At 39.1% G+C, this 121896-nt stretch overlaps 2 protein-coding genes, 4 long non-coding RNA genes and 1 pseudogene across 7 annotated transcripts; 5 read left to right on the plus strand and 2 right to left on the minus strand.

The window, feature by feature from the left end:
• Nucleotides 1-4612: 4612 nt before the first annotated feature.
• On the minus strand, nucleotides 4613-6753 carry LOC135779189 (uncharacterized). Its single transcript, XR_010544701.2, has 4 exons — nucleotides 6625-6753; nucleotides 6077-6315; nucleotides 5766-5809; nucleotides 4613-4834 (listed from the first exon to the last, which is right to left on the minus strand). It is a non-coding gene; the product is annotated as an uncharacterized lncRNA (long non-coding RNA).
• Nucleotides 6754-41618: 34865 nt separating this feature from the next.
• Nucleotides 41619-45608, plus strand: LOC135778992 (scavenger receptor cysteine-rich type 1 protein M130-like; annotated as a pseudogene).
• Nucleotides 45609-50642: 5034 nt separating this feature from the next.
• On the plus strand, nucleotides 50643-72754 carry LOC135774809 (scavenger receptor cysteine-rich type 1 protein M130-like). Its single transcript, XM_073812641.1, has 20 exons — nucleotides 50643-50910; nucleotides 51000-51311; nucleotides 51440-51751; nucleotides 52611-52934; nucleotides 53056-53370; nucleotides 53455-53778; nucleotides 53860-54239; nucleotides 55282-55297; nucleotides 55392-55700; nucleotides 67348-67662; nucleotides 67958-68272; nucleotides 68408-68722; nucleotides 69614-69959; nucleotides 70028-70338; nucleotides 70431-70733; nucleotides 71101-71415; nucleotides 71490-71720; nucleotides 71822-71917; nucleotides 72526-72588; nucleotides 72690-72754. Exons 1-20 carry the CDS (start codon nucleotides 50709-50711, stop codon nucleotides 72752-72754), a joined length of 5169 nt encoding a protein of 1722 aa, XP_073668742.1. The 5' UTR covers nucleotides 50643-50708.
• On the plus strand, nucleotides 57072-59623 carry LOC141282043 (uncharacterized). Its single transcript, XR_012336567.1, has 5 exons — nucleotides 57072-57128; nucleotides 57412-57483; nucleotides 57911-57967; nucleotides 58518-58580; nucleotides 59123-59623. It is a non-coding gene; the product is annotated as an uncharacterized lncRNA (long non-coding RNA).
• A 3089-nt stretch (nucleotides 72755-75843) lies between the features above and the next one.
• LOC135774810 (scavenger receptor cysteine-rich type 1 protein M130-like) lies at nucleotides 75844-104707 on the plus strand. Its single transcript, XM_073812715.1, has 26 exons — nucleotides 75844-76118; nucleotides 76301-76609; nucleotides 76889-77188; nucleotides 79459-79767; nucleotides 79980-80279; nucleotides 80372-80686; nucleotides 80771-81112; nucleotides 81175-81492; nucleotides 81621-81920; nucleotides 82067-82141; nucleotides 82309-82617; nucleotides 95912-96223; nucleotides 96640-96963; nucleotides 97079-97393; nucleotides 97478-97819; nucleotides 97884-98201; nucleotides 98371-98670; nucleotides 99082-99396; nucleotides 99484-99672; nucleotides 102871-102966; nucleotides 103659-103715; nucleotides 103812-103889; nucleotides 104002-104064; nucleotides 104205-104255; nucleotides 104451-104513; nucleotides 104658-104707. Exons 1-26 carry the CDS (start codon nucleotides 76061-76063, stop codon nucleotides 104705-104707), a joined length of 5808 nt encoding a protein of 1935 aa, XP_073668816.1. The 5' UTR covers nucleotides 75844-76060.
• LOC135779187 (uncharacterized) lies at nucleotides 90936-93524 on the plus strand. 2 transcript variants are annotated; one of them, XR_010544698.2, is made up of 6 exons: nucleotides 90936-91198; nucleotides 91912-92057; nucleotides 92401-92498; nucleotides 92639-92724; nucleotides 92805-92919; nucleotides 93045-93524. It is a non-coding gene; the product is annotated as an uncharacterized lncRNA (long non-coding RNA). The 2 variants fall into 2 exon arrangements; XR_010544697.1 differs by lacking the exon at nucleotides 90936-91198 and having other exon boundaries at nucleotides 91205-92057.
• A 143-nt stretch (nucleotides 104708-104850) lies between the features above and the next one.
• Nucleotides 104851-118298, minus strand: LOC135779191 (uncharacterized). Its single transcript, XR_010544703.2, has 4 exons — nucleotides 116100-118298; nucleotides 105712-105949; nucleotides 105386-105448; nucleotides 104851-105153 (listed from the first exon to the last, which is right to left on the minus strand). It is a non-coding gene; the product is annotated as an uncharacterized lncRNA (long non-coding RNA).
• Nucleotides 118299-121896: the final 3598 nt, after the last annotated feature.

Here is a 121896-nt window from a genome sequence, read left to right on the forward strand (position 1 = left end):
AAGTCTCTTTATAGCAAAAGACTACAAGATTGAATATTATGATGATGTCTCCAATGGCAGTGACCTGAAAGGTTTGTGACTTTATTGACTGATCAGACTTCATGGTGTCATAATGTACAGAAAGACATTTTGTATTTTGTTTTCAAACATGTTTTGTGTTGATGTAGAAGAGATGGTGAATAAAGTCCCAGCAGAATACTATGATGATGTCATCACTGATGGACTAAAAGCAGACAGTGAGACAGGTGCACTTCTGTTATTCTGTATTAAGATGAAATATAAGATCTGTACATGAAGAGAAAATATACTTTATATCTCTATGGGTGTGATGACGTGTGTCTCATGTTATATTTGTAGAAGACACACTTGAGCAGTATGATGATGTCATCACCACAGGACAAAACTCTGATCTTCAAAAAGGTGATTTTACTTCATTTCTAGGCTGTTTTTGTAACGTAACGTCTATTTAAAGTGACGTGCAGTACAGATATAATGTAGGTTTACTCTTTGTCATTCTGATGGGATTTGTTCTTTATCTCTTATGTATGTGAACACAACAGAGAGTTATGATGATGTCATCATCAATGGACAGAACTTTCAAGGTGTAATAGGTGAGTTACACAGAAGTGCACATTTATCAAGCAGTACATCTAAGTTTCTTATGTATGTCTATTATAGCATTAATCCAGTCATTGTGACTTTATCAGCTGTTATCAGTTAGTGTCAGAAAGAGAAATGTGTCTATGACATGAGACGTGACGTATTACAAATCACAATATGAGTTGTTTGTCATGTGACTTCATCAGAGGGAGTTCAGGAGGAGTATGATGATGTGAAGAATGACAGTGAAGATGTGACAAACCTGTTATGTAGGTTATCAACCTCTAGATCTCATTTAAAGATGTATATTATAAAATATTTCATCTTTATATATTATCTATTTAAATAGTTCAGTTTATCTTCATACAATTAATAAAACAATATATATGTGCTTTTGTTTTACCCAACAGATTATGATGATGTGGGGGAGGAGCCAAACAAAGTGGGAGGGACTGTGTGACTCAATAACCACACCCACTGTCTCATGTCATGAAATTATATTACAGCTTAAAATCATATAAGTGATCAAATTTTGCTACTAAAGCTACAGTGCCTGATGATTTATTGATATTTCACATAGTTTTTTATTAAATATCAAATGCTTTGCTTTTATAGAGAAGTTACAAATGTACTTTATTTTTATAGCAGGTTGGACAATATGGAAGGTTTTTTTGGTCTTTTATAATTTAATTAATTAAATTATAAAATAATTAATTAAATTATAAAAGAAAAAATAAAATCGCAAAATATGTCCCAAATTTGAAAATTAAATGCTAAAATAAAAATTAAAACATTATATTAAATTATTTCATTTTCATTTTTAACGTGAGGAAGCATCATTCCGGCCAAATTAAAAAAGAAAATTAAATTGATGATTTGACATTTCATTTTCAAAATAATCCTGAGTCAAGACTGACAATATTAAAATAAAAAGTCAAGCTTGAAAAGGAATCTGTAAATACATTTTTAAAAGGGTTTTTATTCATACCCAAGCAATAATAGGGACAAAATTAAAATGTAAAGTTCAGTTTTAATTTTATGTTCTCTTTAAATTATTTGTTTTCATTTTCGTTTTCATTTTCATTTTCAACTTGTATGCAAATTTAATGTTAATCAGTGGGTGGCGTTTATTTACTTGCTCAAAAAAGGGGATTGGCTAACGCTGCGTTGCCAACTCAGCGACTGTGTTGCTAAAAGTTTTAGCTATTAGCGACTTTATTGCTACATCTAGCGACTTTTAGTCCCATTTAGACAAACTTAGCGAATGTTTGGATGAATCTTAGCTTCACATCTGTACAGATAGGCTACTGTGTCGCTTGTTCTGGCCCACGAGTGCCGGGTGGCGCTGTGCGTCTGGTGTCTCTGTGCATGGAGCTGGGCAGTGTAGGAGCTGACGCGTGGATGAGATTCGCGTTCATTGTTTACATTTAAAAGGAGGAAAAAACATTAAAAAGTGGCTGGTCCGCTGTTATATATGTGCGTATTTTCACACATCTGATCCGGTGAGGCGTCAGCCATTCTCATCAAATGCATACACATAGCACAGTGTGATTATCGTGCAATACATAATTATACCAAAATCCGTGAAGGACTGGAGTATCATATGCTCGAAAAATTGGCGTATATATAGCACTATAATCACACTGCGTGTTATTTGTATGCATTTCATGAAAATGGACATACAGTGACCAGTCACTTACTTTTGCAGCGGGCACACTGGCAGAGCAGACCTTCAGCCTTTGTGGTATTTGTAAGTGGTCCTCATTTGTAACGCTGATTTGTGAGTAGGGCTGTGACCGTACAGGATTTTATTTTACCGTGGTGAAGAAGCAACAGAATCACGCGGTTAGACTGTTAGCACAACAACCCACCCCATATTATTAAAACAACAAATTATATTAGCAATAACAATGTGAAATAATATGTATTTCTACATGTTAACTTTTGTTTTTTATATCTTTTGAATATACTATGATTTATAGACCTTTTATGTCATCGTTTATAACCCATTTTATACAATACATTTCATAGAATAACAACCTGAAAACCTGCAGAAAGAACATGCAGAGTTTAAGACTATCGTAAAATACTTAGTATCAACACTTAGGTAAGGGTGACAGTTAAGACCTTTGTTGCAACGCTCTTAAATAAATCCCTTACCTCAGGGATTTTTTCTCCCTCAGGGAAACCCTCACTTAAGAAGTTTCATGCAACCGGGCACTGATTCCTATTTCTTTAGACATTCATTTTCGGTAAACTCTCCGTGAATAGAAACACACTTCTCCAAACATGTTGAAACTCTTAATAATTTATTGTACAAAAAATGGGTTACAAACAATGACAAAAACTGTTCCATAATTGATATTAAACTCAAAAGATATCGAAAATAAATATTATTTAATGTTATTATTGTTAGTATGTTTAATTAGATTTTCTCAAAGTGGATACAAAACGAAATCGACAATTGCATCATTACGTAAATAACTGCGCAAAACTTATGGATACTCCAATCATTGCTTTCAGAAATTCGCTTACAGTAGCTCCAGATATAAGCACAGCATTCAACCAAATGAGTTGTGCTGTCAGTATACGCGCTCCTGCCTTCATAACGATAGTTGTCATGTTTGCCCATTATAGTTTTAAATTATTATTATGGTATCATTATCATCACCACCAGCACAGTGCTTCTCCTTGAATGAGAAAGCTTAATATGCGCGTGGCTCGGACTCCTTGCACATGAACTTTCATGGGCATGGCTCTGACATTTCCTTGCAGAGATGTTGTTATTCGCGCAGGGGTTTAAAACCAGGGAGTGAGTTGGTACAGTTCAAGAAATCAGAGCACTTGGGCATGACGCGCTTTATAAGGTTGCGGCCGTGACATCACCGCAGCTGGCATCTTATTACAGCAGTGATGCAGTATTACTGTGATATCGTCACAGCCCTTATGTGCGTAGCTCGTCTTCCACGCTTCAGCTATGGTCAGAAGAACTGTATGTTGTGTCCAGTGCAGTGTACACAGAAGACTCCGAGAGACTCGCATTTCACAGAGGACGCAAGTTCTGATACTTGTACAGACAACACATAGGCAAAATAAACAGATAATGTTCATTTCAAAGTAAGTGACTGGTCGGTGTATCAGCTCGTTAAACTGACGCCTCACCGGACCAGATGTGTAAAAATACGCACATATATAACAGCGGACCAGCCACTTTTTATTGTTTGTTCCTCCTTTGAAATGTAAACAATGTACGCGAATCCCACACTGCCCAGCTCCATGCACAGAGACACCAGACGCACATTTCACCGGGACAGCGCCACCCGGCACTCGTGGGCCAGTACAAGCGACACAGTAGCCTATCTGTACAGATGGGAAGCTAAGATTCATCCAAACATTCGCTAAGTTTGTCTAAATGGGCCTAAAAGTCGCTAGATGTAGCAATAAAGTCGCTATTTTAGCAACACAGTCGCTGAGTTGGCAACGCTGCTTCAGCCAATCCCCTTTTTTTAAGCAAGTAAACGCCACCCATTGATTAATATTGAATTTGCATACAAGTTGAAAATGAAAACGAAAAAGAAAATGAAAACAAATAATTTAAACAGAACATAAAATTAAAACTGAACTTTACATTTTAATTTTGTCCCTTTTATTGCTTGGGCATGAATAAAAAGCCTTTAAAAAAAATTATTTACAGATTCCTTTTCAGGCTTGCCTTTTTATTTTAATATTGTCAGTCTTGACTCAAGATTATATTGAAAATGAAATGTCAAATCATCAATTTAATTTTCTTTTTTAATTTGGCCGGAATGATGCTTCATCACGTTAAAAATGAAAATGAAATAATGTTTAAATTTTTATTTTAGCATTTAATTTTCAAATTTGGGACATATTTTGCAATTTTATTTTTATTTTATAATTTAATTAATTATTTTATAATTTAATTAATTAATTTAAAAAAGACCAAAAAACATTCCATAGGACAAGAGTATAAATAAAATATCAGAGAGCATCATACTGTACACAAAAGTGGTTTTATTTAAACGGCCGTCTAAACAGCACAGTTTCTTGTGTGAAGGTGCATTTCAACATCACAATGTTTTAAACAATTTAAACCTGAGGGTTTTGAGTCTTACTGCTATTGAATGATTTGTGTTGAGTTTGGATCTTCTGCAGTAACAGATCCATCTGTAGATTGAGCTCGAGTTCACTCTTCTTGGAGTTTTGTCTTGAATTCCTGCAGGTAAAATAAATCAAACATCAATGATTTGTGTCTGACATAAAAGATTCATCATAAAATTAAAGGATTGAGGAAACTACAGAAAACAAATAACACAACTTCATCTTAATTACATGTGTATTTCTGTACAGTTAATGTGATGAATCTGTCTGTGTGTTGTTATAATGTAATATCTTTGTTTTATACCATGGTCTGTTTAAATACTCGATTCTGATTGGCTGGAAGGTGTGCATTAAAACCGTTTAACGCACAGGTAGTTCCAGTCAGTTTGATTAAAGTTAGAAATTAATCCACTACTATAAACATTGGTAACCATAGTAACACAGTTACACTTGCAGAGAGAGCGAGAGAGAGATTTCCAACTGTTTGATTTTTGTTTTCATTTAATTTAATCCATTTCAATAAATGTAATGTGTCCTTATATAGTAATCGTGGTTAGAGACGTCGGTTTTATTTCACACTTTACATAATTCATTTAAATAAATGATTTGTTCAAATAAAGATTGCCTTGTCACTGTCATTATTGGCTGTCATTCATAAATTATTTAATGAATTTAAATAAATATGATAATTCATTTAAATAAATGCAATACAATGGCACTACTTTATTTAAAGCGGACGGAGTGCGAGCCTTAACTTAAGAAGATGACCGTCATTTTTTACCTGTCGGTTAAAATTACACTGTAAACATTAATTACAGCTTTAACTTGGCAAATAACCAAGGTATAAGCGGGATAATCCACGGCTAGCCATGCATTAAAGGGTTTTAATGCACTTCGCAGAGGCAACCACCCTCCGCTACGCGTCGGGTGGTTCTTCGCCTCTACGTCGTGCATTAAAACCCTTTAATGCATGGCTGGCCGTGGATTATCCCTTACATATCACACATCTACTGGATGTTATCATGGTCAGTTTCTTCTCTTCTCACCTCTCTTTATCCTCTCAGCTCCTCCTTTATCTTCTCATTATCTTCTATGTGTTCATTCAATAAAGCACAATAAAAAATACAAATGAAAAACAGATGATAATAAACAGTCATAATTTTGTGAGGTTTATCTTTCAGATTGTGTTGTGATTTCTGCTTCATGACATGAATGAGTTTGGTCAGCAGAGATGTCAGTCTTGTGTTTGAGTTTCTTCTCTTCATTCACTGTTCTCTGTTTCCATCTCTTCTTCTTTCTCTCTACTTCATGTATTTTACTTCATCTATCTGTTGTCAAAATGATAATTGTTGCGTACCTGTCCTTTCTCCTGAGCATCAGTACTGTTTCTCTTGGACATTCACGTGTTTTGTACATCATCCTTGGATGTGTGGATCATAAGCAGGGGAGAATCAGGACAGATCGTTTTTTTTTCAGTCAGGTAAAGATGTCTCAGATGATCAGGATTTTCCTCCTCTAACTGAACTACAAATCCGTCTTTGCTTGTCAATTAGTTTGTCACATTCATGTTTTATTTCTTCTTGTAAAGCAAATCTCCTGAGGAAATATGAGACGGATATTAGAGAAGATTTAAGCAGAACTGATTCAAATACACTCGTTTCTGTTAACAACATTGTACAACACAGACGGTTCGTTTATTAGCGGTGTTTGTTTATATATAGGCTAAAGTTGGTTGTATTTGAAGCACAAAAACAAGCAATCGTCTACCCACCCTCTTTAACTATTATCAGAAACATCTTTGAACATTATATGATGAACCCTCATATGCAGAATCACTTTAAACATGTTTACTTTTATCAGGACGTTCAGTTTAATTTCATTTTTAAAGAATCATGTAAGATTTACCTCAGTTGAGCTCCCACAACAACAACAGAGCCGTTTGACGAGTAAAGGACCACCAATGATGACGTAAGAATGACTTCAGGCATTAATAATCAAAACTAAACATCGATTTAACTTCTCACGTCTTAAAATCACAATATATGTCAACAATTAAGTATTTCGCTTCACAAACACGAAATTTCCCTCTATTCCGTTTATATTAGTTATATTTAATATATTTATATATTATATTTATAATAGTTATATTTAAACACAGTAGTCCTTGCCGCGCGTGTGATGATGTTTGAAGCGCGTTCATGTTGTGTGCTGCTGTTGTTTCAGTCATGAGCGCATGGTGGCAGTAGAAGATAAATCAACCTTACACTGTGATTATATGTTACTTATAAATGTTATTAAATTAGTTATAAAAGTAATATCGGTCGCATATCAGTGTGATATGGCTTTCTGTCAGATTGGCTCTGATTAAGACAGAACCACGAGGCCACAAGCAATATCAAAGGTCGGTGACAGTTTAACCAAATAGTCAAACAGGTAAGATGTTAAAATAATGATGATCAGAGGTGATTGGGGTAAGATTTGTCACCTCTTGCGTTGTGCCAATATTAGAGTCAAGTGAGCCCCTGTGTTTTCATCTGGATTTATTGAGTTAAAACACAAAGTCTGATGAAGGTAATTGTGACTGTTGTAGGTCCGTACTGTTGGGTTTAGTGAGAATAATTTTACCTTAAAAATAACTTTATTTTTACAATGGGAACAAAGTCAAAACAAAGATCAGTGAAGCACTTCATAGTCACATGACAACATTTAGTGATGATTTGGTTGACAGTTTGCCATCTATTGGATGAATGAAGTATTACAATATTGAAAGTACTGTATAATGAAAATATTATATTCAGAAGACATTTTAAATTGATTATACATTAAATGTAAAAATGTTGTGTTTTAAGGACAATTTTTATATTAATATATTTATACATTTATATTGATAATATAAGTTATATATCATTCTTACACTATATGCACTCTCTTCTTATTTGTTTGTTTAAAAACAGAATTACCACATAATGTTTAGTTTAAATGTGCAATACATTTCATTTAATAAAACTGAATATGAAGTGCATTTATTTTTTATGTTTATATTAAAGGAGCGGTGAATCAAATACTCAATTTTAACTTGATAATTTGTTATATAAGAGGTCATCATACTTAAATGAACATCCTGCAAGTTTCAGAACTGAAAACGTCCGTGCTACTGAAATATAACCGTTTTTGGCACCAAGCCAGTAAAACAAGCCAGTGTGGAATTCGGAAATCTATGACGTCAAAGTAGAATTGAAGCACCGCCCCATAGCCAAATACAAGGACCACTTTTGAAGTCCCACCCACAGCTTCGCGTGACACACGTGTGTCTCAACAAGTAAATATGTCTTTAAAGATTGACAAATGTAACCAAAATGACTTTTAAATACATTTTTTTCTGAGAGACTTTTATTTTGACGCGGTGATCTGTTATGATAGACTGGAAACGCATTTTCGGTTGTGGAAGAACCGCGTGGGAACAACACAGAAGCTAAATACTTTAATTCGGAGGCTTGGAACATAACATTAAATGCCTGGAAAAAGTTGGCTTTTTAAGAAGTTCCAGCTCGTGTGGGGAGTGTTTGTTAACTTTGGTTACACGGATTTATTTGCAAAGAAGTCGATGCTGGATTTGCAGAGAGACTGTGATTAAAAGCACCACTTATATTGGATCTGACAACAATGACACAGCATTATACACAGTAAGACATTTTACTTTATTTAAGTTACTGCGTTTCACTATTGCTTTGTTAGAAGAGATCGCTTGATATGTCTGTTGTAACATCCGTGTCTAAACACGTATGTTTGACTGTTTTAATGTACTAAAAACATTAAACGATTAATAAAGATACACCACTTAACAACACGACTGTAATTTAACGGTAGAAATATTCAGTGTTATTTATAAAGAAGGATTTATCAGCCGCAGTTTAGATTCTGATGCCCGTTTACTGTGTTGTATACGGTAATTTAGGCGAGTTACGTTTGAAAGGTCAAACACTCAACAAAGCTTATTTTTTATCATATAACTGTGGTATTTAACATTACGTGAATGTAAAAGCAACCTCACAAGCACAATCGAATTATACAAAGTTATTGATAAGGATTTATTAGCCGCAGTTTAGATTCTGATGCGCGCTTACTGTGTTGTATACGGTAATTTAGTCACGTCGAGTTTTGTTTCTACTTTAATATACGTATTGTCATTTATGTGTATCATATTTAGCACCCAGAATCTTTTGTGGCTCAAACATATTTGTGTTCGGCTGCTATTTTTATCACATTAATGTTTTTAAAACATTTCCCCACATGTAATGACGGGGAATGAAGCCGTCCAATCATAGCAGTGGGTGTTTACGTCCAGGTCTTCAATGCGGCCCGCCCCTTCAAACGAACCATTTCTCCAGACAGCCACTAATCTATGTTACAAAATAGCCTATTACTTATTGTTTTTGATGTTTTTGAATGTAAAAACCACGCGGACATCAGAAGTAGACATCAGGCAACAGTATAAAACAATAAAATCGACAAATTCACCGCCCCTTTAAAGTGTATTAGTGTGTTTGAAGTGATCATATAGTTTCCTGTACATCTGCACACAAGATTTGTTGCTGAATAGATACTGAAGTGTTTCCTTACTCTCAAATCAGTCTCATTTATTTGAGCTAAATTTATCTTCACTCTTGCAGGTGTTTGTCTCCTCTGAACATGGAGGGAGGAGCGTCGTTCATCAGCGCTGACGTTCTGCTGATATATATGGAGAAAATCAAAAATATCTCTTCTGATTTGTCACTCAAGTTGTTTGATGATTTCCTTTCTTATTTCTAATAAGGTAACAGAGAGCGTGATTGGCCCCCCTCTCTGTCTGTATAGGGGGTTGTAATATTTCAGTATCTTCAGTCTTCAGTGTCTTCAGAAGGAACAGCGGAAATCTTTACACTAAATTCTCATTATTCTCTATCAGTCTGTGTGTACAGTAGAGGATTATGGAGATTTGTCTCACACTTTTTTTACTCTCCTCTGTAAAAATGACCATTACTGCCGGTAAGTACACACTTGAGCTCAATAGAAAAAATATATACATTAAAATACTTAACAGTTATTAATAATACCAGTGTATTTTATATGTGTTTTAATTTATTTAATATGTATTCAGATTTGAATGTGAGGTTGGTGAATGGTAGCAGTCGTTGTTCTGGTAATGTTGAGGTTCTTTATGATGGTCAATGGGGAACAGTGTGTCAAGATGACTGGGATTTGACAGACGCTGAAGTGGTGTGTAGAGAAGTGGGCTGTGGAGAGGCTGATGAGGTGCTATATTGGTCTCACTTTGGAGGAGGATCAGGACCAATCTGGATGGATAATGTGAACTGTAGTGGAACTGAGCCCACACTTATGAACTGTAGTTCAGATGGATGGGGTGTCAGTGATTGTGATCATGATGAAGATGCTGGAGTCATCTGCTCAGGTGAACTTCTCTAAATTTAATAACTGTTATGTAGGGTTTTTGATACAATTTGTCACACATTAGATTTTAAAAATTATTTTCCTGGAGAAAAATATTCTTAAATGAAGAAGAAGCCAAAATATGAAATGCCATGCTTGACATTTAACTGAGTAATGCATTGTTTTATAGACGAAGATCAAAATAACAAATTTCACCTAAAAATTGTAGCCGAATTACACGGAGTAAAAACAACCATACAAAGATGTCAGCATCATTATTTGGTTGGTCTGTTTGTAAAATCTGTTGACTTCAGCAATTTATGTTGCATTACATTCCAGTGGTGACGATTCAGAATTGACAAAAAGCACTTTTTTGCTTTTTCCAAAGTTGAGTGCCTGTACCTGAAGAAGCATCTAATTTGGTCTAATTTGAAACTAGAAACCAGATTGTGTTTGAAAACTCATAAAAGTTTGCACACGTGTCAGAAGTGGAGAAAATTTACTTCTGATCCTATAAAAGTTTAACGAAGAAACCAACCTATTCGCTACGTTTTATGTATATGTAGGAAATTCGGTAGGCTCATGTCTATTAATATAGCCGTACTCTAAACCCAACAGAAGATCATCCATTTTTTGATTTTCACTGCGATTGTTTGCTATTTCGAGACTGTACAACTACAAATTTAATCACATCTCTGGGATGATTGTACCATCTGGAGCCTTATAAAGTACATGTAGATTATGCATAATGTAGATAGATGTAGACTTAGATATAAGTTTGTTAAGAAACAGAATCTAAAATGATATTAACTTATATTTATTACTGAGTTAAAAGCACTGAAACGTTGGTAACAAAAAGTTGTCTCATTTTTTTTTAACTGTAACCATTGGCACTTAAAGCAACAAGGGTTGCTGAAGTCCACCGATTCCGCTAAAGATTATTTTGAAGGCCATTTGAAATTTTAAGTTGACAGATGGCATTTAATATTCTTCATCACTTTAGTATTTGTTTCCAACATAAAAAATTATCAACATTTTTTCATTTCTTAAAATCACAAAGTTGCCAGACTTGTTAATGTAAAGTTGTGTTGATGGATGAGAAGAGTTTTACTGTGTTATCTTCTTAAAAATCTTTTGTGCTGTTCACTTTGTCCTTATAATTAGAAACCATAAACTATGGAAGGTTTGCACGACTTGTTAATGGACCTCATCAGTGCTCTGGTAGAGTCGAGCTGCTTCATGAGAACACCTGGATGTCAGTGTGTGATGCTGTGTTTGATGATCAGGATGCAGAGGTTGTGTGTAGAGAGCTGAACTGTGGGGTTCCTGTACAGCTGCTGGGTGCAGATACTTTTGGTAAAGGAGAGGAGCAGGTGTGGACACAAGAGATTCAATGTAGAGGAAATGAATCATTCATTCGATTCTGTCCATCATCTACTAAAACTAAAGAAACCTGTTCTCATGAAAATGATGTGGGACTCACATGTTCTGGTAAATACCAATACTGAACCAATAAAGATACGTACTATTTGTTTAAGCAGTACCATTTTCTGAAAATATGTGTTTTGAACTGCCCTTGGTCAGAATTACAATGTAACCATAAATCTATTGGTTCATGTGCAGTAACTGTATCTCTTTCTGTCTCTGATCTCAGGTCAGAACTCCATCAGGTTGGTGGGTTCTGGTGGAGATTGTGCAGGAAGGCTGGAGGTTTTTCACAAAGGCTCATGGGGTACAGTTTGTGATGATCTGTGGGACATCAGAGATGCTCAGGTGGTCTGCAGGCAGCTGGGTTGTGGAGCAGCATTGAGTGCTGATGGGAATGAAGCGTTTGGTGCTGGTGAAGGTGTTTTGTGGATGAACAGATTCGAGTGCAGAGGGACTGAGATTCACCTGTGGGACTGTCCTCATGTCCTGAAAAAACACACTGACTGCTCACACAAAGAACAAGTTAGACTCATCTGTGCAGGTGAGAGGAAAACACTGAGAGATTAATTCATTATCATTTCAGCAGTTTCTTTATTATCTGTGTTTGCTTATTTTACAGACTTGTCAGTGTCTACAACTCCTGCCACAACAACAACATCAGCTTCTCCTTCAGTTTCTCAGACAAACAGGAGATCAGTGACTCCTCCACAAACTCCTCCTCTCTTCAATCCTGCAGTGGTTGTGATTGTACTGGGAGTTTTGCTCTTACTGCTCTTAGTGCCACTGCTGATACTGATTAAACACAAGAGAGTGATAAGGAGAGGTACATCACATATAAATGCAGGTCTGTCATATATTAGCACTAAGGCATTTACATATATTAAAGGTGCCCTTCCTCTGTCATTTTTATTGCTTTATACTGTTGTCTGAGGTCTACTCATGACGTTTACATGGTTTTTACATCCAAAAACATCAAAAGCAATAAGTAATAGGCCATTTTGTACCCCGATTTTGAGGCTGGTTAGAGAAATGATCTGTTTTAATGGGCGGGCTGCATTGACGACTTGGAAGTAACCGCCCACTGCTATGATTGGATAACAGTTTTTCGTTCAAACTAACTTTCAATTTAATCTCATGTGTAATCAGTTTAATGTTAAGTGAGTGTCTTAAGACACAGTGTCTTTCTTACACACATAATTATAAACCCTTTTGACACACACACGCGTGTCTTTTATCGTCAGTTTAATGTTAAGTGAGTGTCTTAAGACACAGTGGCTGCGTCCAAACAGCATACTTCCATACTATTTAGTAGGCAAAAAGCACTACTTCTCGTATTCTTTGCCTTCTATATAGTATGGAAGTAGGCGGTTTGGGACGCAGCGAGTGTCTTTCTTACACACATTATCATAAACCCTTTTGACACACACATGCGTGTCTTTTATCGTAAACCCACGTACAAAAACACACACACACACGTGTCTTTTATCGTAAACCCACGCACACACACACACACACACACACACACACACACACACACACACACACAAGCGTCTTTTACATAAACCCTTCGACGCGCGTGTAAAGAACGCACAAACTTTTATTACATTCGATGCGTGTGCATCATGAATTCGCGTGAATCGCGTCCCTCTGAAGAGAAATCCTGGCCGCAACTGATAACACATAGTACTAAAGTGTTTTAGTTTTACTCACACAAACACGCGTGTCTTTTATCATAAACCCTTTCAAAGCGTGTGCAGCATGAATTCGCGTACCTCGGAAGAGAAAACACCAGCCGCCACAGTGACACATAAGACTTTACTCACATAAGCTGCGCTATTCTGTCCGGATCCAATATTGATGGAGGAGCATTGCTTTTTAATCGCAGTCTCTCTTCAAATCCAGCGTTCTTCTGAACATCCAAACATGTAGCAACTGTTATGATTCCCTCGTTTGATAGAAATGATGTCTCGACGAAAAACAATGGCCTTTATATGGTACGGTTGACGTTTAGCCATCTTTGCTGTAACTTGTTATGAAAACTAACTCAACTACACGTAATATGTGGGCGCGGTCTCAAGTTGAAGAGCTCATGAATAGTAATGACCTCGATCAGTTCCACGTCACACAGATAAGCTTTTCTAACTGACCTGATTTCTCTTCTTATTTCTTTTCAGTGGCTAGAGCTGACAGAGGAGGTGGAAGTTAATTTTCACATTCACGACACAACACAAACACATATGGACCTAACACATATCAAAAAATACAAGTAAAAACGGTTTTATGTGGAAGGGCCTCTTTAACATGTTTAAGACTGTGACATGCTGTTTTTGTCTACAGCTCTCTCTAAGAGGAGACACAGGACTCAGACTGAGGCAGTTTATGAAGAGATTGATCACAGACACACAAGCACACACAAACACTTCACTCAGAGAGGTAAGACTTCATTCAGAATCCTATTTAGAGCTTTAAACATGTACAATTGTAATTGTTTTAATTACACGGCTCATTGAAATGCTTGATTCTGATTTGCCAGTTGTGGTATTTGCAGGTTTGTTACAGTGTAACTGTGTAACGACTGACCGGTCGTCTCCGATAGTCTGGATCGTTATCAGTTTTCACGCTGTGACTTTAGATTGACTGAGTTTAGCACCTGGCCCCAACATAACAATTTCATCAGAAGATCTGCTTGTCTTCTGAGTCCTCTCTGTCTGCCTTCTATGGTGAAAATCTAATTAAAATGCAATCTTTAAAAACGCAAACTTCAAACAAAGGCCAGAGAAACGTGAGACCTAAAGACTTCAAGTGACCATTTGTTTGAGACAAACCGCTGGATAAACACAGTGGGGTAGCGCAGACTATGTGTCTATAGCATGACACAGAAGAGACCACTGAGACGAACCTCATTCTCTACTTTAAAGATCACAAGCTGCTTTAAAAGTATATATTACGTATTGCTGTTCGTATTTGTGTGTTTCAAACCATACCTTGTTTCCCCTCTTAATAATCCCCTTTTTCTAAAGGCCACAGAATTAACTTCTCAATGAACAATTATGAGTATATTCGCTGGACGAATGCATTAATTAATTGTTATTATTATTCTGCTAAATCAGTTAAAATCGTATTAATTAATTTGTATAATTAGTTACAGTTAATTGTACTTATTATTTCCCTTCAAGTTAAAATTTCCTTAAAGGCGTTCTAAGCGAATCTGCGAGACGTTAGTTATTGTTGACGTTTGAATTGTTTTCAAACAGACGGAGCGTAGCTAACTCCTCCCCCTCCCTTCCGTGCTTTCATGAACGCGCCCAACCCCCACCCCCAAATCCTTCTTGTCGGTTATGGTTTCCGTTTGTAGGTTTGGCCACTGTTTTGTTATTGCCATTTGGCCTTGGCTGTCTACAGAGATCACGTTTTTTTACAGTTTGATCAGCGGACAGGCAGCAAGCAGATAGTGAGGAGATGTTTGCTGTATGTAACAAAAAATGTTTCATGGTCTAAAATGCGTCAATTCGCTTAGAGCACCTTTAAATAAACATAGTGTTTCAGTCTGAGGTTCATAGTGTTTTAAATAACGTTATTCCCCTCCTGCTGCTGAATCGCTACAACTGCTCAAAACTAACAAACAGTAACCCGGACACTGCAAATCATTTTGACATGTATGTAGTTTAATATTACACCAAAATTAAATATATATGTCATATGACATTATATCCTCAAATGATTAAACAAAATTCGATTGTCTTGCATTGTCTGAAAACTGAAAGTAAACAGGTTTTCTTCATGGAAGGGTCCTGATGACACTGTCACTGATATGCTCACACAAAAATCGCTGCAAAAGATGCCTTCTAACAGCTGTTTTAGCATTCTTGTAAACTTGTGGACCTATTTTTCCAAACGCCTCACACCCGTACTTTCTTCTGTTGAGAGCTTGAATATTAGACACTCCAGCCCAGTTGGTGGCAATAATCCACCTTTGCCAATTGCAAGAATACAAACAACGTTCCCGGCGCAGAGTAATACTGTACCTCACAGCACATCTAATACAAGTAAATGGAGTTGTATAAAACTACGATAAAACCTGTTGGAAAGCATCTTTTGCAGCGATTTTTGTGTGAGCATATCAGTGAACATCTCTGACTACTCGGTGAGTTTCACATCTTTGTAAACGAAAGTTCCATGCATTTTAGGAAGGATTGTTCCAGTGCACCTATGCAGCCATTGTAGAGGTGGGGGCTGATACAACAAACACCCGAAATTTCAGTCCAAACCGTTCTATTTCATCATAAAAAAAATTGAAACAGGGCTTTAAGTATAAAATACCGAACTTGTCCTTAAAGCTGCTTATGAGACAGCTGATATTTATCTGTTAGTCCTGGAAACCTCTAGCCTGGCTCCGCCCTCCTATTTGCTTCCGCTTAATTTTCATTTCGCTTCAGTACTACGTCTGGAACTGCTGTGTAGAGTTTCATTTTCTCCTGTAAAAATCTGCAGGTCCAATCAGCAAAAAGAGGGGGGTGGCTAAGAACGATGGCGTTGAGGTCGTGCTTCAGTTTGAGTTGTAGTTCAGTAATGGCAGCAGAGAAAGACGTGAGAAAAGCTATTCGGTCCGTTGTTGCAAAACTGCCGAATATACAGAAGTTAAAGCCAGAGCAAGAACCAGGTTTGCTAAGTTTTGTTGGTCTGAGTATTCGGACTTGTTGTTTCCGGAAGGTTTCGGCGCATGATATACGTCACGACCACACGTTAGCGATCGCCTATGGCAGATCCTGAGTGACTCTGGGCAGATCCAATAGTTTTAAACTTCAACAGAGGACCCTCCTTAACAGAAGTAACGCTTTGCAATGGAGCGTGGCCAGACCCTCTGTACAAATTAAATGAATGTAGGGGAGTCTGGTTGGACCAGGCTAGGAAACCTCCTGCTTTAACCACAGAATTTCTCACAGAAAACCACAGAGCTGCAAGTGCATATAGGTTATAAGTATATATAATAGGGTGGCCATTCGTGCCAGTTCCGCCGGACACATCCCGAACATGTTTTCGGGTTCGTTCTCCAGAAGTCGCGTTGCTCGACCGCATTTGTCATCAAGGTTTAATATTTCGGGTTTAATTTCAGAAATGCAACCGTTACATTTCAAGGTAAGAATGAAACTACAATGATTGTATGTCTTAAAAGAAATAAATCTTAATTTTCTAATGTATTTTATCTGAAATGTGAGAACCTCGATGACATATGCGGTCGAGCAACGCTACTTCCGGAGAACGAACCCGAAAACATGTTCGGGACGTGTCCGGCGGAACTGGCACGAATGGCCACCCTAATATATAAGCTATGAGTGATTGATATTTCACAGAGTTTTCCGTTAATCTGATATCTTGTCTTTAACACATGTGCTCTGTGATGTAAATGTAGGTTTACGTTGTTTGTAATGATCAACATGTTTCTGACTCTTCTGCTTCATTTCAGGGAGTCTAATCTCTGAAGAACAGCATTCTGGATATGAAGATGCTGAGCTTCTCTCAGGTTAGAGACACTGGATTTTTAAGTGACATTTGATAAACTTGTGACCTTTTTGTATTTTTCTCTCAGTCATTTAAGAATTTGTAAAGGAAGCCTGTTTAACCACATGAGGTGTATGTCGCATATTTGTGGTTGGAAAGATTGCTGTTAGAGATTTGCTGCTGGGTGCCTTTCACCAACACATTCAGCTGCTAAAACACTCTTTATAAGCACATAATTTGTTTACAGTACATGCATACCCTACACAGATATAACAAGTTACTCTCAGTACATTGGGACCTTGCTAAATAAACAACATACAAAAAAAAACTTAACATAAATTCAGCACTTCTGGGAAGCAGAGAAAGTATTTAACAACCACTATATGCTAAATACATCACTTTTTTTGTCAATATAATTCAATTATACTTAAGTGTTGTTTTAAGCTCCTGTCATCATATTACATTTGTAGATGACACGCTTGTGAAGTATGAGGTCATCATCAGTGAACAGATCCTTCAAGATGTAATAGATAAGTCTGACAGAATTGCATATTTATCACCCAGAATCTAAGTTTCCAATGTATGACTTTTAAACATGCATTTATACTATTGATCCAGTTAGTTATCAGTATAAGTAGATGTGTAGGATGTACCACAAATCAAAATGTAAGTTGTCTTCCTAAACATGTGATTTCATCAGAAGGAGTTTAGGAGGAGTATGATGATGTGATGTGAAGATGTAACCTATAATCTTAAAAACCTCATTAAAGATGTTTATTGCACTATATTTTTATGTTGTCTATTTAGTTATTTTCTTATTTGAATGTGTCTCGTTTTAAATCTTACTGCAAAAAACAACCCGTAAATGTGCTTTTTACACAACCAATGTGGAGCCAAAAAAATGGGCAGAGTTCTAACACTAAATACCCACATCCTCTTTATCTTGTTATGAAATCTCCAAATTTTGTTACTTACAGTGCCTTATGTTTAAATATTTGTAAGACTTATATGTGTTTATATATGTATCTAAAGTTAGATACATAAACCTCAGTATTTTGGTCTGTTATTTTTATATTATTGTTTTCTCAGAAGATTGCATTCCAGATATAAAGAGAAGCATTGATTGATTACACAATTTTATCTTACACAAGTGTAGCCTATAACAGTGGATTTGTGTAATTAATCTGTTTGTGTATTATTATCATGGAATTTGTGTGATTTGTTTTGCTAGACAAAATAACCAGATGTCATTTTTAGTTTGTCATAGAGACGGAGACGTTTATATTGCTCAGAACAACGTGCTTTTATTAGCCCTCGTGCAGAGCGTGTATCAGCAGAGTACCGCGGTATACTTTTTTCCGCGTCCGGCTCGCGCGCGCACGCGTCCGCGCAGCTTTTCGAGTATACTACCCACGGCTACACGCGGATGGCCGCGTTCGACACTATACGCAATACAAATGATTTCTTATTCAAATTATTAGTCTAACAGGCTGTCAGGGCAGCACTGATTTGGCGACATTTACAGTACATTAAAACATTAGGATAGGAGAAGAAAAGTAACTCATCCACAATTGCAAACACAGTTTAGAACAAACAACAAGACAACAAAGAACAGGAATCAAACAAACATGCTCCAAAGCTTTCTGTTCTTGGAAGAAGTAAAAGTTAAAGAAGAAAAACGATAGTGTGTGTGCAAATGCTGTCTATGTCCTTTGTATAATTGTTTATAGTGGAGTGCACTGTCTAAATATTTTCACGCGCATGCGCTGTTGTACGCGGACTGTACGCGCACTGTCCGCGCGGTCTCAAATTTTGGGCTGCACGCGGACGGTCCGCGCGGCCGGCCGCGGACCCTCTTGATGACGAAAATGACGTCATGCGGACGGCGCGCATACGCGGACGTCCCTAGTATACTTTCGGCTTTACTTTTACATAAGACTAACTTATTCAACCACAAGGGGGCACTACAACACAGGATAAAGGTTATATCTATGAACATATCTGCATTAACTGGATTGCACGTTATCAGTGTTACGACCTTTTATAATGTGTAGGTTAAAGGAGCAACATTTATTGGTTTTTGTGGTTACTCAGTAGTAGGAGTAGGCAAAAGAGAATGCAATGACAAAAATTGACAATTAGGTGAAAATGTATTATTTACAAGTGAAATAATATAATAAATTGACAATTAATAAACAAAATATCACCAGAGAAAATGAGACGTTGGTGACGCCAAAGCAAAGAAATTAAATATAACAAAAACCAGAACTGACTAGTTTTAACCCTCTTACCTAACTAAAAATAAAGACATGAAAAGAAATCCTTCAGCGCCGCGCACCGTATGCTTCCCTACTCTTATCTAGAAAAAAAAACATACAGGTGGTGGCAGTCACCTCTTACCTAATGTGTTAGGCAAACGATTACCTGCGTGAGTGCGATGGAAGTCGCGCGACCTCTTCCCTATCTCATTCCCTCGTGATTAACAAGAGAAGCAAAAATAGAGCAACAGCTCTGTTAAAGACGAAGTACGCGAAATCCAAACAAAGGTAACAATAGCAAACACCTAACGTTAGGGATGGCTCCCGCGAAACTGACGTTTCGACACTGTGTCGAGATCCCGAAGCATAAATGTTTCGAAACACTGCTCCGAAATGTGATTCGAAACACCCATGTCACGTGATGAAGTGATTAGAAACACCAAGCGGTGCATTTCACAAGTGTTTCGAAAGGTGGCGTACCTGTCGAATCTGCGTCGAATCTTAAACTGACAGGGCAGGAAACAATTCTGACAATACCTCATAGATGCGTTTTTGGCAGGATCAAATACTATAAATTACTGAAAAGAAGTAATTTTTCCTCATAGGTATGTAACACTTAGGCTACTTACAAAAAATGCATGTCAGCAACAAGTGTCCCTTGTGTGAGAATGTTTTCAAAGGCTGGGGAAATTATATGTAAAAAAAGAAGCTGGTTGAGTTTATCAACACAGAACAATTTATATATTTGAATAAAGATCTTTATATGTAAACAATGTGGCATATTATGGCTTGATATATTTTATGAATCTCTTATTTTTTATTTGGTATATCTCTATTCCATTTTTTTTATTAAATATACCCGAATAGCCTATAGTTATCGACAATTGTGAGCATAAAAGCTCATGTAGTTGTCAAACAGATGTTAAAACAACAACAAAAAGCATTTTATTATGATGCATTTCCCGGGTTCGATCCTAAGATCTACGCACGCGAGTCGAGAGCACTATCCACTCTCCCAATCTATCACTTGTATGCCAATCAAACAACATGTGGGATACAATTTGTCAGCGCTCGTCTAAAATCTTGTCAAGGCTGCTTCATGTAAAGACATGCAAACGACCGCTAGGTGTCACTGTGGAGGCGGTTTCGGATTGATGTTTCGAAGCCTCGAAACATACGGCACAATTGATTCAACTGTTTCAGTGTTTCACGAAGCCTCGCTCTGCCCACCACTACCTAACGTCAACAATCGTAACAGCAAGATCAAGTGCAAAGATAAGAAGCTGTTTCTTGCGTCGAAATCCGGCCTTTTTAAATCTCCCAGCTGGAGACCATCAGGTGCTGATAAACAAGTCTTCCAGTTCAGTTTGTGTGCAGTGTGGGAGTGGTTCTTTCACAGGAAGTAGATGTCGGTGATTCCTCCTGTACTCTCTACCATCGGACTCCACGACATACGATCTTGGCTCAGTGAGAGTGTTCCTTACAACTCTGATCCTGTCATATCCTCTTGTTGTTTTCATCCTCACCACTTGGGACTCTTGAAGTTGAGAGCGAGGCTTGCTCCTCTTATCAAAGGATTCTTTCTGAATTTGTCTATTTTTGGAAAGTTGCACCTTGACTTTCACAGTGTCCTTAGCCTTTGGTTTCAGCATCTGTTTGCTGATGGGCATGTTGGTAGGTGTTACCCTGGAGAGCAATCTCTGTGCCGGTGAACCCAGTATTGTATCTCGGGGAATGTTTCGTATGTTTAACAAGTTCATAAACAGGTCCGTCCCATTCCTTCTGGTGGTTTCAAGCAGACGCTTTGCACTGCGAACAGCTCTTTCAGCGAGACCGTTCGCTTGGGGAAACTCAGGACTGCAAGTAACATGATAGAAATCTCATGATATAGCAAACTCTCTGAAGACCTGACTCGAGAACTGGGTGCCGTTATCAGTGATTAGCTTCTGGGGAATGCAGTGCACTGAGAAATGTCTCTTTAGTTTGTTGACAACATGTTGTGAAGACAAGTTTTTTAGCACATCCATCTCAAACCACTCAGTGTACGAACCGACTAGCACTAAGTACTGTTGAGTGTTCCAGTCAAAAATGTCAGCGGCAACTACAGACCAAGGCAATTCTGGGAGCTCATGTGGGTGCAGTGGCTCCTTTTGCTGATGAGGTTTCAAAGCATTACAAATTCTGCAAGACTGCACAAAGCTGTCAATGTCCTGCGTCATAGCCATCCAGTATACAGCATTGAGCGCTCTTTGTTTAGTTGCTTCGGCTCCTGCATGGCCTGTCACGGTATTTGAATGCATTGTTTACTTCCTGATTCACATGGCTGTGTTGTGTGTGTGTGTGTGTGTGGGTGTGGGTGTGGGTGTGGGTGTATGGGCTTGTTTGGCACTTACCTCCAACGCACCTGATTGTCATCACTCACTCCAGCTGCAGCTCATTTACTCGGCTATATATGCTCACTCAGTTTCTCGTGTCCTTTGTCAGATCGTTGTGGAGTTGGTGGTGTCTCGTGCTGTGTGTTTCCCGTCTGATGTGTTCCTGCTCTCGTGTTCGTGTATCTCTGGACTTCTTGTGGATATCGTCATCTTCGGATTCATCACTCCTTCACGCTGGCCACCTCAGTTCCCTGTGTCACCCGCCGAGCTGTCACCATTTCTAGATCTGCTGTGTTTTCAATAAACATCCTAACTTGCATTTGCTTCCTTTCATCATTTCTCGTGACATGGCCTCTGTGCAAAATCTGTAGATATTCATTCTGTAGGCTGTGAGGAATTACTACTCTTTTTCCTTTCATGATGACTCCATCTTCAGTAGTGAGCTCATCTCTAAAAGGAAAGTAGGTCTTCAGTGGCACAGGTACACTCTGAATTTTCTTTGGCCAGCCTTGTCTGATGGTGTTATACAGACTTTGCAAAACACTATCCTTCTCAGTGTGTTCTCTTAGCTCATGCAGTCGATTGACCGAAATCATTTGGACAGCCATCACCTCAAAATCATCCTCGTCATTGAGATCCTTTGATGTTGCTTTAATGGGAGCCCATGACAGTGTGTCAGCGAGATAGAGCAGCTTACCTTTTTTATAGGTAAGAGTCAAGTTGAACTTGTGCAGCTTCATCATCATTCGCTGAAGTCGTGCTGGAGCAGTGTGTAGAGGTTTGTTCAAAATTGTGACAAGGGGCTGATGGTCAGTTTCTACCAGGACAGATTTTCCATAGATATAGTCATAAAAACTTCTCACAGGCAAAGACCACTGCCAGCAGCTCCTTTTCGATTTGAGCATATCTCATCTCCATTTCAGTGAGAGTGTGTGAGGCGTAGCTGATCGGCTCACCATTCTGTAGGCATGCTGCACCCAATCCATACTGTGAAGCATCACACGTGATGGTCACAGGTTTGCTTACATCAAAGTACTTAAGCACTGGTGGGAATGTGATACACTTTTTTAGCATGCCAAATGCTTCCTGTTGTTGCTGTGACCAACACCAAGCTACATCCTTGTGCAGCAACTGTCGAAGCGGTGCTGCTAACTCACTAAAGTTTGGGATGAATTTTCCAAGGTAGTTAGCCATGCCCAGGAAACGTTGCAAAGCAGCTTTGTCATTTGGCGGTGGCATCTCAGTAATGGCCTGTATCTTGGCTGGGTCTGGTTTTAACCCATGTTCTGTGAATAGATGCCCCACATAGCTTACTTCCTTGAGCCTGAACTTGCATTTCTGCTGGTTTAGTTTCAGATTCACTTGCCGTGCTCTGTTAAGAACCTTTCTTAAGTTCTCATCATGTTCCTTCTCCCTCCAACCTCCAACAATGATATCATCCACAATTATGGCACATGGAAGGCCCGTGAATATCTGCTCCATTGCGTGTTGAAACACTTCTGATGCTGAATTAATGCCAAAAGGCATGCGCAAAAAACGATATCTGCCAAAAGGTGTTGCAAAAGTGGTGCATAGGGAGGATTTATAGTCTAGCTTGATTTGCCAGAATGAGCTTTTAGCATCGAGCACCGAGAAGACACTGGCATTAGACATTTGCGATGCTACTTCCTCTACTGTGCGCATAAGATGGTGAGGGCGCATGAGAGCTTCATTAAGGTCCCTTGGATCGATGCACAGGCGGATCTTCTCAGTGTTTTTCTTATGTGTGGCCACCATTGAGGACACCCACTCTGTGGGCTCTGAAATGGGTGTTATGACTCCTAGTTTTGTCATGTGTTTTAGTTCGTCTTCCACTTTGTCACGCATTGCCACAGGTATTCGGCGAGGGGGGCGGACCACTGGAGTGATGTCTGGATTTATCTTCATTGAATATGTCACAGGTAAGGTGCCTAGCTTGTCATCAAATAGGTCTGCATACTCTGTGTGTATTTTGTGTGACAGGTTTTCTTCTTTGTTGAGATCCATTCCATGTACTTCTTTAAGCAGTCTGGCAGGCCCAGCAATGATTTGACATTTAAGTTTTATCACTTCCCTGTTAATCCGCAGACAAAACAGGTTATACGGTAGCTTACAGGGTGGCGGGCTTACGCTGGCTGGCTATGCAATGCGTCGATTGAACAGTGGCTTGCAATGGGACGCCCGGGGACCAAGACCCTCTCGGCGAACTCGTTGGTTGACAGAGGGGCGAGAACGTCACGCCGGCACACCGGGTCGAGCGCTGCCCTTTCCTCGAGACCCGTTGGTCGATCGAAAACTGGACCGGGGCGCCCTTTCGTCGAGACCTCGGGCCGGCGGATCTCTTTCGCCTCTACTCTGTGATGATGATGAAAAAGACACAAGTAAGGTAACAATAGTAGATGTGATACTCACACACACCGCCAATCGCACAGTTCTTCACCGCCACTCTGTGATACTGTTAGACTGAAACACACTACAGCATAATCGTACAGGTGTTCTCTAGCACCGTTTTCCTCTTCGTCGTCCCAGGACGAGTGACTGAAGCGGGGTTACGTCAAACAAGACACAGCACTCTCACTGCAATACACAGCATTACACAGCACCACTTCAAGTGAAAATTTCTACATCCAAAGACTCACCCACCACGCTCAGTGCACACAATAGACACCCGTCTTCTTCCACTTCGCTCTGGGCGAGAATAGGGAGATGGTAGACGGCCTAGTATTTGTTTATTGTCGTCACTGTAGCTGCTTCCACACAAGAACCCTTCGGCTCACCCACCACGCTGGTACAGGGGCAGGGCCACTCACTCTCTCTTGAAAACACTCAAAACGATGTCTAGGTCAAGTACATACAAAACACCTACTTCAAGGGATTTGGTTACTCACAATTTCTGTCTTCCTTCGTCCTAGGTTGACTTCACGCTGTAATAACTCCAGATGCATAGACAGGGCGTTTTCCAGCCACCAACACCACTTTTCCACAGATGTATACTCACAACAGTAAGTTTTCCTCTTCCTCCGTTTCTCTCATCCGACGTCAGTATCCGTCTAGTATTCCACCTATAAGGTCGTCGATATCCTCATTAGTATCGATCTATGATCCAAACGAGAGAGAGAGAGAGCAATACAGCGATCCAAATAGCGTATCCGGCGAGCCCAACTCGGCGCTACGATACACATCAACACACAGCGGATAACATCAGCCAAGACTGTGGTTTAAGTTGTTCTTAAATACTCTCCTGGTGTTGCTCTCTTCCAATCACCCGGCACTCCTCTTAATAACTCCCAGCTGTGTGTAATTTGGCTGATTACAGCGTTCGCGACGCTACCGGATGTCCGATGTTTTCTCTTACCGGTCCGGGCGGAAACATCCGGGCGGAACCAAACTTTCCCAATTTTTTGGTTCCGCCTAAAAGATCGTCACTCCTGTGACATCCTCCCCCGCCAATGCATTCTAGTCCCTGGAATGCCACGGCGTTGTCCACTCACCGTACCGGCCAGGGGGGCGTCCTCGGCTCTCCCGTTGGGATCGTCTCACGGGTGAATCGGGCTCGGCTGGCTCGTGTACTACCTCTGGTTGCATCTGGGCCGCCGGGGGTTCAACCGGCTCAGGTGCCAGCTCAGGCTGTATCTGGGCCACTGGGGATTCAGCTGGCTCGGGTGCTATTTCTGGCTGCCTCTGGGCGGCCGGGGGTAGCGCCACCACGGGTCGACCTGGTACCACAGCCCATCCTTCCATCCAGGGGGCCTCCGGTACTGGCTCGGTGGGCCCCTCCATCACGGCCTCAGGGTAGTTCGGACAGGGGCGAAGCATGTTTCGATGTACCACACGTTCGGGGCCAGGTTTTCCCTCGGGCCGGATGGTGTACACCGGTTGTCCCGGCCTCTGCTGCTTGCAGACCACATACGGGATAGCCTCCCAGCGGTCGCTTAACTTGCCTTTTCCCTGCCGCTGGTTGTCTCTCGCCAGGACCCTCTCACCTGGTAACAGGGGGGCATCTCGGGCAGTCCGGTCATACAACCGCTTGTTCCTTTCTCCTGCCGTCTGTATTTTCCTAGAAACCTGTTCGTACGCAAAGTGTAAGCACTGGTGATGGCGCCCCACCCACTCCGTCACACTCACTTCTTCCCGGTCTGCTGCTACTCCCAAGACCAGGTCAGTGGGCATCCGTACGTGCCTGCCAAACATCAGGTAAGTAGGGGCATACCCCGTCGTGCTATGAACACTGTTGTTATATGCTTGCAAAAGGTTTGGTAAAGCACTCACCCAATCGCTCTGCTGTCGTTGGTCTAAAGTCCCCAGTAGCCCCAATAGGGTCTGATTAAACCTCTCACAGCTTCCGTTCCCCTGGGGATGATACGACGTCGTGTGGGTTTTAGTACAACCATACAACTGGCATAACTCACGGATTACCTTGGATTCAAAATTTGCCCCTTGGTCGGAGTGCAGAAACTCGGGACATCCAAATGTCTGGAACACATTTCGCCATAGAGCTGTGGCGGTGGTGTTGGCTGTCTGATCGAGCGTCGGGACTGCCCAGGCGTATTTGGTAAATAGGTCAGTGATTACCAGAATGTTTTGATAACGGTCCTGAGGGCGGCCCAGCGTCAGGAAGTCCATTGCCATTATGTGGAGGGGGGCTTTCGCATGGATGGGTACCATCGGTGCTCGGGCCTCTCGTCTAGATTTAAACAACATGCACCGGGGGCAAGCTTGATGTGTGTCCCTGGTGTCCCAACTGGTCATGATAGGCCGAGACCAATGCGTTTACCTGGTCGGCGGGCACCACGATCTGACACACTCGCCCACTTTCGGATCGCGAGTCTTCCTGCAAAGCACCCCCTCCTGTAGCTCCAGCTTCTCCCATTGTCCCAGTAACCTCTTCCCAGTCTCCGTCTGGGCTAGCCTTTCCGCCGGCGTGGGCCGTTGGCCCTGCTCTACCCACATCTTCACCTGGCACACGTCCCGGTCCTGGGCCTGCCTCTCTATCCATCAGCGGGGGTCCCACCCCCAGTTCCCTGGTGCGGCTTCCTGCTGGCCTCCTGGCGCCTCCACGGCCCCTATCATGTAGCCCTCCTCGTGGCTATCCTCCCTTCGATACTCCTGGTATCTGGGGCTCTTTCCTCTGGCAGTCTTGAGAGGACGTCCGCGTTCGTATGCTCTCGTCCGGGCCGATACTGCAACTTGTAATCGAAGTTGGCCAGTTGAGCCACCCATCGTTGTTCCACGGCCCCCAGCTTCGCCGTCTGTAAATGTACACGAGGGTTGTTATCTGTGATGACTGTTACCTTAGCTCCCCAAAGGTAGTCCTTGAACTTTTCGCTCAGGGCCCACTTCAAGGCCAGCAGTTCCAGCTTAAAGGAGCTGTAATTTGCGTCGTTCCTCTCTGCCGGATGGAGGCTTCGCTCGCATAAGCGATCACCCGCTCTGTTCCTTCTTGCCGTTGGGCCAATACTGCCCCCAGTCCCAGGTTGCTCGCGTCTGTATATAAGACAAAAGGTTTGGAAAAGTCAGCATACGCCAAGATGGGGGCCTGTAACAACTCCTGCTTTAGCCTCTGAAAAGCCATCTCACAATCATCATCCCAGTTAATAGAGGGCGATCCACGGCCCCGGCTTCGTCCCGTGCCAACCAGCAACTGGTTAAGGGGCTTGGCAATCTTTGAGAAATCCTTAATAAATCGTCTATAATATCCCACGAACCCCAGAAAGGATCGTACTTGCCTCACAGTCTTAGGCACATTCCAATCCTTCACTGCAGAGACTTTCTCGGGGTCCACGGCCACCCCTGCTGCGCTGACCACATGGCCCAGGAACTTCACTTCTCGCCGCAGCAGGTGGCATTTGTCCGGCTGCAGGTTCAGCCCGTATCTCTCCATGGCTCGAAAGACTTCCTCTAGGTGCCGGAGGTGGGAGTCGAAATCTGGGGAATACACAATCACATCATCCAAATATACCAATACTGACGCCATCAACTGACCTCCAAGGCAGCGTTGCATCAAGCGTTGGAAGGTGGCCGGAGAGTTGCAAAGCCCGAAAGGCATCCGGTCCCATTCAAATAGTCCGAACGGGGTCGTAAAGGCAGTCTTCTCCCGGTCTACCTCGGCTACTTGCACCTGCCAATATCCACTGGCCAGATCTAGGGTGGAATACCAGGCTGACTGCGTGAGGCTAGCGAGGGAGTCTTCAATTCATGGTAAAGGGAAAGCATCTTTCTTTGTTACCAGGTTCAGCTTGCGATAGTCCACACAGAACCTCCAGGCTCCCGTCTTCTTTTGTACGAGCACGATGGGGGCCGCCCAGGGGCTACTACTCTCTCTGACGATGCCCCGGCCCAACAGGCCCTGCAGAAGTGTACGCACTTCCGCATACAAGGTAGGTGGGATCGGTCGGTACCTCTCCCTACTGGGCCCTGCATCCCCCGTGGGGATGTGGTGTTCCACCACCCGGGTGCATCCATAGTCCTCATCGTGCCTCGCAAACACATGTTGCCACTTCCGAAGGAGTGCCTGTAGTTTCTGTGTCTGTACCTGCCCCAGGTCATCCCCTTGCAGTGACTCACCCGCTAGGTGTTTTGGCACACCTCTCCCCTGGTTACCCGCCGGGGCATCCATTTGAGTCAGGGCCACCTCGATCACAGTGGGGCACACCTGACGGAAACTGACGTCCCTCTCTTCTCTCACCTGGTGGGGCGTGACCATCGTCAGCCGGGCCAGTCGTTGATGTCGGTACAATTGTACTGCATAGGGGTGCTCATTTCGTACCCTCACAGGAATCCTCCCCCGGTGGACCGCAGCTAATCCTCGTGCTACCTCCACTTGTGGACAATCTGTGTGTGGCTCCACCAACACCCACTCCTCAGGGCTCGCTTCCCGAAGGGGCACTCTTGCCCATACGATAGCCTCACTCCTAGGGGGAATAGACAAAGCAAAACGACACATTACTCTTCCCACTTCCTCCCGATCTCTACGAACCTGGTTCATCTGGACCCGGCGGCAGTCGGCCACTACGCGCTCCCACTTGGGCCTCTCGGTAGGTGAGATCCTTGGACCAGGCCTAGCCCGGAATATCTCCTCCCAACACTCAGAGAGGACATTCATGCCCAACAGGGCCCTGTGGGCGCCCAAACACCTATCTTCAACAATGATCACACCTTTTTGGGGGACAACTACCCCATGCACTTCCAGATCCGTCAGGCGATAGCCAATGTAGGGGATTTCCAGGCCGTTAGCGCCCTTCAACGTCAGCCAGGGGGCCTCCGCTCCTTGTGTTCCTTCTCTTCCGAATATCTCCTTGGAGAGGCTTTCTGCAAACATCGTTACCTGTGAGCCCGTATCTACCAGGCACTGAATCCACTTGCCACACACTTTTACTTCTGCCACCGGGCTATGCCCGATCATCTGTTGCCTTGAACTGTCCCTTCTTCCCGGGTCTTCTCGAGGGGTCCCGGCCACACGACCCACTGTGGCCGGTCGTCCTAAAAACCCCCTTCCGATGCCCTGCGGGGCCCACACTGACGGCTATAATGTCCTGGCTCACCACAACGGTTGCAAATCGGCTGCCCCTGGTCATCCCATTCGAACCGGGGCCGATTATAGCGGCTTGGGCGTCCAGGTGGCTCTCGGCTCCTCTCCGAGTATACTCGCTCTCGGGGTGCCGGCCTTGGTTCCTCCCACGCCCTACCTTGGCGTAGCTCTCCCAGAAGAGTCTTAGATATTTCTGACATCTGTTCCCGGACGTCCTTCAAAAGTTCTGCCTTCAGAGCCTGCTTCCAATCCGTGCGCTCAGATGGTGGTGGCACGCTTTCGTTTACAGCCGCACATACTGGGGTCTCACTCACCTCAACCTCATCGCCCTCCAACGCTAGCGCCTCCTTCCTTAGATCTTCAAATGTGAGGTCGGGGTCTCTCCGAAACTGGACCCTCAGACTCTGTCTCACGGGGCCCTCTTTCATCCCCAAAAGGAATTGGTCGCGCAGCAAAGTCTCTCCATCTCCTAATCCATGATCGCGGCGGATCTGTAGCCGGGTGAACTGCTCTCGCAGTCTCAGGGCAAAAGCTCTAATGGGTTGTCGGGGGCCTTGTTTACTATTAAAAAATTGGGAACGGAGGACGGCTACGGGGGTGTGATCACCATATTGCTCGGTGAGAAACTGGAATATAGTTTGGGCGCTGGTTCGGACAGCTTCAGGGGCGGCCTGTACTTCTCGCCGCGCTTCTCCCTCTAGGGAGTTCAACACGAACTGGAGCCGCTGGGCTACACTAAGGCCTTGCAGGTCGGCTAGATACTCCAACTGGGCCTTCCATTCCGTTAGTCGTACTCCCGACTCTGTCCCTCCATACTTTTGGACCCAAGGGCTGCCCATAAAGACAGGCACCGCACGGGGTTGGGCTGCGGGCCCCGCGTTGTCGGTCATTGGGCTAGTCTGGTTACTCAACTCGAGGTGGAGCCCTGCCGACTACGCCAAAATCTGTCACAAGCCAGGGGCTGGCTGCTAGTGGTTAAGCCACGCCCCTTCTAAACTTCCACCTCGAGGAGGTCCCCAAAACCAACCCAATGACCAGACAACAACGAGGACAGGTAAGTATAAAATATTCTTTATTTATTTAAATAGCTAAAATGTACGGGGACTTGGGGGAAAGGGGAATTAAAACTAAAATCAGGCTCTGCCCTCCAGGGGGCCACGGCCGAATGAGTGACAGAGGGTGGGGGGTTGCGTCGGGGAACTGGCTCCCGCCTCTGGTTCCCTCTGCCCGTGGCGCGCTCCTCTTCCTCCCTGGAGGCAGAATAAATCACAATGAGTGTTGGTATGGACTTTTCCTGTCAGTGTACCTTATTCAGCGCACGGCGGTTCGCCGCCTATTTCCCACAGCTCCTTGCTCGTTGACGCACTCTCCTTCCCTATTCTCTCTCTCTCCAGCTGGGACACGAGGACACAGTGAGTCGATTTCAAGGTTTTCTCTCACCTCTGCGCTTTTTACAGCTTCTGAGTAGGTATGGCTCTCTTCACAGCTCAGTATCTCGGCACTCACGCTGACTCTCTTTCTCTCCACAGACGACTGCTGGGATACAGGGGCACAGTGAATCGATTTCAAGGTTTTCTCTCACCTCTACGCTGGTTACAGCTTCTGGGTAGGTATGGCTCTCTTCACAGCTCAGTATCTCGGCACTCACACTGACTCTCTTTCTCTCCACAGACGACTGCTGGGATACAGGGACACAGTGAGTCGATTTCAAGGTTTTCTCTCACCTCTGTGCTGTTTACAGCTTCTGAGTAGGTATGGCTCTCTTCACAGCTCAGTATCTCGGCACTCACGCTGACTCTCTTTCTCTCCACAGATGACTGCTGGGATACAGGAACACAGTGAACCGATTTCAAGGTTTTCTCTCACCTCTACGCTGGTTACAGCTTCTGGGTAGGTATGGCTCTCTTCACAGCTCAATATCTCAGCGTTCACGCTGGCTCTCTTTCTCTCCACAGACGACTGCTGGGACACGGAGACACAGTAAATCGATTTCAAGGTTTTCTCTCACCTCTACGCTGGTTACAGCTTCTGGGTAGGTATGGCTCTCTTCACAGCTCAATATCTCAGCGTTCACGCTGGCTCTCTTTCTCTCCACAGACGACTGCTGGGACACGGAGACACAGTAAATCGATTTCAAGGTTTTCTCTCACCTCTACGCTGGTTACAGCTTCTGGGTAGGTATGGCTCTCTTCACGGCTCTCACGACTCGCTCACTTCCCTGTTAATCCACAGACAAAACAGGTTATACGGTAGCTTACAGGGTGGCGGGCTTACGCTGGCTGGCTATGCAATGCGTCGATTGAACAGTGGCTTGCAATGGGACGCCCGGGGACCAAGACCCTCTCGGCGAACTCGTTGGTTGACAGAGGGGCGAGAACGTCACGCCGGCACACCGGGTCGAGCGCTGCCCTTTCCTCGAGACCCGTTGGTCGATCGAAAACTGGACCGGGGCGCCCTTTCGTCGAGACCTCGGGCCGGCGGATCTCTTTCGCCTCTACTCTGTGATGATGAAAAAGACACAAGTAAGGTAACAATAGTAGATGTGATACTCACGCACACCGCCAATCGCACAGTTCTTCACCGCCACTCTGTGATACTGTTAGACTGAAACACACTACAGCATAATCGTACAGGTGTTCTCTAGCACCGTTTTTCCTCTTCGTCGTCCCAGGACGAGTGACTGAAGCGGGGTTACGTCAAACAAGACACAGCACTCTCACTGCAATACACAGCATTACACAGCACCACTTCAAGTGAAAATTTCTACATCCAAAGACTCACCCACCACGCTCAGTGCACACAATAGACACCCGTCTTCTTCCACTTCGCTCTGGGCGAGAATAGGGAGATGGTAGACGGCCTAGTATTTGTTTATTGTTGTCACTGTAGCTGCTTCCACACAAGAACCCTTCGGCTCACCCACCACGCTGGTACAGGGGCAGGGCCACTCACTCTCTCTTGAAAACACTCAAAACGATGTCTAGGTCAAGTACATACAAAACACCTACTTCAAGGGATTTGGTTACTCACAATTTCTGTCTTCCTTCGTCCTAGGTTGACTTCACGCTGTAATAACTCCAGATGCATAGACAGGGCGTTTTCCAACCACCAACACCACTTTTCCACAGATGTATACTCACAACAGTAAGTTTTCCTCTTCCTCCGTTTCTCTCATCCGACGTCAGTATCCGTCTAGTATTCCACCTATAAGGTCGTCGATATCCTCATTAGTATCGATCTATGATCCAAACGAGAGAGAGAGAGAGCAATACAGCGATCCAAATAGCGTATCCGGCGAGCCCAACTCGGCGCTACGATACACATCAACACACAGCGGATAACATCAGCCAAGACTGTGGTTTAAGTTGTTCTTAAATACTCTCCTGGTGTTGCTCTCGTCCAATCACCCGGCGCTCCTCTTAATAACTCCCAGCTGTGTGTAATTTGGCTGATTACAGCGTTCGCGACGCTACCGGATGTCCGATGTTTTCTCTTACCGGTCCGGGCGGAAACATCCGGGCGGAACCAAACTTTCCCAATTTTTTGGTTCCGCCTAAAAGATCGTCACTCCTGTGACATTATCAACCACATGAAATTGCTACAGGTATAATTCTCATTTGCTGGTTAAACATTGCAGCATCACAGTTCCTTTTGTTTGAATTTCTGTGCCTCCGTAAGCCACTAACGTTGCTTTCGAGTTCTCTTGTATTCTCTCATCTGTTTTCACAGCTTTGTACGTTTCTGTCGAAAGGACATTACATTTTGCTCCTGTGTCAATTTTAAGCTCAAGGGGCTTGCCATTTACTGTCAGGCTGCAATGTTTTTCTTGTTTGTTAATTCCACTATGGTGATTTACTGCATCAATTTCACTAGCACCAAGACACAGTCCATCAATATGAAATGACTCTTCACTACTGTCTGTGTTTGCATCAGCGATCTGATTGATTTAAAATTATCTTTTGATGCAGATGTAACAGGGTGACTATGGTAGGGCGGAACCAAAAGTGGCGGAGATTTGTTCTGCCTGAAGATGGTTTCCGCCCGGACCCGATTTTCAACCCACTTTACTTCCTGGTCTCCCTGACAACGCAAATTATGAAGGTACGAGCAACAGGTGCGGCAATTGAGTGTGGCAGCTGGTGATTAGCAGAGGAAATGAAGATGGGCAATATAAATAGACCTGTAGAAACACAAAGAAGCAGTTGATTTTCGGGGCAGCTGATTTTCGGGGTAAGCTCCGCTCCGCCAAGGGCGGATTAAAGATCCACTCCTCTGAAGGCGCCGTTGATCCGGGGATCGCCAAGGCGAGCGGAAAGAAGACGGCTGAAGGAGCCGAAAAGAAGGAGTGGAGGCCGTTCATACAACGAGCCCCACCGAAATGTTGTGGTTTGTTTTGCCCATCGGGTTTGTTGTGCTGGCTGGGTTCATTGTATTCGGTGGTTGCTGTCATATGTGGTGGTGAAGTGGATACTGTGCTGCTGTGGTGTACCGACGGAGGATTAAATGTGACGCGAGCTGGAAACAGAAGAAGAGGAGAAATTGTTTGGCTGAGTATATTGAAAGTTATTGATGCTGTGAGAGTATTTGACATGCATATCCTTAGTGAAATCGTTGGCTAAATACGACTGGATTACATACAACAAGGAAGGAATTAGCCCGCGTGGATACCACGGAGACCAAGGGAGAGAGTGTGACAACTTACCGTGAGTATAAGGAATTTACTGCTGGATGTATTTATTGAGAGTACGTTGTCTCATGTGTGTGTAAGCCCCCAGCGAACGAAGATAGCGGCCCTGTCACGGAGCAGAGTGGTGGGCGAGCCGGCAGTGCAGCATTATAAGGAAGGAGGATCATTGCAATAGCTACTTTCAACTATCAGCCTTCGATTACAACGCCCCGCCGGTCCACAGCCGACTCCGGGAAGATCTTGGCCTGACCTTACTATTTGTCACTTGAAGTGTGTCGTGGGTGAGTCTTGACTTTGCTGAGTGTGTACACTTGATGTCGTGCAGTGTTGTGCTGTGTATTCGTTGTCAGGAGCCATTATAGTGAGTCGGCCGTGAGTGAAGACGCCGTGCGTTGGGCAAAGTGCTACTAAATCATATGCTGTGCAGTGATTCAGTGTGGAGATGGGTGTGGCATCGAGAGCCCCTGTGGTGGAGATAGTGAAGTCGGTGGTGGATTGTACAGAAGACCCAGACCTTTGCGTGAGTAGAGATTCGAGTGCTGATGTATATGTGAAGGAAAGCACAGTGTGTGTGGAAGTGTAGCATGTAGTAACCTGTCTGTCACGGAGCCTCTTCAAAGGTGCGCCCCTGTCCAGATCTCTGGAGCTACACGTACGGAGAGGAGAGGGCAGCGTTCGGCTCGACGGTGACAGTATCCTACCCCCTCGTTGTGACTGAGGCCTTGGAGGTAAAGACCACAAGTAACCATCTCACCACGGGAGGTCTGTGAGTAAATTCATCCACTGTATACACCGTAGGCTATCAAAAGTCCCATATAAGTACGAGTTAGATGCCTGAGAAGTACTTACCGTACCCGTTGCCACCAGCCCACTTGTAAGAGAGAGAAAGTCACAGTTAAAGGGCCGTGTGATCTTGTGTTACAGCCCCGAGCCCTCTAAAGGAGGGAAACTACGAACCAGTTACCTGTAAAAGCACTCACCGCACCCACTGCTACTAGCCCACCTGTAAGAGAGAAAAAGTCACAGTTAAAGGTGCCGTGTGATCTTGTGTTACAGCCCCAAGCCCTCTAAAGGAGGAAAACTGCGAACCAGTTACCTGTAAAAGTACTCACTGTATCCACTGCTACTAGCCCACCTGTAAGAGAGAGAAAGTCACAGTTAAAGGTGCCGTGTGATCTTGTTACAGCCCTGAGCCCTCTAAAGGAGGAAGACTATGAACCAGTTGCCCGAAGAGTACTTACCGTATCCATTGCTACTAGCCACCTGCAAGTAAGAGAGAAAGTCACAGTTAAAGGTGCCGTGTGATCTTGTGTTACAGCCCTGAGCCCTCTAAAGGAGGAAGACTACGAACCTGTTACCCGAAGAGCACTTACCGTATTCACTGTTATCAGTTACCTGCAATTCTGCCTCCAGGAGAACAGAGGGCGCCACGGATAGAAGAAACCCCAATAGGCCCGTCCCCTCCCCGTTCTTTTAAATTTGCCTGGAGCAGACCCGGCGCCAGACACAAATTCACGGACGGGCATTTCATTTTTCAGGGGGGGCACAAATGAGAGCAACCTCATTGCAATGCATAATATCATTACTTATGAATTAAATGGACAAAAAAGAGAGCAAGAACTAACATACCTCTCCATTAACGCAATACAACGGAGAAGTCGTAAAGATTGGACCTAGCTTACTGAAGCAATCTAAACGCAAATAAAACACGTCGCAGGGCTCAACATCAACGCTTGTCCGCTTAATATCAGAGACAAGTGGATTTTTTAAAAGGCCAAGTGAAAGAGAATTTTACTTGCTCGACCGAACAAGTTGCCTAATCTGATTAAAAACGCCAATAACAATCACCAAAACACGATAATGATTCTGCATCCTTTAGTCTCAACGGCGACCGAAAGTGTAATGTAATAACGCTAAGTTAAACAAATAAGCGCAGCAAACACAAAGTAGGTTAAACATAACGTTACTGCGGTAAAAATGTGGATTTTTTAATAACATGATACAGTTAAGCAGCTTCACATCACGGTTGAAAATGTGACAGATTTAATGACAGTTCACTAAACAAGTAATTAATATTAAGCCACTTACATTTTAGACGCAATTAATGTTGACTGTTTTTGTTGTTTCAGCAGCGAAAATAGTTGAAAGATAACAGCAGAACCATAACGTGTCAGTCTCACTGCAGGCAACACTCAATTGTGTCTTAACGTTAAGCGGTGGCGCGCTTAGCAAACAACCAAACATTTCCGCGCTCACTATTGACAAACCAATCAAATACGTTTGAAATATATATTTTTTAAATCAGACCAAACACGTTTTTTTTATTCAGGAGTTATATATGTACAAAACAATAACTTTTAATTAATAACAGTGGCCTATTGATAAAAACATGGAGCTGGTGAACAGGTGAAGGGAGACAGCAGGTTCGTCCAGGGCGGGCACTGGTGACTCACAGGGCGGGCCCGGCCCCCTAAAGCCCGCCCATGGCGCCGGGACTGGCCTGGAGGCCAGAAGAGGCCTTTATTTTAAGTCCCCTTCCCCCTTCCCTGACCATTCCATTTTTAATAATTTAATAAAGTTTCATTTTAATTTTACTTATACCTTGTGTGTCTGGTCATTGGGGTGGCTTTAGGAACCTCCTCGAGGTGGAAGTTAGGAAGGGGCGTGACCCTTTAGCTATCTCGGGTCCGCTCCGACCTGTGACACAGACTTGCACTGGAGCTTGAAATGATTGAACTTTTTACAACGGTGACATTGTTGTCCGAAAGCTTTGCATTGATCACGCTTTGCTGGATGGTTTCCACCACAGTTTTTACAGTTGACAATATTCTTTGTCCCACTCGCATATTTCTGCTGAGGTTGCTGCCGGTACATGGCTGCTTTTCTTCCCTTTGCGTTATAGTGTACTGCATCAACAGCCTCTCGCCATAGGTTCAGCCTGCCCGTTTGGATTACTGTCTCTGTTTCGGGATCCTAATCCTGTGTTCGGGTTTCTGCTTGGTTCCCGATTGTGTTTGTCTCCTATTTTTTTTGACTAACTGGATGCTTTGCCTTCAAGCGTACGCCAGTTCGTTTCCTGTGACTCTGTGTCTGCGAGGAGGATTATTTGTGTGGCTTTGTGTGGTTCACGGACGGCTTGAGACAACAGTGACTCTCATTATTAGTGTACTCTATTATCCTGTCTACATCCAGTGTATTCTATCATCCTGTCTACATCCAGTGTTTTCTACAACTCTTCATTAAATTACTTGCATTGAGACTCCGACTCCGGGTATTTCCTAACACGAACGCTTTATAGAAATCAATGAATAATATAAAGGAATCATCTGGAATAAGGTATCTATAATCAATTAAATCTAAAATTAATCTAATATTATTTCCAATAAAACGTCCTTTCAGAAAACCCGACTGCTCTTCGTCAATTATTGTATTCAGATATTTCTTAAGATGTTTTGCAAAGATTAAAGAAAAAATTTTGGTATCATTGTTTAACAAACTAATTGGTCTCCAATTGTCTAAGAATAGTTAATCTTTGTTATGCTTTGGTATAAATGTAATTACCCCTTGTTTTAATGATGCAGGCATTTCTCCCAAATCAATTGCTTCTTTAAAAACTGCAAGTAAAAAAGGTGCAAGGTCATCACAAAACTTTTTTAAAAATTCCCCTGTCAATCCATCATTCCCAGGAGCCTTGTTGTCTTTAAGATTATTTATACAATTAGTAATTTCCTCAATATTTAATTCTTTATCACATAACAGTTTGTAATCTGATGAAATTTTATTAATGCTGGTGGACACATTATCAAGAAAAAAATCTGCATCATTTTGTTGATTATTTGAACTATACAATTTACTATAAAATTGATGAACAAAACAAGAAATATCCCTGGGATTATCATTAGTAACTCCATTAATTATTAATTTATTAACAGATGTTATTTCTCCATTTCTTTTTTCTAAACCAAAAAAGTATTTTGTGTTTTTTCTCCAGCTTTCTCTTCATAAATCTTATCCAGATCACTCTGCAATGTAGCAAGTTTTAATAATTCAGTGCTCATCATATTTTGGTTCTTTTTACAAGTGATGGATATAATTTTATTTATTTTCATTTTCTTTTTTCTTTTTCTTAATGGATTTTCCATATGATATTGCGAATCTCCTTATTTCAAATGTAGTTTGTTCCCATAATTCCCCATAAATTTTAATCAAAGAAGCCTGTTGCCAATATTTAACTATTAACTTCTTAATTTGGTCACAAAAATCATTGTAATCCAGTAAACTATTATTTAACTTCAAATATCCTCACTTAATTCTGCTTGACTGACAACTAACACATTTATTTTAATTGATATGCCTTTGTGATCTGTTAAAACTGATGGTTCAATAGTAACAAATTCAACTCTCTCTTATATATATTCAGAAATTAGCCAAAAATCAATACGTTACTGTTGAGATCTGTCCCTATTACTCCATGTATATATGTCACTAATCACTGACTTCACTTCACAAACACAAAATGTTCCTATATTCTGTTTTAATAAACAGTTATATTTAAACCCACAGTGGTCTTTGACGCGCGGGTGTCGTTTGGAGCGCGTTCATGTGTGAGATCAGAGGATTGTTGTGTGCTGTTGTTTCAGTCATGACCGCATGGTGGCAGTAGAGGATAAATCAATCTCACACTGATTTATGTTACTTAAAAAAATTATTTTTAACCAGTCGTAGATGTTATAAAAGTAATATCGGACGCATATGAGTATGTTATGGCTCTCTGTCGGATTGGCTGTGATTAGGACAGAAGCACGAGTGCAGTATCAGAGATCGAAGAGAGTTTGGACATGTAGTCAAACAGGTAAGATTTTAAAATATTATTGAGGTAATTGTGGTGAGATTTGTCTCATCGTGCAATTATTATAGTAAAGTGAGCCCCTGTGTTTTCTTCTGGATTTAAGAAATTAAGTTAAAACACAAAGTCTGAGGAAGCTTGTGTATTGTAGGTCAGTGTTGGATTCAGTGAGAATAATTTGACCTCAAAATAAAAGTGCAGTGAAATAAGACTTAAATTTTTACATTGGGAACAAAGTCAAAACATGAAGCAAGATTCTTCATGTATGACAACATTTACTGATGATTTGATTGACAGCTCTGCCATCTAGTGGATGAATGAAGTATAACATTATTAAATGCTGCATGTACTGCATATTGAGAATTATATATTCAGTAGATGTATTAAATTGCTAAGTTATTAAATGTACAAATGTTTTTTATTAGGACAATTGTTTATATATTTAGCAATAGATATTTATTTATACTGATAGGATAATTTATAAGTTATGTGTGTGTGTGTGTGGGTGTGGGTGTGGGTGTGGGTGTGGGTGTGGGTGTGGGTGTGGGTGTGGGTGTGGGTGTGTGTGTGTGTGTACTCTATTTGTTTGTTTATTTGTGTGATGCTGTATTTGATGATCATGATGCAAAGGTTGTGTGTAGAGGGCTGAACTGTGGGGTTCCTGTACAGCTGTTGGGTGCAGATACCTTTGGTAAAGGAGAGGGCAGGTGTGGACACAAGAGATTCAATGTAGAGGTAATAAATCTCAAATATACTTCTGTCCATAACAATCTTCAAACAAGAACAACTGTTCACATAACAATGATGTGGGAGTGATTTGCTCTGGTTGAGTATAAATATCTGACAGATTTCTTATACAGTTTGAATAGTTTTACTGCTGTATTCTCATGCCTCTAGTTTCATACTCTTCCTATAATCTGATATTTCTCTGTTCAGGTTACTCAGACCTCAGACTGGTGAATGTCTCTGATATCTGCCCTGGTCGAGTTGAGCATCATTATTTGAGTAAATGGGGCTCAGTGTGTGATGAGTGCATGAATATGAGAGCTGCCAATGTTCAAAAAGAGCCAACCCTGCTACGTGCATTATCTATTTTTTGACAGGTGACCACTCTATTAAGTTTGGTCTAATATGATTATATTAGCAGCAACTTTTTGGTATTAATTGCAGTTTTTATTTGTTTGATATTCAATGAAAATGTTATGATGGTTAGTGAGGACATGCAAACATGCTTGTTGTCTACTACTTAGGCAACCCATTATATTTAAATTAAAATAAAAAAAAGAATCCTTGAAACGGTATGCACCGATGTGCAACAGGGTTTGAGATATGTTTTCTCTTGTTTGGTGGGTGTGTCAGGACTGCAGTCTTATCAGCAGCAACATGTAAATAAACCACGCGGTACTAAAGAGACAGCTCACACAATGGGTTCAAGTAGTTTTCTTTCGTTCTGGACGGCAAGTGCAATTTTACAGTATTTAACACGTATAACGATTTTATCAGGCTCTGGAAACATTTAAAAAATAACACAAAGCATGGCCTCTCAGCTACCGTAGTTGCAACTATTGCGTAATCACAACAGGGTGATCAGTGCATCACTGTTTCTGTATAATAAACATTGTGCAACGTTTTATCAGGGTTGGCACCCAATTCAGAGAATCACTCATACAACTCTCTGTCAGACTGGCTGTGATTAGGACAGAAGCACGAGGCCGCAGGCAGTCGGAGGTTGATGAAAGTTTGACCAAACAGTCAAACAGTTATTAAACCTCGTGCGTCATGCAAATTTTATAGGAAACTGAGGCCCTGTGTTTTTATATGGATTTAAGAAATTAAGTTGAACGGAAGGTTGTGTGTGTTGTAGGTCAGTACTGTTTGGTTCAAGTGAGAATAATTTGTCCTAAAAAAAAAACCGTGCAAAAAATCTGACTTTACAATGGGAACAAATTCAAAACATAAACTTTAAGCAAAGTGAAGATTCTTAATAAAGTCACATGACAACTACTGATGATTTGATTGACAGCACTGCCATCTAGTGGATAAATGAAGAATTACAATATTAACTGCAAGTACTGTATCTTGAGAATGATATATTCAGTAGATGTGTTTAATTGTTTATTTATTAAATGTAGAAAAATTGTGTTTTTTAGCACATTTGTTGTATTTATATATTTAGCAACAGATATTTACTTATACTGCCAAGTTTACTTTTACTTGTACTGTCATTTATAGATCATTTTTATACTATATGCACTCTCTTCTTATTTGTTGAAAAAAATGTAAAATGAACAAAAACAAAATGTAAAGCTGAATTAACCACATAATGTTTAGTTTAAATGTGCAATACATTTTATTTAATAAAACTACATATGAAGTGCATTTATCTTTTATGTTTATATTAAAGTGTGTGAAGTGATCATAAAGTTTCCTGTACATCTGCACACAACAGGATTTGATGCTGAATAGATACTGAAGTGTTTTATTTATTTGATGTAAATTTATCTTCACTCTTGCAGGTGTTTGTCTCCTCTGAACATGGAGGGAGGAGCGTCGTTCATCAGCGCTGACGTTCTGCTGATATATATGGAGAAAATCAAAAATATCTCCTCTGATTTGTCACTCAAGTTGTTTGATGATTTCCTTTCTTATTTCTAATAAGGTAACAGAGAGCGTGATTGGTCTCTCTTTCTCTCTCTCTCTCTCTCTCTCTCTCTCTCTCTCTCTCTCTCTCTCTTTTCTTTACATTGACTTCTCATTATTCTCTATCAGTCTGTGTGTACAGTAGAGGATTATGGAGATCTGTCTCACACTCATATTACTCTCCTCTGTAGTAATGACCATTACTTCCGGTAAGTACACACTTGCGGTACAAAAAATAGATTATACATATATATATTCCTTTAATATGAAGTGGTTGTTGTTTTCATGTTTGTTTTCCTTTACATCTGTTTCATACTGTATGTTTCAGATTTAAGCGTGAGGTTGGTGAATGGTAGCAGTCCGTGTGCTGGTAGAGTTGAGGTTCTTCATGATGGTCAGTGGGGAACAGTGTGTGATGATGAGTGGGATCTGACAGATGCTGCAGTAGTGTGTAGAGAGCTGGGCTGTGGAGAGGCTGTACAGGCTCCGCTTGTTGCTTACTTTGGAGAAGGATCAGGACCAATCTGGATGGATGAGGTGGACTGTACTGGATCAGAGTCTACACTGAAGAACTGTAGATCAGATAAAGAGTTAATTCAGTACTGTTCTCATTCTGATGATAAATATTTTCCCTGTTAATTCATGACTCATAACAACATCATTCTGCACAGGACATACAAATGAAAATAGTTTGAGTGGTTGTGATAATTATGTTCTAGTTTAGATTTGTGTAAAAAACTGTACTAGAATTTGATATCAGACTAGTAAACAATATCAAATAGTTTATGTATGAGTGACAACACTTTTATGTATTTAGAAATGTTTAATATTTTTTATTCATTCTTTTTTTATAAAGCCATAATTTTCCCAGACTTGTTATTGGTGATCAGTAATGTTATAGAAGAGTCAATGATCTTTGTAAGAATAAGTCTTTATCAGTCTATGATCTTGTCTTAACAAATCCAGTTATAATCTTATGTTCTGTACACTTTGTCCATATAAAAATGAAAAACTGCATTCTCAAAATATAATTTCAGTGATTTATTTATACTTGTCTGTGTGGACATGGTATAAATAAATATATCGCTGAAATTATATTTTGAGAGTGCGGTTTTTCATTTTTATCTTGATAACTTCTTTATTACTCGCACCCATAAACTACTTGGGAGTTGAGCGCATCTGTTCACAATATACTTTTATCCATATAATCAGAAACCATAAACTATGGAAGGTTTGCACGACTTGTTAATGGACCTCATCTGTGCTCTGGAAGGGTCGAGCTGTTTCGTGAGAACACCTGGATGTCGGTGTGTGATGCTGTGTTTGATGATCAGGATGCAGAGGTTGTGTGTAGAGAGCTGAACTGTGGGGTTCCTGTACAGCTGCTGGGTGCAGATACTTTTGGTAAAGGAGAGGAGCAGGTGTGGACACAAAAGATTCAATGTAGAGGAAATGAATCACACAGTCGATCATGTTCATATACTTCACATAAAGTAACCTGCTCTCATAACAATGATCTGGGACTGATTTGCTCTGGTTGAGTATGAATATTTGATATCCTATTTTGATCTTTTATATACAAATGATGAAACTGAAATATTTATTTTTACTCTATATATTGAATTATATGTCTCTGTCCTGTCCAGGTTACTCTGAGCTCAAACTGGTGAACGGCTCTGATATCTGCTCTGGTCGAGCGTCAGTATTTCAGTAAATGGGGCTCAGTGTGTGATGAGTGCATGAATATGAGAGCTGCCAATGTTCTCTGTAGAGAGCTGAATTGTGGGATTGCTGTGTCTGTTGTGGGAGTGGACTGGTTTGGAGAGGGATCTGGTGAAATCTGGGCTGATGTGTTTGATTGTCAGGGGAATGAAACAAAACTCTCAGAATGTTCAATCTCTTCATGGAGTCGAGCTGAATCCTCTCATAAACAAGATGTTGGAGTCATTTGTTCTAGTGAGTGAACTTCACTCTGTCATTAACATGAAGTTACTGTAGTGTGATCGTAATCAATCTGAAAATGTCAAATCCTTTCTCCAGATTCCTCTCTGTCTCTTCATGATGGTCGAGTGAGGTTGTCTGGAGAGAGAGAGTGTGAGGGTGAGGTGGAAGTTTACATTCATCAGGTTTGGAGGAGAGTTCTGCTGGACTCCTGGAGTCTCACTGAATCCTCTGTGGTCTGCAGACAGCTGGGCTGTGGCTCTGTGCTGAACTTCACTAACTCCTCTTCATCCAGTGATGAACACAGTTATGAGTGTGTGATGGGCTTCCAGTGCTCTGGGACTGAAGATCATCTGAGGAACTGCAGCTCTCCACAAACTCTCAACTGCAGCGCAACACAACAGCTGTCAATCACCTGCCAAAGTCAGAATTACAATATCAGTCCAGATGATTCATTAAAAATGTATTTATAAATTTTTTTGCTAACTCTGTATCTGATCTCAGGTCAGAGGTCAATCAGGTTGGTGGGTTCTGGTGGAGATTGTGCAGGAAGGCTGGAGGTTTTACAAAAAGGCTCATGGGGTACAGTGTGTGATGACTCCTGGGATATTAAAGATGCTCATGTGGTGTGCAGACAGCTGCAGTGTGGAGTGGCTCTCAGTAATCAGCCAGTACCAGCCTGGTTTGGTCCTGGTTCTGGACCCATATGGCTGGATGATGTGAACTGTGAGGGGAATGAGACGTCACTGTGGAGCTGCTCTTCACGGGTCTGGGGAGATCATGACTGTAAACACAAGGAGGATGTAGGAGTCGTGTGCTCAGGTAAACTGTGACCTGAATGTGGATGGCTGCTGTATGACAGTATTTACAATGATAAATCTGTTTTTTGGACATTTCTATAACACAGATGGTGAATTATCTACTTTGAAAGATTAAGAACAATTTACTTTTGTACTTTATACATATATATATATATATATATATATATATATATGTATGTATGTATATTTATATATATGTATGTATGTATGTATATTTATATGTATATTTATATGTATATTTTGAAAGCTGTAGTTAATTCAAGTTTGTGTTTTCAATCTAGAGTTTAAAGAGCTCAGGTTAACTGAAGGCTGTGAAGGGAATGTGGAGGTTTTCTATAATGGATCCTGGGGTAATGTTTGCTGGAACCAAATGGAAAGAGACACAGCGAGTCTGATCTGTCAAGAGCTGAACTGTGGAAGATCTGGCCGTCTGTCTTATTCAACATCAAGAGTGCCATCAGCTCATAACTGGTTGGATAATGTTGAATGTCGACCACATGACTCAAATCTGTGGCTGTGCCCGACTTCACCATGGGGAAAGAATAACTGTGGTCAAAATGAGGTGACTTATATCACCCTGCACTGGTGAGAAAATGAAAATAACTAAATAAATGAACTGTAATGTTTTATTACTTTAGAATAAGGTGTTTTATCTACATAAAACGTGGTTTCCCTTTCATTTATGTCGCTATGTTGCGACGCCATGTTTTTACAGTAGCCCTATATGGACAGACTGTTCTTTAGAGCGTGTTTTGTTACTACGTTGTCTCAGATGATGACGTGTTTGTCCAGTGTGTTCAGAGGTGAATGATATGTTATCATGTTATAATTTTAGAGAAGGTGATCCATGAAGTTCCTCGGACTAATCTAACATGTTCTACCTCACCATCTCCTTACCAGCGAAAGTGTTCAAGTATAAATACAATTCTTTAAAAATATGATAAATATCTATTCTGTGTGAATCCAAATTTGAGTTAGTGTTGTTGTAAATGTTGTTTGATGTGTGTGATGTAGATCATCTTCCTCTCAGACTGAGTGGAGGGAAGGGTTTGTGTTCGGGGAGACTGGAGGTTTATCATAACTCTGTGTGGGGTTCAGTCTGTGATGATCTGTGGGACATCAGAGATGCTCAGGTGGTCTGCAGGCAGCTGGGTTGTGGAGCAGCATTGAGTGCTGATGGGAATGAAGCGTTTGGTGCTGGTGAAGGTGTTGTGTGGATGAAGAAAGTCGAGTGCAGAGGGACTGAGATTCACCTGTGGGACTGTCCTCATGTCCTGAAAAAACACACTGACTGCTCACACAAAGAACAAGTTAGACTCATCTGTGCAGGTGAGAAGAAAACATTGAGAGATCAATTCATTGTATGTTCAACAGTTTTTTATTATATGTGTCTGTTTTTCCAGAAACAGATTTGTCTGTGACCACAACTTCTGCCACAACAACATCAGCTTCTCCTTCAGTTTCTCAGACAAACAGGAGATCAGTGACTCCTCCACATACTCCTCCTCTCTTCATTCCTCCAGTGGTTGTGATTGTATTGGGAGTTTTGCTCTTACTGCTCTTAGTTTTGCTCTTGCTGCTGTTACTGTCGCTGCTCATACTGATCAAGAACAACCGAGTAATGAAGAGAGATACAGAGATCCACACTTCATATACAGGTATAGATCTAGGATACTGAAGTCTGATATCAACATCAATCTTACTACAGTCTTGTTCAGTGTATGACATCAGCTTTGTGTGTCACAGATCTCTTTAAGAGAAGACACTGGGCTCAGACTGAAGCAGTTTATGAAGAGATTGATCACAGACACACAAATAGAGAAAATCCCTTCACTCAGCGAGGTGAGTCCTCATGTTTGAATGTATTCAAGATTTGATGGTTTCGAAATTCAGATCCACATTCTGTCTCATTAAATGAAATTAATGTTTAAATATTAAAGTCAGTCTGATGTTTGTAAGTTGTTTGTGTATTTTGATGAATCTGTAGATTAATCAGAGAGCTGATGTTCAACTATTATTAGTCCTGTTAAACCTCTTGCTTCAAACAAGAGCAGCAGGTGTGTGTGTGTGTGTGTGTGTGTGTGTGTGTGTGTGTGTGTGTGTGTGTGATTATTTTTGGAGGTTAATGGGGAGGGGGGTTCATATGCTTGTAAGTTTATATGCAGGTGTGTGCGCGCTTCTTCCTGTCTGTTTGTCTTGAATCCGGTGAGAGATGAGTTCATGTCAGGATACAGGTGTGTGTTTGCAGAATGAAGTTAACTTATATTTTTCATGTCTAAATAAAGTTTTAATATAAATCTAGATAAAATAGGTTGATGTGATATTCTTGTGCTCTGTGATGTAAATGTAGGTTGAGGTTGTTTGTAATGATCAACATGTTTCTGACTCTTCTGCTTCACTTTAACAGGGAGTCTCATCTCTGAAGGACAGCATTCTGGATATGAAGTTGCTGATGAGCTTCTTTCAGGTAAGAGGACTGAACACAACTTTATGCTTCAGAGGTTTTATAATTTTTAAGATACCCTCAGACAATAATAGATAATAAGTGTTTATGTTAACATATGACTGCTTGCCAAAGTTTCATATCATCAGTACGTGAGGTAGTGCTGGTCAGCTTTGTCTGTGCCAATTGACTGATCACATGATTTTATTAGCACTTGATTTTGGTCTCATACAAAAGCACATTTAGTATTTTGATTTCAAACATGTTTTGTGTTGATGTAGTAGAGATGGTGAAAAAAGTCCCAGCAGAATACTATGATGATGTCATCACTGATGGACTAAAAGCAGACAGTGAGACAGGTGCACTTCTGTTATTCTGTATTAAGATGAAATATAAGATCTGTACATGAAGAGAAAATATACTTTATATCTCTGGGTGTGATGACGTGTGTCTCATGTTATATTTGTAGAAGACACACTTGAGCAGTATGATGATGTCATCACCACAGGACAAAACTCTGATCTTCAAAAAGGTGATTTTACTTCATTTCTAGGCTGTTTTTGTAATGTAACATCTATTTAAAGTGACGCTCAGTGCAGATATATTGTAGGTTAACTGACTCTTTGTCATTCTGATGGGATTTGTTATGTGTTATGTTTTTGTGGACAAACCAGACAATTATGATGTCATCATGAATAGGCAGAACTTTCAAGGAGTTATAGGTGAGTTACACAGCAATTCACAATTATCAGCCCATACACTTACATTTCATATGTATGACTATTAAACATAATTCATAAAAACTTTAAAAGGTGTAACCACAATGATTCTCAGAAACTCAAGAAGGAAAATGCATCTATTTACATTTTGTTACACACTCAACCCCCCCCCCCCCCCCCATATACACGTGTATGTATATATGGGTATTGCATGTCATGTTATTTTATCAGAGGGAGTTCAGGAGGTGTATGACAATGTGAAGAATGACGGTGAAGATGTGACAAACGTCTTGGGTAGGCTGTGTTATTAACCTTTATTTCATTAATAGATGTGCATTAATTATTTAAATGGGATTTGATTTTAATATTAATGCAGTTAACAAAGACAAATTTAAAAGTGCTTTTGTTTTACACAACAGTCTACGCCGATGTGGTGGAGGAGTCTGTATGACTCAATGACCACAACCACTGCCTCATGAAATCATTTTACAGCTTCAGGAGCTTCAAGGAGTTTAAGTGATTAAAATTTTGCTACTAAAACTTCGGTGCCTTATGGTCTTTTTTGTTCTTGGAAAATATTTTTCTACTTAAAATTATTTTGCAAATAAGAATAAATCTTAACAGTCTGTATATTTGGCCTATTATTTTGATGTCATTATTATTAAAGATCATTTTCAGATTATCATTTTTTCAGAAAATGTATAGAATGCTGCTGTAGTTTACGACAAACTTATAAATATAGTCTTTGATGGTTGGACAAGAGTATTAAATATCAGAGAGAATTATATTTTACACAAACATCAATAAGGCATTCATTTCTTCAAGTGCACAATATTTGAATAAATTTTAACAATAGAGATAAAGAAAGAGATGCAGAATAAAACCTCACCGCAGTGCTCCCACAACACAGCCGCTTGAGAACCACGATGATGACGTAAGAATGACTTCAGACATTAATAATCAAAACTAAACATCGATTTGACGCCTCACGTCTTAAATTGCCAAAATATGTCAACAATCAATTACTTCGTTTTACAAACAGGAAATTTACCTATAATAAACAGTAATAGTGGTATTGACGCACGTGATGTTTGGAGCGCGTTCATGTGTGAGAGATCAGAGGAGTTGTGTGCGGTGGTTTCAGTCATGACCGCATGGTGGCAGCAGAGGATAAATAACTCAAACTGTGATTAATGCTGCTTATAAATGTTATTTAACCGGTCGTATGTTATTAAAGCAATATCGGTTAAATATGAGTGTGATATGGCTCTCTGTCAGAAAGCTTTGGGGCACTTAGATACAGTGATACTCAATCTGAGACTGGTGACTGGCGGAACTCCATGTAACACATGCAATGATATGTTGATTATTATTTTACTTGATTATAATTATTATTAAACATTCAATATAAACCTGATGAGTTCATGATTGTAATAAGACCCACGCGATGCAGCAAATATCAGAGGTTGGTGATAGTTGAACCAAATACTGCTAAGTCAAACAGGTAAGTTTTAAAATTATAATGAAGAGGGTAAGATTTGTCACCATGTGCCATAATAATAGGAAACTGAGCTCATGTGTTTTTAATCTGGATTTAAGTTTAAACAGTAGTACAACTCTGAGGAAGTTATCACATGACAACATTTACTGATGATTTGATTGTACTGCCATTTAGTGGACAAATGAAGTATTACAATATTGAATAGCCAGAAATTCTACTGCAGGTATATTTATTGTACTGTAAATGTATTGAATAGTTTCTTTTTTTATTAAGACAGTTGTGTTTATTTCTACATTTTACAACAATTTATTCTGCATTTATTCATTTATGTACTGACTTCTTTTTTCATATTAACACAACTTGAAATAAAAATCTCCATAGAATATTTACTTTCACAAAAGCATATATCTTTTTTTGTATATATGTGTGTACAGTATATTAAAGTGTATGAGTGTGTTTGAAGTGATCATATAGTTTCCTGTACCCCTGCACACAACAGGATTTGATGTAAATTTATCTTCAATCTTGCAGGTGTTCGTATCCCCTGAACATGGAGGGAGGAGCGTCGTTCATCAGCGCTGACGTTCTGCTGATATATATGGAGAAAATCAAAAATATCTCTTCTGATTTGTCACTCAAGTTGTTTGATGATTTCCTTTCTTATTTCTAATAAGGTAACATAGAGCGTGATTGGTCTCTCTCTCTCTCTTTACACTGACTTCTCATTATTTTCTATCAGTCTGTGTGTACAGAAGAGGATTATGGAGATCTGTCTCACACTTGTTTACCTCTCCTTTGTAGTAATGACCATTACTGCTGGTAAGATAAAAAAATATACCTCACAATTTAAATACTTTATGTTTATCATTAATATAAATGTATTTCACATTTTCAGATCTGAATGTGAGGTTGGTGAATGGTGGCAGTCGTTGTGCTGGTAGAGTTGAGGTTCTTCATGATGGTCAGTGGGGAACAGTGTGTGGGAATGACTGGGATCTGACAGATGCTGCAGTGGTGTGTAAAGAGCTGGACTGTGGAGAGCCTCTAGTTATTGTTCACTTTGGAGAAGGATCAGGACCAATCTGGATGGATAATGTGCACTGTAATGGATCAGAGTCCTCACTGAAGAACTGTACATCAAGTGGATGGGGTGTTAATAACTGTTATCATAGTCTTGATATTGGGGTCATCTGCTCAAGTGGGTTTCTCAAATTATTATTCTTTTATTAAATCACACTTGGGCTTAAAATACACTTATGATTTTTAATATATTATCAATATACTCTAATTCCTTGATGAAGTCACATTATTTCTATAGGATGCATTTATATCTCTATTTTATGTCTCAGATTTGAATGTGAGGTTGGTGAATGGTGATCGTCCTTGTGGTGGTAGAGTTGAGGTTCTTCATGATGGTCAATGGGGAACAGTGTGTGGTAATGGTTGGGATCTAACAGATGCTGCGGTGGTGTGTAGAGAGCTGGACTGTGGAGATGCTCTGGGTATTTCTCACTTTGGATCAGGATCAGGACCAATTTGGATGGATGATTTGGACTGTAATGGATCAGAATCCACACTGATAAAGTGTAGATCGAGAGAGTGGGGTGTTAGTGATTGTGCTCATGATAAAGATGTTGGAGTTATTTGCTCAAGTGAGCTTGTCTGCATATATCCTGTAAATACACAATTTTATGCTTATAAATGTTAATTTTATCATAAATTAATTTTTGCTTATGTCTTTTTGTCTCTTGTGTCAGATTTAAGTGTAAGGTTGGTGAATGCTGAGAGTCCTTGTGCTGGCAACGTGGAGGTTCTTCATGGTGGTCTGTGGGTTACATTATGTGGTCGTGTTTGGGATATGAAAGATGCTGCAGTGGTGTGTAGAGAGATGGGCTGTGGAGAGCCTCTGGGTACTGCTCACTTTGGTCAAGGATCAGGACCAATATGGACTGAACGAATGCAATGCAATGGATCAGAGTCCACACTGAAGAACTGTGGATCAAGTGGATCGGCTGTTCAGTATTGTGGTCATGATCATGATGCTGGAGTCATTTGCTCAAGTGAGATCTACTTGGGGTCAAATTATATTTATAAATTTAAGTTAAAATATCTCAGGTATGTTATCATGACTTTTATGTCTCTGTATTAGAATTGAATGTGAGGTTGGTGAATGGTGGCAGTCCTTGTTCTGGTAGAGTTGAGGTTCTTCATGATGGTCAATGGGGAACAGTGTGTGATGATGACTGGGATCTGAGAGATGCTGCAGTGGTGTGTAAAGAGGTGAACTGTGGTGAGGCCGTACAGGTGCTTTATGGGGCTCACTATGGACCAGGATCAGGACCAATCTGGATGGATGAAGTGGACTGTAATGGATCAGAGCCCACACTGGAGAACTGTAGATCAAGTGAATGGGGTGTCAGTGATTGTGCTCATGATAAAGATGTTGGAGTTATCTGCTCAGGTAAGCTTCATAAAGCTATCCTCTTATTACAAACTTGGGGCCAAAAAATGTATGCATTTAAATATTTATGCATATTATAAATATACATTTTATAGTCTTGTGTTTTTGTATCCGTTTATATGAATCAGATTTGATTGTGAGGTTGGTGAATGGTAGCAGTCCTTGTGCTGGTAGAGTTGAAGTTCTTCATGGCCGTCAATGGGGAACAGTGTGTGACTTTAGTTGGGATCTGACAGATGCTGCAGTGGTGTGTAGAGAGCTGGGCTGTGGAGAAGCTGTACAGATGTTTCATGGAGCTCACTTTGGAGAAGGATCAGGACAGATCTGGAAGGATTATATGCGATGTGGTGGATCAGAGTCCACATTAAAGAAGTGTAGATCAAATGAATGGGGTGTTCACTATTGTACTCATATTCGTGATGCTGGAGTCATCTGTTCGGGTGAGCGTTTCTAAATAATTTTGTAATCTGTTGTTGCCTAATATTTAATATTCCAGCAGCCATATCACCCTGTAGCCCAAGACAGCTTGCCCACTGAAGCTAAGCAGGGCTGAGCCTGGTCAGTACTTGGATGGGAGACCACCTGGGAAAAACCAGGTTGCTGCTGGTAGTGGTGTTAGTGAGACCAGCAGGGGGTGCTCACCCTGTGGTCTGTGTGGGTCCTAACACCCCAGTATAGTGACGGGGACACTATAATGTCAAAAAGCACCGTCCTTCGGATGAGACGTTAAACTGAGGTCCTGACTCTCTGTGGTCATTAAAAATCCCAGGATGTCCTTTGAAAAGAGTAGGGGTGTGCCCCTGGCATCCTTGCCCAACTTGCCCATTGGCCTACTAATCATCCCTCATACTAATTGGCTAAATCACTCCATCTCCTCTCCACTAATAAGCTGGTGTGTGGTGGGCGTTCTGGTGCAATATGGCTGCCGTCGCATCATCCAGGTGGATGCTGCACATTGGTGGTGGTTGAGGAGATTCCCCCGTTCATATGTAAAGCGCTTTGAGTGTTGAGAAAAGCGCTATATAAATGTAATGAATTATTATTTTATTATTATTATTAATATCTTTCGAATCACATTCTCATGCAATGTACAAATGGAAATACTTTAAATGGTTAGGATTATGTTTTTTAAAAGTATGCCATATATTTAAGTGACAACAGAGATTTTATATTTGATGTTAAATTTTGTTTTATATTTCCTATATGTCCTATCATTTATTTCAATAGTTACAAAGTTTCCAGACTTGTTAATCATGTTTCATTGTGTGATCTTGTTGTTCATTTTATTAATATAATCAGATGACATCAACAATGGATGGTCAAGACTTGTTGCTGGTTCTCATTTGTGCTCTGGGAGAGTTGAGATGGCTCGTGGGAACACCTGGATGTCAGTGTGTGATGCTGTGTTTGATGATCAGGATGCAGAGGTTGTGTGTAGAGAGCTGAACTGTGGGGTTCCTGTACAGCTGCTGGGTGCAGATACTTTTGGTAAAGGAGAGGGGCAGGTGTGGACACAAGAGATTCAATGTAGAGGAAATGAATCTCAAATAAACTTCTGTCCACAACAATCTTCAAACAAGAACAACTGTTCACATGACAATGATGTGGGAGTAATTTGCTCTGGTTGAGTATAAATATTTTATTCCTCTTTGATCTTTTATATACAAATGATGAAACTGAAAAATGTCTATTTTCATGCATCTAATTTCATTCTCTGTATATTAACTGATATTTCTCTTTTCAGGTTACACAGCACTCAGACTGGTGAACGGCTCTGATATCTGCTCTGGTCGAGTTGAGCGTCAGTATTTCAGTAAATGGGGCTCAGTGTGTGATGAGTGCATGAATATGAGAGCTGCCAATGTCCTCTGTAGAGAGCTGAATTGTGGGATTGCTGTGTCTGTTGTGGGAGTGGACTGGTTTGGAGAGGGATCTGGTGAAATCTGGGCTGATGTGTTTGATTGTCAGGGGAATGAAACAAAACTCTCAGAATGTTCAATCTCTTCATGGAGTCGAGCTGAATCCTCTCATAAACAAGATGTTGGAGTCATTTGTTCTAGTGAGTGAACTTCACTCTGTCATTAACATGAAGTTACTGTAGTGTGATCGTAATCAATCTTAAAATGTCAAATCCTTTCTCCAGATTCCTCTCTGTCTCTTCATGATGGTCGAGTGAGGTTGTCTGGAGAGAGAGAGTGTGAGGGTGAGGTGGAAGTTTACATTCATCAGGTTTGGAGGAGAGTTCTGCTGGACTCCTGGAGTCTCACTGAATCCTCTGTGGTCTGCAGACAGCTGGGCTGTGGCTCTGTGCTGAACTTCACTACCTCCTCTTCATCCAGTGATGAACACAGTTATGAGTGTGTGATGGGCTTCCAGTGCTCTGGGACTGAAGATCATCTGAGGAACTGCAGCTCTCCACAAACTCTCAACTGCAGCGCAACACAACAGCTGGCAATCACCTGCCACAGTAAGAATCACAACATCATTGTATTTTAACTGTAAATCTATTGGTTCATGTGCATTTACTGTTTTTCTTTTTGTATCTCAGGTCAGAGGTCCATCAGGTTGGTGGGTTCTGGTGGAGATTGTGCAGGAAGGCTGGAGGTTTTTCACAAAGGCTCATGGGGTACAGTGTGTGATGACTCCTGGGATATTAAAGATGCTCATGTGGTGTGCAGACAGCTGCAGTGTGGAGTGGCTCTCAGTAATCAGCCAGTACCAGCCTGGTTTGGTCCTGGTTCTGGACCCATATGGCTGGATGATGTGAACTGTGAGGGGAATGAGACGTCACTGTGGAGCTGCTCTTCACGGGTCTGGGGAGATCATGACTGTAACCATAAGGAGGATGTAGGAGTCGTGTGCTCAGGTAAACAGTGCACTGCACCATACTTAATATATAAAGACAATTTATATAAAATATATTTAAATATGTATTTCAGCATCTCTATAGCCTACATATTTCATAAGATATATCTATTATGAAATATTTATTGTTTAATTTAAAGTACTGTGATTGATATAAGTTGTGTTTTCAATCTAGAGTTTAAAGAGCTCAGGTTAACTGAAGGCTGTGAAGGGAATGTGGAGGTTTTCTATAATGGATCCTGGGGTAATGTTTGCAACAATCAGATGAACAGAGACACAGCGAGTCTGATCTGTCAAGAGCTGAACTGTGGAAGATCTGCCAGTGAACCCAGTTATTCAGATGCACTGAGATCTCAGAATTGGCTAAATAAACTAAAATGCAGATCAGATGACTCTACCCTATGGCAGTGTCCATCTTTACCCTGGGGAATAAATTACTGTGGTCACAATGATTCTGTCAAAATCACCTGTTCAGGTAAGAAAGTATTTACCAGATGTAAGATGGTCTTATTTTATTATGAAATGAAGTATACTGATGTTTCTAAAAATAAAACTAGCCAGCAGTGGCTGCCGGTGACTTCTCTTCCAAAGGGGCACGAATTCAAAATGTGTTTGTTACGTCATGTGAACCTATGTGCATCATTTCAAAATATGTGCTTGCAGCACATGCGTTGAAAGGGTTTATGATAAAAGTGACGGTCACCTTTCACAAAATACTTGCAAGACACTAACACTAAACTCTGATTACACATGAGATTAAGTGAGTATCTGGCAAACGTGAACGTCTGTTTTATCATACAGTAAACCACTCTGAAGCGTGTGCAGCAGGCATGTATTTTGACATGACGTGTAATGCATATAGATTAACATTTTTTGACATGACGAGCCACACACATAATGAGCTAAATACATGTTGTGACGAGCTTCGCGCTCTCAAAAAGAAGTCATCGGCCGGCGCTGGTAGCCAGATGAATGTCTAAAATTATTATTACATCAGAGATTGAACTGAATATCATTGTTCTTTTAACATGTTTTAAAATCAGAGAAGGAGACCCATCAGTCACCTCGGAGTCGCCTGTCATGTTCTACCTCACCATCTTCTTACCAGAAACAATGTTCAAGTATGTTTATATGGAAAAAAATATCTATTGAATTGAGTATTATACTTAATTCATAACAAGTTGTTGTAAATGTAGTTTGATGTGTGTGATGTAGATCATCTTCCTCTCAGACTGAGTGGAGGGAAGGGTTTGTGTTCGGGGAGACTGGAGGTTTATCATAACTCTGTGTGGGGTTCAGTCTGTGATGATCTGTGGGACATCAGAGATGCTCAGGTGGTCTGCAGGCAGCTGGGTTGTGGAGCAGCATTGAGTGCTGATGGGAATGAAGCGTTTGGTGCTGGTGAAGGTGTTGTGTGGATGAACAGAGTCGAGTGCAGAGGGACTGAGATTCACCTGTGGGACTGTCCTCATGTCCTGAAAAATCACACTGACTGCTCACACAAAGAACAAGTTAGACTCATCTGTGCAGGTGAGAGGAAAACACCGAGAGATTAATTCATTATCATTTCAGCAGTTTCTTTAATATCTGTGTTTTTTTACTTTACAGACTTGTCAGTTTCTACAACATCAGCTTCTCCTTCAGTTTCTCAGACAAACAGGAGATCAGTGACTCCTCCACAAACTCCTCCTCTCTTCAATCCTCCAGTGGTTGTGATTGTACTGGGAGTTTTGCTCTTACTGCTCTTAGTGCCGCTGCTGATACTGATTCAACACAACAGAGAGATGAGGAGAGGTATCCACATCACATGCAAGTTTAGTTTTGTAAATAAATAAATAAGGTTGCAATTGATATTGGGTTGTTTTTGTGAGAAACGGTTAATCCCACTGAATTTCCCCATTATGTCTAAATGCATCTGCAGTCCGGGGATTTTACCAGCTGGTGCTTTTAAAGTCTATGTCCTTAATTTAGCATTACAGGGGAAAATAAAATGATGTCACTGATCCCACACATTTACAATTTCTGACCTGCATGTTTGCACACAATGCACAGAATAACAAATATACTAATCCCTGCCAATAATCACACTTGTGATGTATCGTGTGGCATGTGCTAAAGTGACGCTCAAACACAGCCCTATTTATTATTCAATGTATCATCAGTCATGTGTTGTGTTTGTGTGTCTACACTCACAGCTCTCTCTAAGAGGAGACACAGGACTCAGACTGAGGCAGTTTATGAAGAGATTGATCACAGACACACAAACACACACAAACACTTCACTCGGAGAGGTGAGTCTTCATTCGTAATGTTATTTAAGTATGTAAGATTATAACTGTTCAGAAATTCATATGTTAGTTGAGGAATGGAGAGACACGAACACACACATCATTGTCATCTTGTTAAAAGTTTTAGACATCAGTAAAACAGAAAAAGGAAACATGAGCAAACTGTAGATTAGAGTCTATCAGACAGCTGATGTTCGTCTATTATTAGTCCTGTTAAACCTCCGGCTTCAAACCACACAATTCCTCCACAGAGCTGCAGGTGCATCTTTACAGTTATTTGTGCATGCGTGCGCGTGTGTACATCAGTGTATATGTGTGCGTGTTGGGGAGGGGGGTTCATGTAATTTTATGTGCATGTGTGTTTGTTTCTTCCTGTCTATACAGGTTGTGTGTGTTGGTGGTTATTTGAGTGAAAAAGGGTTCATACAGTTCATTTAGCGAAGATGCAATGTGTGTTTCCCATTATAATTCAGTAATGGGTTAATTAGTATCCACTGATCGAATCTTCTGTTTCTTATAACACTTGTGCTCTGTGATGTAAATGTAGGTTCAGGTTGTTTGTAATGATCAACATGTTTCTGACTCTTCTGCTTCACTTTAACAGGGAGTCTCATCTCTGAAGAACAGCATTCTGGATATGAAAATGAAGATGAACTTTTCTCAGGTTAAAGAGCTGAAGACCTAATTTACACAATTCATTAATAAATATACAAATTCAGCTGTTAAGTGAAATGTCAGGATTCTCAGAAATCCTACAATTTACACCACAGTTCTCCTAAAGTATCACAGTCCTCTTATTTTTTCCCAATAGAATCTGTAACTGAATATGATAATGATGTCCACACTGGCAGTGGCGTAAAAAGACCGTAACCTTGTGAACCGATCACATGATTTCATTGTTTTTATTGATTTCATTAGACCTCTGTTTTTGGCTTTACATTGTGCAGCAGAACAGAAATTCACACCAGGATACTATAATGATGTCATCACTGTTGGACTGTCGGCAGATCGTCAGACAGGTATAGGTTTTTTAGCAATATATGGTGAAATATGAAGTAATAAATAATATTTTGTGAAATACTGTATTTACGCCTATGTGTTAAGTTAAAATATTATGGTTTATAGTTTTTTTTTAGTGTGATGCCTTGTTTAAAGTTACATTTGTTGATGACACACGTGGTGGGCTGTGTGCAAAATTGCCCCATACCCTTCATTCATTATTCTCTACTAATAAAGTCCACTTGAATGAGTATGTAAGACTTTATAAAATTATTGAGTGAATAAAAACTGTAAACTTAATAATGTTCATGGAGGTGAATTCAGACATATAGCCTTTAATATTTAAAATGGCTTCCTTTTAATCTAATTTAGGCTTATGTGTGTTTAATAAAATGTGTGTTTACTGACTATTCTTTATGTTTATGGTCTTATATTTTATGTGTGTAGCAGACGTCCCAGAAGATTATGATGATGTCATCATTATCAGAAAGAACATTCAAAATGGTGAGTTGAACTTTAATCACTGCAGTTAGGTTTCTATTGCACATCTACGCTGTCTCAAAAACGAACCCCATAAACTCGTTTACCACTCTCTACATTATTAAACTACTGTTCATCCACTTGAACGAGTAAAACAAGTGAGCAATAACGGAGTCCGTTGATATTGCTGCTGGCGCCTTCTTGTGGCGAGACGCGGGAACTCATTCGCTGTGGATGGGTGGCTGACAGCCTTCTCAATTGAGTGGCTCTGAGACCGGTTTAAAGTACAAAATGCTTTTAATGAACGCATTTATGTTTTTTTTTTCATTTTGTTTCAAATTAATCACATAATGCAAACTGCCCATGTTATAAATCACTGGGATATCACAGACTGTTGCCCTATGATGCACATTTACTGCATTTTAATGGAAATCATTTTATAAAAAAATTTCGTTATCTGCTCTTTTCATTGCAGGAGAAAGGTGTTAAGTTTAAAAAAATTTTTTTTTTTATATTTATGCTTAGAAGATAAAATGTATGTTTACTGTTTGTTATGTTTATGGTTTATGTGTAGTGGACGTGTCAGAGAATTATGATGATGTCATCATTATTAGGCAGAACAGTCAAGGTATAAATGGTGAGTTGAACTTTAATCACTGCAGTTATGTTTTTATTGCTAGTGAACAGCAGTTAACCAAAAGAATGATCATGGTTTATCAAGTGTCATTTAGTTTGAGACTTCAGGAGGAATATATGATGATATAAGAATGCCAGTGAATGAAGATGTGATATTTAGTTTATGTTTCTTTATTTATGCTATTAAATTATTTGTTTGATAGCTCTTACTAGATTTAATCACACTTAATTCTGAGTGGTTGTGAATGTTCTGTGTGATTTTAATTAATTGCCTCAATTTTAAATCTTGATGCAATTACATCTGTAATACGGAGCCCCTGAGGGGACATGGAGCAAAAATTAAATAAAGTTTAGTTTCACGTGTGTGCGAGAAAGTTTCATGTGAGCACATGAAACTAAACGGAAAAAAAAAATCTGCACATGAAGGTTTCGCGTGAGCACATGAAAGTTTCATGTAAGCACATGAAACTAAACTTTTTTTACTCCAATGTCACCTTAGGGGCCCGGTAGTAATGATTATAAATTTGTGTTTGTTTTTAACAGACTACGAGGATGTGGAGGAGGAGTCAAATTGATCTAACAACAGCCCCACTGCCTATAAAATCATAAGTGTCTGAATTCTATAAGGAGCTTATGGGACCTTTATTTTTGCTATTAAATCTTCATTACCTTTGACTTCAGATGATCTATTACCAGAATTATATGCAAAGAAAATTATAATATATTTGAATCCTTACTATATTAGCTTATCATTTATTAATTACTTCAGGGGGGTATTCTAGAAAGCTGGTTATGTGACCTACCCGGGTAAGTTTAGGATTATGTAAGTGGATAACCTCTCATTTTGGTTTATGTAAGTAACCATAGCAACTGACTCTCTGAGTATAACCTGCTCCGAAGCTTGGACGCATATATTTTGCATAATATTATAATGTTAAAGCATTTATTTTATTACATTTACAGTCACAAATATTTATTGCTGTCTATTTCTGTCTTAGAAAATGTATGTTTTCTTTTTAAAAATAAAATACTTCTTTAATTAAATGGATTGATATTTGTGATTGGACTATAAATACTATACATTTAATGATGTACATTATTAACATATTTAAATATCAGTGAAATTATGAAACACAACTCAATCAGTTAATTAATATTAACAATAAAGTTAATTTCCATATTAAATCTTTCAATTCATAAATAAACTCACCACTCTTACTAGATAATATAAGATGAATCTAATTTTTTTAATAAATGTGCAAATACATTGTCATTACTGAGCGAGAGATCTTAAAGGGGTCATATTATGAGATTTTTTTTAAGATGTAAAATAAGTCTTTGATGTCCCAAGAGTGCATATGTGATGTTTTATCTGAAAATACCCCACAGATAATGAATTATAACATGTTAAAGTTGCCACTTTGTAGGCCTGAGCAAAAATGTGCCGTTTTTGGGTGTGTCCTTTAAAATGCAAATGAGCTGATGAAATGCAAACACTGGTCACAATGATGGTGGTTTGTTGAAATTGAAACTCCTTTGCTGTCAATTATTTTTTCTCTCCACGGCACTGCCATTTAGTTTCTCTCTGCACTAAATGACAGTGTCGTGGTTGGATAGTGCAGATTAAGGGGGCTGTATTATTGTAAATGGCCTTGGTATCTATGTCACAAAACAGGCAAATTCTGAACAACCTAATTTTTCACATACTTCCACAGAATGGCAGGTACCCCAGAGTGCAGCTGGGCCATGCCCCATCGTCCAGGCTGAACCCTGAGGTTACGTGAATACAGTAACCTTACCAAAACAAAGTTACTTGGTTGTTCTTTCACATTCTCCAGGTTGATAGAAGCACTAGGGGACCCAATTATAGACTTAAACATGAAAAAAGTATGATTTTCACACTATGACCCCTTTAACATATGTTACTTAAGTGACAATGTAGTAAATGAGTATAACAGATAGAAACACATGATGCCAGTCCTGTGCTGAATCATAATTGATTATTTACTGAGGGACAGAAGTTACTCTGTCTCTCGGTCCTTGATAGTCTAGTCATGTGCATTTAACCTGACCTACAAAACGACACAGATGAAGCACAGACTTCATTAGGTGACACCCACTGAAACAGAGACATGGCAGGGTGGTCAGAGATTTCATATTATCAATCAGGTACATAATGAAATTAAATTAATAAATAAATATACAGTACTGTGCAAAAGTCTTAGGGCACCATGCTACCATTAGATTTGTTGTTTTTGCAATTGTATAGTGTTCATATATTATTATTTCTCAGTCTCTTTATTAGAATACAATCAGAAAATAGAGGAAATGTGTATCAAGTATTAAAAACAGTATAAAAGTATAAGCTGATGTGTCAAGAATTTAGGGTAAACTCCCCTTTCATTTGAGCAATAGCAGGTAACTGCAGGATCTCTTAAACCTAAATGAAATTAAATCCTAATTCTAATCAAATGACTTCGGGACTTCAGTCTTCTCAAAAAAGCTCAAGATGTGTTTCATGCCAAGAGAGGTCACACTAAATACTGACTGATGCCTGAAGAAAACATTTAGTCCTGAAAATTGTTTTGTTTTTCATTTTGTGTATTTTCTTTTTGTATCATATTTAACAGTTGACGCATGTTATATAAATACTGGACTTGATTAAATAGGATCAAATGGGTTTTCTCTGTAAGGTTTATCTGCACCTTTCAGATTGTGTTGTGATTTTTGCTTCATGACAGGAATGAGTTTGGTCAGCAGAGATTATTAAAGTCCTACTGTGGAGAAAATCTAGTTTTTGTTGTTGCATGTCTATGTTGTGTTTTTAATATGCTTTAAAGCAACATTAAAGAGTTTTTTTTACCTTAAAATAACGTTTCCATAAAAGTTTCAGTGGTTCATCCTCTCGAAACAGGGTGAACGGCACTTTCACATTCGCTTTGCAGCCCTCTATCGACCAAAACCGCACTAAAGATGTTTTCAACCGTCGGGTCGCAGTCCTGTAGTTCGAGTGAAAACTACAAAAACTTGCTTTACGGCAGACCTACAATCCAATCAGAGCCAGCTTTGCTGCAGAGGCTAAATTATTTACGACAGTGGTAATGGACAATTCCACTTCCAACCTGTAGGGGGAGCAAAGAGCAAAAACTCTTTAGTGTTGCTTTAAGACAAAATCATATGCAAATTAACCATTCAACACCCAATGCTGAGTATTTTAGTCATAATATTTGAGTTTTCCAAACACATCTCATTCCCACTAGGTAACCAATCACATCATCACATTTGAACTAACACGTCCTGAACTCAAGTAGTGCGTGAGTCTTACCTGCTAACATCAGGGATAGAAACTGTTAGTGCTGCAAACACACAGTTGACATTTATGTGTCTGAAACTACCAAAATAAAGATCTATTTATGTGTACAAAATGTGGGGGTGGGGACTAATTTGCATATTCATAGATCTGTGTACTAAATGAGGGAATTACATTCAAAATTACTTTCAAAATTACATTTTAAAGCATGTAGAAATTACTGTCACAGGAAAAACTTTTACTATTATGATGCTCAAAGATCAAATTATCGGCTACTGGGAGACTTTAACACAAAACAATTTTCAAACCATCAGAAACATATAATGGATGGCCATACACACATTATATCCTCATATATTTGCATTTAGTTTTACAGAACTATGCAACAATTACCTAAATTTTGCTCTCAAAAGAACAACAACATCAAGAGCCGATTAGACGCACATGGTGACAATGACTTAAGACATAAATAATCGAAACTGAACACCGTCTTAGGCTTTGTCCACACGAAGCCGATGCATTTGTCACCGGGTGACTATGGTAGGGCGGAACCAAAAGTGGCGGAGAAAGGTTCCGCTTGAAGATGGTTTCCGCCCGGAACCGATTTTTTATCATTTGTACTTCCTGGTTTCCCTGACAACACAATCGGGGCTTATTAGAAACAGGTGCGCAGGATTAATGTGGCGATCCACGATTGGAAGAGGAAATGAGGACGGGCAACATAAATAGAGCTGTAGCAACACACAAGAGACAGAGTTGTTTTCAGGCACGAGCTCCTTTATGCCTAGGGCAGTCCAAACCCCACGCTCCGTCCCTGGAGGAGCCGGAGGGCGCCGTTGATCCGCGAAGCGCTTATAGCGAAAAGGAAAGAGTGCGGCAGCCAGGAGAGGCGAAAAGGACGGAGCTGGGGGAGAGTTAAAGGAGCACTACACCGGGAGGGTGCTTTTCTGTTGTGCCGGTGTTGGCGTGTTGATTGCTGTGTTTTGGCTGCGCTATAGGCGGGGGTGCGACGAAACCATTCCCTTTGGGAAAAAGAAGTGGAAGAAGGTAAATGCTTACCGCGAGGAGGAATTTATGTTGAGGATAACTGGGTGAAGAAGGACAAACAGTACGGGCTTGTACGTGAGTAGTGTTGGAATACTTTGTAAACATTGAGAAGGAGGGACTGTTTGGCGTATGTTTTGAGTGTCAGTCTATAGTTCCGGCCCCACCGGAGAAAGAAGTGTGGGTGAGCTGATGGACGCTTAGTGAAGATAAACCAGGAATCCATACTGTAGGTAACCATTTATCACCTCTCCCTTGCGCTGGAAGCCACGCTCGACGAGCCGCACGTGAAACCTGGGACTAAGCTGCCTATATCCCTACCTCACGAGAGACTGTTTATCCCAGAGATCCCGTGTGGGAGTAACAACACGTTGTGCTGACCAATGCAAGTGAGGGGAACTAATTACCAGTGACGCCAGTGTGCCCCGTGGAGCCATCGCTGATCCTGAGTGAGGGCGGTGGTGAATTACGTTGGACGTCTGCGTGAGTAATCCTACGAGTATTCACTGTTTGGGCCCAAGGCCCTTGTTGTGGGCAGCCTTCCACATCATCCATCGGTGTGCGGAGCCTCTCCAGCGAGTTCGCCCCTGCTCAGCATCCCTGGAACCAGTACAGGAAGAGTGAGAGCTAGGGAGGCGTTCGGCCCCGCATGCCCTGTCTGCTATGGCCCTGTAAGTCCACCGCCCCCGGGAGAAGTGTTGGGTGAGCAAATCTGTGAGGAAACACGAAAAGCCCCAGTCTGTGAGTCACGTCTGTCCATGAATGCTAACTACCTCTGCTTTCAGCAACTCTGTGAGGAAACACGAAAAGCCCCAGTCTGTGAGTCATGTCTGTCCATGAATGCTAACTTACCTCTGCTTTTAGCAAATTTGTGAGGAAACACGAAAAGCCCTAGTCTGTGAGTCACGTCTGTCCATGAATGAAAACTTACCTCTGCTTTCAGCAAACCTGCAAGGAAACACGAGAACCCCCAGACAGGAGTCCTACCCCCTGCGTCTTGTGGAATCCAGTTCTGAAACCAGAAGGAAGAGAGTCATTTTAAATTGCCCTTTCCCCTTCCCCCTTACTTTTAAATATTTCATAAAGTTGTATTTTAAATTCTAGTATACTTGTCTGTCTGGTCATTGGGGTGGTCTTGGGAACCTCCTTGAGGTGGAAACTAGGAAGGGGCGTGACCCTTTTAGCTATCTCGGGTCCGCCCCGACCTGTGACACATTCCCTATCCGATCATTTTTTTTCCTCGTTCTAAAAAAATTATCCGTAAACACGGCGTCGTCTCAAGACATATCTGCGCACACACAAAACCACTGAAACCGACTGAAAGCGGTGTAGTATATATGCCAGACCAGAATGGGGCGCTGTAATTCTGCCACAGATATACACTATCCACGGAGAAGAAGACTTTGAGCATGCGCATAACCTTGCGCGCTGTATACGAACCAAGAAGAAGAAGAAGTGATGGCAAACGCAACAACTTCAAGAGCAAAAGCAGAGTCTTTCTTCTGGTTGTCTTCCGTGGTGGATCTAAGAGCATGTGGCGTATGGTGTTGTCCATTATCGCTTGTTGCTCACCACAATTGCATAGAAGCAATAGATTTTGCTGTAATAAAGCTAGTAGGCTTAGTAGCTTCTGTAGCATGAACACAATCATGTAGTCCGCCATTATTGTTGTTGCTGTTACTTGTGATGCTGCCGACACGTAATGTGATGACGTTTTCGCTTCACAAAATATACGGATTGGCTGTACACGCGAAACCGCAAGGGTGTCGATTTCAGATTTATCCACTTTAGGACCCGGTTTAAAAAAATAGCGGTTCCAGTCTCCCAAAACGCCGGATCCGTGTGGACGAAATGCCAAAACGATAAAAAATTTATACGTATACAGTGATTCGCGTCTCCGTGTGGACAGCCCCTTAAATTACCAAAAATAAATCAACAGCCACAGACTTTGCTTATTTCCACACATAACTCTGTTTCAGTCATGACCGCATGGTGGCAGTATAGAGGATAAATCAGTCGCTCACTGTGATGAATGCTGCTTATAAATGCTAGCAGGTCTAGTTATTATCAGCATTAGTATATGATGGACGGCCATATGCGATGTAATTCTGTAACAAAACCTTTAGTGTTTGCATTTTTAAGAGAACCGTGCAACATTACCTCAGTTTTGCAGTTTCATGGTAAAAACGTACAAGTACAAATGAGAATGACTTCAGACAATCTATCTAATTACTTAAGTCTTAAATTGATAAACTATGTGAACAGCAACATAATTAAATTCACAAACACGTGAAATATATTTTATTCTGTTTAAGTAAATAGCGTGTGTGTAAAAGCGCGCGTCATGTTTGGAGCGTGTTCATGTGTGAAATCAAAGGTGTGTTGTGTGCTGTTGTTTCAGTCATGACCGCATGATGTCAGTATAGAGGATAAATCAAGTATGTGCATTCACGGCGCATTCACACGGGGCGTAAGCGTTGATGCTTCCCATTCACTTTTAATGGGTGACGTCAAGCGTTGGCTAACTGAATTGTGGATCCGTCGGCGCTGCGTCACTGCTGTTGCTCACGGCAGAAGTTGAAAATTTCTCAACTTTTCAAGTGGCAACGCGAGCGTCGGCCAATCAGATTGCCTTAAGCAAAAAACCTAGGCAGAGCCAGCCAATTACGTTTATGGAAGACCGGAGCATGTACGCGGCGGGTCATGTACAGCGTGAGCGTCGAGGAGAGTTGAAATCAGCTCAACTTTATGGTTATGAGATATGACGCGGTTCGGCGGCAACCAATCGGAAGGCTGAAACCTCCGCCTAAGAAGAGTTCAGAGAATGCATTCGAGCGTCAGAGCGTCCCCTACACCTTTTCTTTAGCGTCGTTGGCAGGGCAACCAGAGCTTTTATTGACGCTCTCGCTGGTGGCGGTGTGAATGCACACTTAAAGGAGTAGTCCACTCTATAGATGGGGCCCATTGACTTACCATAGTATTTTTTTTCCTACTATAAAAAGTCAATGGACCCCATCTTTAAAGTGGACTACTCCTTTAACACATTTAGTTTGAGTCACAAGCTAACAGTCTGTCTGCTCTGAAAATGTTGATATTATTACATATTCCTTATTAACCTGATGAGTTTATGAATTGTAAGAGGACCCACGAGCATGAAATATCAGAGTTTGATGAGAGTTTTACCAAATACTGCTGAGTCAAACAGGTAAGATTTTAAAATAATAATGAAGTAGAGGTATGTCAGTGGGTAAGATGTGTCACCTTGCACCATTATTTTAGTAAACTGAGATTTTATCTAAATTTAAGAATTTGAGTTCAAACACAAGATCTGATGAATGTTATTAGTGCTGTAGTATTGGGTTCAGTGAGAATAATTTCACTTCAACTTTAAAGTTCAGGTATATCCAACTTCTTATGATTCAAAACATGAAGCACAGTGAAGATTCTTTATATAGTCACATGACAACATACTAATGATTTGATCGACAGTTCTTCCACCTAGTGGATAAATGAAGAATTACAATATTGAATGGGCAGAAATGCTGTTGCAATGTTTTTTACTGTACTGTAGATTTATTTTTGTTTTTATTAAAACTTTTGTGCTTATTTTTACATTTAGCAACAATTTTTTATACTGATGATAATTTATAGATAAATTATTTCGTTATCATTAATTTGTTAATTTTAAATGTATGTACTGACTTACCACAGAAGATTTACTTATGAATGTTTAATTAATTTCATGAAAGCATATCTGTTTGTATATGTGTTTGCTTATATATTAAAGTGTACGAGTGTGTTTGAAGTGATCATATAGTTTCCTGTATACAACAGGATTTGATGCTGAATAGATACTGAAGTGTTTCATTTATTTGATGTAAATTTATCTTCACTCTTGCAGGTGTTTGTCTCCTCTGAACATGGAGGGAGGAGCGTCGTTCATCAGCGCTGACGTTCTGCTGATATATATGGAGAAAATCAAAAATATCTCTTCTGATTTGTCACTCAAGTTGTTTGATGATTTCCTTTCTTATTTCTAATAAGGTAACAGAGAGCGTGATTGGTCTCTCTCTCTCTCTCTCTCTCTCTCTCTCTCTCTCTCTCTCTGTCTCTCTCTCTCTCTCTCTCTCTCTCTCTCTCTCTCTCTCTCTCTCTCTCTCTCTCTCTGTCTCTCTCTCTCTCTCTCTCTCTCTCTCTTTACATTGACTTCTCATTATTCTCTATCAGTCTGTGTGTACAGTAGAGGATTATGGAGATCTGTCTCACACTCATTTTACTCTCCTCTGTAGTAATGACCATTACTGCCGGTAAGAACACACTTGGGTCTGAAACTAATTTATTATGACATTTAAATAATTCATGCTTATTATTATTTATAAAGTGCTGTTTTCTGAATCTGCTTCATATGTATCAGATTTGAATGTGAGGTTGGTGAATGGTGGCAGTCGTTGTGCTGGTAGAGTTGAGGTTCTTCATGATGGTCAGTGGGGAACATTGTGTGGTGATTATGGTTGGGATCTGACAGATGCTGCAGTGGTGTGTAGAGAGATGAACTGTGGAGAGGCTGTAGAGGCTCTGGGTGCTGCTCACTTTGGAGAAGGATCAGGACGGGTCTGGATGGATGGTGTGGACTGTAATGGGTCAGAGTCATCACTGAAGAACTGTAGATCAAGTGGATGGGGTGTTCATAACTGTCTGCATGATGAAGATGCAGGAGTCATCTGCTCAGGTGAGCTTATCTAAGTATTGTCGTGTTTTTATAACACTAAAATGTCCTTTAATCAGACTGTCACATATAGTACAATGCTAATAATTTAAATGGGTATTATTACCGTTTTAGTTGAGAATATAGATTTCGGTAGTTTTGTGATAAAAAATGATAGACCTTACCAGATCTTTTAGATAATCTGAAAAATATAATGTATTATTATTATTATACTATAATGATTTAGGAAACATTTAGGTATCTAGAATTTGTTATTTATGTTTCTGCATGATTTACCATTGTTCATTTGATTTCACAGATCACAAAGCTCCTAGAGTTGTTAATGGACCTCATCAGTGCTCTGGAAGAGTTGAGATGTATTTTGAAGGAAGATGGGGCACAGTGTGTAATGCTGTGTTTGATGATCAGGATGCCGAGGTTGTGTGTAGAGAGCTGAACTGTGGGGTTCCTGTACAGCTGCTGGGTGCAGATACTTTTGGTAAAGGAGAGGGGCAGGTGTGGACACAAGAGATTCAATGTAGAGGAAATGAATCTCAAATATACTTCTGTCTACAACAATCTTCAAACAAGAACAACTGTTCACACGACAGTGATGTGGGATTGATTTGCTCTGGTTGAGTTTTAAATATTTGATTTTCTTTTCAGATGTATTAAATCAAATGAACAAATCAATTTAAATTGGCTCTACTACCCTATGGTAGCTTTCTAGTTTCATGCTTTTTATACAAACTGATATTTCTCTTTCCAGGTTACTTTGAGCTCAAACTGGTGAATGGCTCTGATATCTGCTCTGGTCGAGTTGAGCGTCAGTATTTCAGTAAATGGGGCTCAGTGTGTGATGAGTGCATGAATATGAGAGCTGCCAATGTTCTCTGTAGAGAGCTGAATTGTGGGATTGCTGTGTCTGTTGTGGGAGTGGACTGGTTTGGAGAGGGATCTGGTGAAATCTGGGCTGATGTGTTTGATTGTCAGGGGAATGAAACAAAACTCTCAGAATGTTCAATCTCTTCATGGAGTCGAGCTGAATCCTCTCATAAACAAGATGTTGGAGTCATTTGTTCTAGTGAGTGAACTTCACTCTGTCATTACAGTTTTTTTCGATTGCTAAACGCCAGTGGGCACAACTGGAGTCACATGTGCAAAACTCTAACTACAGTCTGCACAGCAGCAGTTCATGTGGACCAAACTCTAGTTCGTTTTTCATTGCTTGAACACAGTTTTCAAAACTTTACACACTTATTCCATGACTTTAATCACAACCTGCACAACACTGTGGATTTACAGCACTTTGTTCAAATGCTAACACACTGCTGTCAAAACTGTGAATCACACATTCAAAACACAATTGATTTCAGCATTGTGCCTTTCAAACACTGCTGATTGCAATTTCATATAAATATAAATTCCAATTTCATATATATATTTCATTTATATATAATATTACCTTTCATGTACTTTAAGTTTCTACCTTTTTTCTCATTACTGTAATTCCGTAAATTACTACAGACAACTGAAGCAAACTGCTAATTTTCATTTACCCTAAAAAATTATGATGTTCTAAAAAAAATAATGTGATAAATCAATAAATAAATCATTCTTTAAAGAAAACATTACTTGGTGTGACATCACTGAAATTGTTAAAACTGTAAAGATATAAAGTTAGTATTTTGTGTATTGGTGTTTGATGTTAGTGTTTTTCCTCTCAGTGTGTTGTGAGTGACAGTGTGAGTTATCTCAGTGAGGGTTGTGTTTAGTGTTTGGCTGCACGGAGCTGTTTTGAGCCATATGTTAAGAGTTGTGCTCAGGTGACTTTTGGTAGTGCAGACTGTAGTTAGAGTTTTGCACATGTAGCTCCAGTTGTGCTCACTGTCGTTTAGCAATCGAAAAAAACTGTAACATGAAGTTACTGTAGTGTGATCGTAATCAATCTGAAAATGTCAAATCCTTTCTCCAGATTCCTCTCTGTCTCTTCATGATGGTCGAGTGAGGTTGTCTGGAGAGAGAGAGTGTGAGGGTGAGGTGGAAGTTTACATTCATCAGGTTTGGAGGAGAGTTCTGCTGGACTCCTGGAGTCTCACTGAATCCTCTGTGGTCTGCAGACAGCTGGGCTGTGGCTCTGTGCTGAACTTCACTAACTCCTCTTCATCCAGTGATGAACACAGTTATGAGTGTGTGATGGGCTTCCAGTGCTCTGGGACTGAAGATCATCTGAGGAACTGCAGCTCTCCACAAACTCTCAACTGCAGCGCAACACAACAGCTGGCAATCACCTGCCAAAGTCAGAATTACAATATCCTAATGTATTTGTAAATGTATTGGTTCATGAGCACTAACCATTCCTCTTTCTGTATCTGATCTCAGGTCAAAGGTCCATCAGGTTGGTGGGTTCTGGTGGAGATTGTGCAGGAAGGCTGGAGGTTTTTCACAAAGGCTCATGGGGTACAGTGTGTGATGACTCCTGGGATATTAAAGATGCTCATGTGGTGTGCAGACAGCTGCAGTGTGGAGTGTCTCTCAGTAATCAGCCAGTACCAGCCTGGTTTGGTCCTGGTTCTGGACCCATATGGCTGGATGATGTGAACTGTGAGGGGAATGAGGCGTCACTGTGGAGCTGCTCTTCACGGGTCTGGGGAGATCATGACTGTAAACACAAGGAGGATGTAGGAGTCGTCTGCTCAGGTAAACAGAAAGCTGCAGTTGGTAATTGTGGTATTTAGATGTTAAATTTAAAGTACCAGACTGTGATTGATGAAGTTGTGTTTTCAATCTAGAGTTTAAAGAGCTCAGGTTAACTGAAGGCTGTGAAGGGAATGTGGAGGTTTTCTACAATGGATCCTGGGGTAATGTTTGCTGGAATCAGATGGAAAGTGACACAGCGAGTCTGATCTGTCAAGAGCTGAACTGTGGAAGATCTGTCAGTCTGTCTGATTCAACATCAAGAGTGCCATCAGCTCATAACTGGTTGGATAATGTTGAATGTCGACCACATGACTCAAATCTGTGGCAATGCCCGACTTCAGCCTGGGGAAAGAATTACTGTAGTCAAAATGAGGTCGCTCGTATCATCTGCTGTGGTAAGATGAGATTTTAATAAAGATGAATTTGTGATCATGTTTCTTTGTTATTTCCCTGTGTGACATGTTTAAAAATGTAAATCTAAATTGTCTGTGACTAAAATGAAATAAAACTGATAGATTTTGTGATAATAATTTTGTCATGCTATTATTTTAGAAGAAAAGGTTTGTGACGTTCCTCTGAGTCATCTGTCATGTTCTACCTCAGCATCTCCTCATCAGAAACAATGTTCAAGTACGTTTATACTGTATGACAACAAACATTTATTTCTTTGCATAAAATAACAATCTCTTGTATTTTCACACTTATATCACAGTTTGTGTTTCAGTGTGTTGTTGTAAATGTTGTTTGATGTGTGTGATGTAGATCATCTTCCTCTCAGACTGAGTGGAGGGAAGGGTTTGTGTTCGGGGAGACTGGAGGTTTATCATAACTCTGTGTGGGGTTCAGTCTGTGATGATCTGTGGGACATCAGAGATGCTCAGGTGGTCTGCAGGCAGCTGGGTTGTGGAGCAGCATTGAGTGCTGATGGGAATGAAGCGTTTGGTGCTGGTGAAGGTGTTGTGTGGATGAACAGAGTCGAGTGCAGAGGGACTGAGATTCACCTGTGGGACTGTCCTCATGTCCTGAAAAATCACACTGACTGCTCACACAAAGAACAAGTTAGACTCACCTGTGCAGGTGAGAGGAAAACACTGAGAGATTAATTCATTATCATTTCAGCAGTTTCTTTATTATCTGTGTTTATTTTACAGACTGGTCAGTGTCTACAACTCCTGCCACAACAACAACATCAGCTTCTCCTTCAGTTTCTCAGACAAACAGGAGATCAGTGACTCCTCCACAAACTCCTCCTCTCTTCAATCCTCCAGTGGTTGTGATTGTACTGGGAGTTTTGCTCTTACTGCTCTTAGTGCCGCTGCTGATACTGATTCAACACAACAGAGAGATGAGGAGAGGTACAGAGATCCACACATCACATACAAGTACACATCTGACATATTGAACTACATCAACATCAATCTTACTACAGTCTTGTTCAGTGTATCATCAGTCATGTGTTGTGTTTGTGTGTCTACACTCACAGCTCTCTCTAAGAGGAGACACAGGACTCAGACTGAGGCAGTTTATGAAGAGATTGATCACAGACACACAAACACACACAAACACTTCACTCAGAGAGGTGAGACTTCTGTCTTATTCAATCAAATCAGATGTAGAAATATTAAAGTCAGTCTGATGTTTGTGAGTTGAGCTGATGTTCGTCTATTATTAGTCCTGTTAAACCTCCGGCTTCAAACCACACAATTCCTCCACAGAGCTGCAGGTGTGTGTGTGTGTGTGTGTGTGTGTGTGTGTGTGTGTGTGTGTGTGTGTGTGTGTGTGTGTGTGTGTGTGTGTGTGTGTGTGTGTGATTATTTTTGGAGGTTAATGGGGAGGGGGGTTCATATGCTTGTAAGTTTATATGCAGGTGTGTGTGCGCTTCTTCCTGTCTGTTTGTCTTGAATCCGGTGAGAGATGAGTTCATGTCAGGATACAGGTGTGTGTTTGCCAGATGAAAATAGTGTAACTTATATTTTTGTTTCTAAATAATGTTTTAATAAAAATAAACTACTTTTATTTGAGAGTTAAGTGGTAGGAAACATCATTAGCTCAATACAAGAACAATGGCAGTCTATGCATTAAAAATCAGGACAGAACTCAATAAGATGTTTTTATTTATTTAAATACAGTTACAATAAAATATTTGATTTTCTGTTTAACATTATATTTTTATTTTTATTGTTGTAGAGGACATACTAGATGATTATGATGATGTCATCATTATTGGACAGAGTTCTCGAGCTGTAACAGGTGAGCTTTTATAATCACATTTTTTAGAAATGAGTACAAGTAATTAAATAGTCTCTTAATGAAAGAGGGATCTGTTAAATAAGATTTTTTGTGTGTATTAGAGGACGTTCATGAGGAGTATGATGATGTGAAAAATATCAGTGCAGATGTGAGAAGGTTGTTGTAACTTTCTTTATTTTGGTCATTCTGGTCTTTATTCTTGTTAAAATGCATTATATTATCTGTTCATTAAATCATATATATATATATATATATATATATATATATATATATATATTTGCATATATTTATGCAACATAGTTAACTACAAATTAACAAAACACTTACTCTTACAAACTGATACAGTACAATAAAAACGAATCAAGAAATAAGCTACATTATGAAAAACAAACAAAGACAAGCATCTATAAATGTATTTTTCATAACATCTTGGTTCATAATGGTTTTTTTTTCAAATGCTATCTAGTGTATGTGTCGGCATTGTTCTAAGATACTGTAATATTGTGGATTTAAATGAACTCTTTTTTAATTTTTAATTAACACAATTTACAATTTTGTTTTAATAACAGAAAGGAGGAGTCAACCAAAGACGGAGGTTTAATTCAATAAGCAAAACCAATGATTCTGTTCATTAAATCATTACAGTCAGAGCCGCTACTGGCCAAATGGGTGCCCAAAGCAGACTTTTACTGTGGTGCCCCTTTAGTTAAAAAAAAACAATAAAACTTTATTAAAATGCTTTTGTTATCATTTATAATTGTATTTTAATAGCAACACAAATTACAATTATACAAATATGCATTTATATTATAGCCTGAACCTGTGTAGCTAATGGACTTTAGCTTAACAGGGCTCCAGACTAACTTTTTTCACTAGGAGCACAGTGGCCCCCAACTAAAACTTTTAGGGGCGCAACGAGAAAATTTAGGGGCACACACCGTAAATCAACATGCTAACCAAATATTCACCTTTCTACTAAGTAATACACTGTATTACTAATAAATACTAAATAATGATAGATGCAGAAAGTACAATGTGCTGTTTTAAATTCAAGATCACATCACAAAAAAAGGTCAAATTTACTGGTCGCACATGTGCGACTAGATGTAAAATTCAGTGGCACACTCTCAAATTTTGGTGGCAAAATGCGACCATTTGGTAGCAGTCTGGAGCCCTGCTTAATCTCATGTGACAAAGCTACATGTCAGTATAAATCCAAGCAAATGTCTTTCTTGTAAGTAAATTAAAAGTCAGCTTTAAGAAAACAACAGATGTCTATTAACAAAAGCAAAAGTTGGTATGTATGGTTTTGTTCTCAATAGGCTAATACAGATGCGGCTGTAATGATTACAGTTATGGGATCTCAGAGAAGTTTAAGTTTTCAATTTGCCTTATTTGAGGCTTATATTCATACAGTTCTTCATACAGTACAGCAGAAATTTTTATTCAGTTCTGGTCTTGTAATATAATTTTTGACAGATTTGGTAATGCTCTTTTGTACTTAACTACCTAATGAATCATATCATTCACTATTTATGTATTTTTTTTACAAATAGATCAAATCATAAAAATAATGTTCAATGCTGGGAGTTTGAAAGAGATCTGAGTTTTAATAAATCTTAATGTGTGTTGTATAATTATTTTATCATAGAATTGAATCAATAAATTTACATGATTTACTCTGACTTTTATTATTAACATTGTGATAAAAAACTGATAAATAATGTGAATGAAGTGCTATTCTTTAAATAAATATTTACAATTCTTTGTTATAATATCATGATTTAGCACAAATACAAATTGTAAAATATTATAATTATTCATTTTATTATTAGAAAATAAATAATATTAATATGATATTATTTTCGGTTTGTTATTGGTAACAATTTACAATAAGGTTGTATTTGTTAACATTTGTAAGATAACATGAACTACCATTGTGCCATAATTCAAGGTAAGTTAAACCTAAAAAAAAATCATGTATATTTATATTTTTAATCACAGATATCAGAAACACTTTACAATAAAAATTTTATTGTTACTGTAGTAAATGCATTAGCTAACATGAACTAACAATGAGCAATATAGTTTTTCAACATTTAATAATCTTTGTTAATGTTATTTATGTTAGTCCATTGTGCATAAAATCATTGTTTATTTAACCAAGTATTATTTATTGTTAGTTAATTATTGCTTAATTATGCATTTATCTTAACAAAAACAACCTTATTCTAAAGTATTACCCTTTGATTTGTGTTATATCAAACTTTCTTTTAAAACATTATTTTTTATCATAAAAAATAGAAAAAATAATGCTAATAAAATTTTCTCATGATATGAAATTTAAGGCAGCAAAGTATTTTTTACAGTGTATTTAAACTCTAGCATAAACACTAAAGGCCGCGGTATACTTTTTTCCGCGTCCGCGTCCGGCTCGCGCGCGCACGCGTCCGCGCAGCTTTTCGAGTGTACTCCCCGCGGCTACACGCGGATGGCCGCGTTCGACACTATACGCAATACAAATGATTTCTTATTCAAATTATTAGTCTAACAGGCTGTCAGGGCAGCACTGATTTGGCGACATTTACAGTACATTAAAACATTAGGATAGGAGAAGAAAAGTAACTCATCCACCATTGCAAACACAGTTAGAACAAACAACAAGACAACAAAGAACAGCAATCAAACAAACATGCTCCAGAGCTTTCTGTTCTTGGAAGAAGTAAAAGTTAAAGAAGAAAAACGGTAGTGTGTGTGCAAATGCTGTCTATTTTCTTTGTATAATTGTTTATAGTGGAGTGCACTGTCTAAATATTTTCACGCGCATGCGCTGTTGTACGCGGACTGTACGCGCACTGTCCGCGCGGTCTCAAATTTTGGGCTGCACGCGGACGGTCCGCGCGGCCGGCCGTGGACCCTCTTGATGACGAAAATGACGTCATGCGGACGGCGCGCATACGCGGACGTCCCTAGTATACTTTCGGCTTAACAGCTCACTCCAAAATGATTATTTTATAAATAACTAGTTTAGCCAGACAGTTTTTTAGCAGTTCATTTGTTTCCACACAAAGCGTTAAACTAATGTGTAGCTAAAAACAGTTAAACAAACAGTTATTAATGCTTGTATTTATATAAATCTGCATGTAGGACATTGATGCTCAAAATAAACTGGGATGTTTCCAGCAAAGTTTCCTTTAAGTTGTTTGATTTTTGTCACTCTTTTATATCATATGTTTAATGTTCATATGAGGTAAAGGAGTCGTCGTGTTTCTCAGTGCTGACGTACTTTAATAAATATGGCAAGAATGAAAAATGTGTCCTGTGATTTGTCGCTGAAGCTCTTTGTTGATTTCCTCTCTTCTCTCTAATAAGGTAAAAGAGTCTTTGATTGGTTTGGTGGTTGTGTAGCATCTCTACATCTCTACAGGCAGCTGTGAGGAGCTTTCAGTCTTGAGTTGAAGAGCTGAAGAAGATGAAGAGCTGTCTAACATTCATTCTTCTGTCCTCTATATTCACACTCTCTACAGCTGGTACGTTTGTACAGTCAAGATGTCTATATGTTCATGTTATTTATTAGTACGTTATAATATATTTTGATTATTTTAATGTTTGCATTAATATAAAAGTTTTGTCTGATTCAGTGGTCAGTTTTATCTGTTATTAACTGTCTGTCTTCTGTCATCATTTACATTCTTTAATATTTTGTTTACAGACAGAATGAGGCTGGTGGGTGGCAGTAATTCTTGTGCTGGTAGGATAGAGATGTTTTATAAAGCAGAATGGGCAACCATGTGTTTTGATTATTGGGATTTAACAGCCACATCACTGTTGTGTATGCAGTTAGGCTGTGACAGTAATCCAGAAACAATACGTGGTGCTCACTTTGGACCGGGATCAGGAACAATTTGGAAGGTTAACCTTGACTGTAGTGGATCAGAATTCACAGTAATGACATGCAATAGAATGGCAATTTATGATCCTAATTGTAATCACAATGAAGATATTGGAGTTATCTGCAGAGGTATGTTTTTATTAGTATGACTGAACACATAATAAGTATTGATTGTTAATTAATGAATTGTGATGATAAACAATTATTGACAAGACTTTAACCCAGCTGCTGGGTTATTATAATCCATAGTTACATAACAACAACCCAGCATTGGGTCATTTTTAACCCAGCATGTGTTCTGTCTAATATTTAACCATTATGAGTTGAAAATAACTCTGTACAGTATGTGAATATCATGTTTTACAATATGAAAAATTGAAATTTTACAATATTACCCTGAAATTTTAGGACTTAGACTGGTTGGAGGTTCTCGCTGTTCTGGAAGATTAGAGATACCTCGAGAAAACACCTGGATGTCAGTGTGTGATGCTGTGTTTGATGATCAGGATGCAGAGGTTGTGTGTAGAGAGATGGGCTGTGGACCTCCTGTACAGCTGCTGGGTGCAGATACTTTTGGTAAAGGAGAGGGGCAGGTGTGGACACAAGAGATTCAATGTAGAGGAGATGAATATCAGTTTGATCTTTGTCCAACATCACCTTCACACATCAACTGTTCCCATGAAAATGATGTTGGCATTGTATGTGTCGGTAGGTGAACATAATTACTTTTACATGGTAAATTATTCATATAGCCTAAGGTTTAATTTATTTGCGTTAGTTAATGCAATGGGTTTCACAAACTAACAATTTGACATCTATAGGGCACCTATATTATGAATTAGCTCCAGGTCTATTAACCGCATTACAGTTCCGTATACACCAGGTTTAAATGAAATTACAGAAATAAAACACTGAAAGTAATCAATAAAAGAATGAAAAAATGTAAGTAAAAAATACTGATAACCTGCTAAATTGCAGTCATTGTTAAATGTTTGTTCACTATACATTAAATTGTTTAGTAGTAGGGGAGAACCGGGGTGAAAGTAACATGGGCCCTTATTACGGAGCCCGGCAGGCTCTCCTGATTTTGCAAAGTAGTTGATACGGACTACCGGCACATCCGGGAACTTGACTGTAAATTTCGTCACCGGCCCTTTTTTGGGGGAAAACAAACTAGACTTCTCATAGACTTCCATACAAAATAGTGGAACAAAGCAACGTTTGTACACAGCCGGCAGGCGTAAATAACTTAAGAAATCACTCAGATTAAACATGTCGAGTAATTATCTGTCCACCCTGCCTGCCATAGAGTGCGAAAGATACATTAACACATTTAATTTGGTCAATATAAAAACATGTCCCATTCATTCTCCCAGCGTCAAATTTGTGTAACAACGTTATCCAGTGATTGCTGGAAAATCACTAAGGCTAGTTGTATGGCTGGACAGAAAAGTGCACTCAGTACTGTAAATATAAAGACATAATATATAAATATGAAGTAACTTTCAAATATGAAGTAAAAACATCCACTGGGTTCCCTGTTGACTCGATGAGGTACGAGTAAATGTCCGGGTAAGACACCTCTGGCCACTGGGGAGCGTTGCGTTGTTACTCAAATGTGACGCTGTGAGAATGAAAGAACATGTTTTTATATTGACCAAATTAAATGTGTTAATGTATCTTTCGGGCTCAGGCAGGGTGGACAAATAATTACTCGACATGTTTAATCTGAGTGATTTCTTAAGTTATTTACGCCTGCCGGGTGTTTACGAACGTTGCTTTGGTCCGCTATTTTGTATGGAAGTCAATGGGAAGTCTAGTTTGTTTTCCCCCAAAAGTGGGCGTGAACCTGTTCAGAGACATTCTATGACTTTGCGCCGGTTGTGCGTATGTCCTCAGTACAACATTTCAATCAACAAATCAGATTTCAGAAATAAGTTTACAGTTTGTTTTAAGTTTAAGCTTACAACCAGGATTAGCTGTTTCTAGACCATTGTTTTTCACTTATCATGTCCCTCTGATTTTAGGGTTTGGTTATGGTTAGGGTTGGGGTTTGGTGTGGGTTTAGGTTTTATTTAGAAAAATGTTGTCCTTGGGTCAACACAATATGTTGCCCTAAGGACATCACCCACTTGACAAAATCAATTCGAGCGAGCCCGGCAGGTCACCCCTTGGAGAAAAGAAAACAAGACCCACAAATCCGTGATCACGGATTTGTTATTTATAAACTCCCCTCAGTTTATAAACCATACTCACAGATTATAAAAACTGTTCCCTATTTTTTACAAACCGTATGCACGAGTTAACATCCATGCTCTCAGATTTGTAAACCGTAACCTCCGTTTTTTTGCAATCCGTACCCACAAATTCATAAACCGTGCACACGGTTTAGCAAACTGTACTCACAGACGCTGATAATTGCATTATGTTAAAAATGTATTTAATTCTAATTTGATTTAATTTTAGTGTTCAAACTGTTGAAAAAATGTTTTATTCTCCACAATTCAAGGTTGTATTGTTGGCAATTAAAACATTTGATGTAATTTCATTATTTTTTGCAAAGATAAATGACAAAATGTGTTTTCAGTTACATAACAAGCCAAGGTCATAGTCATGTATATGAACTAAAAACAAGTGTAACACAAAAATCTATCTTGTTTTGTTGTGACAATGCACTACTTAAAAAAAAAACATTTATTTAAACAACAAATAAGATTAAAGAATGCTGTAGAGTTTTTTTTATAAATAATGCACACCCGCATTGTAACGGCTTCGCATTGTGCTCCATTAACACCTTGGGTGTGCATTATTTTCGATTAATTCAACGGCCCATCGTCAATTATTCCTTACTTATTTTGTTACTTTATTGCATTAGTTAAGGATAACTTACTTAGTGAAAAATTTTACAACATAAATAAATCATAAAAGCATCTTTATTTTTGTAAATTTCTTTGATTCATCTGTACTCTGTCTTTCAGACACACTGAGATTAGTTGGTGGTAGCAGTCATTGTTCGGGTAGAGTTGAGGTTCTTCATGAAGGTCAATGGGGAACAGTGAGTGATGATGGTTGGGATCTGAGAGATGCTGCAGTGGTGTGTAGAGAGCTGGACTGTGGAGAGGCTGTAGATGCACCAACGCAAGCTCATTTTGGAGAAGGGAAAGGGCCAATCTGGATTAATAATGTACAGTGCACTGGACAAGAGTCTGACCTGAGACACTGCAGAAAAAATAGATGGTGGAAACAGGAGGGTAAACATGCTAATGATGCTGGAGTCGTCTGCTCGGGTAAGATCTATATGTATGCTTTACATAAAACTTAAAATTATAGAATAAATACAAAACCTTCCTCCACATTCTTTTTCACTTTTAGACGTTTTCACACAATATTATTTCTGAGGGGTTCATTTGAATAATTTTTAAATGTGTTATCTATTATAACAAGAAGTAACTTGTTGAAATTGTAACAAACTACATGAATATTCCTCTTTTAATTTAAGCAATCAGGCTGGTTGGAGGTTCTCGCTGTTCTGGGAGAGTTGAGATGCATCGAGGAAACACATGGGTTTCAGTGTGTGATGCTGCCTTTGACCAAAAAGATGCAGAGGTTGTGTGTAGAGAGCTGAACTGTGGGGTTCCTGTACAGCTGCTGGGTGCAGATACTTTTGGTAAAGGAGAGGGGCAGGTGTGGACACAAGAGATTCAATGTAGAGGAGATGAATCTCACATTCGATCATGTTCATATACTTCACGTAAAGTAACCTGCACTCATGACAATGATGTGGGACTCATATGTTCTGGTAAATACTAATGCTGAACCAATAAAGATACCTAATATTATAAGCAGATACTGTCTTCTGAGAATATGTGTTTTGAATTAATCTCTGTGCAGGTTACTCTGACCTCAGACTGGTGAACGGCTCTGATATCTGCTCTGGTCGAGTTGAGCGTTGGTATTTCAGTAAATGGGGCTCAGTGTGTGATGAGTCCATGAATATTGGAGCTGCCAATGTTCTCTGTAGAGAGCTGAATTGTGGGATTGCTGTGTCTGTTGTGGGAGTGGACTGGTTTGGAGAGGGATCTGGTGAAATCTGGGCTGATGTGTTTGATTGTCAGGGGAGTGAAACAAAACTCTCAGATTGTTCAATCTCTTCATGGAGTCGAGCTGAATCCTCTCATAAACAAGATGTTGGAGTCATTTGTTCTAGTGAGTGAACTTCACTCTGTCATTAACATGAAGTTACTGTAGTGTGATCGTAATCAATCTGAAAATGTCAAATCCTTTCTCCAGATTCCTCTCTGTCTCTTCATGATGGTCGAGTGAGGTTGTCTGGAGAGAGAGAGTGTGAGGGTGAGGTGGAAGTTTACATTCATCAGGTTTGGAGGAGAGTTCTGCTGGACTCCTGGAGTCTCACTGAATCCTCTGTGGTCTGCAGACAGCTGGGCTGTGGCTCTGTGCTGAACTTCACTAACTCCTCTTCATCCAGTGATGAACACAGTTATGAGTGTGTGATGGGCTTCCAGTGCTCTGGGACTGAAGATCATCTGAGGAACTGCAGCTCTCCACAAACTCTCAACTGCAGCGCAACACAAAAACTATCAATCACCTGCCTTGGTCAGAATTATAATATCTGTCCAGATGATTCTATAAAATGGGTTACATATTTTTTTTGCTAACTCTTTGTCTGATCTCAGGTCAGAAGTCCATCAGGTTGGTGGGTTCTGGTGGAGATTGTGCAGGAAGGCTGGAGGTTTTTCACAAAGGCTCATGGGGTACAGTGTGTGATGACTCCTGGGATATTAAAGATGCTCATGTGGTGTGCAGACAGCTGCAGTGTGGAGTGGCTCTCAGTAATCAGCCAGTACCAGCCTGGTTTGGTCCTGGTTCTGGACCCATATGGCTGGATGATGTGAACTGTGAGGGGAATGAGACATCACTGTGGAGCTGCTCATCACGGGTCTGGGGAAATCATGGCTGTAAACATAAGGAGGATGTAGGAGTTGTGTGCTCAGGTAAACAATAACCTGTAGTCATAAGAAGTTAATGTGGTTAAAAATAATTAAATATGTTTTGATCAGATACATTAATTGTGAAATGTCACCAGACTCTGACTTGATTTCAATGATCCTTTTCAATCTAGAGTTTAAAGAGCTCAGGTTAACTGAAGGCTGTGAAGGGAATGTGGAGGTTTTCTACAATGGATCCTGGGGTAATGTTTGCTACAATCAGATGAACAGAGACACAGCGAGTCTGATCTGTCAAGAGCTGAACTGTGGAAGATCTGCCAGTGAATTCAGTTCTTCAGATGGACTGAGGTCTCAGAATTGGTTGGATTACTTTAAATGTCGATCAGATGACTCCACTATATGGCAGTGTCCATCTTCACCTTGGGGACAGAATGACTGTGGTCCAAATAAGGTTGTTAAAATCACCTGTTCAGGTAAGAGAGTACTTTCTGTTTTAGATGTAGATTGATATTTCTAAAAAAATAAACCAGATGACTGGGTGAGATGATCATTAAGATCCAATGCACAAAGATGTTGACTATTATACTGTTTTCTTCAGTGTTGTTTTAACATGTTTCAGTTTCCAAGGAAAAGACCCCTCAGACTCATCTGTCATGCTCTACCTCACCATCTCCATACCAGAGACAATGTTCAAGTATGTATATATGATTAAAAAAAAAACAAGTTCAAATGATTATTACAAAACTTTTATCATTCATCACTAATCATAAATATATATTTTATCTTTGTGTAATTTACATTTAAATCTCAGTTTGAGTCTCAGTGTGTTGTTGTAAATGTTGTTTGATGTGTGTGATGTAGATCATCTTCCTCTCAGACTGAGAGGAGGGAAGGGTTTGTGTTCGGGGAGACTGGAGGTTTATCATAACTCTGTGTGGGGTTCAGTCTGTGATGATCTGTGGGACATCAGAGATGCTCAGGTGGTCTGCAGGCAGCTGGGTTGTGGAGCAGCATTGAGTGTTGATGGGAATGAAGCGTTTGGTGCTGGTGAAGGTGTTGTGTGGATGAACAGAGTCGAGTGCAGAGGGACTGAGATTCACCTGTGGGACTGTCCTCATGTCCTGAAAAAACACACTGACTGCTCACACAAAGAACAAGTTAGACTCATCTGTGCAAGTGAGAGGAAAACACTGAGAAATCAATTCTTTATCATTTCAGCAGTTTCTTTAATATTTGTGGGGTTATTTTACAGACTTGTCAGTGTCGACAACTCCTGCAACAACAACAACAACATCAGCTTCTCCTTCAGTTTCTCAGACAAACAGGAGATCAGTGACTCCTCCACAAACTCCTCCTCTCTTCAATCCTCCAGTGGTTGTGATTGTTCTGGGAGTTTTGCTCTTACTGCTCTTAGTGCCGCTGCTGATACTGATTCAACACAACAGAGAGATGAGGAGAGGTACAGAGATCCACACATCACATACAAGTACACATCTGACATATTGAACTACATCAACATCAATCTTACTACAGTCTTGTTCAGTGTATCATCAGTCATGTGTTGTGTTTGTGTGTCTACACTCACAGCTCTCTCTAAGAGGAGACACAGGACTCAGACTGAGGCAGTTTATGAAGAGATTGATCACAGACACACAAACACACACAAACACTTCACTCAGAGAGGTGAGACTTCTGTCTTATTCAATCAAATCAGATGTAGAAATATTAAAGTCAGTCTGATGTTTGTGACTTGAGCTGATGTTCGTCTATTATTAGTAGGGGTGGGCCGATCCAATACTTTGGATCGGATATCGGATAGGGGTGGGCCGATCCAATACTTTGGATCGGATATCGGGTCAATACGGACCTTTTTTGCTGGATCGGGTATCGAAAAAACGGGGCCAATCCAAATCCGATACTGTGCGTTACTTGTGGTTGTTACTGTCATGCTACAGAAAAGTCAAACTATTATAAAAGCACCATAAATGTTATTATACACTATATTCAAAATCTTCCTAATATATTCAACAGCCTTATGCGAAAAACAAATGCAAATATGAAGATATTTAAGGTCACAAAAACTGAATGGTTTGGTGCTCGCCGAGTTAATACACTGGAGTAGCGTGAATTAAATATGTCATACACACACACACAAACACACACAAAAGCCGTATTTTAAACATCTGATTAAAAAGTCTTTCATGTTGTGACAGTTTGCGCAATTAAGTAAAAATGTACTTGAACTTTTTATTTGCTCAGTCGTATGTCCACTCAAAAACAATTATTAAATTTGTAAAAACACTTAAATTCTTTTAACTTGTATCTCATTAAAAAAAAATTCACTTGACATGATATTCTTTTGATTTTGTGCAACATGTTTTGTGTGTATATGTGTGCGTATATATGTGTTTATACACACACACAATTCTAAATGGATCAAGAAAAATACTAGTATTGGATCGGGATCGGTATCGGTCGATACTCAGAATACAGGTATCGAAATCGTATCGGTAATAGAAAAAGTGGATCGGCCCAGCCCTAATTATTAGTCCTGTTAAACCTCCGGCTTCAAACCACACAATTCCTCCACAGAGCTGCAGGTGTGTGTGTGTGTGTGTGTGTGTGTGTGTGTGTGTGTGTGATTATTTTTGGAGGTTAATGGGGAGGGGGGTTCATATGCTTGTAAGTTTATATGCAGGTGTGTGTGCGCTTCTTCCTGTCTGTTTGTCTTGAATCCGGTGAGAGATGAGTTCATGTCAGGATACAGGTGTGTGTTTGCAGAATGAAGTTAACTTATATTTTTAATGTCTAAATAATGTTTTAATATAAATCTAGATAAAATAGGTTGATGTGATATTCTTGTACTCTGTGATGTAAATGTAGGTTGAGGTTGTTTGTAATGATCAACATGTTTCTGACTCTTCTGCTTCACTTTAACAGGGAGTCTCATCTCTGAAGAACAGCATTCTGGATATGAAGATGCTGATGAACCTTTGTCAGGTCAGAGGACTGCAGTATTTTTTAATACAAGACCATTTAATTTACACAGTTCAATAATAAATATAAAAATTCAGCTCTTAAGTGAAATGTAAGGATTCTCAGAAATCCTACAATTTACACCACAGTTCTCATAAAGTACCACTATTTTTCCCCCCAATAGAATCCATAACTGAATATGATAATGATGTCCCCACCTGCAGTGACATAAAAGGTCAGTAACCTTGTGAACCGATCACATGATTTCATTGTTTGAATAAAAAGATATAGACCCGTAAGAACATATTTTTGGCTTTACATTGTGTAGCAGAACAGAAATTCACACCAGGATACTATAATGATGTCATCACTGATGGACTGTCAGCAGATTGTCAGACAGGTATAGATTTTTAGCAATATAGGTTGAAATATTAAGTAATTAAAAAAAAACATTTTTGTAAATTTTTTATGCCTATATGTTAAGTTTAAATTATTGTTTATAGTTTTTTGCAGTGTTAAAAGTTACATTTGTAGATAACACAACTGCCCTTTACTTTACTAATATAGCCCACCCGGAGGAGTATGTAAATCTATAAAATAATAAAAAATAAAGTAAAAAATTTGATTTCAGACATAGCTTTTAATTTTACTAAAGGTCTTATTTTAAACTATTTTCTTTCATTTAAATTTAAGCCTAGAAAAGATCAAATGTGTGTTCACTGATTATCTTTGTTTATATGGTCTTATATTTTATGTGTGTAGCAGACGTGCCAGAGAATTATGATGATGTCATCATTATCAGACAGAACATTCAAGGTATAAATGGTGAGTTGAACTTTAATCACTGCAGTTATGTTTCTGTTGCACATCTGGGCTGTGTCAAAAATAAACCCCATAACCTGGTTCATCATTCGCTATATTATTGCACTTCTAGTCCCCTTAAACGAGTAAAATAAGTGATCAATAACCGAGTGCGCTGATATTGCTGCTGGCGACATCTTGTGGCGAGATGCGGGAAATCATTCGCTGTGGATGGGTGACTGCCAGCCTTTGAGTGCTTCTCAATTGAGCCCGCACTGAGCCCGTATTGTTATAAAAAATTACAACATGTTTTAGAGATTAAAGCAGAGATGTTTTCTTTCAATTTATTCGAAATTAGTCACAAAATCCCAAACTGCCCATGTTATAAATCACTGGGAGATCAGAGAAGATTTGGTAAAATCTATTATCTTAAACTGCTCTTTTCAAAAACTTGGACACTACTACTATTAAAGGGTGAGGGGTTATTTTGGCCCTATCATTGCAGAAGAGCAAAGAGTTAACATTACTAAAGGTGTTAAACAATATTCTTTAAATCTGTTTATTTTATGCTTAGAAGATAAAATGTATTTATGTTTACTGATTATTTCTTACGTTTATGGTTTATGTGTAGAGGACGTGCCAGAGAATTATGATGATGTCATCCCTATTAGAAAGAACATTGGAGGTATAAATGGTGAGTTGAACTGTAATCACTGCAGTTACGTTTCTATTGCTAGTGAACTGCTTTAAAATGAGGGACAATCATGAGACATTAAGAAGTACAATGTGATATATTTTGGTTTCATTGTTTTTCTGTGCATCAGAGGGAGTTCAGGAGGAATATGATGACATAAGAATGCCAGTGAATAAAGATGTGTTAGGTAGGTTATTAACCATTTTTTTACTATTCAATGATTTGTTTGATAGCTCTTATCTAGATTTAATCGTGCTGTTAAATGCTTAATTCTGATTGTTTGGTGGATGTCTGTGTGTCTTTAACTAATTGCCTCACTAATCTAGAGACAATTACAACAGTAATGAATATGCATATGTGTTTTTGTTTTTAACAGACTATGAGGATGTGTAGGAGGAGTCAAATAAAGAGGGAGGGACTATTTGATCTAACAGCCCCATTGCCTATAAATCATAAATGTTTGAAGCTATAAGGAGATTATACGATCTACTGTTGCATGAACTCTTTATTGCCTTTGACATCAAATGTTCAATTACCATAATTATATTCACATAAAATTATAATACATTTTAATCTTTAGTATATTAGCTTATCATTTATGAATTACTTTAGTGCTCTATGATTTAATCAACAAAACAAAGATCACTTATTTAGTGTTTTATTTAAAACAAATATTTGTGATAAACAAACAGGTTTGCAAACATTGTACACAATTATCCATAAAGCACAGTTTTTGTATGATTTTTTTGCATTAAAATGGTTTAATGCATAATTTTAAACAAACATTAGTCTCATTTTGTAGTTTGCATTATTTTTGCTTGAATCTTTTGCAGCAACAGCTTCATCTGCAGGTTGGATTGACTCTTTTGTTTAAGTTCAAGTTGTACTTTATTTATTTACCGAAGGCATTTTTTGTTGCATCACTTACACTCAAAAAATGTCTGGGTTATTTTTGACCCATAATGGGTAACTATTGGACAGTACACACCGTTGGGTTAAAATTTACCCAATGCTGGGTTGTTTTAACCCAACTGCTGGGTTATTATACCCCATGGTTGCATAAAAACAACCCAACATTGGGTAATTTTTAACCAAGCATGGGGTCAATGAATCATATTGTGTTTTATAATGTAATACTTTTACTACATCATTTACTGTATGTCATTAGATAAATTGTCAGTTTCTTCTCCTCAAACCGCTCTTTATCGTTCCAGCTCCTCCTTTATCTTTTAATATTCTTGCTTCGTCTTCTGGTACGATGAAACTTTCTTCTGTTTTTTTCTGGATGAATGGCGTTTGAAATTACAATATAACTTAGATATCTCATTGTTTAATTATTTATTATTGTTAAATCTATAATTTTTACTGAATGAAGCTTATACCAGACAGTCATAATTTTGTGAGGTTTATCTTCACCTTTCAACTTGTGTTTTGATTTTTGCTTCATGACAGATGTTTGGTCAGATGTTGTGTTTAGGTTTCTCAGAAGATCTCAATGTCATGATCTCTTCTTTCTCTTTTTCCTCTTCATCCACAACTCTTCCTTTCCATCTTTTTCTCCTGTCCTTCTTCATCTAATAGTTTCTATTCAGTCAGATAAAGATGTTTCAGAAGCTTGGGATATTCCTCCTTATTGAATTGTTGACTGTTAAAATTTTCCATCACTCTTTGAGAAGTTTGTCATATTGATGTTTTCATTTCTCAGTCTCTTTGAAGGCAAATCACTGACTTTTAGAAATATGAAATATTACAGCAGATTTAAACAGATTCAAGCTGTAGTTTGTACAGCACAGATTTGTGATTATTAACACAAATACAGAAACAAACAATTATTAATCCATCGTCTTTTAACTATCACCACAAACATTACTAAACGTATCTTCTTTTTCTTATGACATTATGGGGCAGTTTACTAAAATGCATGTTTGAGCTGCCTTCATTTAAAAACACATTGTACTGACATCAATTTACCTTAGTGTTGCTCTCACAACAACATTTGTTTCATTTTTTATTTAAGTATCCAAAAAGATTATACAACAAAATGACATTCAAAGACTTTTAAATGCAGCAAGAAACCACACAAAAATATAACAAAAATAAACAACATAAATTTAACTATAAATTAACCTTAAAAAATAAATAAAAACGCAAATAAACAAACAAATCATAAAAAAAATATTATTACAGCATAACAAGAAGTTATACTTGTCAAATAAATGTAACAGAATTTTAACAGTTTTGTAATTCTTAGTTTTTGACAGATTTTTAATATTGTCCCAAATAATTCTTGAAATATATAAACATATTATCTATAAACAAAGATGGAGACTTAAAAAATGTAAAAAAAGATATTCAGTATTATCTTTAGAGGAGTTACAAAATCTTTATAAACTACTTTCACATTTAAATCTAGCACTTCAGTTAAAAGTTTAAAGCGGGTTACTTTAATTTTGGGGTGAACTGGAAATGTTTAGAAAACAGATCTAAAGTGTTTAAGAGTTTGTTGTCAAAAAGATCCACATTATTTCTTACAGACCAAAAAGGGGCAATTATATTATCAACAGATAACAAAATTGAGCATTTTTTATTATTAAATTAAATCTGACCAAGGTATAATGATGGTAAGTTACGGGTAAATTAACCATATGACAAAAACTCTTTTCATGATTATTTAAATTATTGAAAGGATGGAAGAGAGTATTGTAAAAATGTTTTGGATGACATGTAATACCATACTTACTAGCACCAAAACACAACATATGCAGGTCTATGCTGCATATCCAGCAGGGTAGCCTATACACTAGTTATGTTCAATATAGTAAAACTATGACTTAAGACATTAATAATTGAAATTGAACTTTGATTTTATCTTAAATGACCAAAATAAGTCAACAACCACAAACTTCACTTTATCCACATATATGTAACTCTGTTAAGCTTAAATAAACAGTTACGTTGAAATCATAGATTGTAAACAAATGATTCAAACACACAGTGCGCGCGCGTGTTGTTCGAGGGGGCGCGTTCATGTGTTTGATGCTTGAGATAAGCGCAGTAGAGATGAGCAGAAGAGTGTTGTGTGTTGTTGTTTCAATCATGACCGCATGGTGGCAGTAGAGGATAAATCTGTCTTACACTGAACGCTGCTTGCTTATAAATGCTATCTAGCAGGTCTAGTTATTAGCAGTAATAGTTATTAATTATACTGCTACTAGAGTGAGAATGGTGCATTGCATGTAACACACAAATCACATGCACTAATAATGTTGATATTATTATACAGAACATTTGTTACTAACCTGATGAGTTTAGGTATTGTAAAAAGACTCGGGAGATGCAGGAAATATCAGAGGTTGATGATAACATACTGCTGAGTCAAACAGGTAAGAGTTTAAAAAAATACTGAAGTTAAGTTGAGTGGGTGAGATTTTACAGTGGCTAAGATTCTGTGTCTGAGGTAGGTTGTGAGTGTTGCATTTCAGTTAGGCTCAGTGAGAATAATTTCACTTCAAGTGCAGAGAAATCAATTTATCAAAACCAGAGGTGTCAAGTAACGAAGTACAAATACTTTGTTACCTTACTTAGGTAGAAATTTAGGTATCTATAATCAGTGCTGGGCAAGCTACTTGGAAAATGTAGTGAGCTAAGCTACTAGTTACTTCACATTAAATGAAGCCTCACTACACTGAAGCTACCCCCCCTGGGAAATGTAGCAAGCGAAGCTACATCAATAGTAGCTTGCTACATCCAAGCTACTTTTTTATTTTTAACCAGTTTTATTATGTAATTATTTATTCAGTTTCAATTTATCATTTTGGTAATTATAGGCAATACAAGCATAATGTAGCCCTAGGTACTTCACATTTTGGGGCTGTTTGCTGGACTTATCCTACTCCCAGAATAAAATGCATGTTTGAGCTGCCTTTATTCAAAAACACCTGGTAATATTTATTGCATGTTTTTATATTAGCTTGGCTTGGTGACATAACCCAGTCAGAGGTAGAGCACGAGTCTTCACAGAATGCGAGTGGTAATGTTTTGTATGAATGAAGGCTGCACAACTCGAAAATACGGAACAAACAACGTCCTGTGTCGATTCAAATGACGCGCTTATTCTCAAATTCAGGACGACTTCAGAAATGTTTGGAAAATTGTAGCTTGTGTGGAAGCTACCTCACTACTTGGTCAAAAAAAGAGCTTAGCTTCCGAAAAGCTATTTGATTTAGAAAGCAGCTAAGCTACTGCCAAGCTACTTGTAGTGAAGCTACTGCCCAGCACTGTCTATAATTTAAGCGAGTAATTATTTTTCAGCCGACTTCTACTCCTTAAATTTTCATGCAATTATCTGTACGTCCTACTCCTTACATTTGAAAAATCGCCTCATTATTTTTATTTCATTCCGGCTTGTCATCATTAAAAAAGACCTATATAAATCCGGATAGAGTGAATTTGATTGTGGTTGGATGAGAAGTATAAACATATACCATTCCGACACCCTATTGGTTTGTACCCATCGCACCTGCACATGACACAAATCACTTCACACTTCAGCAAGTTCAGGAGAGAGAGACGTTTGAATAAATTTGTGCTTGGGATTGACAACGCAATTAATAATGTTGTGATAAGTATGCTATACTTTGTAACTCGTTACCAAGTATGAAGATCTTGGTGGCAGAAAAGAGAACTCAAGCGAATTGTCACAACCAAGCACCAGCGAAGAGGTTGGTAGCCAGGAAGACCAGCCAACATTTACATCCAGTAGGGCCATCTCAATTTGCGGCATTGGTGGTGGCACTTCCATCAGCTGCCTCATCTTGCAGTGTTGACGTTACTAATAATAATTATAATTATAAATATAATATAATAATAATTTGTTACATTTATATAGCTCTTTTCTGCAGACCTCAAAGTATTTTACATATGAAAGGGGGATTTCTCCTCACCACCACCAATGTGCAGCATCCACCTGGAGTTTGCGACAGCAGCCATATTGCGCCAGAACGCCCACTACACACCAGCTTATTACACAGCAAAATCACCAGTGTTAAATTTTCAGGGATGGTGTTAAATACACAGTGTTGATGCTGTTTTAACACTATCTGGTAATAAAATAACACTGCCATTGCTAGGCCAGTGTTATATTCACGACAGTGTCAGTGTAAAACAAGGGTGTTATCAGATTTCACTCTGAGCGGTGTAAATCAAGCCACGCCTCCACTAAACATTTCCTGTCAGGGATTTTACCGCCATTTTCTTTCACCGGAGGACTGAAGAGATCAGGTAAATCAGTCTCATAATATTCACATGGTTTGGCTAAATTAAACTGTTATTTCTCTGTCTGACTCTACGCAGCCATATGCCAAAAAACCTAAATAAGATATTTTTCCCATTTTATTTCCCCTTTGTTCGTTATTTGGTTCAGTTTAATCAGAGCTACCTTGTGTAACGTTGTTCCCTTGTTAGTTTAGTATAAAGTTAAACTGCTAGCTAAAAGTTTAAAACCAAGAAGGATAATATTAACAGGAGATATGAACGAAAGAATTGAACCATGATAAAACGCGACATGCACTACAAATTGAAGGTATGAAATTAAGTTAAATGAAAGCTCGTTTATTCACCATATGATGCTCGTTATGAGGTAATCATATAGGCTAGATACCGTGAGTTAACGAGGTCGTTTACATGCACGTGAGTGCACGGATATCGGTTAATTATTCAAATTACTGAAAAACACGGAGAAAACAGCAACCGCATTGTCATATGTTTTTCTAAGATGTATGCAAACAGGGGAAATATCGCCAAACCAACAATTAATTTTACCAAAACCTCACAATATATCATCATTTGTATGCACAGATTGCTGGATTGGATGCATTGTGTGTTGTAAGCTTTTCGTGGCACTAGATGTCAGACAGATGCAAATGGCAAATACATACAAAAGTGTAAAACGTGTAAGGCTAACGTGAACGTTTGTTTTTTTTCTGTCATTATAGATGCTAGTTTGGTGAAAGTTCACACTGAGTGCTTCAAATCATTCAGAAGAGATGCTGTTTTTAGGGCAGTTTATTAAAGAAGACCTGACATGGATGACTTCCAATGAGAAACGACTGCTAATACTTATATAAATTCATTACAGAAGGTAAGTTTATATATTTATACATATAAATCATTTTATTTGACATAACTGAACAGTTAACCAATCTTTTTATATGTAGTTTTGTACATATTATTATTATTATTATTATTATTATTATTATTATTATTATTAATCTGGAAAGAAACTCACATGACCTGCTGCCAACTTTAATAAAAATATATTATCTTCTCATACATCGTTTTGCTATTGATGTCATATTAAATAGCAATCAAATTGATTACTATTTTGAAAATGTATAAATGAAGATTCATATTGTCTTGAGTGCTGTTTTTAATATAAAAAGAATGTTGAGTTTTCAGAGTCTTTATTGTCATTTTTGTGATAGGACCCTACCAGACTATATTTGAATACGGCATACTCATGAATTCTGGAACTGTTATTCCTTAACCCAGTTTGGAGGATAAGAGCTTACCAACTAGTTATGTGAGTACACACAGTACATTAGTACTGTACACTGTCTCTAACATGATTTATTATACTGAGATGATTTTGATTCAAATAACGGTTAAAAATGCACCCTTTTTGGTATTTTCTTGACTCTTTTTGTCTTTGAAAATCTGCAGAAATATGCTGAGGTGATGTATTGCAAAATAGCCAACATACAACAATATGGATGACCCTCTGTCTGGTCAACAGGAGTTTAAATATGGTAAGTGTACATGGGTTTGCTACTTTTACGGTTTTAAAGTTTAACTGTATACTCATGGTGTTTAAATTCTGTTTTGCTAGGACGGGACAGTGATGTGGCAGCTCTTCCCTGGCTCATTCACCTCTTGCCTTCATTTGTGAAAGGAAGAAAGACTGGAGAGGGTCAATGTGCAACTGAAGCTACTGATTGTGCTATGTACGTTTTTTTAGTATTTTGTTCTAGTTATTTATTCAGCAGTTAGTTTGCTTGCATTGTTCACCCCATGTAAATGCATACAAGTTCATAAATACACATCAAATACACTCTTTTAAAACACTTAGGTGATGAGCATCAATCCATGCTTTGAGGGGGATGAATCGGCACAGCCCTGCCTGCACTGCGTTGGGAACAGAAGTTGCATCCAGAATTTTTGCATCATTCTGGACCAAAAAGCCATTCCCTCCATGATGAAGACCACTGATGCAGCCTTCCACTACATCATGAGTAAAACAACTACAGAACTAAATACCAGGTTGGAACGTATTTAAGAAAAATGAAACGTCTTTTGAATTGAAATGTCTGTTTTGTTATGGAAAAATCTTTAGTATTGTGAAGGATAAGCATTTCTGCCTGCCAGTAAGGTAATTGCAGTGTATTTTAATGTTCAAGTTTTGAGTAGGGTGGCTAATTTTTTTTAAACTCTCATTTGATATATTAAAGACCTTATAATAAGTGGTTTTCATGTCACTGCGCTGTGGTATAAGATAACTTTCATTATTCCATACTGTATTCTGTTTCTAATTGTAGCTGAGGTATTTAAATAAGCATTGTTAAATGCAAAGTGTTGTGTGTATCAATGTAAATATTAAATGTGATGTACTTTAATAAAAAGAGGTTTTGCAATATTTCTTGCCATTTGTCTTTTATAGAAACAACCCATTAGCAACAAAAGTGGCTATTAATCAGTATTTTAACACTTAACATTGTTGAATTCACATTACACTGGTGTTGACCTTAAATTAGGAGTGTTAATTTTTAACACTGTATTTCTGTGCCAACACCAGTGTAGTGTGGAAACAACAATGAATAGTGTTGAACAAAGTGTAAAATTTAACAATATTGAGTGTTAAATTAACATATAATGAGTGTTGTTAAATTAACACTACACTTTTGACTAAATTAACACAGTGTAGTGTGGACACATATACACACTTTTCAAGTGTTAAATTTGACACCCTGGGTGTTATTTTAACACCAGTGATTTTGCTGTGTAGTGGAGAGGATATAGCCAATTAGTAGATATGGGGATGATTAGTAGGCCAATGGGCAAGTTTGGCCAGGATGCCGGGGTACACCCCTACTCTTTTACGAATGACATCCTGGGATTTTTAACGACCACAGAGAGTCAGGACCTCTGTTTAATGTCTCATCCGAAAGACGGTTCTTTTTGACAGTATAGTGTCCCCGTCACTATACTGGGGTGTTAGGACCTACACAGACCACAGGGTGAGCACCCCCTGCTGGTCTCACTAACACCTCTACCATACAGCCTATTGGAAACTCTTTGTTGCATGTTTTGTTCTTAGCTGATGTAGATCCTGATGTCGATTACCATGTTGTTGTACATACAAGTGTTTGTTACATATTTTAGGTTAATGTGATATTGTTGCCATTAGTTATAGAATCGAACATAGTACATACCAGGAAGGGATCAGGATTATGAGTGGTTTTTTTTTAGTAATCAATTGGATTAATTATTCGTTTTGATAGCACTGTTTATTGTATTCAGAAAACCACAAGGGTAATTGTTAAGCCTGCCCCGGTTACACTACTTTTCTTGTCCCTTGCCCTTTCAGATTCCTGCTGCTAAGCTTGGATGTACATTTACATTCCAATAAATGTTATTGATGGCATGCCTCTGAAGTTTGACTTTTGGCATTATTACAATCATAATAGACAACTAATCAACATTAAAATTTGAATATAACATTACAGTCATTATGGCCTTTTGAAAAAAGTTTTTTTTTTGAGGAGGTGGGGTAGTGCATAATAGGCCCCTGTGTGTGGCCTTAGCTTTATTCCTTACATTTTTTCCTTACATTACGTTTTCTCTTCTACTTTAGGTAGTTTTGAAACCAGTACTTTTCCTTGAGTAAAAAGCTTGAGTTGATACTTCAACTTCTACAGAAGTCTTTTTAAACCCTTTTATCTATACTTCTACCTGAGTAATGAATGTGAATACTTTTGACACCAGTGGTCCAAACATGAAGCACAGTGAAGATTCTTCATATAGACACGGGACAATATGAAATGATGCTTTGATTGACAGTTCTCCCATCTAGTGGATACATTAAGTATTACAATATTGAATAGGCAAAAATGCTATTTTGATAATAATTTGTAAATTGATTACAATATATTCAGCAGATGTGTTGATTGGTTTATTTATAAAATAATTAAATATGTAGAAATTATTTTTTTCTATAGACAATGGAGCGTTAGCAATACATACTTACATTTACTATTAAGAAGATATTTATAGATTATCTATTTTGACACTATAATTTTAATTTACATATAGTTTTTGTTTGGTAAAAGTAGTAGAGCTTTATGTTTAATTAAACACATTATATTTACTTTTAAATGTTTCATGCAATTAATTTATGAAAGTGTATATAAAGTGCATCTGTGTGTTTGAAGTGATCATTAAGTTTCCTGTACATCTGCACACAACAAGATTTGATGCTGAATAGATACTGAAGTGTTTCATTTATTTGATGTAAATTTATCTTCACTCTTGCAGGTGTTTGTCTCCTCTGAACATGGAGGGAGGAGCGTCGTTCATCAGCGCTGACGTTCTGCTGATATATATGGAGAAAATCAAAAATATCTCTTCTGATTTGTCACTCAAGTTGTTTGATGATTTCCTTTCTTATTTCTAATAAGGTAACAGAGAGCGTGATTGGTCTCTCTCTCTCTCTCTCTCTCTCTCTCTCTGTCTCTCTCTCTTTACATTGACTTCTCATTATTCTCTATCAGTCTGTGTGTACAGTAGAGGATTATGGAGATCTGTCTCACACTCATTTTACTCTCCTCTGTAGTAATGGACAATATTGCTGGTAAGTACACACTTGAGACATATTACACATTGACATTGAAATATTTAATGGTAAAGTTTAATGTTTTTGCTCTGTTTCACATGTCTTAGACTTAAGTGTGAGGTTGGTAAGTGATAGCAGTCCTTGTTCTGGTAGAGTTGAGGTTCTTCATGATGGTCAGTGGGGAACAGTGTGTGGTGACCGCTGGGATCTGACAGATGCTTCAGTGGTGTGTAGAGAGCTGGGCTGTGGTGAGGCTGTAGATGCACCAAAGTATGGTCACTTTGGACAAGGATCAGGACAGATCTGGCTAGATGAAGTGGACTGTAGTGGATCAGAGTCCTCACTAAAGAAATGTAAATCAAATGGGTGGGGTGATCATGACTGTCAGCATAATCACGATGCTGGAGTCATCTGCTCAGGTGAGCTTGAAATATTACCCTAGTGTTAATGTTAATGTTGTAATCTTACTGTCACAAGATGTACACATGTAATTAGTCTGAATAGGTTTTTAGTTAAGAAGAGAGTTCTTAAATTTTGTGTATTAAATGCATAATTGATTCTTATGAATTTGAAAAAAAACCCATGAAATGTATTGGCTTTTAAAGGATTATTGCTGTAAATATCATTGTTCAAATAATAATAACAACAGTGAAGACAGTATTATATGTGTATGATTTCTTTGTTTAATGCTTGATCTATATTTTATTTTAAAAATGAAAAAGCACCCAGACTTTTTAATTTAATATATGTCACTTGTGTTCTGAGTTTCAAGGTTCTTCATGGAAGAACTGGATTTCATCATCTTCTGTGTTGTTCATTCTGTCTATATAAATAGGCGATAAACGCTACAGTGGGTCAAGTCTTCTTGCTGGTTCTCATTTGTGCTCTGGGAGAGTGGAGATGTATTTTGGAGGAAGATGGGGCACAGTGTGTGATGCTGTGTTTGATGATCAGGATGCAGAGGTTGTGTGTAGAGAGATGAACTGTGGGGTTCCTGTACAGCTGCTGGGTGAAGATACTTTTGGTAAAGGAGAGAAGCAGGTGTGGACACAAGAGATTCAATGTAGAGGAGTTGAATCTCAAATAAACTTCTGTCCAGAACAATCTTCATACAAGAACAACTGTTCACATGACAATGATGTGGGACTGATTTGCTCTGGTTGAGTATAAATATTTGATTTCCTCTTCACATATTTTAGAATAAAAAAGAATAAACAAAGAAATAAGTTTTACTACTCTATTCTTATGCTTATCTAATTTCATACTCATTTCAGGTTACACAGCACTCAGACTGGTGAACGGCTCTGATATCTGCTCCGGTCGAGTTGAGCGTCAGTATTTCAGTAAATGGGGTTCAGTGTGTGATGAGTGCATGAATATGAGAGCTGCCAATGTTCTCTGTAGAGAGCTGAATTGTGGGATTGCTGTGTCTGTTGTGGGAGTGGACTGGTTTGGAGAGGGATCTGGTGAAATCTGGGCTGATGTGTTTGATTGTCAGGGGAATGAAACAAAACTCTCAGAATGTTCAATCTCTTCATGGAGTCGAGCTGAATCCTCTCATAAACAAGATGTTGGAGTCATTTGTTCTAGTGAGTGAACTTCACTCTGTCATTAACATGAAGTTACTGTAGTGTGATCGTAATCAATCTGAAAATGTCAAATCCTTTCTCCAGATTCCTCTCTGTCTCTTCATGATGGTCGAGTGAGGTTGTCTGGAGAGAGAGAGTGTGAGGGTGAGGTGGAAGTTTACATTCATCAGGTTTGGAGGAGAGTTCTGCTGGACTCCTGGAGTCTCACTGAATCCTCTGTGGTCTGCAGACAGCTGGGCTGTGGCTCTGTGCTGAACTTCACTAACTCCTCTTCATCCAGTGATGAACACAGTTATGAGTGTGTGATGGGCTTCCAGTGCTCTGGGACTGAAGATCATCTGAGGAACTGCAGCTCTCCACAAAAGCTCAACTGCAGCGCAACACAACAGCTGTCAATCACCTGCCTTGGTCAGAATTACAAAATCTGTCCAGATGATTCATTAAAACGTATTTATATAGTTCCTTGCTAACTTTGTGTATCTGATCTTAGGTCAGAAGTCGATCAGGTTGGTGGGTTCTGGTGGAGATTGTGCAGGAAGGCTGGAGGTTTTTCACAAAGGCTCATGGGGTACAGTGTGTGATGACTCCTGGGATATTAAAGATGCTCATGTGGTGTGCAGACAGCTGCAGTGTGGAGTGGCTCTCAGTAATCAGCCAGTACCAGCCTGGTTTGGTCCTGGTTCTGGACCCATATGGCTAGATGATGTGAACTGTGAGGGGAATGAGACGTCACTGTGGAGCTGCTCTTCACGGGTCTGGGGAGATCATGACTGTAAACACAAGGAGGATGTAGGAGTCGTGTGCTCAGGTAAACAATAACCTGTAGTTATAAAGTTAATGTGGTTAAATATAATTAAATATGTTTTTGACAATTTCTATAACCTATGATCTATAACTTTGATTAGATACATTAATTGCGAAATTATTAATTGTTAAGACAGAACCAGACTTTGACATAACTTTTCTTTTCAATCTAGAGTTTAAAGAGCTCAGGTTAACTGAAGGCTGTGAAGGGAATGTGGAGGTTTTCTACAATGGATCCTGGGGTAATGTTTGCTGGAATCAGATGGACAGAGACACAGCGAGTCTGATCTGTCAAGAGCTTAACTGTGGAAGATCTGCCAGTGAACCCAATTATTCAAAAGGACTGAAGCCTCATAATTGGTTAGATTACTTTAAATGTCGATCAGATGACTTCACTTTATGGCAGTGTCCATCTTCATCCTGGGCACCAAATCACTGTAATGAAGATGAAGTGGCCAATATTATCTGCTCTGGTGAGATGAAATTTAAGCAACTATTACCAGTGGTTTAATGAGTTGATTGTTGTGTTAAGTGAGGAATTACATTTTCTCATGTTATGATCTCAGATAAGGTGATTCATGAAGTTCCTCGGAGTCGTCTGACATGTTCTGCATCACCATCTCCTCATCAGAGACAATGTTCAAGTACGTTTTTATGATAACAAAAAAGTTTTTAAACTATTTTTAGTCTAAGCTATTACAAATGAATATTATATATTAGTAAATATTTGTATTCCATATTCATATCTGAATATAATTAACAGCCAATATTTTATTTACTAACAAATGATAAACACATTTGCTATGTACGTATATTCTACTTTTAAATCCCAGTTTAAATCCTCAGTGTGTTGTAGTAAATGTTGTTTGATGTGTGTGATGTAGATCATCTTCCTCTCAGACTGAGTGGAGGGAAGGGTTTGTGTTCGGGGAGACTGGAGGTTTATCATAACTCTGTGTGGGGTTCAGTCTGTGATGATCTGTGGGACATCAGAGATGCTCAGGTGGTCTGCAGGCAGCTGGGTTGTGGAGCAGCATTGAGTGCTGATGGGAATGAAGCGTTTGGTGCTGGTGAAGGTGTTGTGTGGATGAACAGAGTCGAGTGCAGAGGGACTGAGATTCACCTGTGGGACTGTCCTCATGTCCTGAAAAAACACACTGACTGCTCACACAAAGAACAAGTTAGACTCATCTGTGCAAGTGAGAGGAAGACACTGAGATAAATGCATTTCATTTTAGCTAATTACTTCAATATGTGTGTTTTTTCTTAATTTACAAACTTTTCAGTGTCTACAACTCCTGCCACAACAACAACATCAGCTTCTCCTTCAGTTTCTCAGACAAACAGGAGATCAGTGACTCCTCCACAAACTCCTCCTCTCTTCAATCCTCCAGTGGTTGTGATTGTACTGGGAGTTTTGCTCTTACTGCTCTTAGTGCCGCTGCTGATTCAACACAACAGAGAGATGAGGAGAGGTACAGAGATCCACACATCACATACAAGTACACATAGATCAAAAATAGATCAAATACAGAACTTACTTATTGATTCAAATTTGGATTTTTTATGTATGTCTGAAACTTGGTTGACTAGCAAATGTTCCTACTGATTTAATTAACATACCAGGATATACATGTTATAGGAAAGACAGGCCGAAGGGAAGAGGAGGGGGTGTTTTAATTTATATCAGGGAATACTTTAAGGTTGCAGAGCTTGAATTAATGACAAATTTGGAGAGTTTAGGTCTTAATGTAATTCTTTCACCACACATGAAATTTTGTAGTTGTGCTATATAATCCTCCATCGTATGATGTAAATTTCTACAATGAACTGAAAAGTCTTATGTCTATTGTTGATAACTCTTGTGAATGTATGTTGTTTGGGGACTTTAATATCAATTGGATGGATAAAAGAGGTAAGACAAAACTAAAATTAACTATGGAAAAATTTAAATACAAACAGATGATCGATAGACCCACACGAATTATCAAAAGGAGTGAAACAATTATAGACCTGATTTTTACAAATAGGCCAGAGAGAGTAACAAAAACATATAATCTTATTACTGGCCTTTCAGATCATAACATGACACTGATTATAAGAAAGCTAACTAAAAAGCGCCTAGTTTATCATAATAAAATTGAAAATCAAATTTTAACATCTGGAATTCCTTAGTTAAAAGTGGTTGAATTTGAAAAAGACTTGAAGGAAGCCAACTGGGGAAGGGTAACTAAAGAGCCCATTATAGAACATAGTGCAACAACTTTTGCTTCTATCATTAATGACATAATTAGCAAGCATACAAAAACCTGGAAAAGTAAACCTAGGAAAAAGTCTTTGCCATAGTTTAACAGTGACATCCTTCAGCTTATCAAGGAGCGGGATCTTGCTCTTAAAAGGTCTTTATTGACTAAAATCAACAATGATCATCTTATTTACACTAGTTTAAGGAATAAAGTGGTGTCTGAGCTACGGAAAGCCAAGACTAATTATTTTCTATAACTTATTGAAGAGGCCAATGGCAACAGTTATAAACTGTGGCAACACATAAATAGTCTAACCAACTTAAGTAAGCAAAAGCACTCAAAGATAAATTGTCTTAAAGTATGTGATAAACACACTAACAACGAGTTAATTGCAAATGGTTTTAATAATTTTTTTATTGAGTCTGTGCAAGAATTAGCAAGAAATTTTAAATCAATTGAGTCACCCTGTGAAGATTTTGATAATGATCACACAAACTCTTTTTACATAAAAGAAGTGTCACAGGAAAAAGTTAAAAAAGTGATTGCAAGCATGAGTAACTCCATGGCACAGGATATCCATAATTTAAATACTACATTTATCAAGAAATACCAGAGTTGTCTATTGGAGCCAATTACATATTTAGTTAATTTATCAATTCAAACAAACAGGTTCCCAGATAGTTGGAAAACAGCAATAATTACTCCAGTTAATAAATCAGGAGATAAGGACTTAGCAAGTAATTATAGGCCTATTGCTATCCTCTCGGTAGTTTCAAAAATTCTAGAGAAGATTGTAGCAGAGCAATTAAAGGAGCATTTAGAGCATAACCAACTGGTTTATCCACAGCAGTTTGGATTCAGACAAAAATACTCCACAGAATCTCCAAACTGTTATTTGCTTGAGAAGATCAAAACTTCTCTGGATAAAGGATATGTTGTAGGGGCAGTGTTTTTGGATCTAAAAAAGGCCTTTGATACTGTTAACCATAATGTTTTACTTAATAAATTAAAGCAATTTAAAATGTCGCCTGAAGCTTTCAAGTGGCTGAAATCATATCTGGAGGGTAGACAGCAGTGTGTTAGGGTTAATGGGGCGAAGTCTAGTACGCATACAAACGGAATGGGTGTGCCACAAGGATCCGTGCTTGGTCCATTACTGTTCACAATGTACATTAATGACCTGCCGAGCTGCTGCCCAGATGTCAATTGCCAGATGTACGCGGATGACACTGTCATCTATGTGTCTACCAAAACACCTAGCCTGGCAGGCGAGCACCTGACCCAGGCTTTATTAGGCATTTTGGAATGGCTTGAGTTATCCCACCTAACACTTAATGTAAAAAAAACTGTGGCTATATGTTTCCCCATGCGAAACAGGCCTGATCATGATGTATTTGAGGTCAGGATTAAGGACAAAATTATTGAAGTAGTGAGTGAAGTGAAGTACTTAGGGATTATTTTGGATAAATGTTTAAAATTTGAGAGTCAGGTTAAATATATTTGTAATAAAGTTAAACCAAATTTAAATTGTTTTCGTTTTATCAGACGGAACCTGTCATAGCAAGCTGCAAAATTATATATGCATGCAATGATTTTTTCTCATCTCTCATATTGCATCACATCATGGTCGCAGGCTTCCTCAACCACTATGAAACCCATAGTCTCAATGTACAAGCAAAACTTAAAAATCATGGATCAGAAACCACTAAAATGGCACAATTGCCGTATTTTAAGGAAACACAACCTTTTCTCCTTTGAAAATTTTATCAATGTTAGTATTTTAAGATTCTTATTTAAATGTCTAAATAATCATGTGTCAGAATTATTTTCTGAAGTGGCCATCAGGCGTCAGAGTTCTTACAGAGCGATAACACGAGCTTCTAGCTGTGGTGATTGTTTGGTCCCAAGATGCAAGACTTCTTTCTGTCTATCTTTAAAGGGGGCCAAACTTTGGAACACTTTACCCACTGAGCTAAAACTAGAAACTAATAGTAAAACTTTTAATCAAGGTCTTAAACAATGGCTTAAGTCTAAACAACAGTGCTTACATGAATAGTTTTTAAATAATTGATCACTTGTTCATGTTATCTTTTTTCTGTATTTTATTTTGCTCTTTATATTGAAAAGGCTTGCATTTATCTTTATTTTTTATTTCCTTTCTCTTTCTTTGTTTTCTTTGTTTCTAATTGTTCTACATTTTAAAAGTCGCCTATGGACAAGTGTTGCGAATTAGCACTCGTGCTAAAACACTTAAACAATGCATCTGGTCTGTCCAATGTAATTGTTATGTCCATATTAAATAAATTGTTATCTATCTAATGACACATCTGACATATTGAACTACATCAGACATCAACATCAATCTTACTACAGTCTTGTTCAGTGTATCATCAGTCATGTGTTGTGTTTGTGTGTCTACACTCACAGCTCTCTCTAAGAGGAGACACAGGACTCAGACTGAGGCAGTTTATGAAGAGATTGATCACAGACACACAAACACACACAAACACTTCACTCAGAGAGGTGAGACTTCTGTCTTATTCAATCAAATCAGATGTAGAAATATTAAAGTCAGTCTGATGTTTGTGAGTTGAGCTGATGTTCGTCTATTATTAGTCCTGTTAAACCTCCGGCTTCAAACCACACAATTCCTCCACAGAGCTGCAGGTGTGTGTGTGTGTGTGTGTGTGTGTGTGTGTGTGTGTGTGTGTGTGTGTGTGTGTGTGTGTGATTATTTTTGGAGGTTAATGGGGAGGGGGGTTCATATGCTTGTAAGTTTATATGCAGGTGTGTGTGCGCTTCTTCCTGTCTGTTTGTCTTGAATCCGGTGAGAGATGAGTTCATGTCAGGATACAGGTGTGTGTTTGCAGAATGAAGTTAACTTATATTTCTAATGTCTAAATAATGTTTTAATATAAATCTAGATAAAATAGGTTGATGTGATATTCTTGTGCTCTGTGATGTAAATGTAGGTTGAGGTTGTTTGTAATGATCAACATGTTTCTGACTCTTCTGCTTCACTTTAACAGGGAGTCTCATCTCTGAAGAACAGCATTCTGGATATGAAGATGCTGATGAGCTTCTCTCAGTTTAGAGGACTGAATGTGAATGTTTTGGTTTTGACTCAAATTAAGACAAATTATTTGATAATCCTTTGGCAAATATACACATTACACTTCACAATATTAAAGTTTCTGAGTCTCTTATCTTTATAGCAAAAGACTACAAGATTGAATATTATGATGATGTCTCCAATGGCAGTGACCTGAAAGGTTTGTGACTTTATTGACTGATCAGACTTCATGGTGTCATAATGTACAAACAGATATTTTGTATTTTGTTTTCAAACATGTTTTGTGTTGATGTAGAAGAGATGGTGAAAAAAGTCCCAGCAGAATACTATGATGATGTCATCACTGATGGACTAAAAGCAGACAGTGAGACAGGTGCACTTCTGTTATTCTGTATTAAGATGAAATATAAGATCTGTACATGAAGAGAAAATATACTTTATATCTCTATGGGTGTGATGACGTGTGTCTCATGTTATATTTGTAGAAGACACACTTGAGAAGTATGATGATGTCATCACCACAGGACAAAACTCTGATCTTCAAAAAGGTGATTTTACTTCATTTCTAGGCTGTTTTTGTAACGTAACGTCTATTTAAAGTGACGCTCAGTACAGATATAATGTAGGTTTACTCTTTGTCATTCTGATGGGATTTGTTGTTTATCTCTTATGTATGTCAACACAACAGAGAGTTATGATGATGTCATCATCAATGGACAGAACTTTCAAGGTGTAATAGGTGAGTTACACAGAAGTGCACATTTATCAAGCAGTACATCTAAGTTTCTTATGTATGTCTATTATAGCATTAATCCAGTCATTGTGACTTCATCAGCTGTTATCAGTTAGTGTCAGAAAGAGAAATGTGTCTATGACATGAGACATGATGTATTACAAATCACAATATGAGTTGTTTGTCATGTGACTTCATCAGAGGGAGTTCAGGAGGAGTATGATGATGTGAAGAATGACAGTGAAGATGTGACAAACCTGTTATGTAGGTTATTAACCTCTAGATCTCATTTAAAGATGTATATTATAAAATATTTCATCTTTATATATTATCTATTTAAATAGTTCAGTTTAAAATCTTCATACAATTAATAAAACAATATATATGTGCTTTTGTTTTACCCAACAGATTATGATGATGTGGGGGAGGAGCCAAACAAAGTGGGAGTGACTGTGTGACTCTAACCACACCCACTGTCTCATGTCATGAAATTATATTACAGCTTAAAATCATATAAGTGATCAAATTTTGCTCCTAGAGCTACAGTGCCTGATGATTTATTGATATTTCACATAGTTTTTTATTAAATATCAAATGCTTTGCTTTTATAGAGAAGTTACAAATGTACTTTATTTTTATGTCTGGTTGGACAAGAGTATAAATAAAATATCAGAGAGCATCATACCGTACACAAAAGTGGTTTTATTTAAACGGCCGTCTAAACAGCACAGTTTCTTGTGTGAAGGTGCATTTCAACATCACAATGTTTTAAACAATTTAAAGCTGAGGGTTTTGAGTCTAACTGCTATTGAATGATTTGTGTTGAGTTTGGATCTTCTGCAGTAACAGATCCATCTGTAGATTGAGCTCGAGTTCACTCTTCTTGGAGTTTTGTCTTGAATTCCTGCAGGTAAAATAAATCAAACATCAATGATTTGTGTCTGACATAAAAGATTCATCATAAAATTAAAGGATTGAGGAAACTACAGAAAACAAATAACACAACTTCATCTTAATAACATGTGTATTTCTGTGTAGTTGTGTGATGAATCTGTCTGTGTGTTGTTATAATGTAATATCTTTGTTATATCACACATCTACTGGATGTTATCATGGTCAGTTTCTTCTCTTCTCACCTCTCTTTATCCTCTCAGCTCCTCCTTTATCTTCTCATTATCTTCTATGTTCATTCAATAAAGCTACACAACAATAAAACACAATAAAAAATACAAATGAAAAACAGATGATAATAAACAGTCATAATTTTGTGAGGTTTATCTTTCAGATTGTGTTGTGATTTCTGCTTCATGACATGAATGAGTTTGGTCAGCAGAGATGTCAGGTGTTGTGTTTGAGTTTCTTCTCTTCATTCACTGTTCTCTGTTTCCATCTCTTCTTCTTTCTCTCTACTTCATGTATTTTACTTCATCTATCTGTTGTCAAAATGATAATTGTTGCGTACCTGTCCTTTCTCCTGAGCATCAGTACTGTTTCTCTTGGACATTCAGGTGTTTTGTACATCATCCTTGGATGTGTGGATCATAAGCAGGGGAGAATCAGGACAGATCGTTTTTTTTCAGTCAGGTAAAGATGTCTCAGATGATCAGGATTTTCCTCCTCTAACTGAACTACAAATCCGTCTTTGCTTGTCAAGTAGTTTGTCACATTCATGTTTTATTTCTTCTTGTAAAGCAAATCTCCTGAGGAAATATGAGACGGATATTAGAGAAAATTTAAGCAGAACTGATTCAAATACACTCGTTTCTGTTAACAACATTGTACAACACAGACGGTTCGTTTATTAGCGGTGTTTGTTTATATATAGGCTAAAGTTGGTTGTATTTGAATTACAAAAACAAGCAATCGTCTACCCACCATCTTTAACTATTATCAGAAACATCTTTGAACATTATATGATTAATCCTCATAAGCAGCGTCACTTTAAACATGTTTACTTTTATCAGACGTTCAGTTTAATTTCATTTTTAAAAAATCATGTAAGATTTACCTCAGTTGAGCTCCCACAACAACAACAGAGCCGTTTGACGAGTAAAGGACCACCAATGATGACGTAAGAATGACTTCAGGCATTAATCAAAACTAAACATCGATTTAACTTCTCACGTCTTAAAATCACAATATATGTCAACAATTAAGTATTTCGCTTCACAAACACGAAATTTCCCTCTATTCTGTTTATATTATATTAAATATATTTAGGGGCCAAGCCCACAGGGCGGCAGGCCACTATTGCAATTGATGGTTTTCTTATTATTATTAGGGGTCAAGCATCGAAGGTGCTGAGACACCTATTGTAATTGTTAGTATTATTAGGGGTCAAGCACCGAAGGTGCTGAGACACCTATTGGAATTGTACTTTTTTCTTCTTCTTAGCCATTGGTGCCTATGGCAGCCCTATGAACCGTACATAGGAAAATGATGAAATTTGGCACAGTTATAGAGGTCGTCCTGAAAAGTCAAGTGACCAAAAATGGGGTCTCTAGCATTAACTCTATAGCGCCACCAGCAGTGCAAAAAATCAATGTTCAAATGGTTATAACTGCTGATCCGCTTGATCTATGAAAATTCTACTTAGTACACGTGATTGCTCTCCTCATGCTTGTTGTTTTTAATGCTTTACAGTAAAACTCCATCCATTACAGTAGTGGTCATTTTGAAATGTACAGTATGCCGTTTATTCGCTACTCCTCCTTCAAATTTGGTTCAATTGTTATGAATTTTAGCACAGGTAATCTTTGGAGTGAGCCGCACAGAAATGACCAAACAGAATTTTGATATATATCTTTGTTTAAAAGTAATAAATGCGCAAACTTAACGAGGTTGATGCAAAAATGGTTCTGAAGCTGTAGCTCGGTCATTCTTTGATCAATTGAAATGATATTTGGTACACTTCATGTTGACCATGAACTTGGGGTTCATGCCAAATTTGGTGACAGCGCCACCTATGGGTCATGAGATAGGAAAATAGGCTATTTTTGCCCATAACTTCTGAATCGTTTGTCAGAAAATTATGATCTTGGTGTCTACGGATTCCTTACCTCATGCCGCATCTGTCGATGTGTATTATGCCGGGTTTGACCCAACCGCCTGTCCGCCATTTTGAAATTTGTCATAAATTGTTATAACTTTTGAAGTATTGGATATATTGGCGCAAAAATCGGTAGGAAGCTTCGGCATGATGTCCTGATTGTATCTGGGAAGTCAGAATACAGCGCCACCTAGGGGTTATAAACTATAACAGTTCTTATAGAACTGCTCATAACTTCTGAAAACTTTGTCGGATATTAATTTTCTTTGTGAAATTGTATTCACTGGTTTATGCCGATTGCAACGATACCTCGTTTGTCATTTTCCATCATTCTGTTCATGTGTTATTGTAAGGCATATGGTAAATGATTTTTTCGCTACTCCTTTTACAAATTTTGTTTATTTTATGCCAGGTTCTGCTCGTATAATGTTTGGAGCAATCCGCACAGAAATGACTGAACAGATTTTTCTTGCACCTAGGAATTTTTTTGAGAAAAACCTCTGTAAAGTTGATCGTCCCTGTGATGTTGTCTATTTGTCATAGTTAATTACTTTATATTACATTTTATAGCGTTACTCTACGGAATGTTCTTCTTGTCTTCAATCTCACTTGAGCTTTTTGATTCTCATATACATTGTATTTCTGTGATTTCTGCTCTGCGGTGTCATTTCTACATCTTTGGTGATTGGCATATGTCAATGCTTGCATTTCTGTAATCTCTTTCCTGCTGCCCCTTGAGCTGTGTCTGCTGAGTGGCGCATCCACTAAATCGTATGCATAGAGATCCTGAGTTCATGGGTTCGAATCCCACCTGAGGCAGGTGTTAATTTCTTCTATTAAAGTTTTGTTCTTTCCCACCTATTCTTCTTGACCTGTCTGTAGTTCACATATGTTCTATTTTTGCCATGTTTTCTGTTGCTGCTCTGCACTGCGGTGGTTCTGCTCTGTCATTGCAACGCTTTAGGTACTTGCTGCTCTTTGTGTTCTTGATGCACCTTGGGTGGTCAGTGAGCATTGGGTTATTGATACCTTCTATGTTGCTTGCTGTGCTTTGGGTGCTCATTGCGCTAAAGGTGCTTGGCCCCGAATCGCTGCTTGCAGCTATATTTAGGGGTCAAGCACCGAAGGTGCTGAGACACCTATTGTAATTGTTAGTATTATTATTATTATTATTATTATTATTATTATTCTGCTTCTTCTTCTTCTTAGCCATAGGCGTCTATGGCAGCCCTATGAACCGTACATAGGAAAATGATGAAATTTGGCACAGTTGTAGTGGTGGTCTTAAAAAGTCATGTGACCAAAAATGGGGTCTCTAGTACTAACTCTATAGCGCCACCAGCAGTGCAAATATTCAATGTTCAAAGGGTTATAACTTCTGATCCGCTTGATCTATGAAAATTCTACTTAGTACACGTGATTGCTCTCCTCATGCTTGTTGCTTTTAATACCTTACAGTAAAACTCCACCCATTACAGTAGCGGCCATTTTGAAATGTACAGTATTCCATTTTTTCGCTACTCCTCCTTCAAATGTTGTTCAATTCTTATGAGATTTGGCACAGATGATCTTTGGAGTAAGCCGCATAGAAATGACTGAACAGAATTTTGATATTTATCTTTGTTCAAAAGTAATAAATGCGCAAACTTAACGAGGTTGACGCAAAAATGGTTCTGAAGCTGTAGCTCAGTCATTCTTTGATCAATTGAAATGAAATTTGGTACACTTCATGTGGACCATGAACTTGGGGTCCATGCCAAATTTGGTGACAGCGCCACCTATGGGTCATGAGATAATAAAATAGGCTATTTTTACCCATAACTTCTGAACTGTTTGTCAGAAAATTATGATCTTGATGTCTATGGATTGCTTACCTCATGCCGCATCTGTCGATGTGTATTATGCCGGGTTTGACCGAACCGCCTGTCCGCCATTTTGAAATTTCACATAATTTGTTATATTTTTGGAAATATTTGACATATCCGCGCAAAAATTAGTAAGGAGCTTCGACATGATGTCCTGAAGGTACCTGGGAAGTCAGAGTACAGCGCCACCTAGGGGTTATAAACTATAACAGTTCTTATGGAACTGCTTATAACTTCTGAATACTTTGTCTGATATTATATTTTTGCCATCTTTACTGTTGTTGCTCCGCACTGCAGTGGTTCTGCTCTGCATTTGCTTTGCTTCGGGTTCGGGCTCTGTATTGCGCGCTTTCTGCGCTTTGCGCATTTGCTGCGTCGTGCCGTTTTTGCTGTGCTTTGGGTGCTCATTGCGCTGAAGGTGCTTGACCCCGTATCGCTGCTTGCAGCTATATTGGTCATTGTTTCTGTTAGTAAATTTTTCTTCTTCCCCAATGGGAGTCTATGGCAGCCCTATGAAGCGTATGTAGGAAAATGATGAAATTTGGCATAGTTGTAGTGGTGGTCATAAATAGTCATGTGGCCAAAAATGGGGTCTCTAGCTGTAACTCTATAGCGCCACCATTATCTCAAAAATTCAATATTCAAATGGTTATAACTCATGATCCATTAGATCTATGAAAATTCTACTTAGTGCATGTGATTGCTCTCATCCCGCTTATTGAATTTGATCCTTTACATTAAGACTCCACCCATTACAGTAGCGGCCATTTTGAAATGTACAGTATTTCGTTTTTTCGCTACTCCTCCTTCAAATGTGGTTTAATTCTTATGAGTTTTGGCACAGGTGATCTTTGGAGTCAGCCGCATAGAAATGACTGAACAGAATTTTGATATTTATCTTTATTCAAAAGTTATTAATGCGTGAACTTAACGAGATTGACGGAAAAATGTTTCTGAAGCTGTAGCTCGGTCATTCTTTGATCAATCGAGATGAAATTTGGTACACTTCATGTCGACCATGAACTGTGGGTCCATGCCAAATTTGGTGACAGCGCCACCTATGGGTCATGAGATATGAAAAAAGGCTCTTTTTGCCCATATCTATTGAATCGTTTGTCAGAAAATTATGATCGTGGTGTCTACGGATTCCTTGGCTCATGCCGCATCTGTCGATATATATTATGCCGGCTTTGACCGAATCGCCTGTCCGCCATTTTGAAATTTGTGATAATTTGCTATAACTTTTGAAGTATCGGATATATCGGGGCAAAAATCGGTAGGGAGCTTCGGCATGATGTCCTGAGGAAATCAGAGAATAGCGCCACCTAGGGTTATAAACTATAACAGTTCTTATAGAACTGCTTATAACTTCTGAATTCTTTGTATGGCATGTAAGCTCTTTTCTGCTGCTGCCTTAGCTGTGTCTACTGAGTGGCACATCTGTCTAAGTCGCATGCATAGAGATCCTGATTTCATGGGTTTGAATCCAGCCTGAGGCAGGTGTTAGTTTCTTCTATTAAAGTTTTGTTATTTCCCACCTATTCTTCTTGACCTGTCTGTAGTTCACATATGTTCTATTTTTGCCATGTTTTCTGTTGCTGCTCTGCACTGCGGTGGTTCTGCTCTGTCATTGCAACGCTTTGGGTACTTGCTGCGCTTTGTGTTCTTGATGCACCTTGGGTGGTCAGTGAGCATTGGGTTATTGATACCTTCTATGTTGCTTGCTGTGCTTTGGGTGCTCATTGCGCTAAAGGTGCTTGGCCCCGAATCGCTGCTTGCAGCTATATTTATTATTATTATTCTGCCGTTTCTTAGCCATAGGCATCTATGGCAGCCCTATGAACCGTACATAGGAAAATGATGAAATTTGGCACAGTTGTAGAGGTGGTCATAAATAGTCATGTGACCAAAAATGGGGTCTTTAGCAGTAACTCTATAGCGCCACCAGTAGTCCAAAAATTCAATGTTCAAACTGTTATAACTGGTGAACCATTTGATCTATGAAAATTCTACTTAGTACACGTGATTGCTCTCATCCCGCTTATTGAATTTGATACTTTACAGTAAGACTCCACCCATTACAGTAGCAGCCATTTTGAAATGTACAGTATTTCGTTTTTTCGCTACTCCTCCTTCAAATGCGGTTCAATTCTTATGAGATTTGGCACAGATGATCTTTGGAGTGAGCCGCATAGAAATGACCGAACAGAATTTTGATATTTATCTTTGTTCAAAAGTAATAAATGCGCAAACTTAACAAGGTTGACGCAAAAATGGTTCTGAAGCTGTAGCTCGGTCATTCTTTGATCAATTGAAATGAAATTTGGTACACTTCATGTCGACCATGAACTTGGGGTCCATGCCAAATTTGGTGACAGCGCCACCTATGGGTTATGAGATAATAAAATAGGCTATTTTTGCCCATAACTGGTGAACCATTTGATCTATGAAAATTCTACTTAGTACACGTGATTGCTCTCATCCCGCTTATTGAATTTGATACTTTACAGTAAGACTCCACCCATTACAGTAGCAGCCATTTTGAAATGTACAGTATTTCGTTTTTTCGCTACTCCTCCTTCAAATGCGGTTCAATTCTTATGAGATTTGGCACAGATGATCTTTGGAGTGAGCCGCATAGAAATGACCGAACAGAATTTTGATATTTATCTTTGTTCAAAAGTAATAAATGCGCAAACGTAACAAGGTTGACGCAAAAATGGTTCTGAAGCTGTAGCTCGGTCATTCTTTGATCAATTGAAATGAAATTTGGTACACTTCATGTCGACCATGAACTTGGGGTCCATGCCAAATTTGGTGACAGCGCCACCTATGGGTTATGAGATAATAAAATAGGCTATTTTTGCCCATAACTGGTGAACCATTTGATCTATGAAAATTCTACTTAGTACACGTGATTGCTCTCATCCCGCTTATTGAATTTGATACTTTACAGTAAGACTCCACCCATTACAGTAGCAGCCATTTTGAAATGTACAGTATTTCGTTTTTTCGCTACTCCTCCTTCAAATGCGGTTCAATTCTTATGAGATTTGGCACAGATGATCTTTGGAGTGAGCCGCATAGAAATGACCGAACAGAATTTTGATATTTATCTTTGTTCAAAAGTAATAAATGCGCAAACTTAACAAGGTTGACGCAAAAATGGTTCTGAAGCTGTAGCTCGGTCATTCTTTGATCAATTGAAATGAAATTTGGTACACTTCATGTCGACCATGAACTTGGGGTCCATGCCAAATTTGGTGACAGCGCCACCTATGGGTTATGAGATAATAAAATAGGCTATTTTTGCCCATAACTTCTGAAATGTTTGTCAGAAAATTATGATCTTGATGTCTATGGATTGCTTACCTCATGCCGCATCTGTCGATGTGAATTATGCCAGGTTTGACTGAACCGCCTGTCCGCCATTTTGAAATTTGACATAAATTGTTATATTTTTTGAACTATTGGACATATCTGTGCAAAAATTGATAAGGAGCTTTGACATGATATCCTGAAGGTACCTGAGAAGTCAGAGTACAGCGCCACCTAGGGTTTATACACTAATTTGACATATGTTAATCCTTGTAGCTTTCTAATCTCTTTTCTGCTGCCTCATGAGCTGTGTCATCTGAGTGGCGCATCAAGTTAATCATATGTATTGAGATTCTGAGTTCCTGGGTTTGAATCCCACCTGAGTCAGGTATTTTGTTCTTCCTCATCAGTTCGTCTCAACCTGTCTGTAGTTCAAATGTGTTCTATTTTTCCATGTTTGCTGTTGTTGCTCTGCATTGTGGTGGTTCTTGCTGTGCTTTCTGTGCTTTGTGTGCTTGCTGTGCTTTGGGAGTTTGCTGTGCTTTGTGTGCTGGTTGTGCTTTGTGAGCTTGCTGTGCTTTGTGAGCTTGCTGTGCTTGCTGTGCTTGCAGTGCTTTTTTTGTTGCTATGCTTTGTGAGTTTGCTGTGCTTTGTGAGCTTGCTGTGCTTTGTGAGCTTTCTGTGCTTTGTGTGCTTGCTGTGCTTTGTGAGTTTGCTGTGCTTTGTGAGATTACTGTGCTTTGTGTGCTTGCTGTGCTTTGCGTGCTTGCTGTGCTTTGTGTGCTTGCTGTGCTTTTTGAGCTTGCTGTGCTTTGTGTAATTGCTGTGCTTTGTGTGCTTGCTGTGCATTGTGAGCTTGCTGTGCTTTGTGTGCTTGCTGTGCATTGTGAGCTTGCTGTGCTTTGTGAGTTTGCTGTGCTTTGTGAGCTTGCTGTGCTTTGTAAGCTTGCTGTGCTTTGTGTGCTTGCTGCGCTTTGTGAGCTTGCTGTGCTTTGTGTGCTTGCTGTGCTTTGTGAGTTTGCTGTGCTTTGTGAGATTACTGTGCTTTGTGTGCTTGCTGTGCTTTGCGTGCTTGCTGTGCTTTGTGTGCTTGCTGTGCTTTGTGAGCTTGCTGTGCTTTGTGTAATTGCTGTGCTTTGTGTGCTTGCTGTGCATTGTGAGCTTGCTGTGCTTTGTGTGCTTGCTGTGCTTTGTGTGCTTGCTGTGCATTGTGAGCTTGCTGTGCTTTGTGTGCTTGCTGTGCTTTGTGAGTTTGCTGTGCTTTGTGAGATTACTGTGCTTTGTGTGCTTGCTGTGCTTTGCGTGCTTGCTGTGCTTTGTGTGCTTGCTGTGCTTTGTGAGCTTGCTGTGCTTTGTGTAATTGCTGTGCTTTGTGAGATTACTGTGCTTTGTGTGCTTGCTGTGCTTTGCGTGCTTGCTGTGCTTTGCGTGCTTGCTGTGCTTTGTGAGCTTGCTGTGCTTTGTGTAATTGCTGTGCTTTGTGTGCTTGCTGTGCATTGTGAGCTTGCTGTGCTTTGTGTGCTTGCTGTGCATTGTGAGCTTGCTGTGCTTTGTGTGCTTGCTGTGCTTTGTGTGCTTGCTGTGCTTTTTGTGCTTGCTGTGCTTTGTGAGCTTGCTGTGCTTTGTGTGCCTGCTGTGATTTGTGTAATTGCTGTGCTTTGTGTGCTTGCTGTGCATTGTGAACTTGCCGTGCTTTGTGTGCTTGCTGTGCTGTGTGTGCATTGCGCCGAAGGTGCTTGACCCCGTGTTGCTGCTTGCAGCTATATTTATTATTATTATTATTATTATTATTAGGGGTCAAGCACCGAAGGTGCTGAGACACCTATTGTAATTGTTAGTATTATTATTATTATTATTATTATTATTATTATTATTATTATTTTTCCCCAATGGGAGTCTATGGCAGCCCTATGAACCGTACATAGGAAAATGATGAAATTTGGCACAGTTGTGGAGGTGGTCATAAATAGTCATGTGACCAAAAATGGGGTCTTTAGCAGTAACTCTATAGCGCCACCAGTAGTCCAAAAATTCAATGTTCAAACTGTTATAACTGGTGAACCATTTGATCTATGAAAATTCTACTTAGTACACGTGATTGCTCTCATCCCGCTTATTGAATTTGATACTTTACAGTAAGACTCCACCCATTACAGTAGCGGCCATTTTGAAATGTACAGTATTTCGTTTTTTCGCTACTCCTTCTTCAAACGTGGTTCAATTCTTATGAGATTTGGCACAGATGATCTTTGGAGTGATCCGCACAGAAATGACCGAACAGAATTTTTATAATTATTTTTGTTCAAAAGTAATAAATGCGCAAACTTAACAAGGTTGACGCAAAAATGGTTCTGAAGCTGTAGCTAGTGTTGCTTTCGTCAACGAAAAGTATGACGAAATATAGTCCTCAACGAACCTTTTTCACGTGACGAAAACGAGACGAGACGTAACGAAAATGATGGTCATGTGACGATGACTATAATAAAATGTATAATGCAATATTGTTGACGAATAAAAACGAGACTAAAAGTGGTTTACAAAATAAAAACTAAGCTAAAATGTCTCTTTATTTTCGTTGACCAAAACGAGACGAGACGAAATGTTATAACGTTATTTCGTCTTTTACCCATCTCAGCATCTCCGCGCCCCCACCACCTGACTGCAGGTGATCACGTGTGTTGTTGGCGCTGCGTAGATCAATCAAAACATGAAAGTACCGCGAGAGTGAGTAGAAAGCATGCGGGGCAGTCTGCTCTCGCGATGCTTTGATATCATACGCCTCCATTTGCACGTTAATGGGCATTTCAAACAGTGTACGCGGCAACCGCGAGACATGCGGAAAGCGGAGAAACGGGGCGGTTACAGAGGTGAAGCGGAGTTGGTCCACAACAGAGGCGATTCTAGGGTTAGAGCTTTAGGGGTGCTGAGCACCCAATGAGCTCCGCTGCCACCACCCACTCTTTTTTCCTACAGAAACCAATAATATGTTTATTGTAAAATAACTATCATTTTAACATTGGTTCAACTAACTCCAAAATCCAGATTTTTTTGGAGACCTTTCAGGCATGAAAACGGGTCAGGGGTGAAAAAGATGAGAAGAAAATTACCCCTCTAGGGTCTGGGAGCATGCTCCCCCTTAGAACTTTTTTTTTAAATAACATATTTTAAAGCATCAATCTGATGAGTTTTGAGATGCATTTTTTTGCCAACCTTTTTATTTCTAATTAGTGGCGAGCTAGCACTTTTTTGCCATTAATGCCATATTAAAGTATCAGGACAAAAGGTGGGCTACAGCAGCAGTGTGGGTATGGTTTTATGTGGATATACAGTGTGTCGTTTTAAGCCATTTGTCAAAATGACAAATCTCCTAATTTATAACTTTTATGCCTACAACATATGGTAGGTTTATTAATAGTTTGTTAATTTGCAGCTTTTCTTTTAACAGTCCTTTAATTGAACCATTACCTTTACTATATGTCTAAAACAAAACACTTGTGACTCCTGCACTAAGGGTTAAAAACGTTATCCCCTTCATATTAATCTACATGTGACAAACTAAAAAAATATTTATTGTCTAGTTTGATAGTCAGACAGTTAGTGATTTGACACATAACTTACCGGTACTGGTGGTATACAGTGATATGTAGTTTGTTTTCACTCTGTTCCAAACGCCATGTTTTCATGACGACTGACCAGAAAAGACGCACGTGACGTCATGTTTACATGACTCCCGATTGTTAAAATAAGTCTCAAATTAACGATAAATCATACAATAAACTTTAACAACGGAGACACACGTATGCAACTACTTACTGAGACGCACAAAACTGCATGCGTCTTGCGGAAGAACATTGGAACCGGCGCTACTTCTCTCCGTTTAAGTCTATGGACGAGTCACCCAGATAATGTACTACTCCGCAGCGGGCGGGTAGTGTACCCGCCGGACTAAAATAATCCGAAAATAAACACTTATTATACGTGTACCATGGTGATTCAGTATAAGACAAAAACACGGCTTGAAAGATTGATTCGTGATGTACTCGCTCATTATAAACATAACGTAAACATTTTGTAAGATTTGAACAAAAAAGTTGCATCACAACACTTTTAACTGATTCTCTCTCTGCGTGTGTTTCGCGCTCGGGCTAAGCGATGGTACAGAGAAGTAAAAGAAGAGGATGACACCATTTGCTAAGCGGGAAGGTTTTCATTTTCTACCTTAACATATACATTTTAAACCACAAACTACGGAGTATGCTTTGGACATTATTTAACCTTGTCAAAGGCGAACGAACATTTTAGAATAAATAAATTTCTTGCTCCAAGTTTTAGGGGTGCTGAGCTCCTTTTTAGGGGTGCTGAAGCACCCCTAAAAAGGGGCTAGCCTCGCCCATGGTCCACAAGCCTTGCTCGTGCACCTAAAATCCTCTCCTTTTTACGGACACGACTCTTCATGGCAGTCGCTGTTGAAGATAAACACATTTCCACTAAATGCTGCACAAAACGCTTCCACTACATGAGAAACGCTGTAGCCGCGCGGCGATTCCGACCGGGAAGATGCAGCATTCTGGCTCCAAATGTAAAAGAAAAGTCCAAAATAAATCCAGTGCATCACTTTCAGGTCAGTTCAACAAGCCTGTTAAAATCTATAGCTTTGATTGCTGACACCACCAGTATAACAATGTACAAATGTATATCATGTAACAGTTGTTTAAATGACATTGTGCTGCGTTGCGTTTTGAAACATTGTAAATCTATGCTAAAGACATTCGTTGTTTTGTATATGCTTAATAACTACACTTATTTATTATTTAAATAAACAAAACATACTTCGCTGAATACTTGAGTATTAAATCAATCAAACACCTGTACTGTTGAGAACATAACCATACATACCAACTTTGCTTTTCTTAATAGACATCTGATGTTTTCTTAAAGCTGACTTTTAATTTTCTTACAAGAAAAACATTAAGTAATTCTCCAAAATTGCTTGAATTTATACTGACATTTAAGATCAGCTTTGTCACATTAGATTAAGCCAAAGTCCATTAGGTACACTGGTGGTAACGTACAGATGCAGAAATATAAACTATAATAATATATAATTACATATGTATGATTGTAGTTTGTGCTGCTGTCAAAATACAATTATAAATGTTAACAATAGCATATTTCTATTCTCACACATACTATAGTTGTGTGTGACCCATTTGACCTTGTGTGTGTGTGTGTGTGTGTGTGTGTGTGTGTGTGTGTGTGTGTGTGTGTGTGTGTGTGTGTGTGTGTGTGTGTGTGTGTGTGTGTTTGCTTAGACTACTTTTGTTTTGATTATGTAGACTTTTATGTAGACTCTTACGAACAGTCAAGTCACTCACTCAGAGGATAGTAAAATAAATATCTATTCAAATCAGAGCATCTTCCATGTCTGGAATGGATGTATTCTTGGGTTTATAAGGTAACAATATAACTTTTGTTTGAAATGGGTTTGGCTAAAAGAAAATATTGTTTTGTCTATAATACTATTAGGTCATTATACTATATGGGTTAAATAGAATTGTATTACTAAAAAGAGACTAAATACAATATCACTGACTAAAACTAGACTAAAATGTCATCAGTTTTCGTCGACTAAAACTAGACTAAAATAGTAATGGATAAGTCTGACTAAAATAAGACTAAAATGGCAAGAATTTTAGTCGACTAAAACTTGACTAGACTAAAAAGAGTATGACGTGACTAAAACTAATAAAAACTAAAATGACAGCTTGACACAAAGACTAGACTAAAACTAAAATGAAAACAGGCTGCCAAAAACAACACTAGCTGTAGCTCGGTCATTCTTTGATCAATTGAAATAAAATTTGGTACACTTAATGTTGACCATGAACCTGGGGTCCATGCCAAATTTGGTGACAGCGCCACCTATGGGTCATGAGATTTAAAAAAATGATATTTTTGCCCATAACTACTGAACTGTTTGTCAGAAAATTATGAACTTGCTGTCTATGGATACCTTGCCTCATGCCGCATCTGTCAATGTGTATTATGCCAGGTTTGACTGAACCGCCTGTCCGCCATTTTGAAATTTGACATAAATTGTTATATTTTTTGAACTATTGGACATATCTGCGCAAAAATTGATAAGGAGCTTTGACATGATATCCTGAAGGTACCTGAGAAGTCAGAATACAGCGCCACCTAGGGTTTATAAACTAATTTGACATATGTTAATCCTTGTAGCTTTCTAATCTCTTTTCTGCTGCCTCATGAGCTGTGTCATCTGAGTGGCGCATCAAGTTAATCATATGTATTGAGATTCTGAGTTCCTGGGTTTGAATCCCACCTGAGTCAGGTATTTTGTTCTTCCTCATCAGTTCTTCTCAACCTGTCTGTAGTTCAAATGTGTTCTATTTTTCCATGTTTGCTGTTGTTGCTCTGCATTGTGGTGGTTCTTGCTGTGCTTTCTGTGCTTTGTGTGCTTTGTGTGCTTGCTGTGCTTTAGGAGTTTGCTGTGCTTTGTGTGCTGGTTGTGCTTTGTGAGCTTGCTGTGCTTTGTGAGCTTGCTGTGCTTGCTGTGCTTTGTGTGCTTGCAGTGCTTTTTTGTTGCTATGCTTTGTGTGCTTGCTGTGCTTGCTGTGCTTTGTGTGCTTGCAGTGCTTTTTTGTTGCTATGCTTTGTGTGCTTGCTGTGCTTTGTGTGCTTTGTGTGCTTGCTGTGCTTTGTGAGCTTGCTGTGCTTTGTGAGCTTGCTGTGCTTTGTGAGTTTGCTGTGCTTTGTGAGCTTGCTGTGCTTTGTGAGCTTGCTGTGCTTTGTGTGCTTGCTGTGCTTTGTGAGTTTGCTGTGCTTTGTAAGCTTGCTGTGCTTTGTGAGCTTGCTGTGCTTTGTGTGCTTGCTGTGCTTTGTGAGTTTGCTGTGCTTTGTGAGATTACTGTGCTTTGTGTGCTTGCTGTGCTTTGCGTGCTTGCTGTGCTTTGTGTGCTTGCTGTGCTTTGTGAGCTTGCTGTGCTTTGTGTAATTGCTGTGCTTTGTGTGCTTGCTGTGCATTGTGAGCTTGCTGTGCTTTGTGTGCTTGCTGTGCATTGTGAGCTTGCTGTGCTTTGTGTGCTTGCTGTGCTTTGTGTGCTTGCTGTGCTTTGTGTGCTTGCTGTGCTTTGTGAGCTTGCTGTGCTTTGTGTGCCTGCTGTGATTTGTGTAATTGCTGTGCTTTGTGTGCTTGCTGTGCATTGTGAACTTGCTGTGCTTTGTGTGCTTGCTGTGCTGTGTGTGCATTGCGCCGAAGGTGCTTGACCCCGTGTTGCTGCTTGCAGCTATATTTATTATTATATTTCTTCTTCCCCAATGGGAGTCTATGGCAGCCCTATGAACCGTACATAGGAAAATGAAAAAAATTTGCCACACTTGTAGTGGTGGTCCTAAATAGTTATGTGACCAAATATGGGGTCTCTAGCATTAACTCTATAGCGCCACCAACACTTCAAAAATTCAATATTCAAATGGTTATAACTCTAGAATAATTTGATCAACAAAAATTCTACTTAGTACATCTGATTGCTCTCCTCACGCTCATTACAATGAACACCTTACATTAAGACTCCACCCATTACAGTAGCGGCCATTTTGAAAAGTACAGTATTTTGTTTTTTCGCTACTACTTTTGCAGCGTTCATTGCATTGTTACGCAATTTGGCACAGATAATCTTTGGACCGAGGTGCATAGAAATGACCGAACAGAATTTTGATTTTTATCTTTGTTCAAAAGTTATAAATGCGTACATTTATCGATGTCGACCCAAAATTCGTTCTGAGTCATTATCTCGGTCATTCTTTGATCAATTGAAATAAAACTTGGTACCCTTCATAAGGACCATGAACTGGGGTACCATGTCAAATTTGAGGACAGCGCCACCTATGGGTCATGAGATATGAAAAATGGCTATTTTTGCCCATAACTTTTGAAATGTTTGATAGAAAATTATGCTCTTGGTGTCTATGGATTCCTTGGCTCATGACAAATCTGTCGATATATATTATGCCAGAAATTACCAAACCGCCTGTCCACCATTTTGAATTTTGTCATATATTGTGATAACTATTATTCGATATAATGTATCGGCACAAAAATCGGTAGGGAGCATCGGTATGATGTCCTGAAGGTACCTGGGAAATCTGAAAACAGCGCCACCTAGGGTTTATAAACTATATAAAACAGCCTATAACTTCTAAAAACTTTGTCCGATATTCATTTTCTTTGTGAATTTTTATTCACTGGTTTCTGTCGATTGCAACAATATCTCATTTGTCAGTTTCCAACATTCTGTTAATATTTTATTACATAGCATATGTGAAGTAGTTTTTTCGCTACTACTTTTGCAAATTAAGTCTATTTTATGCCGGGCTCTGCTCACATAAACTTTAGAGCAATCCGCATAGAAATGACCAAACACATTTTTTATATTCTCTGCCATTCCCGAGAAATACCTCTCCAAAGTTGACTGTCCCTGTGACATTGTCTCTTTGTCATATTAAATTATTATGACTGTATTATAACATGTTGTACATTCCTATACAACATGTTTTTCTTGACTTAAACTTTAACTGTTCTCACTTAAACTATCTGATTATCATATAAATTGTAATTTTGTTATTTCTGCTCTGCAATGTCATGTCTGCATCTTCCTTGATTGTGCCATTTGAATGTTTGCAGCTCTGAAAACCTTGGCTAGCTACACTGCCTGTGTAGCACAGTCTACTAAACGCATGCATCAAAACTCAGAGGTGGAGGGTTCGAATCCCACCTGATGCATGTGTTATGTTTTACTAATAAGATTTTGTTTTGAGTTAATTCTCACCTATTATTCTTAACCAGTCTGTTTTCCATGTTCTGCACTGCTTGTCATAATTTGGTTGCCAATCGCCACCACCATTTCAAAAATGCAGTAGCAGCCATTTTGAAAAGTACAGTATTCAGTTTTTTTGCTACTACTTTTGCAGTGTTTCTTGAATTGTTACACAATTTGGCTCAAATTTTCTTTGGACGGAGCCGCAGAGAAATGACCGAACAGAATTTTGATTTTTATCTTTGTTCAAAAGTTATAAATGCGTACATTTATCGATGTCGACCCAAAATTCGTTCTGAGTCATTATCTCGGTCATTCTTTGATCAATTGAAATGAAACTTGGTACCCTTCATAAGGACCATGAACTGGGGTACCATGCCAAATTTGAGGACAGCGCCACCTATGGGTCATGAGATATGAAAAATGGCTATTTTTGCCCATACCTATTGAAATGTTTGATAGAAAATTATGATCTTGGTGTCTATGGATTCCTTGGCTCATGACAAATCTGTCAATATATATTATGCCAGAAATTACCAAACCGCCTGTACACTATTTTGAATTTTGTTTTAAATTGG

This window comes from Paramisgurnus dabryanus, chromosome 1 (genome assembly GCF_030506205.2).
Source record: "Paramisgurnus dabryanus chromosome 1, PD_genome_1.1, whole genome shotgun sequence".
In the NCBI taxonomy this organism is placed as follows: Eukaryota; Metazoa; Chordata; class Actinopteri; order Cypriniformes; family Cobitidae; genus Paramisgurnus; species Paramisgurnus dabryanus.

Bases quoted from the DNA above. Each gene is read 5' to 3' on its own strand.
- LOC135774809 (XM_073812641.1), top strand. From the start codon at position 50,709: ATGAAAGATGCTGCAGTGGTGTGTAGAGAGATGGGCTGTGGAGAGCCT. The intron at 50,911-50,999 runs GTGAGATCTACT...TCTCTGTATTAG, and splicing joins TGCTGGAGTCATTTGCTCAA to AATTGAATGTGAGGTTGGTG. The intron at 51,312-51,439 runs GTAAGCTTCATA...TATATGAATCAG, and splicing joins TGTTGGAGTTATCTGCTCAG to ATTTGATTGTGAGGTTGGTG.
- LOC135774810 (XM_073812715.1), top strand. From the start codon at position 76,061: ATGAAGAGCTGTCTAACATTCATTCTTCTGTCCTCTATATTCACACTC. The intron at 96,964-97,078 runs GTTGAGTATAAA...TACTCATTTCAG, and splicing joins TGTGGGACTGATTTGCTCTG to GTTACACAGCACTCAGACTG. The intron at 104,256-104,450 runs GTGAGTTACACA...TGACTTCATCAG, and splicing joins GAACTTTCAAGGTGTAATAG to AGGGAGTTCAGGAGGAGTAT.